The 131,344-nt window shown below is 47.7% G+C and overlaps 7 protein-coding genes and 1 long non-coding RNA gene across 18 annotated transcripts; 3 read left to right on the plus strand and 5 right to left on the minus strand.

Annotated features, from left to right (window-relative positions):
• Positions 1–15,306: 15,306 nt before the first annotated feature.
• LOC120831351 (uncharacterized) lies at positions 15,307–16,535 on the minus strand. Its single transcript, XM_078087446.1, has one exon. It carries the CDS (start codon positions 16,431–16,433, stop codon positions 15,432–15,434), a length of 1,002 nt encoding a protein of 333 aa, XP_077943572.1. The 5' UTR covers positions 16,434–16,535; the 3' UTR covers positions 15,307–15,431.
• Positions 16,536–21,955: 5,420 nt separating this feature from the next.
• Positions 21,956–71,269, plus strand: abca2 (ATP-binding cassette, sub-family A (ABC1), member 2). 2 transcript variants are annotated; one of them, XM_078087439.1, is made up of 48 exons: positions 21,956–22,356; positions 37,814–37,907; positions 40,725–40,836; positions 41,510–41,673; positions 42,646–42,767; positions 44,978–45,091; positions 45,454–45,675; positions 46,680–47,068; positions 48,554–48,713; positions 49,340–49,468; positions 49,554–49,721; positions 49,907–50,003; positions 50,192–50,365; positions 51,301–51,403; positions 51,568–51,682; positions 52,808–52,998; positions 53,219–53,369; positions 53,472–53,676; positions 53,757–53,921; positions 55,047–55,227; positions 55,409–55,621; positions 56,821–57,017; positions 58,370–58,543; positions 59,055–59,251; positions 59,584–59,704; positions 59,880–60,158; positions 60,374–60,595; positions 60,890–60,992; positions 61,205–61,530; positions 62,041–62,254; positions 62,920–63,025; positions 63,107–63,218; positions 63,316–63,376; positions 63,582–63,756; positions 63,854–63,969; positions 64,762–64,909; positions 65,060–65,183; positions 66,298–66,430; positions 66,681–66,801; positions 66,948–67,126; positions 67,323–67,464; positions 67,660–67,794; positions 67,917–68,020; positions 68,096–68,188; positions 68,542–68,644; positions 68,952–69,089; positions 69,170–69,379; positions 70,296–71,269. In XM_078087439.1, the coding sequence occupies exons 1-48, from the start codon at positions 22,291–22,293 to the stop codon at positions 70,329–70,331; spliced, it is 7,404 nt and encodes a 2,467-aa protein (XP_077943565.1). In that variant the 5' UTR covers positions 21,956–22,290; the 3' UTR covers positions 70,332–71,269. The 2 variants fall into 2 exon arrangements, with proteins under 2 accessions (XP_077943565.1, XP_077943566.1); XM_078087440.1 differs by lacking the exon at positions 45,454–45,675.
• A 409-nt stretch (positions 71,270–71,678) lies between these two features.
• Positions 71,679–73,533, minus strand: paxx (PAXX non-homologous end joining factor). 7 transcript variants are annotated; one of them, XM_078087449.1, is made up of 7 exons: positions 73,343–73,533; positions 73,015–73,075; positions 72,901–72,950; positions 72,636–72,814; positions 72,445–72,495; positions 72,220–72,310; positions 71,679–71,970 (listed from the first exon to the last, which is right to left on the minus strand). In XM_078087449.1, the coding sequence occupies exons 1-7, from the start codon at positions 73,441–73,443 to the stop codon at positions 71,904–71,906; spliced, it is 600 nt and encodes a 199-aa protein (XP_077943575.1). In that variant the 5' UTR covers positions 73,444–73,533; the 3' UTR covers positions 71,679–71,903. The 7 variants fall into 7 exon arrangements, with proteins under 7 accessions (XP_077943575.1, XP_040051504.2, XP_040051502.2 ...); XM_040195570.2 differs by having other exon boundaries at positions 72,119–72,310; positions 73,343–73,531; XM_040195568.2 differs by having other exon boundaries at positions 72,119–72,310; positions 72,594–72,814; positions 73,343–73,503.
• A 537-nt stretch (positions 73,534–74,070) lies between these two features.
• LOC120830533 (phosphatidylinositol 4-phosphate 5-kinase-like protein 1) lies at positions 74,071–78,146 on the minus strand. Its single transcript, XM_040195240.2, has 10 exons — positions 78,001–78,146; positions 76,936–77,118; positions 76,812–76,856; positions 76,501–76,655; positions 75,714–75,838; positions 75,597–75,631; positions 75,463–75,518; positions 75,282–75,394; positions 75,041–75,203; positions 74,071–74,650 (listed from the first exon to the last, which is right to left on the minus strand). The coding sequence occupies exons 2-10, from the start codon at positions 77,116–77,118 to the stop codon at positions 74,293–74,295; spliced, it is 1,233 nt and encodes a 410-aa protein (XP_040051174.2). The 5' UTR covers positions 78,001–78,146; the 3' UTR covers positions 74,071–74,292.
• Positions 78,147–79,470: 1,324 nt separating this feature from the next.
• On the minus strand, positions 79,471–87,875 carry ppm1f (protein phosphatase, Mg2+/Mn2+ dependent, 1F). Of its 4 annotated transcripts, none has more exons than XM_040195239.2 (8): positions 87,745–87,875; positions 85,760–85,971; positions 84,095–84,225; positions 83,613–83,815; positions 83,327–83,515; positions 82,404–82,547; positions 81,524–81,617; positions 79,471–80,661 (listed from the first exon to the last, which is right to left on the minus strand). In XM_040195239.2, the coding sequence occupies exons 2-8, from the start codon at positions 85,921–85,923 to the stop codon at positions 80,306–80,308; spliced, it is 1,281 nt and encodes a 426-aa protein (XP_040051173.2). In that variant the 5' UTR covers positions 85,924–85,971; positions 87,745–87,875; the 3' UTR covers positions 79,471–80,305. The 4 variants fall into 4 exon arrangements, with proteins under 4 accessions (XP_040051173.2, XP_077943568.1, XP_077943569.1 ...); XM_078087442.1 differs by having other exon boundaries at positions 85,760–86,058; positions 87,745–87,861; XM_078087443.1 differs by having other exon boundaries at positions 85,760–86,058; positions 87,468–87,837.
• A 2,400-nt stretch (positions 87,876–90,275) lies between these two features.
• On the minus strand, positions 90,276–103,727 carry top3b (DNA topoisomerase III beta). The gene is made up of 18 exons (XM_040195238.2): positions 103,501–103,727; positions 99,247–99,378; positions 98,893–98,999; positions 98,729–98,803; positions 97,965–98,161; positions 97,602–97,758; positions 97,399–97,512; positions 96,798–96,888; positions 95,885–96,039; positions 95,699–95,804; positions 95,411–95,557; positions 94,772–94,945; positions 94,396–94,524; positions 94,119–94,268; positions 92,415–92,515; positions 91,361–91,562; positions 90,854–91,041; positions 90,276–90,616 (listed from the first exon to the last, which is right to left on the minus strand). The coding sequence occupies exons 1-18, from the start codon at positions 103,568–103,570 to the stop codon at positions 90,344–90,346; spliced, it is 2,568 nt and encodes an 855-aa protein (XP_040051172.2). The 5' UTR covers positions 103,571–103,727; the 3' UTR covers positions 90,276–90,343.
• Positions 99,617–101,076, plus strand: LOC144386382 (interleukin-25). The gene is made up of 3 exons (XM_078087451.1): positions 99,617–99,748; positions 100,009–100,178; positions 100,764–101,076. The coding sequence occupies exons 1-3, from the start codon at positions 99,734–99,736 to the stop codon at positions 100,990–100,992; spliced, it is 414 nt and encodes a 137-aa protein (XP_077943577.1). The 5' UTR covers positions 99,617–99,733; the 3' UTR covers positions 100,993–101,076.
• Positions 103,728–121,575: 17,848 nt separating the features above from the next.
• Positions 121,576–129,246, plus strand: LOC120831013 (uncharacterized). Its single transcript, XR_005713978.2, has 2 exons — positions 121,576–121,885; positions 127,979–129,246. It is a non-coding gene; the product is annotated as an uncharacterized LOC120831013 (long non-coding RNA).
• The last annotated feature ends 2,098 nt before the right edge of the window (positions 129,247–131,344 follow it).

Here is a 131,344-nt window from a genome sequence, read left to right on the forward strand (position 1 = left end):
CTAGCTCGTGCAGTCCCCTCGGCTGGCAACACTTACACGCGGGTTAGTTCACAGGTAGTTCCGTTTTTTTATTGGCCTTGCAGGCATCCAAACCTATTGCGCTACATGGCCCACATGTCAAGAAACCTGTGCTGCTCTTTGATCGAGCCCTGTTGATGCCCATCATCTCCACATCGTTACAGAGGATTGCCATACATATTATTGGTCCTTTGGTGAAGAGTAGCCAGGGCCAACTGTACATCTTGGTCACTGGACGTCCAGGTAAAACAACAGTCATGAAACATGTGATTTGGCTGAAGGATGGGCAACCAAAGTGCCAACAACCCTACGAACAAACTGCGAGAAAATGTTGGGGTTGGGGTTGGTGGAGTCATCAATTTCCGAGTGGTGTCCAGCTGTCATCATGTTTGAGAAAGATGCTTCCGTACACATCTGCATTGACACCTGGAAGTCATTTGAGACCAGGCAATACCAACTTGGTAGCAGACTACCTCTCCTGGTTGCCTGTACATCGCCAACCTGAGATCCCTGTTGTTGTCTTGTAAGGAAATCAGGTTTAAATTAATTATGGATATTATAAACACGCAAACTACAATTAATGGCAAATGTATTAACCTTTTATTTGAATCAAGTGCCATTTTCAATGTAAACATGACACAATAATTACACAATGTTTGGATCAATTCACAGAACCCCAGAAATTCAACCACATTGTAGGGTCGCATGTCTTTACAGATAAACTTGTTACTGTGATGAGTTTGGTGCTGGAGGCCTGAGGCGTCTGCAGAGCTGAGTTACCTGCTGCTGCTGCAGCGGTGACGCTGCTAGAGGTCCTGACTGTCGGCGTTGTTTAATCCCACGGCGCCTTAGTAGACGGCCGGAAAGATTTGTCGTGTTTCCGTAGTTTTTTATTTAGCTTCTACATATTCTACAAACAGCGAGCAACTTATTTAGAACACCACCGTGTTTGCAAAAGCCCAAATGTTTCCACTGGATCGATAAGTTGGTTTGTAAATCTCTCGCTCGCAGTCGTCTCCTCCACGCTGTGTTTTGTTGTTGTTCAGAGTTTCACGCGGCGGCCGCTGCGTACTGATGACGTCACAGACAGGCAGACTGAATCCAGTAACGTTTAACGTGTCTAAAGTGCTAAAAACTAACAAACAAACACACATCCATACTGTTTTTGTACTTAAATCCAATGTGGAGTTTCCAAGTATCGATACAATCGATTATGTACCATTTCAATTCATTTGTAATCGATATATGTCGTCCGGAATGCCGATTTGCTGAGCACAGATCGATTCAGTTGGATCGCAGGAATATAAATCGATTAATCGATTCAGTGGATGAATCGTTACACACAGAAAAAAGGCAGCGGCCAACCAGGTTTATAAATACGCTGCATACTGATACGCGTTTGGTTGACACCACTGCTTCTAGTTTATCCCATGAATGAACCGTGTTTGTGTGTGTGAGTGCTCCGTATGCAGCGACGCGCCGCTCCGTCACACTATCACACAGGTGAACGCTGATTAGTGGAGTAGTACTAAAAATACTACTATTATTACCAGTAATATAAAAAAAGAAAATAACTGATATTACTACTCTCACTACTAGAAAATGTACTATTAGTATTTATACTGCTATTACAGCTTTTACCAACTGCTTACACACGTTTTCAAAACTAAGTCTCCTTTTTTCAAAACTCTACACACAATTCTCAAAACTGCACACACAACATGCAAAATGCCTCACATCTCCTTCAAAATGCAACACTGCATTCAAAATGCCATAAACACATTGTCAGAATGAAGCATTTGCATCAAATGGCAAACACTTCTTTCATAATAATAAATGTTGGGATGTACCATGTAACCACTGCTGTTCTAAATCTAAAGCTCTTGGTCTTTCATAGGCTCATATCTACATTTCAATACAACGTTCTACAATGAGAGTGACGTGCTAAGAGGGGTAACAAGTACACCGGAAACCCCAATGCGATGTAGAAACAGAAAATAATGATTAGGCCAAACATTACTGTTGTATACATTAGCATACAACAAAACTATAAAGTATATTGTTCCGTCCCCCAGCTGTGGTGTTTGTTGCTACACGTGTTTGGGTGCAGGCAGTGTCCTGATTACAGATGAGCCACACCTGAGCACAACCTGTGTTGGTGCTACAAAGGCTTCCTGGACCGTTCTGGGGGTTGAATTCGGTCGAGATAAAGCAGATGTTTGATCGTTGGTGTTCATCACAGCAGGTTGATAGTCAGGAGAAATTGCGTGGACTAATTCTCTTTAAGAACTGTCTGTCAACCGCTGTGGCAACCTATTTAGCTGAGCAGAAGGCCGAATCTATTTCTGAAGCTGCCATACTTGCTGACGAACGCATAACTTTGCCAAAGAACGTTTCCGCGTAAGAGTTAATCCCTCTACGACCACTGATGTAGACATGAAGAAGAATGCAGTAAAACAACAAGAAGACAGACATTGTTTTTATTGGAAAAAGCCTGGACATGTTGTGGCAGACTCCTTAATATTGAAGAGAAAACAGTCCACCAAACCAATGGGTCTCGTTAGTTCTTCTTCGAAGAAAAGGTCGCCTGTCCTTCATGCAGAGATAAGGTCGGAGAAAACAAGGCCTCAAGAGCAAGGCAGTGTTGCAACAAGGCAGATCTTGGTGATGGAGCTGATGTTCAGCTCCCACTTGAGGTCCTGGGTGATGATGGAGCCCAGGAAACGGAAGGAATCCACAATAGTGACGGGGGAGTCGCACAGGGTGATGGGGGAGGGTGGGGCTCTGTTCCTCCGGAAATCAATTGCCGTCTTTGCGCTTCAGGTGGTCCTCGATAGACCCACGACGAAGCACGCCGTTCCCTCTTAGAGGGGCAGCTTGTCGCAGCCTTTGGAGGGCGGGAAGTTCGCAGCTCCGACCGATGGTCGCAAGGCGGCACGCGATAAGATGTATGTGTATATATGAATATGTCTCAATATTAGAGGATTTGCTCGTTTAAGCTTAGCTACAGAGTAGCCTGCGTAGCGAGAAGATGAAATAGGACTGATCCCAGGATGATACCGGTACTTATACATGATGGGAGGTCATCCGGGGTCACAGGTGACTTTGTTGGTATAAAGACTCGACCTGCGCATGCGCGAGACAAGATAATCCAGTGTGAAGCACTGCCTCCGGCGGTCAGTAAGGATATAGAACTCACCAGCTCAGATTTAGAATTTAGGAAGGAAATTTGGACACAGTTGCATCACCAGACTATGGGACAGTTATTCAGTCCACACTGAATTCCATATCTGCATTCACTGGTACAAAACAAACGGGATTAAAAGGCCAACTACATCAGTTTCACTTAAGTGTACCAAAAGTAGCTCTTGACTATAACCTCATGCTCTAACATTGTCATAATATTACACTTAGTAATTAAAGCCCCTCCTTTAACACCCATTTGCACTTTTAGGTTGTGTGTCAGCTGTATTTTTCTCCATCTTTTCACAGTGGCCAAACAAAGACACTTGTCTTTTTCTATTTCTTTCAGTGTTTCCTTTCTTGTTGAGCTATTGACCTGCTAAAGTCTGAGCAGCTGACCCAGATTGATTTTTAGCTCTGTTTTCTTCTGGGCACAACTGGCCACCCTGGGACCAGAGGTCCCAAAAACCCGGATCAACGCTGGTCCAACCCAAGAGGTCGAGAAACAAGATGACAGCCGGTCTGTTCTTAAACTGGCCAACACGCGTTCCTGGCACTCCAACTGGGAGGAACCTCCTCAGACGTCACACCAACTCTAACGTCGCCTAAAGGTATTACTTCTATCACACATTTTAAACAAAGCAATTTAAGGATCAGTTAAATTTTGAAAAATAATCTTAGTAAATGCATTAAATAAATAGATAGTTTAGGCCCAAAGTACAACTCAGACTTAGAACTTCCTTATGAACTCCTAGGTCATCTGCAATATCTTTGCTAACTGTTTTATAAAGTTAGAATCAAACATATTTATGCTATTTGGTGATAGTGGGAAGAGAGATCCAAAGTCATTCACATAACCTGACGACTGATTTTGAGATCAGAAGGTACAAACTATGTACTGGCTTTTTTATTAATTCAATGACATTACTGTTAACTAACACTCTCCCTACTGAAAGCAGAGACAGGCCCTCGTGCTCCTTCTCCTTAAGCGCTTCATAAACCCTATGGATGAAGCCAACAGACCTCTAAATGTTAGCCAGAGAATATAACTGTGGACACCAACATACTGTAGTTTAACATGCTTCATGTTGCATGTGAAGTGTCATAATAACAATGTCAATCTGTGCCTGGAATGAACCCCATGAGTTGTTGTTGTTTGACTGCACCCAATACAAAGCTATATGACTGGATCCGTCCTGACTGTGATGGATTAAACGGTGAGCAGGAGGAAATCTGTAGTCAAACACTGCCCTCACCTGGCCACTTCATATCGGTTCAAGGAAACCAACATGAGCTAATCTCTGATTCAATAAGCATGATGAAAATATAACTTTATAGCCATATAGAGAAAATGGTTATGTTGAACTCCAATAACCTAGTTAAGATCATCTGTGGAAGAACAAGATGTTCTTTGTCATTCCCATCAACAAAGGCCACATCTTTGCAGGGGTAAGCAGTTTATCTGTGTTTTGTATGGTCCCCTTGGCATGGCATGCTGTGGGATGGCCTCAATGGGTACATCCAATATGATGAAAGAATGAACGTGTTGGATTTAGATGTAAGCACGTTTGTAGTAAAAACCCTCCCAGATCTGCGTCTCCATCAAATTCTGCCACCTACATTACAAAGAAAAGGCCATTCTCTTATTGACCTTTATTCTTCTTGGATCCAAGATGGCGCCGTTGATGGCCGCCACGGTGCTTCGGTGCGCTTCGTTTTTTTTTGTTAATTGCCACTTTAACTGCAATTCATCACTTTGTCGTCACTCGTCACTTTGTCACTTGTCCGTTACTTGTTTGTTAGTGCACTTTATGCTTAATATTTTTCTTTTTAACTTTTTTAATATTTAAAATTTTTAACTTTATTCCCTTGTTTTATACTAACCCATAGCCTTATTCTACTAACATTCTACTTTATTTTATTACTTGTGCACTGTTGTCTTGTCTGTCGACTGTCGCGCACTAACGGCCAAGACAAATTCCTTGTATGTTTGGCAAATAAATGTTTCCTGATTCATGGATGAGTCACTGAGTAAGGGGGCCTCTGCTGAGAGCCTGAGTGTTTGAAGAAACTGTTATTGACTAAAGACTTAGTAAGAAGTATTCCAGTCTGTTCTTTTCGCTTCTGATCCGATCTCCTTTCATACCTGCTTATCACAAGTGTGATCCACTTTCCATTTTATTGTTTCTGTATGTGAAGTCTTAAGATTGTATAGTAATATGAAAACGGTAATTATTTAATGAATGATATTATGGCCATGTGTTTATATGATGGATAAGGCCATTCTATATTGTTTTAAGTGAATCAATAAAAACATATTAAAGCTGCAAGCAGCGATGAACGGGCCTTCGCCTCCACTTGCATGTTGGAGGGTCAGCGGTCAGCCGGACACGCCGCCAAAAAGACAAAAAAAAGACAAGAGAATCAGTGCCTGTGTGGAATTCGAAGTCTGGCTTCGCAAACAGAATACTTCACCACTTGGCTACTTGTCTAGCTGTACAAAGACCTGCAAAAGGTAAATAAATATGTAGGATCACCTCCATTCAGTTGAGGCAAAGAACGTGAGCTAATTTTAAAAAGTTTGGCAGACATGTTTTGGGAACTGAACACATCACAGCAGTATAGGGTTATTATTGTCATTATTTACAATAAATCATCCCTGGCTAAATAATGACAATAATAAAGCTGTACTGCTGTGATGTTGCTGCTCTTCCTCTTCTCCTTTTACAAATTATTAGTATTGTCTCTTTTGGAAGGTTATTCTTTTGTTTCAGTTTTAGTTTATTTAATTTAATTTAATATTTCTATCTTATTATATTGTATATAATGTGTATCTTTTTATTCTATTTTCTTCCCTGTACATGCTTCTGTGATACCAAAATGTCCCTCTTGAGGGATCAATAAAGCATTTATCTATCTCTACATTGAACGTGTCTCTGAAGAACACCTGTATTTTAACACGTCCACTCATGTCGGTTACAGCCAACTTGATTAAGTATTCTCAAGCCTACTCTGCTGATAGGGAAGAGACATCTTTACAGCTGGATCCAAGCTGATGCCTCCAGGTGAGTGCACCTAAATCCTAGCAGTATCTGGGGCTGCTTTATGAATACGTGTAGGGGAAGCTATTGAGCCAAAATGCCATTTGGAAGAATTGAAATCATATGAAGTAACTACATCTATAACTGTAAATGTGTTTTCAAATTTGATAAAGATTGGAGCATATTTAGTCCCTCAAAAGTACCTTAATTTTTAAAAAGTGAATAACCAGTTGTCATGGCAACAGCGTAACACAAAAACAAAAAGGTTTTTTATAACTTAATCACCTTGGGACCGTTTTGTCCGAATTTAAAGGGGATGTGACAAAGTCCCAGGGAGGAGTTCCTCAAAGTATAGCGACTAGAAAGTGTATAAAATAGAGGGAATATTGACACAAAAAAAATTCTAACTGACTTCCTGTTCATTTTAGAGGATGGTCCCAAGAGACTTTATTTTCTCTAAGTCTCTATTAAGTTTTTTTTTTTTATTACGTCTCCCTCTTTTACATATATGTCCAAAAACCGTCATACATCCAGGTCAAACAGGTTTGTTGAAAACTGCCAGGGGGCGCTATGGAGGCAATTTGCCACTTTTGAGCCAAAACTCCACATCAGCTATGTAATGTTAGTACCTTGGACACTGACATAACTTTTCAAGCGTTTTTGAGTTTGCCAAGGCACCAAAATATCTCCTTGAACTTTCATGCGAAGACAGTGTCGTCCCAATATCCACTGAGAACTATCATTCAAGGATTTGAGGTAGATCAGATGAAATGGCTAGGAGATACACATTAAAGTGTAAAACATTTGCATTTAGCTAAGCCAATAGGTGGCGCTATCATTTTTTGAAAATCACTGCATGGGAATACTTTAAGGCGTACAATAGCATACTGAGTTAGAAATTTCGGCCAGAAATAAAAACGTTCCTTGGAGTTATGACATCTTATGTTTTCAAGAAACCAAAATAGATGGCAGGCCACGCTCAGGTAGTTTCACGAAAGCTCTTGATTTGAGTAACTTTTCCCCACACGGTTGTCAGGATCAATTTGCCCGAACATGAAGTGGGTCGGGTTTAAACTCTCGGAACTCTCTCCGCAATTTTGAGGTTTGACAGATGAGCATCGGGGTCCTTTAAAGAGCTCACATTTTCCAAGATGGAAATTGTGTTGCTTCAGTTCGTCTCTGCGAGCGATTAAGTTAGCTTATGCTATCATTTGTTAACCTGAGATCCAAGCAACCTGATTGGCTTATCCAACTCCTGCCTGAGGTGCTCCGGCTGCGATATTGCACTACATGTGAAACTCTAAACTTTTCATTATAACTTTCTCAAAGTAAGTGCGAACGAGGTTTTGCGGAGAATTGGAACCCGCACAAAAGCATGCTGAAAGGTGTGCCAACAACCTCTTGAAAGTGGATTCGATGAGTTAAGTTTAACAATTCCTTTTACAAAAATGCATCGTATGAGTTCTGAAATGGTTCAAAACTAAGGAAATCAATAAAAAAAATTACTCTTTGCAAAGTGTTGTATTTTATTGAGCTCTGAGAAGAGCAGACGTTGAACATAGAGGAGGAAGCATATGTGATGCATCATCTCTGATGATCTTGTAGTCAGCTGCTGGTAGATCAGGAAGTCTGTGGAAACCACAAATAAAATGTGTGAATATCTCATACAAACTAAATCTCAGAAAACTAACATTTTCTGTAGAGAATTGTACTTAAGTCATCAATATGGATATGCTTATTTACAAAGTTTGTTTAAAATGTATGTATGTTTAAAATGCAGGTTTCACCTCTGCTTCTTCTTGATGTAACGTGCTTTATGGATGACACGCAAGCATCTAAGGGTGAGGCAGCGATGCATGTCGGTGAAGAAGGCTGAGGGCAACATGTGGAACAAGTTGGCTGGGAGTGAAAGCTGTTTCTCAGAATTCACTGGTGGAGGCTGGTGGAAGTTGAAGGCAGAGGATGTAGATGGACGTTCGGGTTGCAGGCGCCTACTAGAATTGTCAAGTGGAGGTGGAGTTTCAGGTCAACGGCGGGGACAAGAGATGAAGATTCAGGAAGCCTGCTAGTATGGAGTAGACTGAAGGCTGGAGGCTGGACCAAGAAGGAGATTGAGCAGGTTTCAAGAGCTGTCTTCCAGGATGACAGGTGGAGGCCAGGGGTGGAGGTGGCTGTGGAGGGCTGAAGGATTTTAGTTGCTAAAGGAGGCTGTAGAAAGAGGTGTGAACTGCAGCTGGCTGCCACAAACAGCAGGTAGAGAAGACACCTGCAGGAGGAGGCTCCTGCAGTTGACTGGCAAATACTGGAGGTGGATATTGGGCCAGCTCTTTCTGCCAAACACTACAGATGGAGGAACCCCCTGTAGTATACTGGCAGAGGCTGTAGGTGGACGTTTGGCCTCTCAGTGGGTGTTTGCCAGTAAAATGCAGGCGTAGGAGGCTCCAGTAGTTTACTGGCAGATGTAGGTGGAGGCTTGGCCAGCAGCTGCCTGCCAAACGCTACAGAGGTTTGGTCTGCAGCAGTCTGCCAGAATATACAGAAGGGACACACACCTGCAGTATATTGGCATGGACTCCAGGTGGAGGTTTGGACTGAAGCAGTCTGCAAGTAAAATACAGGTGGAGGAGACACCTGCAGTCTACTGCTAGAGGCTTCAGGCTTTAGGTACACACATTTGAACTGCAGTAAACTGCAGGAGGAGGCTCCTGCAGTTCACTGGCAAATACTGGAGGTGGATATTGGGCCAGCTCTTTCTAACACTACAGATGGAGGAAGCCCCTGCAGTTTACTGGCAGAGGCTGTAGGTGGACGTTTGGCCTCTCAGTGTCTGCCAGTAAAATGCAGGCGGAGGAGGCTCCCGCAGTTTACTGGCAGAGGTTGTAGGTGGAGGTTTGGCCTCTAGGTGCCTGCCAAACGCTACAGAGGTTTGGTCTGCAGCAGTCTGCCAGAATATACAGAAGGGGGGCACACCTGCAGTATATTGGCATGGGCTCCAGGTGGAGGTTTGGACTGAAGCAGTCTGCAAGTAAAATACAGGTGGAGGAGACACCTGCAGTCTACTGCTAGAGGCTTCAGGCTTTAGGTACACACATTTGAACTGCAGTAAAATGCAGGAGGAGGCTCCTGCAGTTCACTGGCAAATACTGGAGGTGGATATTGGGCCAGCTCTTTCTGCCAAACACTACAGATGGAGGAAGCCCCTGTAGTATACTGGCAGAGGCTGTAGGTGGACGTTTGGCCTCTCAGTGTCTGCCAGTAAAATGCAGGCGGAGGAGGCTCCCGCAGTTTACTGGCAGAGGTTGTAGGTGGAGGTTTGGCCAGCAGCTGCCTGCCAAACGCTACAGAGGTTTGGTCTGCAGCAGTCTGCCAGAATATACAGAAGGGACACACACCTGCAGTATATTAGCATGGGCTGCAGGTGGAGGTTTGGACTGAAGCAGTCTGCAAGTAAAATACAGGTGGAGGAGACACCTGCAGTCTACTGCTAGAGGCTTCAGGCTTTAGGTACACACATTTGAACTGCAGTAAACTGCAGGAGGAGGCTCCTGCAGTTCACTGGCAAATACTGGAGGTGGATATTGGGCCAGCTCTTTCTTCCAAACACTACAGATGGAGGAAGCCCCTGCAGTTTACTGGCAGAGGCTGTAGGTGGACGTTTGGCCTCTAGGTGTCTGCTAGTAAAATGCAGGCGTAGGAGGCTCCTGTAGTTTACTGGCAGATGTAGGTGGAGGCTTGGCCAGCAGCTGCCTGCCAAACGCTACAGAGGTTTGGTCTGCAGCAGTCTGCCAGAATATACAGAAGGGACACACACCTGCAGTATATTAGCATGGGCTGCAGGTGGAGGTTTGGACTGAAGCAGTCTGCAAGTAAAATACAGGTGGAGGAGACACCTGCAGTCTACTGCTAGAGGCTTCAGGCTTTAGGTACACACATTTGAACTGCAGTAAAATGCAGGAGGAGGCTCCTGCAGTTAACTGGCAAATACTGGAGGTGGATATTGGGCCAGCTCTTTCTTCCAAACACTACAGATGGAGGAAGCCCCTGCAGTTTACTGGCAGAGGCTGTAGGTGGACGTTTGGCCTCTCAGTGTCTGCCAGTAAAATGCAGGCGGAGGAGGCTCCCGCAGTTTACTGGCAGAGGTTGTAGGTGGAGGTTTGGCCTCTAGGTGTCTGCCAAACGCTACAGAGGTTTGGTCTGCAGCAGTCTGCCAGAATATACAGAAGGGGGACACACCTGCAGTATATTGCCATGGGCTGCAGGTGGAGGTTTGGACTGAAGCAGTCTGCAAGTAAAATACAGGTGGAGGAGACACCTGCAGTCTACTGCTAGAGGCTTCAGGCTTTAGGTACACACATTTCAACTGCAATGAACTGCAGGAGGAGGCTCCTGCAGTTCACTGGCAAATACTGGAGGTGGATATTGGGCCAGCTCTTTCTAACACTACAGATGGAGGAAGGCCCTGTAGTATACTGGCAGAGGCTGTAGGTGGACGTTTGGCCTCTCAGTGTCTGCCAGTAAAATGCAGGCGGAGGAGGCTCCTGTAGTTTACTGGCAGATGTAGGTGGAGGCTTGGCCAGCAGCTGCCTGCCAAACGCTACAGAGGTTTGGTCTGCAGCAGTCTGCCAGAATATACAGAAGGGACACACACCTGCAGTATATTAGCATGGGCTGCAGGTGGAGGTTTGGACTGAAGCAGTCTGCAAGTAAAATACAGGTGGAGGAGACACCTGCAGTCTACTGCTAGAGGCTTCAGGCTTTAGGTACACACATTTGAACTGCAGTAAAATGCAGGAGGAGGCTCCTGCAGTTAACTGGCAAATACTGGAGGTGGATATTGGGCCAGCTCTTTCTTCCAAACACTACAGATGGAGGAAGCCCCTGCAGTTTACTGGCAGAGGCTGTAGGTGGACGTTTGGCCTCTCAGTGTCTGCCAGTAAAATGCAGGCGGAGGAGGCTCCCGCAGTTTACTGGCAGAGGTTGTAGGTGGAGGTTTGGCCTCTAGGTGTCTGCCAAACGCTACAGAGGTTTGGTCTGCAGCAGTCTGCCAGAATATACAGAAGGGGGACACACCTGCAGTATATTGCCATGGGCTGCAGGTGGAGGTTTGGACTGAAGCAGTCTGCAAGTAAAATACAGGTGGAGGAGACACCTGCAGTCTACTGCTAGAGGCTTCAGGCTTTAGGTACACACATTTGAACTGCAGTAAAATGCAGGAGGAGGCTCCTGCAGTTAACTGGCAAATACTGGAGGTGGATATTGGGCCAGCTCTTTCTTCCAAACACTACAGATGGAGGAAGCCCCTGCAGTTTACTGGCAGAGGCTGTAGGTGGACGTTTGGCCTCTCAGTGTCTGCCAGTAAAATGCAGGCGGAGGAGGCTCCCGCAGTTTACTGGCAGAGGTTGTAGGTGGAGGTTTGGCCTCTAGGTGTCTGCCAAACGCTACAGAGGTTTGGTCTGCAGCAGTCTGCCAGAATATACAGAAGGGGGACACACCTGCAGTATATTGCCATGGGCTGCAGGTGGAGGTTTGGACTGAAGCAGTCTGCAAGTAAAATACAGGTGGAGGAGACACCTGCAGTCTACTGCTAGAGGCTTCAGGCTTTAGGTACACACATTTCAACTGCAATGAACTGCAGGAGGAGGCTCCTGCAGTTCACTGGCAAATACTGGAGGTGGATATTGGGCCAGCTCTTTCTAACACTACAGATGGAGGAAGGCCCTGTAGTATACTGGCAGAGGCTGTAGGTGGACGTTTGGCCTCTCAGTGTCTGCCAGTAAAATGCAGGCGGAGGAGGCTCCCGCAGTTTACTGGCAGAGGTTGTAGGTGGAGGTTTGGCCAGCAGCTGCCTGCCAAACGCTACAGAGGTTTGGTCTGCAGCAGTCTGCCAGAATATACAGAAGGGACACACACCTGCAGTATATTAGCATGGGCTGCAGGTGGAGGTTTGGACTGAAGCAGTCTGCAAGTAAAATACAGGTGGAGGAGACACCTGCAGTCTACTGCTAGAGGCTTCAGGCTTTAGGTACACACATTTGAACTGCAGTAAACTGCAGGAGGAGGCTCCTGCAGTTCACTGGCAAATACTGGAGGTGGATATTGGGCCAGCTCTTTCTTCCAAACACTACAGATGGAGGAAGCCCCTGCAGTTTACTGGCAGAGGCTGTAGGTGGACGTTTGGCCTCTAGGTGTCTGCTAGTAAAATGCAGGCGTAGGAGGCTCCTGTAGTTTACTGGCAGATGTAGGTGGAGGCTTGGCCAGCAGCTGCCTGCCAAACGCTACAGAGGTTTGGTCTGCAGCAGTCTGCCAGAATATACAGAAGGGACACACACCTGCAGTATATTAGCATGGGCTGCAGGTGGAGGTTTGGACTGAAGCAGTCTGCAAGTAAAATACAGGTGGAGGAGACACCTGCAGTCTACTGCTAGAGGCTTCAGGCTTTAGGTACACACATTTGAACTGCAGTAAAATGCAGGAGGAGGCTCCTGCAGTTAACTGGCAAATACTGGAGGTGGATATTGGGCCAGCTCTTTCTTCCAAACACTACAGATGGAGGAAGCCCATGCAGTTTACTGGCAGAGGCTGTAGGTGGACGTTTGGCCTCTCAGTGTCTGCCAGTAAAATGCAGGCGGAGGAGGCTCCCGCAGTTTACTGGCAGAGGTTGTAGGTGGAGGTTTGGCCTCTAGGTGTCTGCCAAACGCTACAGAGGTTTGGTCTGCAGCAGTCTGCCAGAATATACAGAAGGGGGACACACCTGCAGTATATTGCCATGGGCTGCAGGTGGAGGTTTGGACTGAAGCAGTCTGCAAGTAAAATACAGGTGGAGGAGACACCTGCAGTCTACTGCTAGAGGCTTCAGGCTTTAGGTACACACATTTCAACTGCAATGAACTGCAGGAGGAGGCTCCTGCAGTTCACTGGCAAATACTGGAGGTGGATATTGGGCCAGCTCTTTCTAACACTACAGATGGAGGAAGGCCCTGTAGTATACTGGCAGAGGCTGTAGGTGGACGTTTGGCCTCTCAGTGTCTGCCAGTAAAATGCAGGCGGAGGAGGCTCCCGCAGTTTACTGGCAGAGGTTGTAGGTGGAGGTTTGGCCAGCAGCTGCCTGCCAAACGCTACAGAGGTTTGGTCTGCAGCAGTCTGCCAGAATATACAGAAGGGACACACACCTGCAGTATATTAGCATGGGCTGCAGGTGGAGGTTTGGACTGAAGCAGTCTGCAAGTAAAATACAGGTGGAGGAGACACCTGCAGTCTACTGCTAGAGGCTTCAGGCTTTAGGTACACACATTTGAACTGCAGTAAACTGCAGGAGGAGGCTCCTGCAGTTCACTGGCAAATACTGGAGGTGGATATTGGGCCAGCTCTTTCTTCCAAACACTACAGATGGAGGAAGCCCCTGCAGTTTACTGGCAGAGGCTGTAGGTGGACGTTTGGCCTCTAGGTGTCTGCTAGTAAAATGCAGGCGTAGGAGGCTCCTGTAGTTTACTGGCAGATGTAGGTGGAGGCTTGGCCAGCAGCTGCCTGCCAAACGCTACAGAGGTTTGGTCTGCAGCAGTCTGCCAGAATATACAGAAGGGACACACACCTGCAGTATATTAGCATGGGCTGCAGGTGGAGGTTTGGACTGAAGCAGTCTGCAAGTAAAATACAGGTGGAGGAGACACCTGCAGTCTACTGCTAGAGGCTTCAGGCTTTAGGTACACACATTTGAACTGCAGTAAAATGCAGGAGGAGGCTCCTGCAGTTAACTGGCAAATACTGGAGGTGGATATTGGGCCAGCTCTTTCTTCCAAACACTACAGATGGAGGAAGCCCCTGCAGTTTACTGGCAGAGGCTGTAGGTGGACGTTTGGCCTCTCAGTGTCTGCCAGTAAAATGCAGGCGGAGGAGGCTCCCGCAGTTTACTGGCAGAGGTTGTAGGTGGAGGTTTGGCCTCTAGGTGTCTGCCAAACGCTACAGAGGTTTGGTCTGCAGCAGTCTGCCAGAATATACAGAAGGGGGACACACCTGCAGTATATTGCCATGGGCTGCAGGTGGAGGTTTGGACTGAAGCAGTCTGCAAGTAAAATACAGGTGGAGGAGACACCTGCAGTCTACTGCTAGAGGCTTCAGGCTTTAGGTACACACATTTCAACTGCAATGAACTGCAGGAGGAGGCTCCTGCAGTTCACTGGCAAATACTGGAGGTGGATATTGGGCCAGCTCTTTCTAACACTACAGATGGAGGAAGGCCCTGTAGTATACTGGCAGAGGCTGTAGGTGGACGTTTGGCCTCTCAGTGTCTGCCAGTAAAATGCAGGCGGAGGAGGCTCCCGCAGTTTACTGGCAGAGGTTGTAGGTGGAGGTTTGGCCTGCAGACAAACAGAAGGTGGGCCCTGCAGTTTGCTGGCAGAGGCTGTGGATTGTAGATGTTAAGCCGAATTTTAAAGTGGAGGTGATTTTCAAGTCAACGGAACGGACCCGAGATGGGGGTTCAGGAGGCTTGCTTGTTATTAGAAGGCTGGAGGTGTCGGGTGAAGGATCAGGCCTGGAGTTGGACCAAGCTGGATTGACAGGTGCAGATCAGGGATGGAGGCTGTTATGGAGTGCCGGCGGATGAAAGTTGTTGAAAGTGGCCAGGGGATTTGGTATGTAAGTCGGCCTGTACAGTGCATACGGAGGATGCACCTAAGTTTCGTGGCAGAGGGTGTTGGTGGAGGCTTGGCCTGTAGCTGTCGACCAGTAAAATGCAGTGGAGGCGGCATCTGTGGTTTACTGGCAGAGGGTGTGGGTGGAGGTTCTGAATAATATTGTCTGCAACAATCTGCAGGTGGAGGCAGCACCTGCAGTTTAATGCCGCAAGCTGTCAGTGGAGGTTTGAGTTTGCAGGTGGAACTGGATACTTCTGGTAGAGCATATTAAAGCAGCTGTCTGCTGCCTGCTAGCGGAGGCTAGGACAGCAGATGGCTGACATAATATGAAAGTAAGATTAAGTGCTTTTAAGTGAAAGAAGGTGCTTTGAACAGACCTTTGTTGAGGATTGCACAGGCACTTCAGATGCAGTAAGTGGAGATAATCGTGTTCCTGTCTTACAGAATTGGAAGGTTGGAGCATTAATACAGAAATACTATCAAATCAAAAATATACAACTAAATACAACTTAATACAGCTTAATAAAACTTAATTAATTACAACATGTAAATTATTTTAATTTAAGTAAGTGATTTCAAACTCAGATAAAGTCCTTTCAAAAGAATAAACATTCTTATTTGGATCATAGTGTTGAGTATTACCTGGAGCTTCAGTGTTTCTGTTGCACCACCAGCTGTCAAACTGGTCCCGCCACTCCAGATAAAGCCTCATGTCTACCACCCACTCCGGCTCAGGCTGGTCCCATAACGGCCGACACTCACCAGGACTTACCTGCAATGGTTCCCCAGGTCCCTGAGGAGGTTTAGAGGGACTTACCTGGATTGGTTCCCCAGGTCCCTGAGGAGGTTTAGGGGGACTTACCTGGATTGGTTCCCCAGGTCCCTGAGGAGGTTTAGGGGGACTTACCTGCAATGGTTCCCCATGTCCCTGAGGAGGTTTAGGGGGACTTACCTGCAATGGTTCCCCAGGTCCCTGAGGACGTTTAGGGGGACTTACCTTCAAAGGGTTGCAAGGTCCCTGAGGAGGCTTAGGGGGACTTACCTTCAAAGGGTTGCAAGGTCCCTGAGGAGGTTTAGGGGGACTTACCTTCAAAGGGTTGCAAGGTCCCCGAGGAGGCTTAGGGGGACTTACCTTCAAAGGGTTGCAAGGTCCCTGAGGAGGCTTAGGGGGACTTACCTTCAAAGGGTTGCAAGGTCCCTGAGGAGGCTTAGGGGGACTTACCTTCAAAGGGTTGCAAGGTCCCTGAGGAGGCTTAGGGGGACTTACCTTCAAAGGGTTGCAAGGTCCCTGAGGAGGCTTAGGGGGACTTACCTTCAAAGGTTTGCAAGGTCCCTGAGGAGGTTTAGGGGAACTTACCTTTAAAGGTTCCCCAGGTGGCGGTTTTGGGAGCCTGACTTTTAAAGGTTCACCTGGTCCATGGAGGCGTCTAGAGGGCCTTACCTTATAAGACATACCTTTTTCCTGGTGTTTAACATTACCCAGAGTTCCTGGGAATCTGTTGCTCCACCAGCTGTTAAACTGGTTTACGAACTCCACTCGATCACAGCTCCTTTTCATTATTGGTTCAGGAGGACTTACCCTTAAAGTCTTACCTGGTCCCTGAGGTGGTTCAGGAGGACTTACCCTGAAAGACTTACCTGGTCGTTGAAGTGGATTAGAGGCACTGGAAAAATAACAAAATAATTTATGGTGCAGATTACACAGAGCATTATAGAACCGTGTTACCAGGGAACTATTGTCCAATACAAGCACACAGTGCATCAACAGTAAAATGCTTCAGAAACGTTGTTAATTAAACAAAAGACTAAACGGATTTAGTTGTTTGACAGCCACATGAAGACAATTACAAAGTCAACCTACAAACACCTTAAGAATATATAAAGGATTTATGTGTCCACACACCATTTATCTCAACTTCCAGAAAAAAACAGTTTGGCTACAACTGTCACTTTTTTTAAACTCAAATTTAAGACTTGAAGAGGCAAATCATTGTTTTTAAACGCAGCCTAACTTTTATTTTACTCTTTAATGACATTTATTGTAATTGGGTTTCTTTTGTCTCAACACTTGATGTTTTGTGTATTAATGGTCTCGTCGTGGGTATGTGTTGTATGAATAAAACGTACCTTCTCTTAAGTCGCCTTAGGGTGGAAATTGGGGGGATGCTACAGAAAGATTTAGTGGAGGAGCCAGTCGTGGGTTTTGAGACTGGGAACCTACGGAGGATGAGCCGAGGGATGCCGGGCCGGTTGGGGTCCAGGATGGAGAAAGTCCTCCACGTTAAGCGTTGACTCGCCTGAAGGTAAAACAAATACAACCATCAGACCACTGCTCTCCTGTTGGAGCCATATTTTCTCTTTTTGTTACAAAACATATTATTTATTTTCAATTTGTATTATTATATATAATTTGTTTGTAGGAATGATGTGGATTCCCTTCAACTATGAATGTATGTTAAGTTCATATTTGCAATAATAACTTATAATATAATAATAACTAACTGATTTATGAGATTGACCTGAGGAGGATCAGTGGTTATAAGAGGAAGGGATGAGTCGCAAGGCTTCCTTCGTATTGTACGGGATATTGCCACAGTCTTAGACCTCCCCTTATAAACTCTAAAACTCATTTAAAACTATATTATGTTTTGGGGATGAAACTAAACAAATCACTTTGAATAAATGATGTAAAGAGAACACAAGTCTGGAGAGTATTGATTTCAGATTACAGAACGTGTGAGTCAGAAATGAGGAAATGCAAAGTCAGGCCACCACACCCCCACATCACAGTATCAAACCAAAGACTGTTGAATTAAAGCCGCCATTCTGTTATACTTGATTCAAAGTAAATGGCATTAAAAATATTTACACATGCAAAATATTTTAAAGGTATAGATCTTTGCATGGTGTGTGTGCCAATGAGCCATGTTAACAATAATGATTAGTATAGTTATTAATGGAGTCCTACATATAACGGTGTTTTGTTTGTGTGGTTAGCTCAGCTGCAGAGGGGGGGGGGGGGGGGTGCCAGGAGATAGATAATGAGCGCAGCACTATACTACTACTACGTACTACAGTATGATTCTGGCAGTATCACAGTATTTTTTTGAGAAAACACGTTCAAACATGACCACCGGCCAGCTGAACGGCTGTTCACCACTCGTTGTTCGCCAGCGAGTCAGCTTGTTCCTCCTGTAATGCTCCTTTCCACGTTTTCATGTGGCGACGGAGTTTCTTCTTGTTGTGATATTGGGCGAGCTGTACCCAGCATGCAATTCTGCCAGTTTGGTTTCTAACTATTGCTGTTACACATTTGTTTATGTCTCAATAATGTCGTGGAGTTTTACCCTGTTAAAGAGCGTTAGTTGTGGGTTGTGTGGTTGTTATAAAGTCCCCCCCCCCCACCCCCCCCCCCCCCCGCTGCTGCTGTAAGTGGTGAACAATACACTTTGCTGCCTGCCGAAGAGCGACAACAGTTGTTATGACTCGGGTATGACGGTGTGTGAACCAGCCCTACTTACACATGTCTACATGCTGCTGGTATCAAACCCATGAACACGCAATCATCATTGGTACAGTTACATCACAGTATACAAATCACATCTTGTCAGATATATGGCGGCAAAGCTTTGTGTCACCGGAGCTGTATTAAGACAATATAACCGGGCAGGTGAGGACAGGTGTGAGAGTGAAGTCGGTGCATTTTATGAGTCGGCCTTCTGCGACGACACGCAGCACAACAGTCTTCCAATATGTAGTCGCATAGTGTTCATCATTTTAACATTCAAACAACGACCTTTGGTTTTGAGATGCTATAGAAACAGGAGGTCTTAAATTTAAGATTTAAATCAAAAATCAAATGAAAATAGCATTTGGAGCGCCCTCCAGTGTGCACAGAGCAGCCACTACCCATCCACTGTGGAGGTGCAGAGATGAAAAACAAGCGCTCTGTGCAGAGAAAGATGCTGAGAACGCTCCTAACTGCCAACCAGACAGCACCGTTAAGGACTCTTCTTTCTGGCTTTCAGCTTTGAATATCCTCCATCATGTGGATCATGTTAATTATTCTGCTTTCATATGGTTTCTACACCAGTTTCACATTCAAATGCACACGCATGTGAAACGTCTCTTACATCAAAACTACATTCTTTCATTCAACATGTAAAAATGTAGTTTTTGATGTACCTGTCCCTCACCCCACTCCCCAAAATTGCCCCCTTCAGTCTTTTAGTTTAGTTATTTTCTATTATTTGTAAACTTGTATAAAAGTAATCGTGGAATGCACTGTGAAGTAAGCCTTTGCCTGTGAGATGGTGACGGCATCATAGCAGCTTCAGGTTGTGGGTGTCCTTACCGAGCTCCTGGATGGAGGGGCAGTATCCCAGCTGCTGGGGTCGCAGTCAGGTGGGGGACCGGGTGAGGTGCCGATCAGGGAGGCCGGTCCTCTGATCCTGAGGATGGTCCGCAGGATGCCGGGCCGGTGAGGGTCCGGGATCTGGACGCTGGTGTAGCTGCACCGTCGGGCCATCTGAGGGTAAACACCAACAGTATAATGTGAAATATGATTCAGACGTCTATCAGTTGTTTATTGTAAATATGAATATGTGCACGTCATGAAGCAGTCAGGAAGCTTTATCACAGTCCAGAGTGCATCTACATTCAGACCAGTTTCACACAGACTACATTTAAAGAAGGTCAATCTGAAGCTGTAAAGGTCGGTAACGTGGATCACACATATCTTGTTGTGGGTGTTGATTTGTCTGCTGCTCAGTGTGTTAGTGTTCATAAAGGTTTCTGAACGAGGTTCGGTGTAAAAAAGCTTCCTAATAAATAAAAAACATCACTAGGAGGAAGGAAACGTGGGAATTGTGAACCCATTGAAATATGGAATAAATAGTCACGCGTGCACCACTTATTGATCATAGTGTCACGTAGAAGTTATAAAAAGATATCAACAATATCTTTATAGCATTTCTCAGTTCAAGCTAACGTTAAAATGCTGACGGTCGGCTCCATCAAGCTAACCGAGAAAGCAGCTTTAGTTTAGATAAACTCACAAGTCGTTGCCTTAGTTTAGATAAACTCACAAGTCGTTGCCTTAGTTTAGATAAACTCACAAGTCGTTGCCTTAGTTTAGATAAACTCACAAGTCGTTGCCTTAGTTTAGATAAACCCACAAGTCGTTTCCAGTAGTTTAAGTTGCACTAACCATTGAAAATATGACACAAAGATTAGCATAAACATCTGGGGTCAACGGTAAAATACATGAAACAACAGTGGCTTTAAAAGTGTATAAATCTCACTTCTGTGCTGCAGAAGGTTCTGTACACTTCGTCAGATGGTCTCTGGTGGACTTCTGGGGGCAGAGAATCTGTCTGAAGGTTTCGTGGGAGAGTAGAGATGTCTGCTTCTCTGACCGATCCAATGTGAGTATGAAGACGAACGTTCCGGTAACCACGGCAACCACGGAACGTTCCGGTTCCTGCTGAGAACAGGTCTCACCTCAGAGCTCCATCGGAACATGTTCACAGGCTCACTGTCCGACAGACACGTGACCCAAATCATTCTCCGCTGCTACAAAACAATGTGTTACACAAGTCAAATAACATGGAAATGCATCTGTTCCTGGAGCTTTGGGGGTGTCACTGTCCTCTGTCCTGTGTGGTCCTCCAGTGTCCACTGATTGACAACATCTCGTCCTGATGTTTTACACGATTCCGCTATCATTTATGGAGACAGGAAGCCAGACTTTCAGAATAAAGTGAAACAACAATTTAAAATGAAAACCAGGCGTTTTCTGCATTTCTTGCTTGTTTGCTGTGTCTCTTGTCGGACAAATGTCTCTCCAAACACATTTTGTCTAGATCTATTGTGTACTGTTGACTGTCTATTGACACCCCCGTGCATCACACCCTGACAACTCTCTTTTTTTGTGAAAGTAGACTTAACTCATGGATATTCTACTTGTTTGCAATATTAGTGCTTCCATATGCCAAAGATGTGTCAGTTTGTAAAGGACACTCAAACATAGAGGACAGACACAAGCCTTGAGTGCTGCCAGTGTCTCTTTTAAACCGGCATGTAACATGGGTTTAGTACATCAATACAGCCAGAAGCGCTACCGACATTATATTAGCACATCAATGCACTGTAACTCAGTACAATCTTCCTTATACTTTATTTGAGTATTCTTTCATTTCTGTATTTCAAATGGAAATAATGCTTTTTACTCCACAACATTTTATGACCCCTTTAACTAAGGAACAACCGTCCCCCGACACTCACTATTACACAACGGACTCCCACGTCTGGTGTTAGCAGATACAGGCACCTACAAGTCATATCACTATTGGCCCTGCAGTATCTTTAAGTCAGTACCAAAGTGTTTGGCATCAATCAAATGTCACGTAAGCGGATGAGAAATGCTGCAGTGCCTCAACAGGCCTTTTTGTGTGTCATTTTACATAAAGTCATTACCAGTGCACCAAATAGAACTAAAGTGGTTCCAGTAATGCAAAACAAAAGATTAGTCCCTATAAATACTTTTACGGGTTAGTTACTGGTTTATAGAAATTAAACAGGCAACCCTGTCTTTTGCATTTGGCAACAAATTCTCGGCGACATCACATCTTCCTTCAGGACAAAGTGGAGTTTGACTGTTATGGTCATTAGTATGAATGAAGTCAGATATTTGAATATACTTATACGTATAATCATGATATTACAACATTAACCATCTATTTAGCATCTTATAGATATAACTAAACATTGGATGACTGCATAACGTGTGAAGGCCTTCTGAGGAAGATAAAGCAGATAAAGGTAATAGCAGCTGTGTGACTGGACGGGACACGAGAGACGGGACATCTGTTGGTCGCTCCCCGTCCCTTTATGAGGCTGACGTAGTCCCATGAAATGACTGAATGCTTTTGATTCTACTCACAAAATCACAACTGATATTTCATTATTAAAATAAGAGGGCTTTTTATTATATTTAACGGTGCAGGCGTTACAAGCCCTGGTCCATCGCTGAGCTGGCGGGGCTTTTGTTTCTAAAGGGCAGGCCGGAAGTGGTTTTATTCCTCCGGTGAGCTTAACAGCGGCTGTCTGCGCGTCCCCTTCGCGTCCCTGGTGCACTAGTGAACCGGAGGAGCAGCTCGCCGCGCTGCTCGGACCGCAGAGGATGACAGACGGGAACCAGTCGGTCCCGTTACGACTGCGACAAAGCGAGAAACGCGAGCTTCTTAATACTGATCGTTAGCAGAACCTGCGCATCTCAGCACCGCAACAACAGGCTCGGGCGGAATGCTCGGCACCGGCACAGAATCCCCGGTTATTCACATCCAGTCACAGGCCGCCGCCGGTACCGGCGAGCTAATCTGCTCCGTTGAGTGACACAACGGGACCGAAGCAAAATGGGATTCCTGCACCAGCTCCATCTCCTGCTGTGGAAGAACATCTCTCTGAAGAGGAGGGGACCGGTAAGACACCCCGTCGGTTGACACGTGCCCCGCCGTGCCAGGCTGCGGTATTTGGGCGAAGCACCTGCTGTCTCCATCTGAGCTGATGATGTCGATGATGATGGTGGTCGTGGTGAAGATGGTGGCGGTGGTGGTGAAGATGGTGGTGATGATGGTGGTGGTCAAGATGGTGGTGAGGATGATGGTGGTGGTGAATATGGTGGTGGTGATAGTGGTGGTGATGATGATGGTGGTCATGGTAAAGATGGTGGTGGTGGTATTGGTCAAGATGGTGGTGAGGATGATGGTGGTGAGGATGATGGTGGTGGTGATAGTGGTGAAGATGGTGGTCATAGTGAAGATGGTGGTGATGATGTTGGTGGCTGTGAAGATGGTGGTGGTGGTGGTGGTGAAGATGATGGTGGTGATAGTGGTGAAGATGGTGGTGGTGGTGGTGGTGAAGATGAAGATGGTGGTGTTTGTGATGATGGTGGTGATGATGTTGGTGGTGGTGAAGATGGTGGTGATGACGATGATGGTGGTGAAGATGGTGGGCAGCAAGTTGTGGTCAAACAGGTGGTGGTTTGGGGCAGCTGCAGCGGTTCGCTCAGGATGTGCTGTCATGACCTCATCAGGGTGTGCTGTCATGACCTCATCAGGGTGTGCTGTCATGACCTCATCAGGGTGTGCTGTCATGACCTCATCAGGAGGATGATCCAGAAACACTGTGTGCACATACGTAGACAAGAGAGGTCAATACTAGAGTTGTCACGATACCAAAATTATGACTTCGATACTATACCTGCCAAAATATTACGGGTTCCGATACTTACGATACGATACCACAAATAGGATAATTGAATATATTTATCTATGATAGTAATAAATAAAACATCGGTTCCTTTTTTTACCTGGTATCTGTTTGACTGTCTGTGGGATGAACAATGCTTTATTTACTTGCATAGTTTGCTATTCTCAGATTCATATTTCCTCAACTAAAAATAAAAAGGATTAGGTGAAGATCCACCCTCAGGCTCCACAAACATGTAGCCTATTGCATCAAGTGTGTATTATTTGTACAATTTTGTGTGCATTCTGACCTCATGATCATATCGGCCCACATGAGTGAAATTGTAGGTTATGTTGCATGTATATATTTCTGCTGGACTATTCAGGAACTAATTTGGGGTCTTGCTTTGTCTTGTGTTGCTTGATGTTTGACTGTGTTAAGTTTGACTGTCAAGCTAGCCAACAAAGCTACAGGGCTGCCAACTCTCACGGTTTCCCCGTGTGACACGCGTGTTTCCATGTTTTCGCACGCACTCACGCCACACATCCAATTTGTTACGCAAAAAAAAAGAATCTGCGCTGGTTCATCTAAACCGCGCATCTATAACCCGATTCGCTGCACGTAGCGTAACTTACACCCCCCGTCAGCCGTAGCTTCACCCCCCAACGTCTCACTCCAAGGTTTAGTGAAAAGTGTCCCTATAACATTACAAAGAAGCCGACTCGAGAGCACTTAATACAAGCATCACTATGCTAGCGTTTTATAACAAGCTTGCTAACATTGCTAACAAGATGTCTGCTAGCGGCTAAACTTACTTTGTTTATGACAAACTAGCAAGTCAACAATTTTCCAAACAGTCAAACATCAAGCAAGTGCAACACAAGACAAAGCAGACGTCCTCTTATACTCGGACATTTCCTCTTGTCGAGACCTAAAAAATGCGTCTGGGTAAAAGAGGACGTCTGGTCACCCGAGCTAAGCTAGGCTAAGGCTAATGGTGTTAGGCTGTATATGGGTGAGCAGTCTGCTATGTGAGGGCGCGTCTCCCCTGACAACATGTGTGAGAGCTGTTCAGTCGATGTGTGCAGGCGGCCCGACACGAAGCGGGACAGTCAGTGCGCTACAATTGCTGCTTTTTTTAAAGTGCTGGTACTAAAAATATTCAAAACCGTATTGTTTTCAACGTATGGGTACCGCGGTACCTTTCTAGTACCGGTAAACCGTGCAACACTAGTCAATACTTTAAATTACTTTAAAATACTCGTACAGCCCAGCACGCGTTGTTTACCACTGAAGAGCGGATGGGAAAGGGGCAGATTGCTGTGGAGTGGTGATATGATGGAGAGCAGCTGGGCAGACACACACAGACACACACAAGGGAACCCAACACCTGCAGGTGGCTTCCATTAAGCCGATCCCCTCCAGTAAACCCAAGGTGGAACTTTGACGAAACCGTCCTGACTGAAGGTACTTAACCTCACTTACTTACCAGATATTTTGTGCCATTTCAATGTGGACTATTTCCACTTAATGCGGCAGGTGTGGAGGTGTGAAAAGGACTGCAGCATGTACCTGAAGGCGCTTTGTAAAACCAGCGAACCTTGAGTTGAGATCCTGTCCCGTTGATGAGCCTCTGCTTCCGAGCACATTGTGCTTCTCATCAGAAAATCTATTCAATGGTTGTTTGCTCAAACACTGAACTACCTGTAGGTTTATGTCTGTTGATCGGGGAAATCGTGTCTGTTCCCTCAACCCCTCTTTGGAATCAGGATGGATGGTTGAGTGTATTTGACCTCACAATCATTAACGTTGGTTTGTTTTAACTCTGACCAAAATATTTTGCTAACTGTGTGTTTCAAATCCCTGCATTTAACACGACAAAAAACGCCGAGGGAATCCTACCCCTGGTTTATAGAAACCACACGGCATCTTTATCACTCTTACGCAACGACATCACTTTAAAATCAACCGTTAGTATTCAGGAGTAATTGTGTGTTGCCGACCCTGACAGCGCCTTATTTCAGTGACGCTCTGTTTTCCACCGCTGGCCTGCCGTTTATCCCCCGGGTTCATCGCGTCCCGATGGAGGGGTCTGTGTGGGCGGAGCTATTTTTAGCCCATCTACCTTCAGACGTCCAACTCTGAGGAGACACGAGAGCCGCATTAGGACCCTCCGTCACAATAATAGTAACAGCTGCGTCATTTCTGTTTGGCCTCATTACAGCTGACGGGTGGAGCAGTGGAGTCAGCTTAACTGAAGGTTACCATGTGCTGTACATAAGAGCAGATTTTCAACTATTGTGACGAATGTGCCAACATGTGTGTGCGTGTGCATGTTTCATCTCAAACACAGACCAGCATAGCGTTTAGATAGATAGGCTGTACTCAGACTTCTCTTTGTCATGTCATCATCCGTTCAATGCATTCCTGCCAGAGGACACATTAGCAGAGCCGGGAGCCAAACCACCAGTTCTCTGATTAAAGGTTCTCTTCCTGTCTTTTTCAAACACAATGAATTAGCAGAACATGCTGAACGTTATCTATTTGGTCTGCAAGCCTCAGGTCCAAGGTCAAGGAAGTCAGTTAATAATTACCTGCAATGATACAATGAATACCTCAAACACATTTATTCATTTATTGATGGATTTCTTTTCACAAATCACTTCTCAAACCCGCTGACACTTTGAAGCAAAGCAACAAAATGTTGGTGCCGTTTGCTGCTTGTGCTCAGAGACGTGGTTGGCAAAGTACAGGAGCTGATCCATAACGTGCTTGGCAGATGACGGGGTTTTACATATTTATCTATTATGTCAATCTAATCATTGTGATGTGACCGTACCTGGTGCGGAAGCGCTCACACTGCTCTTTATTGCTGCTTGTTTGCACAAGTTGTGCATTTTATGATCCTACTGCTCCGTCCTGGAGAGGAAGCGAGCGAGCCTGTTACCGGAGCAGTTTGTGAGGCGTCAAGCAACCAGTGGAACATCCTGAGAGATGTGTGTTATCGCACATGATCTGTTCAAGCGTGTACGATTAATACGATCATACAGTAACTGAGTAACCAATCACCTACTCCCCTGAATAGGAGACGAGGGGAGGTGGAGGGTTGCATAAGACAGTATACTGCTACATGACACACTGTTCAGCTGCAGCAGCTAGCAGTGTGTTTGGCCTAAATCCAGAATAAAGAGGGAAGGGCACCGTTTACTGCGGCCTAAAAAAATATACCAATGTCAGAATCAGTCATTTACAGAAAAAAACCTTTGTAAAAGCAAATAGTCAACCGTAGAATATGCCTGGTTTTTGGTCCATATTGTTGAGCTCTACCTGGTACAGAGACGGCACTACTGTAGCAGGACTTAACATGAGGAAAGAAGAGTAGGGAACGGGAGGGAGGCGATGAAGGATGATGCCGCTGACAGATTAGAGAGAGTGCAAATCTGTAGCAGAAGGTTAACTGACAGTTAAATTAATTATAACTACAACCGGTGACGTCTAATAGACTCCCTGGTTCTCTTAGACTCGGGACTGGAGACAATAGAGCTTATCTACAAACCCTGTGAGGTGTCTGTGCTGCAGCTCTTTCTCCGGAGGGCCCTTCAAGGTGTTTAACCTTCACTAATTATGCCTTTTATTCTCTGATAAGTTCATCTCAGCAAAAGGGTTCCTGTGATGCTCAATGTTATACTTCTCCGAACTACACTGCAGACCGGATTCTCTGTTAGACGTCACAGGTGCATCGGTACCGGTACAGAGCAACGTATTACAGGGTTTATTAAACAATAGTAATCAGATCAATACAAGATTAAGGTAAACTGTTATACAATGTACTAATATCTATCTACCACATCTATCTGCATGTGGGTCCAGCCCAATGGGGGAGTGCACTGCTGAGTAAGCTGGTGATGGTCGAACTCACACAGCTATGAATTATTGAGAGCTCCTTCTTTCCTTCCTCCTGGGAGACACACCACCGAGTCTAGATGAAGTCAACAGAGGAGACAGGGGAGCCTCACAACGGCTTGTGTTATAAAGATCATTGGATCCTCCATACCCAGTTTTAGCCTTGTTGACTTGAGTGATGGATCGGTAGTGAAATGTATTGCGTATTCGCCGTCTGAAACACTGTTTGGGTGTACGGGCAAAATCTGTGTGATGTTCAGATGAATCGACTTTGATTCCGAGACGTGATGCTGATGCTGACGAGTGGAAACAAGCGACACAAACCACACAGATACTCTGAGCCGGTGGACCTACAGAGAATATCACCTGAATCAGCATGTCATGCATGACCCAGACGGCCATGTGTGGATATCAAATGCTGCCGACAGAGAGCCGGTCATTCTGCCAGCATACCGAATTGGATGTGTTTATTCATCTGCTGCGACAAAGAGCTCATAGCTGGAATAAACAAATAGATGTGATTTTGAGCAGTCTTAACAATAGATGGGAGAAAGAGGCCTGTAATGTCTTGCTTTTTTATTGGACAGCTACAACAGACATGCAGCCCTCCACACATCGCAAGCATGTGCAGGTTACCATGGTTACCATATAATCCTGTGCAGATAAAGACATGATTACTTAACAGCTCCCAGTAAGTCAGTGGATTTGATATTTGAGCTTTAATTAGTACAAAAGCACAGTCTACTCTGCTTTCATACACAAGAAAACTAAGGAGAATTCAATTCACTTCAAATCATTTTATTTTATTTTATTTTGTATTCCCCAAAATCGCAAATCATTACATTTTCTCAGAGGGCTTAACAGTCGGACACATGCAACCTCCCCTGTCTAAACTAAGATGACTTGTTATATATCTTGATTTAACATTTCTAGATCTCCTCTTAGACTGATCTCAAGGCGTTCCCGGGCCAGTGTGGAGATACAGGCTGTGTCTCAATTCAGTAGGCCGCATCCTCGTAGCCTCCAGCCTTCGCGGTAGACCTGGCCTGAACATAGGCATGAACCGGCTCAACCTCCGCAGCATGATAGAGCTATTTTAACTGTAATATGTCCAAGCTACAGTAGCTGAATGCCACCACACACATCGTTCTCCGACAGCTTGATGCTGCCAATAGAATATTTAAGAAGACAAAGTCATTTAATCAATATTTGATAGGAAATGCAATTGCAATCAATTTAAAAGATCCTTAAATAGATCAAATGCATGTAAAGGTGTAAAGTCCCATCAATAAACACTATAACACATCACTTGCTTTCAGCGTTTTTAAACGTGAACTCAATTAATGTTGTGTCTTAGTGGACAGAGAGTTTATGACCTTTTGAACTGACACATCGTGTTTTACGATAAACAGATGGCCAGGAGGATTTTATCATCAGGCAGGAACAGGAACCGCATAGTGGCTCCAGGACTAATGTTGTAAAGTTTTATTGCTTAGGTGTCAACAAAGTGTTCTCTTCCATCTCCTTCAATCATGAAGGACAAAACCATCTCCAAGGCGAGGAAGCCCGAGACAGGCAAGGTCGGCAACGGGGAATCAGTCTGAGACTAAGTGCTGAAAGGTCTGGCATTAAACGCAGAGAACCATCTGGCTTTTCTACTTTAAGCTGGATATAGACTAAAGAGAAATAAGTTACAAAACTAATATTTTATCGTCTGTATGGGAATAGCCAACGTAAACAAATATTATCAGTTTGAGCACTCATAATTTGAAATTGAATTATCACATAATTACGGAAATTAGGAATAACCAGGAGAACTTAAACTTAAGTTCAGTTTGCTAGAGGCTTAAGAGAACATTTTAATACTCATGACAGAATCAGAAGTTTAAATGCTAAATGTTTAAACTTGCTCTAAAGTCAACAATTCCCACAAAGTGATAACTTATATTCAGTGTGCTTCTTTCTGACTACCTATGATTCGCTGTCCTCTCACATCTCTCTCATTTGACGGTAACTGAACTAGCTACTTTAGCCCCCCCCCATAAGACCAGCTCATGCTACGCTCAAACACCGACTTGACCGAGGAGTCGACATTAAGGTTCAACATTAATTAAACGTATAACGTTAACCTACCTCAATGGATCCGTTCCATGAAGCTTCTTTCCTCCGGTTAAACTCCTCCGTCTGTCAGAGTTCGTGAAGGAACCCAAAAGTAGACCGGGACACAGAACGATGGTGACAAATGGTAGTTTATTCTACAAAATACGGTGAGGAGTGAGGAGGCCGGCTGGTCGGGACCGGAGCGTGGTGGCAACTCTGCGGGCCAGAATCATGTAAAGCGCAGACAACCAGTTCAGAAAAGCGTACAGGGGCTATCCACGCACAAGTGACTTAACGATCCGGCGGGGAATTTGTGATGAGGCGCAGGTGTGTAAGCCCCGGCACTGAAACTCCTCCCACCAGCAGGACTCACGAGGAGGGGTTCGTGACAGTACCTCCTCCCCGACAACCAACCTCCTGGCGGACCACCCGGAGCCCCGGGTCGACGACGGTAGAAATCCGTAATCAGCCCCGCAATCAGCCTCCACAATTTGACCGCAAACGGCCCAATGTACTTCACCGCAAACGGCCCAATGTACCTCTGGGTCAGCTTCCGGGATTCGGTCTTCAACGGCAGGTTCTTAGTGGAAAGCCATACCTTGTCACCAACGGAATAGGCTGGGGCAGGCGTGCGGCGACGGTTGGCGTGTAGTTGGTAGCGTTCAGAGCAGTCCTGAGCAGGGTGGCCCTGGCCCGATGCCAGGTCCGATGGCAGCAACAAATGTGAGCCTGGACCGAAGGCACAGACAGGTCTCTCTCCTGGGATGGAAACAGGGGAGGTTGATAACTGTAAATGCACTGAAATGGTGACATACCTGTGGCAGAAGTGGGGAGCGAGTTATGGGCATACTCCGCCTAAGGGAGCTGGGGAGACCAGGAGGCCGGGTTAGAAGAGACTAAACATTGCAGCGTAGTCTCTAGTGTCTGATTTGCCCTTTCTGCCTGGCCATTGGTCTGAGGATGGAACCCAGACGAGAGACTGACTGTGGCGCCCACGGCCATGCAGAACGCCCTCCACACCGCTGAAGTGAACTGCGGTCCCCGGTCGGACACTATGTCATTGGGTAGGCCGTGGATACAGAAGATCTCCTTGACCAGCACTGCTGCGGTCTCTTTCGCTGAGGGGAGCTTGAGAAGTGGAAGGAAATGCACAAATGTACTTCGGTCCACTATGGTGAGTACAACTGTATTACCTTCAGAGAGACGTCCAATCATGTCCCCATGTACGTCATTGACCAGGCATTGAAAAACTGCGGGAGCATTAGTGAGACCGAATGGCATCACCAAATACTCAAAGTGACCCATCGGCGTGTTAAATCCCGTGAGCCATTCGTCACCTTCCCTTATCCTTACCAGGTGATATGCATTGCAGAGGTCCAGTTTTGTGAAAATGGTGGATCCCTGAAGGGAGTCAAACGCGGTGTTCATAAGGGGCAGAGGGTACTTGTTCTTGATAGTGATGTTGTTGAGTCCTCGAAAATCAATACAGGGCCTCAGAGTGCGGTCTTTCTTTCCTACAAAGAAGAAGCTTGACCCCAGGGGGGACGACGAGGGACGTATGAGGCCTGCATCAAGGGAATCCTTGATGTATTTCTCCATAGCGAGAAGCCATAGAGATGCTGTAGGATAAGTGCTGCCCGGTATCAATTCGATGGCACAACCATAAGGGGGTAGTGAGAGTGCACGTTGTTTATTAAACAGCAGGAACTGGTGTAAGATTGGGAGGTTGATTGACGGTCTCTTGGCCGCACACAGACTGAGGACAGGCAGACAGAAGACAATTGGCATGGCATGCTGAACTCCAATTGGTGATCCTACCTGTTGCCCAGTCAATGGTGGGGTTGTGCTTTACCAGCCAGGTGTGGCCCAGGATCAGGGGGATGTGAGGCAAACTGATGAGAAAAAAACACAAGTCTTCAGAGTGGTTACCTGATAACCGTAGGCGAACGGGTCCAGTTCTAGTGGTGACTTTGGCTAGTAATCTGCCGTCCAAGGCGGTTGCTTCAATGGCCTCCTTCAACTCTTCTGTGGAGAGCCCCAGCTGTTCCACAAACTCGGAATCTATAAAGCCGTCATCAGCCCCAGAATCAATTAACGTCTGGAACTGCAGACACTGTATAGACAGCTGTTGCTGTCTCTCCGGCGCTGGTGTTCCTCCTCTAGTTGACACCGTCCCAGTTGCATAGGTTCGGGTAGTCTTGTCTCACTTGCCGTGCTCAGTGGTGCAGTATACGCGTTGTTGGCCGCTCCTTCCCAGCATGTTCTGACCGCGGGACGAGCCGTGAAAATGCCCCGATGTCTCTCTCTCCCGATGGGCTGGGGTACTTAGTCGATCTTGTATTGCTGACATGCTGACCGAGAGGCTTTGCAGGCTGCCCATGATGTCCACTAGCGCTTGGGCTGAAACAGCGTTGCGAACGGCGTCCAGATCTGCTAGGTCCATGATGGCCTGTCAGAGTTCGGGAAGGAACCCAAAAGCAGACCGGGACTCAAATGGTGGTTTATTGAACAAAATACGTGAGGAGTGAGGAGGCCGGCTGGTCGGGACCGGAGCGTGGTGGCAACTCTGCGGGCAGAAAAAAACGTTAATTTATGATGAGGCGCAGGTGTGTAAGCCCCAGCACTGAAACTCCTCCCACCCGCACCGTCGTGTCCCAGAAGAGAAATAGTTCTCCTCCACCATCACCCAGAGTGCGTAAGGTTGTCACGTTCCCTGGTATTATCCAAGTAGATTTAACTTTGCTGTGCCAAGTGCTACAATCAAGTAGCATACGTTTAGTTAACATTACTTAACATAACATTTTCATTATGAGGATACATAATTACATCATTTAACACCAAGTGACCCATTAAGAAAATGTGAGATTTTAAAGTAAAAGCAATTTCTTGTAGACTTTACAAAAACATTCAAAATAATTATAACTGTAAAAGGCCAAAATGTTATTTGTTCCAGTGTTCTGTCCCTCTGTGTACTTCCATGCACAAACCTGCATTAAGATCCATCCATCCATCCATCCATCCATCTTCAACCGCTTATCCGGGGTCGGGTCGCGGGGGCAACAGCTCCAGCAGGGGACCCCAAACTTCCCTTTCCCGGGCCACATCTACCAGCTCTGACTGGGGGATCCCAAGGCGTTCCCAGGCCAGTGCAGAGATATAATCTCTCCACCTAGTCCTGGGTCTTCCCCGGGGCCTCTTCCCAGCTGGCCGTGCCTGAAACACCTCCCTAGGGAGGCGCCCAGGGGGCATCCTCACCAGATGCCCAAACCACCTCAACTGGCTCCTTTCGACGCAAAGGAGCAGCGGCTCTACTCCGAGCTCCTCGCGAATGGCTGAGCTTCTCACCCTATCCCTAAGGGAGACGCCAGCCACTCTCCTGAGGAAACCCATTTCGGCCGCTTGTACCCGTGACCTAGTTCTTTCGGTCATGACCCGTCCTTCATGACCATAGGTGAGGGTAGGAACGAAGATTGACCGGTAGATCGAGAGCTTTGCCTTCCGGCTCAGCTCTCTTTTCGTCACAACGGTGCGGTAAAGCGAGTGCAATACCGCCCCCGCTGCTCCGATTCTCCGGCCAAACTCCCACTCCATCTTCCCCTCACTCGTGAACAAGACCCCGAGGTACTTGAACTCCTTCACTTGGGGTAAGGACACATTCCCTACCTGGCATTAAGATGAGCTTTCATTTATTTTGCAAGCTCAGGGTTTGGCACTGGTCTATATTTATTTCCCCCTCAGTCTGAACCCCCTCCCTCATGCAGCCCTTTGCATGATGAGTCATGATCAGCCTGCTCACAGTTTTTCTGATTGCATTAGCACATTTTTTGTAACTATTGGCTGTTTTTGCAAAACTCTACACACAAATAAGAAAACCTTTCACCCAATTATCAAAACATTGTAGTTCTCTTGCAAAAGCGAACACAGCTAGAATAACTCTTCACACCTTTGTAAAAATGGTGTTTTCGTATCAAACAGTAAACACAAGCCATCATCTACTAAGCACACAATGTGCCAACTACACACTGATGGAATGAATGCAAAACACTTTTTGTATTCATTTTGCTTTCTCTGTGTACAGATGTCAATTTGAGGTCATACTTTTTTCATAGTGTAATGTAAACATACAAGGATCCAAACTTATTGGTGTTTATTCACACTCATCAAAACCAAGACAAAGTCAGAACACAAAATAGTTATTTCACAAAAAAAAAAAAAGACAATCAGCCTAAATCGTGTCGTCTTTCCGGGTCCGGCCACAAAATTTCGTCCACATCGCATGCGATATCCTCCAATCCAAAGCACCAGGGAAAATATCTCCTTGAATGCCGTATCCAGGCCTGACATGATGCCTGGTCAATATCTCCACATGCCTCCTCCATTGCCTGTCAAAGGGCTACCTGTTGATGAGGATGACGGTCGTACACCTTCCAGCGCCAGGCAGAGAAGAACTCCTCCATGGGATTTAAGAGTGGAGAGTATGGAGGGAGGTTGAGTGCCTTTAAGAAGGGTGGTCTGTAAACCAGTTGCGGACCAAAGCAGCCCTATGGAAACTAACATTGTCCCATATGATGACATATGGGGTATGCTCTGGTCTCTGAACAATGTCATGTAAGGTGTCCAGGAATGCAGTAATGTGTGCAGTGTTGTACGGGCCTATGTTTGCATGATGGTGAACAACACCATTCTGGCTTATAGCTGCACACATGGTTATGTTACCACCACGTTGTCCTGGGACATTGATGATGGCACGGTGTCCAATAACATTCCTGCCACGTCTCCTGGTTTTACCGAGGTTAAAACCGGCCAAATCTACAAAAAGTAGCTCATGTCCCATGGCATCTGCTTCTAGTTCCATCACTCTCTGGACAAGACAAATGCAACACATCAGGCCCACGCACAGCACTACGGTATGCACGTCCAAATTCAGAACCAATGACACTATAGCTTACCTGCACAGAATCATATCGCAGTTGCTTTACACGTTCTGTGTTTCTCTCGAAAGGAACTTGCTTCATTCTTATTCTGTGGCGCGCAAGTACACGACTTAGTGCAGAAATGCTTACACTGGATATATTTTGAAAGATGGTGTCATTATCAATTATGCGCTGCTGTAATTCGCGCAGTCTCATTGCATTATTGGCAATCACCATGTTCACTATATGGGTCTCTTGCTCTGGAGTGAACATTCTTCCTCTGCCCCCAACATCTGGATGTCTAGCAATTCTGTAACAATTTCAGTATTTTTGCATGTGTGGTACTGTTGTGGTTCTCATTAGAGTACGGCAGTGCTACAAAGTACTTACCGATTCTCATTTCGAAATGTCCTCATGATGCTCGCCACAGTGTGGCGGCTCAAATTAGGCTGAACCCGTTGGCCAGCTTCCCTCAGGCTCATCCCACGGTTGATGACATGGTCCACTATTGTAGCTCTGATGTCATCAGTTATTCTATTTCTTACTCTTCTTACCCTTCGTCTTTCCCCTCCTGGTCCTCTTTTTGCTCCTTCTTGTCCTCTTCCTCTAACTTTCTCTAACCCTCTCGCTTCTTCAACTCCACGTCCTCTTCCTCCAACTTCTTCACCTCCACGTCCGCTTCCTCCAACTTCTTCACCTCCACGTCCGCTTCCTCCAACTTCTTCACCTCTACATCCTCTTCCTCCAACTTCTTCACCTCCACGTCCTCTCCCTCCAACTTCTTCACCTCCACGTCCTCTTCCTCCAACTTCTTCACCTCCACGTCCGCTTCCTCCAACTTCTTCACCTCCACGTCCTCTCCCTCCAACTTCTTCACCTCCACGTCCTCTTCCTCCAACTTCTTCACCTCCACGTCCTCTCCCTCCAACTTCTTCACCTCCACGTCCTCTTCCTCCAACTTCTTCACCTCCACGTCCGCTTCCTCCAACTTCTTCACCTCCACGTCCTCTCCCTCCAACTTCTTCACCTCCACGTCCTCTTCCTCCAACTTCTTCACCTCCACGTCCTCTCCCTCCAACTTCTTCACCTCCACGTCCTCTTCCTCCAACTTCTTCACCTCCACGTCCGCTTCCTCCAACTTCTTCACCTCCACGTCCTCTCCCTCCAACTTCTTCACCTCCACGTCCTCTTCCTCCAACTTCTTCACCTCCACGTCCTCTTCCTCCAACTTCTTCACCTCCACGTCCTCTTCCTCCAACTTCTTCACCTCCACGTCCGCTTCCTCCAACTTCTTCACCTCCACGTCCTCTCCCTCCAACTTCTTCACCTCCACGTCCTCTCCCTCCAACTTCTTCACCTCCACGTCCTCTCCCTCCAACTTCTTCAACTCCACGTCCTCTCCCTCCAACTTCTTCACCTCCACGTCCTCTCCCTCCAACTTCTTCACCTCCACGTCCTCTCCCTCCAACTTCTTCACCTCCACGTCCTCTCCCTCGGCCTCCTCTGATTCTCACTCTTACTGCTCCTTCCATTGTACTCCACACAGACAGCTCACCTGTGGCTTATTTATCGTGCTTAGGCTGATTGCACGTGTTGCACAAGTGAACTAGTTAACTAGTTAGTTAGTTTTCACACGTGAAAGTGTGCCAGACAGTTGGCAAAATAGTGTTAATGATAGCCATACATGTGTATAATTTTGCTAGGAGTGTGTTGGAAATTTGGTAATTGAGTGTAAGCAGTGAGTTTTGTTTAAAGTTTTGCAAAGTGTGTGTTACAAAATTGCAAACTGAGTGCAAAGCAGTGTTTGTGCTTTTAGTTTTGCAAACTCAGTGAGTGGTTTTGCTATACGTATTACGGTAATAGTTTTAGAAATTGTGCTACAAGAATCACAATTGGCGCTTAAGCATATGTTATATGCAGAGTGTGTGTGTGTGTGTGTGTGTGTGTGTGTGTGTGTGTGTGTGTGCAGTGAAGGAGTGTGCTGCAGAGTGTGTGTGTGTGTGTGTGTGTGTGTGTGTGTGTGTGTGTGTGTGTGTGTGTGTGTGTGTGTGTGCAGTGAAGGAGTGTGCTGCAGAGTGTGTGTGTGTGTGTGTGTGTGTGCAGTGAAGGAGTGTGCTGCAGAGTCTGTGTGTGTGTGTGTGTGTGTGTGTGTGTGTGTGTGTGTGTGTGTGTGTGTGTGTGCAGTGAAGCAGTGTGCTGCAGAGTGTGTGTGTGTGTGTGTGTGTGTGTGTAGTGAAGCAGTGTGCTGCAGAGTGTGAGTGTGTGTGTGTGCAGTGAAGCAGTGTGCTGTAGAGTGTGTGTGTGTGTGTGTGTGTGTGTGTGTGTGTGTGTGTGTGTGTGTGTGTGTGTGTGCAGTGAAGGAGTGTGTGTGTGTGGAGCTCTTATCTAAATGAATGAACAGAAACCGAAGCTTAGTCCCTCCTCATACATCTACTAAGCCTCCTCACGCTGGCTCTCTCGTTATTTTCTTGTGGTCATTGTCCACAGCGGTCGTTCGGCTGTTTGGGTCAGCTGGTCTTTTTCTATCCAATAAGCACAAGAAAGCATTTCATTGTTAGTCTTTCATCTGGCTGCGGTCTCTTAAATACGATTGTCTCGCTGCCTTCAGAACGTTCATACCACCGCTTTACGTCTCTGTCCAATCTTCATTATCCTTTCAGCCAGCACACTGCTGCTCATCGATCACAAACATCCCGGTGGCCCTGTTCTAAACTGCGTGACGCTCTATAAACCATGAATATGGATGATTATAGAATCAGAGGCTTTTGTGTGTGTGTGTGTGTGTGTGTGTGTGATGCGTGCCAGTGTTTTTAGATTGCTAATGGAAATCAGAGGCTCCATCTCTGCTATTCAATGTCCATGTGTCCTTGGGACACTTAACCCCAGTGGGCCCCTGCAGCTGTAACTGTGTGTGTGAAGGATTCCCAGTATAAACCACGCTCAACCACCATCACTCACTCACACATAATCGTTCCCTTTTTTAAATCTATTAATACCTGCTCTCCTGGTTTGGCAGACTTCTGTTTGTCCAGTTGCTGGCAGTGTTTTTCCTACATCAGGAATGAAAATGGATTTCAGGCCAATATTTTCAGTAGAGTTGCAGGTCCCCAAAGCCATCTCACCTGGGCGTGTAGCCTCCTCTTCCCCATGCAAATCCCATGTAAATGAGTATCTTCGCAGTTTGCCGTAAATGTATTTTTCTCTTCTTTATTGAGAATCTAGCGCCTCGCACCCCCCACTGAAGTTGTAAATCTGGGGGACTAATCGATGGAAACAATGTGTGTCTACGTCCTCCGACTCATTTCTACTGAAAAGGGAACCTGCCACTTTTCACTCTCGGCGTCACTCGCCATTTGCGTCCAAACTCACATGGTTCTTTGTGGTGTTGATCGGATATATAAATATTGAGGTGATGATGAAGGCCCGTGAGGAGGTGCTTGTTTTAGCATACAGGTTGCAGTATTTAGAAAACATCTGTCTCCTCGTAGTTTCATTGTGAACACTAAGGAAGCTTCACCCAAAGGCTTTTGCCGTGGCGTTCCGGAGCAGATGGAGTCTTTCACGCTCCCTCCCTGTTGTAAAGCATGACTTTGTTACAGTAGGCAAACTCAATCTGTTCCACAGTGAGATCCATGAGCAGAGAGATGGGATCTGACAAGCGGCTTCATGGTGAAGTCGACCCGGCAGCAGGGTCACTGCACTGAAACTACACTCAGCTTTGGGCTGCTTCCATTGGCAATAATCTGCTCCATTTCGTCCTCCTCTCCTTCAGTGGGTGCTGGCCTTTGAGATCTTCATCCCGCTGGTCCTCTTCTTCATCCTTCTGGGCCTGAGGCAGAAGAAGCCAGCGATGCCTGTCAAAGAAGGTAGGCAGTCGAAGCACGACACAAACAGAGACGTTGAGGGGACGGATCCTACTAATCAAATCCACTGTGCTGTCAAAGAGTACAAGCAGAAGCCAATGGATGCACGTTTTGATGGATTTAAGGAGCTTCTAGACAGACAAATTGAAAGGGATGAGCACGCAGTGCTTGATTTGGTCTCGTCTGTTTACAGCTCTGATAGATCGTATTTATTGTCCTAAAGTCTCAAACTGATTGTTCAGAGGTCATTCAGCGTGGACCACTTATCCCGTTATTTTATACAAAACCAACATGTGACTCGCAAACAAACAGCTTTGCTGCTGTTACAAACCTGTGATGTGCCTCTCATCATGTGCTGAAGCTTTTGAGTCCTTTATTTAGCTGTCAGGACTCTTCCACTGCCTTAGTTCATTACTGTTCATGTTGTAGTTGTTATTTTATTTTGATTTATTTTTGTCATTGTTGTTGACTGCTTCTTTGTCTTGTGTTCTGCTGTTCTTTCTTTTTTCGGCTGTCTTTCTGTGCATGATGCATGTTCTCCACCTGTTGGATGGACCAGTTTGTAAGTTTCACCACTAAGGCTAATTCTATCCCCACACCTGATCCTGGCTTACATTATACTGACATGTTGATCTGTTTTGTAGTTGTGTGTGTTTCTGTCTGTGTTTATATCTGATCTATACCATGTATCAAGGACGGCTGTCCTCCTCCACCAGTACACCTCGCCCCTCGCTCATTGTATTAATCAGATATGTCTACAATTCAATTCATTGTATTTTATTGTGTGGCCCAAAATCACACGTCTTTACAGTTTATAAATCTGTAAAGTGAGATCTTCCAAACATGATGATTTTGGCACCCTGGACAAATGTCGTGTCCCATCAGCTCCTCTCTCCCAATCTGAGAGCGGCCCGGGTCCACGATTCCATTCTAACATTGAGTCACATGAGTATGTGGCAGATACATGCCTGAATCGTAAGTCACTTCTGGAGGGAAGCAGCTGTGTTTATGTGCTGTCAACACTTCCTCCCGCTCTCATCCTTTACAGACTTATTTGCTCCTTCACTTGCTTTGATACAAAAGCCTTGTTTTCGGTCGCCGGGCTTGAGTCTCAGAAGCAGTGATGGCGCAGTATGTCTTCCTTACCCTGACAGTTCCCTCTTTAGGGGCTTTAAGGAAGTCACACTCGCCTGTTGTGTGATAAGTATTTGACTGAGTCTGTGAACAGCTGGCTTAATTCACCAATCTAATCAGAGTCGTTTTGTTCTGATGCATTCGGACCCGTTTCACGCGGTGATGTTCACGGATCGCTGGTCAGAGAGGACTGATGTCAACGAGCTGATGTGCTTAGCTACCTCAGAGACCCACTTCATCATCATTCAAGCCCACCACCAGGATGAATGCTGTTGAAGTATCAATTGATAAATGTTTGTTAGACCCGTTTTTTATCTCCTCGGAATTCCTGCGTCGTGGCTTCATGACCGAGGGACTCGTGGTTGTTGTGATTCCCACTTTCATAAAACGCCCTTAAATAACTGCTTGATGCTGCCTGCTGGTTCCTCACTCAGCACTTGGGCTGTTACGTCCACCAGGGATAATCTGACTCCCAGCCAAGAGTGCAAACAGCTGATGGAACGTCCAGTACTCACACAGTTTGTGTTTGTACACTTCATCAGTTTGTAAATGAATGCTGTAGTTAATCAACCCTCAAGTTCTTCTGTTAGATCACATCCACCCGGAAACAGAAATGATGCAGCTGGCTCAGATGCATAGGACTGGTCCCAGGGTATAAACTGCTGAGGCCTGTGGACGGCACCAAGAGGCCGTACATCTCTTTGGATGGAAAAGTTTTATTCATGCACCAGACATGACTGCTGTCCAGCATGAGTGGTTAATGTGGACGATATGACAGACGCAGTGAGCTGGAGGACAACAGGACGTGTTTGTGTGTTTGAATACATACAAGGCCAAACACACAGACGAGCCTAAGTAGCACAGTAACCGTGGTTACGAGAGCTGAAGTTTCCTTTTATTTATCTGTTAAAAGGCTCGTCCAGCCGGCACTTTGAGACGGATGAGGAAAAACAGCATTGTCTTTATGTGCAGCAGAATGATCAGTGTCCCGCGTGCTCTGCGCTGACATCTGGCAGCCTCTGCGCTGACATGTGGCAACCCCTGCGCTGACATGTGGCAGCCCCTGCGCTGACATGTGGCAGCCCCTGCGCTGACATGTGGCAGCATCTGCGCTGACATGTGGCAGCCTCTGCTCTGACATGTGGCAGCCTCTGCGCTGACATGTGGCAGCCCCTGCGCTGACATGTGGCAGCGTCTGCGCTGACATGTGGCAGCCCCTGCGCTGACATGTGGCAGCCCCTGCGCTGACATGTGGCAGCCCCTGCGCTGACATGTGGCAGCATCTGCGCTAACATGTGGCAGCCTCTGCGCTGACATGTGGCAGCATCTGCGCTGACATGTGGCAGCCTCTGCTCTGACATGTGGCAGCCCCTGCGCTGACATGTGGCAGCCCCTGCGCTGACATGTGGCAGCCCCTGCGCTGACATGTGGCAGCCTCTGCGCTGACAGGTGGCAGCCCCTGCTGTAACATGTGGCAGCCATTAGCTGCCGTGCTGCCGTTCAAGGCTCTCATCTCTTTCTCTCCAAATCTAACACAATATCTCTCCCTCTGCTTTTTCATCCTCATGGTCCCATTTGGTCTTCATCCTCTTTTTTTCTCCATCCTGGGTATTTCTTTGCCTCTTCCTGTGTCTGTGGTTCTGTCTCTTTTCCTTTTTGTCCCCGTTGTTCCTCCCTCGTGTCCAGCCTTCTACAGCTCAGCCCCACTCACCTCAGCCGGCATTATTCCCATCATGCAGTCGCTGTGCCCAGATGGACAAAGGGATGAGTTTGGTTTCCTGCAGTACAAGAACTCCACGTGAGTAGCCTGGATCAGGAATCACTTAACTGGTCCTTGCAGAGCCATTATTTGTCTTGAATGAATCATTTGTTTCGTCCATTATTGTCTGTGCAGACACTTGAGACGAGAACAAACGTTCAGAAGGACTCTCCCTGATAAAAATGTAGCCATGTCATTCATTTGAATGGAGATGGTCTGTCAGCGCAGCCCCAACACAAAGGGCTACATGGTGACTAAACCATGTCGGGTCTTCATGCAAACAAGTTGAACCAGGTTCTATTTCTGCTACGCAACAGGCACAATGGAGTACAAGTGCATGCCTCTGCTACTTGCATCGCATACATTGTGCTGTATTTTATAGCATCTTCTAGTAGTCGGGTATCGCTGGAATCGCTCCACCGTCCATGAAGAACCATTGGCCTGTTTGTTTGATAATTTAAATGCCTCTTGATTTAATTACTAATGAGAACATATGAGAAGACACAAATTACCAGGATTATTAAATAAATCCTTGATCCTCACGGAAAGCACTTCTTTCAGAGCACTCTGCGTTTCTATATATCCAGATGTATTTTCTTTTCGCACCATAACGTTGCTATTTTAATTTTGTTGTCTTTTCTGCAGATTACAGATTAGTCTGTGTGTGGGAAACACTGTTCACTGTCCACATGTGTGAATCTCTCTCCTTCAGTGTGACCCAGCTGCTGCACAGGATCAGTGAGGTGGTTGAACAGAACCGCCTCTTCTCATCCGATCGGCCTGGTTTGGGTCAAGAGCTCGAGAAGCTGCAGCAGCACCTGGAGAGTCTCAGTTCAAGCCGTCTGCCTGCGGACTACAGCTTCAACAGCAGTGAAGGTGTGACAAACACTGGGGATCTAGATCTGTCTAGATCCCCAGTGAGTATGCAAGCGGTCCGAAGCACAGTCCATTTAACGTCACGGCTCGCCAAGCGAGGAACTTCCAGCGATGCGCTAGCCAATGAAAACATAGCTTGCAGCAGAGAAGGGAGGGTTGAAGAGACATCAGCAGCCCTGATGTGATGTAGTTTGCTTCAGCGTGTCATGGGATGTTCTGCTGATACTGAATGTTACTTCAAAGAAGTTTTATCTTGATTTAAGAAATTTATCATCCTTGATTTTTTTTAGTTTAAATGGTGTTTTTTATCCAAACATCCAAGCATTGTTGAAATGCTCTTTGTTTAAAAAGGTAATTTTATAATTAAAAAAGTCATCCAAAGTGTGTTTTGTCTACACGAGGACACAAATAAAACATAAGTGATAGTTTATCCATGCACACAGTACAAATGCAGAAATGCACATCAAAAAATGAGTGAAATGTTCACTGAGACAATGTGAATAAGACTTGGAAATCGATGTCTATGCTGCAGTTCTCCACCTAAAGGCATAACCAAACCGTGACAGCAAACAGAGGTCCCTTTTACCCCCCAGGGCTCACGGAGATGTGCTGCAATCATTTGTTTTGAGGGCATTAACCAGAAAAATGTCAAATTAAAGTCGTAGGATGGGGTGATTAACACCCAGGCTTTTATGTTTTATGTCCTGGCTATTATAGAAAACATAGAACACAAGACAGTGACCATAAATCTTGAATGCATCCAGCAGTCTACATAAAAATGAGTTGTTTTTATTATTTGAAATGCAATCAAAAAATACTCTAGAGAGACTGAACCGTGAGGAATGGACGTATAAGTTCACCACCGATGGTCTGCCAGCCTCTTCATCGTTACGTTGCTGTTCTTTAGTGAATAAAGTATGCATGTACTAACAGAAAGCTGCAGTGAAATGACGGCGTGTGTTTGGGTTGCAGGCTTCACGCTGGCCAGCGTGTTGAAGAACCCGCCGGTGTTCCAGCAGTTCCTGGTCAGGAACCTTTCCCTGTCCAACTCCAGCAGCAGCCTGCTGCTCAACGCTCCAGTCAGCCTCCGGGAGGTGAGGCACCGCCGCCGCACACATACAGGGATGCTTGGAGATACGAAGAACACTGAATCCACACAAAGACAGATCCGTAGGTCGAAGGTCAAAGCGGATTCCGAGAAGGCATCCTTTAATCTGACGGTATAAAAGGAGGCTGCTATAAGATCAAGGTAGCAATGACCGTATAGAATAGCCAACACGGTATGTCGTCACACTCAGGGCTCTTTCACTGAAACCCATAGTTTTTTGTACTACGATTCTGGATTGAAAAGACTTGCATGATTAGACCAGTAAGCTTCCAGGTAAACAGTTTCAGCTGTTTTATACAACCTTCCCCACATTGTTAAAAGCTTTATATAACAGGGCTTTGTTTTGGGGCGTGACTTACTGCTTCCCTATATTCAGCTACCGAAAAGTGAAAGGAGTGGAAGGAGTGGAAGGAGTGGAAGGAGTGGAAGGAGTGGAAGGAGTGAAAGGAGTGGAAGGAGTGAAAGGAGTGGAAGGAGTGGAAGGAGTGGAAGGAGTGGAAGGAGTGAAAGGAGTGGAAGGAGTGAAAGGAGTGGAAGGAGTGGAAGGAGTGAAAGGAGTGAAAGGAGTGGAAGGAGTGGAAGGAGTGAAAGGAGTGGAAGGAGTGGAAGGAGTGAAAGGAGTGGAAGGAGTGGAAGGAGTGAAAGGAGTGAAAGGAGTGGAAGGAGTGGAAGGAGTGAAAGGAGTGGAAGGAGTGGAAGGAGTGAAAGGAGTGAAAGGAGTGAAAGGAGTGGAAGGAGTGGAAGGAGTGAAAGGAGTGGAAGGAGTGGAAGGAGTGGAAGGAGTGGAAGGAGTGAAAGGAGTGAAAGGAGTGAAAGGAGTGGAAGGAGTGGAAGGAGTGGCCTTCTGCAAACCATCTGGGAACATCGGACCCCAAATAACAGTAACATCATATTATATCATAGGGCTGACAGGCACGTGCACAGACATTTGGGGGGCAGGTGCTCAGACCAAAACATAAGGGCACCGTCGCCAAAACGATTCATGAAATTAAAAATAATAATAATATTTCCAACTTATATATTTATTTGTGTTAACAAGCTCAAACTGAATAAATAATGACCAACAGGCAGAAACAGACACAACCAGTGCCTGTTGTACTTATAAGGTACGAGAGGCTGTACTTCAAACTTACTGCTCAATCAGGTGGGGGGCGAGATGCAGCCCACCCCGACCGAACGCTAACATTAAACTTTCATATATCTATATATAGATATAATATCGTCCCTGTTGCTACGCAACAGACAAACATTGTAAACATCACGTTTGTTTGCTTAGCACCAGAGGTTGGTTGATGATTAGCGAGGAGATTAATCAGTACGTCTGAAAACATCCCAGATCTCGTTCTTTCACATCGCCCATGACGTCCAGCTGAATTGTCCTCTTACGCTAAAATGTGTCACAAAACGCTGCAGAAACTCGCATTGCCCGAATCGCTTTCTCGCAGCGTCTCCAGTCTTCTTTCCTCGGTCGCGCTGCTGCAGGTCCTCTGCTTTTGGAGTCTCTCTTTTCTTGGTATTATGCTGCAAATTGTGTAAATGAGAAACAATGCTGTGCAAAATAATCAAGAGTGACTTAATCTCGATAAAGCTGACAGCACACACACGTGTTTTTTGCTGTTTGGTGACAGACGTGAAGCATACGCAGCATCACACTGGTGACATGCGGGCGTGTGGGCGACGCGCAGCACGTCGGGGCAAAATTCTCACAATAACTCAAGTAAATGCCCCGATATCAAAACACATTTGAGGGGAATTGATGACAGAGAGAGTAAGTTTTATTTTAAATACTGATGGATGAGGAAAGGGGCACTTTTGTTGTTCAGTACGGTGGGGGGCTGCTGAAGTCTTGCCAGGCTTGTGGCACAAGGTGATGGTGAACTCAGATGAACTTCCCTCGTCCCAAACCAGGGCCGACTGCCGGCTTGGGGACAACAAAGTTGTTGTTTTGCACTAAACTATTTCTTTAAGCTCCTTTGTCCCACAATGTTTTGGTTGTGAATACCTGCATGTAATCACTTTACATCCTACTGATGTTTTTCTTCATGTTTTGTTGAACTTGTGATCTCAGTTTTATTCTGTCAGGGAAACCAAATCAAATGAGTGATTCTTTGCAGCGCCATCAAACATAGCCAGCAGTTTTGAGTTGTCACTCATGTCCGTGTCATGTGTGTGTGTGCGTGTGTGTGTGTCCTGAAGGTGTACAGGCTTATCTTCGGTACATCTCTCAGAGATGGAGGAGGAGCCCAGAGTTGGCTTCAGGGGACAAAAGACACCATCCCAAAACCTGAAGAGATAATTAATCACCTGGAGGTACGTTCATTGGACCCACACTTTTATCTGCGTGTATACGTGTGGCACCAAGTTCCACTTTGTGGTGGCAATCGCTAGCTCGACTGCAGTTAGTTACCCAGCCCACCACACACGGAGCAGCGCCCTCTGCTGGGCTGGTAGCAGAGCAGCTCATCTCCGCGCCGATGACGTACATGTGGCCTCGTCTTCCCAAAATAAACACTTTTAGTTGTTGTTGTTTTTTTTACTTCTTTGAGTTCGCCGGGACCTTCATGTTCACAAAGAGGGTGATGAGGCCAACAGTCGCTATCACATCCAAAAAGTGCCGCTGTATGGAGACCGAGTGATGGAAACACAAAGACGTTGTGATCTGTTTCTCACAGGGCTCCCTTCTGACTGGAGCCATGCTGCAGGCCCTCACCTGCGGGGAGGGCGGGGCCAACGACCTCAGGAAGGTCCTGCCGGTGCCTGAAAAGCAGCAGCCGCTGCTGCAGGCCTATCACGGCGCAATGTGCGGCGGAGGGCAGGGTCAAAGGTCAGAGCGCTTCAGGCTGATGAGCCTGCAGTTGGGAGAGCAGCTCGACACGCAGATTGTCAGTGAGAAGGTACATCAGAAATGTGTGACGTCAAAAAAGCGATTGGTTATTCGTACAGCCGTTGTTCTTCCCCCTTGAGCGGCCTGTGCTTAGTCCAGAACAGACATTCATTCAATTTGATTTGATTTGGCAAAGCTCCAAAGCACAAATTGTCCCCAGAGGGCTGTGCAGTGTGGACACATGCGTCCTCTGCCTCTCACATCGGCACAGGAAACAGTCAGAACCTGAAGTTGAACGGCAGAGGATCCCTGACCCGGCATGTAGGAGGGATCCTCCGTCACTATTCTTTTTTTTATCACAAATGAATGGGGAGGCCTGCACGTCTCGGGATGTCCCTAATGGGACTTTCCTTGGATCACTGCACTGGTTAATGGACTTCTATGGCCCTCAAAGTGCTTCATTTCCGTTACCTGCACCTGTAAATGTTCTTCATTGGGCAGGCTGCCCTTCCTCTGTCCCTCCTCCGCTTGGTGGTTACGTCACAAACCTTTCTGAGCATTGTAGTTACAGATAATGGACAGCACCCTAGTCGCCCCCATTGCTCCCTGCTCATGCAACTAATGGGCGGTGAGTCGCGGCGATGAATGAAGCTGGGAAGCTGACGTGTAGAGGGCTGAGGAGGCTTCCTGCAGTCTGGGGCTCCAGCTCTGGGAACGACTCCTTCCTCTCTCATCTTCCTCACAGATACAACAGATATATTTAAAACAAACACGCACAATCTTTCGTTCTCATACAGCCTTTAAACTGCGAGTGGGAGACATGAAGCCGCTGGCGGATGTTGTGTGTGACCAGAAACGTTCAGCTCGTCTCCCCAATGACTGATAAACATCTTTTACCTTGTTGGGCTCCATAGTCCCAGTTGAACGCAGCGTGAGAGTAAACTTGTGCAATACCTTTTTAATTGTATTATTAATTGTGATGATTATCCAGATTCCAAAAGGTGACGGCACGGGGAATTCATTCTTGTATAACAGAGAATTTGGATCACATTATATTTGTTTGTTCTCCACCAGCTCCACTTGGAACAGTACAGCTCGCTGGTTCCGCTCTCTCAGTCCGACCTGGGGGCCTTACTGAAGGACCTGGCTCACGTCGAGCGGCTTCTGAAGGACGTGGACCTGCTCTCGGGCCTGGCCCGCCTGCTGCCCAAAGGAGCGTGTACCGGTCGGGCCTCAGCCTCCACCGCAAACACCACCGGGCCGCTTAACGCCACCACCACCACCACCTGGGGCGCCAACACCACCGACATCCCGGCAGAGGAGGGGCCGGAGGGGGCAGAGGCAGGAGGAGGAGGAGGAGGAGGAGGCAAAGCGACGGAGGAGGTGGAGAACCCTCACTCTCAGTTTTCTGCATTCGTGCAGCTGTGGGCCGGACTGCAGCCGATCCTGTGTGGACACAACAGGTGGGTGAAGCCGGCCGGGGCGACGGAGCAGCAGAAACGTCGTCAAACGGCCGCGTGGTTCACGAGAGAACAGATGCGCGTCTTTACAGCCTTTTCCCTGGACTTTAGTCATTGTGATCACGATAAAAGAACCATTTACCACCTGCATTAAGCAGAGTTTTTGAATGAAAGGCAGGACCCTCCTGGACGTCTCTGAACTAGTGTTAGTGAGGTGTCCACACTCCCCTCGGCCCCCTGGACGTCTCTGAACTAGTGTTAGTGAGGTGTCCACACTCCCCTCGGCCCCCTGGACGTCTCTGAACTAGTGTTAGTGAGGTGTCCACACTCCCCTCGGCCCCCTGGACGTCTCTGAACTAGTGTTAGTGAGGTGTCCACACTCCCCTCGGCCCTCATGGACGTCTCTGAACTAGTGTTAGTGAGGTGTCCACACTCCCCTCGGCCCTCCTGCACGTCTCTGAACTAGTGTTAGTGAGGTGTCCACACTCCCCTCATGGACGTCTCTGAACCAGTGTTAGTGAGGTGTCCACACTCCCCTCGTCCTCCTGGACGTCTCTGAACTAGTGTTAGTGAGGTGTCCACACTCCCCTCGTCCTCCTGGACGTCTCTGAACTAGTGTTAGTGAGGTGTCCACACTCCCCTCGTCCTCCTGCACGTCTCTGAACTAGTGTTAGTGAGGTGTCCACACTCCCCTCGGCCCCAACGGGTCCGGATCCATTTAGCAAATCAACTTTTGCTAATTACACCTCAGGGAAATTTTTGCTTAAACTATAAAAATAAGAGCCAAGTGAAGTTATTCGCTTTGTCCTCAGGAATCAGAATCAGAATCAAAATATGCCAAACATACAAGGAATTTGTCTTGGCGGTTGGTGCGCGACAGTAGACAGACAAGACAGCAGTGCACAAGTAATAAAATAAAGTAAAATGAAATGCTAATGTTAATGTTAGTAGAATAAGGCTATGGGTTAGTATAAAACAAGGGAATAAAGTTAAACATTTTAAATATTAAAAAAGTTAAAAAGAAAAATAAGCATAAAGTGCACTAACGAACAAGTAACAGACAAGAGACAAAGTAACAAAGTGACGACAAAGTGATGAATTGCAGTTAAAGTGACGTGTGCAGTGTGAGGGGGAGTGACCGGTGGGATGTTATAGTCAGTCAGTGGGGGACCGGCTCTGTTGATGAGCCCGACTGCCGACGGGAAGAAACTGTTCGTGTGGCGGGAGGTCTTAGTCCTGATGGACCTCAGCCTCCTGCCAGATGGAAGGGGCACAAACAGGTCGTGTCCGGGGTGAGAGGGGTCGGCTACCATCTTTTTAGCTGCTTCAGAGACCTGGAAGCGAACAAGTCCTGCAGGGACGGCAGATTGCAGCCAATCAGCCTCTCTGCAGAGCGGAGGACACGCTGCAGCCTGCCCTGCTCAGTTATTTTAGTAGTCTATGAAATTACACTGCCGTAATGACCTTTGACCTGTGTCTCTGCTGTAGGATCATCGAGCCGGAGGCTCTGAAACAAGGGAATATGAGTTCTCTTGGATTCACCAGTAAAGAACAGAGGAATCTGGGTTTACTGGTTCACTTGATGACTACAAATCCCAAGATCCTCTACGCCCCCATTGGCTCCCAGGTGGATAAAGTCATTCAGAAGGCAAGTAGGTTGGTGTATGAGCAGCGCTGCTAGCATGTTAGCAAGCTGCGCTCAATGCGGAGGCCGAAGGAACCCGCCCAGTGCTGTATGATGACGCTGTTACTTCATTAACACACACACTGTCCTACATACACATCTCATCATCAAATACGTGTTGGAGCATCACATTACTGCTGAAAATAGATCCCAAATTTCTTCCTGTTTAAGGGAACGCTGTTAAAAACTACAGCGGCCTGCTTTTGATCAAATTCTATATTTTTCTTATTATTATAATCTATTAGAATTATTATTTATTGTATTTTTATACCTTCTGTTTTCATTTATATATAAACAGCATATATAAACAAATATACATAATTAGTCTCCATATCACGCTGCATATGCAGATTTATTGGCAGATGCATGAAGAGCACTATAATATATAATGTAAAATAAGGGCGTGAAATGAGGGAATGGTTTCATGCGTTAGATTCCAGCATGAAGCCTCCCCCGGTCCTCTGTGGGGGAGCAGATGCTTGAGATAGCCGTGCGGCGTGGGAGGAATAGAGATGGAGGGAGGACACATGGCGGCGTTCATGCCAAATGTAATGAACAAAATCTAATATTTCCCATCTTTCGCCACTCAGGCAAATGAGACGTTTGCATTCGTTGGCAACGTGACGCACTACACCCACGTGTGGCTCAACATCTCCGCACAGCTCAGGACTTTCCTGGAGGAGGGCCGGCTGCACAAGCACCTGGTGTGGCTCCGGCAGGTGCGCTCGCTACGTTACTCGTCAGTGTCCATACATTGATTGACAGGAGTCTAATGTAACGCTGCCTCCTCTTCTCCCCCCCCAGCTGTCATCAGAGCTTCAGCAGCACCCGGAGCTGTTGAACGGCACAGACAGCGAGCTGGTGCAGGGGCTGATGGAGGGCAACTACAGCCTTCCAAACATCTCCACCCTGCTGGGGCAGCTGGACACGATCGACAACGCCGCCTGCGGCTGGACGCGCTTCATGTCTAAGGTTGGTAAAGTGCGCGATAGTGAGTCGGCCATGTCACATGACCTCCAGGTTGCTGAGAGTCCACGAACAGTAAGTAGCAGGGATGTAGAGACCAAGGCTGTGACGTCATCGAATAGAGCCACTCCCTTTTCCCTTTGCGCTTAGCAGTAGTTTGTGATAAGTGTCTTTGCCCCGGGGGCCTCCAGGTCAGCGTGGACGTCTTCAAGGGCTTCCCTGACGAGGACAGCATCGTGAACTACACCCTGAACCAGGCCTACCGGGACAACGTGTCCGTGTTTGCCAGTGAGTCGTCCCGCTGCGATCGTGCTGCCTCATTAAATTACACTAGCACCCGATGTTCTGTTTCGGATGGATCGCACCCTCTAGTTGGAGGGACGGGACCAGAGTGCGAGGGGTCACGTCCATTCTCCCCCCTCAGGACAGCAGGCGTGGATTAAAGTTGGACCTAACATATGTTCCTTGTGCTTTAGGTGTGATTGTCCAGACTAACAAAGATGGCTCCCTGCCGCCTCATGTTCTCTACAAAATCAGACAAAACTCCAGCTTCACAGAGAAGACCAACGAGATCCGACGGGCCTACTGGCGCCCGGGGCCCAACACCGGGGGGAAATTCTACTTCCTGTACGGCTTTGTTTGGATCCAAGGTAGGCGACGCCTTCCTGGGTGCCGGATCACCACTGATGAAAGCAGCTTGAACATGTGATGCATTATTCACACGGTCACATGTGGACGTCCACTTTGTTTGGAATCTGAAAAAGGTCGACCTTTCTGTCTGCAGATGTGTATGTAGATGTATACAGATGTAGACAGATATGTCCACAGGTCCATGAGGCCCGACTTTAAGGTTTGACACAATGTATTTTGAATCTGAGAGAAGAGAAGCATCGTCTCACACGGCCTTTTATTTCATAAGAAGAGAACAGGGAAGCTGCTCATCTGACACAGAACGTTGAGCCCAACTGACTAAATGTGAAGTCGGCCCAGAGCTGATCTGAGGATTTACCTCATGTGGTGGTGGTGGCGTCTCTGCCTCCACCTCGATACCATGTAGGCAAATAGAATGTCCTAGTAAGTGGACACGAGATGAAACCATCCTACACGCCCTAAAGTCTAAAAGAGTGATTATGATACAATATGCTTTGCTGTATTTGACAGGTAATCACCAGCTTTGACAAGCATTAGTTTCCTCTGGCTCCGCCCACAGTTCACAGACATGCACCTCGGTTAATTCATCGCTTTAAATGGCCTGTAGGTGGGAAAGCCTCATATCTGTCAGCCCAGTTTAGCGTCCTCAACCGCTCCACAGCCCTAAACTGGTTAGGCAGCCACACATAACGATGGCTGGATGGATGGAGGAGGGAAGCTGGACCGTTATAGGTGTCACATACGGGTAGTCAGGGTGACTCCCAAGGACACTGTGACACGCAGACAGTAGGAGGCTCCCTAGTATCAAGTTGCTGCAATGGATGATGTTATTGCTTCACTTTGCTGGGACGCTATCCGAGCGATCGGAAACGGGAGCGTGAAGAGTTGACAGAAGAGAAGCAGCATCGGTTACTCTCTCTGTCTCCCTCCCCAGATATGATTGAGAGAGCCATCATCAACACGTTTGTGGGCCACGATGTGGTGGAGCCCGGTAACTACGTCCAGATGTTCCCGTACCCATGTTACACCCGAGACGAGTAAGAGTTGCTGTTGCTGGTGGCCTTCTTTAGGTCATCATGTTGAGATTTCATACAAATATGATGTCATATGGCGTCAGCTAAATGCCATGTAGTGTAACATGTGTGCTGCACGTTTGTACCGTGTGAACGTGTGAGTATTTGATGACGATTCCCCGTTTCAGCTTTCTGTTTGTGATTGAGCACATGATGCCTCTGTGCATGGTGATCTCCTGGGTTTACTCCGTAGCCATGATGATTCAGCACATCGTGGCTGAGAAGGAGCACCGGCTCAAGGAGGTGAGACTGTCGGGTGGTGTGTCTGCCACCACCTTCTCTGGTTACATGTCAGCCATGTTTGGTGCTTTGTGTCACTGTGGTTCCTTGCAAGATATCTATGACCATTAATAGAATCATTTATAAAGAATTCGGGCTGCCAATATTAACGTGTTAATCTATGCGATTAATGTGGCCGCGATTAATGCGATAAAATATTTTAATGCAGTTAACGCAACGTTGCTTACTTACGGTGTGCTGGAAGTAAACAAAGTTGATCCCCCAGAAATGAAAACGCTGTTAGATCGAAGAGAGCGAGGCGGGAGCTGAAGATGCAGATCACGTTTTGCGTTGGAAATAAAACAAGCAGAAGAACTGTGCAGAGCAGTTCTTCTACGTAGGGGGGGAGCGGCTAACAGACCACTTTACGCACCGCTACGATAGGCTAAGCTAGCTGCTAGGCTACTTCCATCTCTACATGTACCCTGCGCGGCACACAGTCTGCAGAGGACCTCCGCTGTGTCCCTAAAGGACCGAGGTTTGAAAACGTCCTGCTGAATGTGGGGAGACTGTTGGCACCTTAAACACAGCCGTCAAATGATGGAGAGTTGAGAGCAAAGTGTCCAAAATACACACTTTAGTGATTACTCATTGCTTGTAAGATTTAGTCTTAAGAAGAAAAACAAACTTTTAATCGTAATGAATGAATTTCAAAATGTGCGATTAAATAACCAGATCCCTGTAAATCCCCATAAAACCCTAAATCACTATATTTTTGTAAATCCCATGCGCAGACCCAACAATACTACTAATACCACTACTATATCATTATATTATGATAAACATAAAATGTACATTAAAATGGAGGGTAAAGGCAAGAAACTAGTAAGAATAAATAAAGTATACTAATGTCAATTAACATACACATGAATATGAGATCAATTATTGACCGAAATAAGTAATGTAGTGTGTGTGTGTGTGTGTGTGTGTCTATTCCTTTACCTGAGGGCAATACTAAAGCCCTGCAGCTCTCCTTTGAATCACACTATTTTAGTTTATGAAAAGTAAAAACGCCCCCACCGCCACTGAATGACCAAACCCCCCAGAGGTGCAGCTGCAGAACACACTAACCCTCATGCCACCTGTCAGGTGATGAAGATGATGGGTCTGAACAACGCCGTCCACTGGGTGGCTTGGTTCATCACCGGCTTCGTCCAGCTCTCCATTTCGGTCACCGCTCTGACGGCCATCTTGAAGTACGGCAGAGTGCTGCTCCACAGCAACCCCTTCATCATCTGGCTCTTCCTCACCATCTACGCTGTGGCCACCATCATGTTCTGGTGAGACCTCTTGTTCCATCAAACGAGCGTCCCTTTCCACAGCTCAAATGAAGCCAGTGTGGTCAACTGTAGGTTAACATAAATGTATACACTGAAATATGTGTGTGTTTTTTAAAGTAGCCTAATGTCACCGTTCCACTCTTCCACTGTGCGTCCTCTATAAGTGATTTCATGAAACGAGATGAAGGAGAAGCCCGTGTAACTTTCCTTTGTTTTCCAGTTTTTTGGTGTCGGTAATCTACTCTAAAGCCAAGCTGGCTTCAGCTTGTGGAGGAATCATCTACTTCCTCAGCTACGTGCCCTACATGTATGTGGCCATTAGGGAGGAGGTCGCCCACGACAAGATCACTGCCTTTGAAAAGTGCATCGCTGTAAGGCCTTTCCTCTTTTTTACCACCTTTTGGGTCAAACTGTTTTCTTCATGTGTTGTCACTGTGGGGAAAAGTGCAGCTGATACTTCCCTCCCCCCTCAGTCTCTGATGTCCACCACGGCATTCGGCCTGGGCTCCAAGTACTTTGCTCTGTACGAGGTGGCAGGCGTTGGCATCCAGTGGAGGACCATCAGCCAGTCTCCAGTAGAAGGCGATGACTTTAACCTGGGTCTGTCCATGATGATGCTGATAATCGACGCCGCCGTGTACGGGGTGCTCACCTGGTACATCGAGGCTGTGCATCCGGGTAAACAACCTCTGCTCATGAGTCCTCACCGACCAACCTTTCAGATGGAGACAAATCAAAGGTGTTTTCCTCTCCCGTAGGAATGTACGGGCTTCCCCGTCCCTGGTACTTCCCCCTGCAGAGGTCCTACTGGTCGGGCAGTGGGCGTGTCGAGACCTGGGACTGGCCGTGGTGTGGAGGCGGGGCTGCCCGGCTCAGTGTGATGGAGGAAGACCAGGCATGTGCCATGGACCAGCGGAGATCTGGTACAGACAAACGCTCTTGTTCTATAGATTCACCTAAACAGTGAAAGTTATATGATCAACACTACCGGGACTTTTATTCCTTGTGTGACTTCTGGCAACAATTCTCTACCACTAAACATTTGTACACGTCCAAACCAATATTAAAATCTTTAAAAATATATATTTCTAGGTACAACCGGCAGCTGATTAGCTTAGATTGGATTAGTTTAGCATAGCACATTTGGAAACAATAAAAAGCAGCTAGTTTAAGGTGAAAAGTATTAACATTGTGATGCTACAACATTGAGAGAGTACGTTTAGAAAGATTTTCTTTCAGGAACTGAGTCCCCGTTACTCTGGATATTAACAACGCATTATTATATTATTTTGTAGAGATTAGTCCCAGCAGGTTTTTTTAAGCAAGTGTTTTATATTATTGGTATAAGTACCGATAATCTAATCAGAATTATGCACGAAGAGACGCCGCAAAAATCACATTTCAACAGGAAGCTGGAGGCCAGCAGAAGCCGTCCATGGTTATGTGAGTGAGTGCAATGAAAAGAATAAAGAAATAAAGCGTCAAATAAGGACTGTTAGTCCGTTAGATTAGTGACTGGTCAGGAATCAGCTTAGTACTTAGGAAACATGGCCTTTCCTTTACAGCCACACAAAGCCACAATGCAACCTGGCTCACACTGTGAAACCATTGGTTCTGACAGGAAGCGCACCGATGTTAACAACCTAAGTATCGTAAATAAACTACTGCCGGCCCAAGCGGACATTCTTACATAACGTTACGTAACAATGTTAACAGCCTTTGCCTCCTAGGTGACCCCCCCTCCAGCCATCCCGTTCTCAAAGAGCTGCGCGCCGGTTGTACTCGTTTCACCACAGTGGCTCATTTGCTATGTCGCTTGCTCTGACTGAAAGCAAAAGAAACCCTGAACCACCACACGTGTGGTTTGCAGAAAGGTACATTGGGAAGGAAGAGAGGCAGGAAAGAACCAGGACCAGGAGGGCGGGCGGCTGACGCAGTGGAATGAGAGGCTTTGCAGAAGGGCTCATCGCTGCTTTAATGCACAGTGAAACGTTTCCTGGCAACAGCTTTAAGAAGAGCCTGTCTTTGTGCACCACTTATCGCCCCAGAGGAGATGCGCGGCATTGAGGAGGAGCCGAGCCACCTGCCGTTGGTGGTTTGTATCGACAAACTGACCAAGGTGTACAAGACCGGCAGTAAGCTGGCCCTCAACAAGCTGAGCCTCAACCTGCATGAGAACCAGGTCGTCTCCTTCCTGGGACACAACGGCGCTGGCAAGACCACAACCATGTGAGCGATTACTGCTGACACAAATACTGGTTATAAATAAATACATTCTAACATGTTGTGCCCTTTTAACTGCGTTCACTTATGTTGGAGGCTCCAGTAAACAATATGTGCAGGGGAACAACAAGGGGAAATTGTTTAACCGCTGCTACTTCTACCGACCGCCCACGCTGAATCGTCATAGGTCCATCCTGACCGGCTTGTTCCCGCCCACCTCTGGTTCTGCCACCATATATGGTCACGACATACGCACGGAGATGGAGCGGATCCGACAGAACCTGGGCATGTGTCCGCAGCACAATGTCCTCTTTGACAAGCTGAGTGTGGAGGAGCACCTGTGGTTCTACTCCAGGCTCAAAGGCATGGCGGAAGAAGACATACGCAAGGAGATGGACAAGTGAGTTCTGTTCATGGAAATTCAGGCAAAACCCAGGGATAAGAAAGACATTCTGATGCACTATTCCAAAATGAAAGCCTCTCAAAATACCATACATGAGCCATCACAAGACTACATCTGATCAATTTTAGATTAGATTTAAAAGGAAACGACTAATAGTTGCACCGTATTTCCACTTCAGGCAGAGAGTACACAAGGTGTCACTCGGTGATAACCAGGACATTCTGAGGTACCATTTTAGAAATTAAAGCCTCTCAAAATGCCACCTTCGTTTTTTACTGGATACTAGAAAAGGTGACTTCCTGTTACCAGTAGGTGGCGCTACGACATGATTCAACTTTACATCTCTTCAGGCCCAGAGTCTCATCAAACATGAGTAAATTGGAAAGAATCCGATGATGTCCAGTAGAGTTACAACGGTTTAGTTGTTGAAGGATCAGCTCTGCCGGCTCTCGCCACCGATTATCCGATTCTTATAATATTCACAGTGAAGCATTATCAAGGTCTTACCTCTCTGCTAAGAAATTTTGAGAGGGATTAGATTAACCTTTGAGGAGCATAACCTGTGAGGAGCAGGGTGTAAAATAGAAAAAACATTCTTCTTCCTGTTCTCCCCAGGTGGCGCTATGACTAAGGTTAAAAATGATCTCATGGATGTCTACAGGGTGAGAAGTTCATGCTATATGAGAAACATGGAGCAGATTAGATAAAGTATGGTCGAGTTAAAACAACTTCAATTTTCATGCCGAATGGTGGTTTTTCGAAAATGCTCCCTACACACATAGTTTGGAATTTCTTCCGGCAAAATGCATTTTTTAGAGGTAAGGTCCTCGAGATTACATTGTGCGAATTTGAAAAGAATCGGGTTCAATCCCTGGGAGGAGTTCGGTCTTTTACAAGAAATCATGTAAATAGGCCAAAAATAGGCCAAAAGGGCAGATTTTCAACGATTAATTGCAGCGCAGAATGTTTTCTAATTAGTACTGTTTAAATGTGCATTATACTGTATTTATTGTGTTGTAGTGCAGATAGACAAACGTAGGTTCCTCGCATGGCTCACACACACGTTTGGATGTTGTAGTTATTCATCTTGGCTGTTATTGTAACGGTTGTTCTGTCTTCAGTCCGTCCGTTGTCGATCCTTTAGGATCGTCCTTCCGCTCCCTGATGTGAATATTGTTGCTTTGCTGCGTGTCCAGGATGATCGTTGACCTGGAGTTGTCCAACAAACGGCACAGCCTGGTGCAGACTTTATCCGGCGGGATGAAGAGGAAGCTCTCTGTGGCCATCGCGTTCGTCGGGGGCTCCAGGGCCGTCATCCTGGACGAGCCCACCGCCGGGGTCGACCCCTACGCTCGCAGGGCCATCTGGGACCTCATCCTCAAGTACAAACAGGGTGAGTGGGGACTCACCCCTATTTTGGGGGCTTTTTTGGGGGTGGCGGACGGACACCGACACATGTAGCGCAGCATGTGGAGACAGAAATGACGTCATATAAGGAGACGGTTAAAGACCACAACATATTTGGTTTGTTTAGTAAAGGACCCGTCCTAACTTAAATGACTTCTGTCGTGATCTGACGCAAAATACAAACTGAACCCTTCCAGACATCTCGAGGGGGGGCAGCTGCTGCTTAGGGCTTTAGATCTGTGTTAAAGCCTGATGTCAGGGTGGGTGGAAGGCAGGACTCAAACGCAAAGGAACCGGCCACCGATCACTTTTTGCACCTGGCGTCACTCTGATCTGGAGGCGCATCGCGGAGAAAACCAATAGGGTGTTCACTCCATACGGATGGCGCCATTTATCTGGATAGTTGTTTTTGTGTGTGTTTGAACGACAAGTCTGAAGTAAAAGTAACGAGGCTATTTTTTAAATGTAAGGACTAGAAGTAAAATGTCGTCTGAAAATCAATACTCCAGTAAAGTATAGATACTCAAAATGTCTACTTAAGTACAGTAACAAAGTATTTGTACTTGTTACTTGACACCTAAAGCAATGTCACATAGCAACTGTCCCAACGTGACTAGTGGTATTTTCTCCGTGATGGACCCAAAAGGAGTTTACGTTCACTTCTGGTGTCCCAGGGGACACTGACAGCGGTCTCCTGTGTTCGTTTGACCCATCCATCCGAAAAGGACTCGCTGACTTTCCACGTAACCTTTGATGTGCTGTCACCTGCTTTGGTGGGTTTGGTGGGTCTGATGGGTCTGGTGGGTTTGGTGGGTTTGGTGGGTTTGGTGGGTCTGGTGGGTCTGGTGGGTTTGGTGGGTTTGGTGGGTTTGGTGAGTTTGGTGGGATTGGTGGGTTTGGTGAGTTTGGTGGGTTTGGTGAGTTTGGTGGGATTGGTGGGATTGATGGGATTTGTGGGTTTGGTGGGCTTGGTGGGCTTGGTGGGCTTGGTGGGTTTGATGGGTTTGATGGGTTTGGGGCAATGAGAACTTTCACAACCGGACAATTAAGTGGACGTCATGAGCAATGTGAATGAATGAGATGGTGCGAGATCTTCCAAGTAGACCCGATGCTGTTTACGTGAACGTACGGGGACAATTTGTTCTCTAGACGACTGAAATGAGATACACAACGTTTGGTGGCTACAGCTATTTTGTGCTGACAGGCAGCTACTTGAGGCAGTACTTTATCTTCAATCATGTTGGAGGGTTGCTAACAACACCCCAAACTTATTATTGGATGATAAAGTACAGCCTCTCGTACCTTATTGCTTCAGTACGTGTTGTACCTCTGCCCCAGGTCGTACAATACTGCTGTCCACCCACCACATGGACGAAGCAGACCTTCTGGGAGATCGCATCGCCATCATCTCACACGGAAAACTCAAGTGCTGCGGCTCGCCACTCTTCCTGAAGAGCACCTACGGAGACGGGTACAAACTGACGCTGGTGAAGAAGCAGAGTGAAGGCAGAGGTGAGTGGCCTTCTTTGTATGGGTTCTAAATTGACCCAATTTCAACCCCATTTTAGTCCATTTCAGCATCAAAAACAATGACAACAATAAAAAAACTGTCTTTTTGTCTCCCGGTATACTGGGATATGATCCCAATATGTAATATTTGTAACCCTATTTCAGACAGGGTACAGTGGTCTGTTCCTATTCTACCTGATCCAGTCTTATTCTACACAGACCTGTTCTAATCAGACGTGGTCCTATTGGACCCACATCTCACTCTACATGTTTTCCCAATCTTAAACACGTTATTTATTTTCTGCATGCAAACCGTAGCTGTGTGTTTGTCCTGTAACCACGTGTGTATATTCAGAATAATCTATTGCTGGATGTTTATCCTCCATGGACGTCAGAAACGCCTTTACTGTAAAAATGATGCAATAGATTTAAAATGACTGTCTCATTCTCCCGTAAATTCCCTGAGCCTCCTGAATGCATCCATCACGTTGTGTGCTTTCCTTCCATCCTCCAGGACAAGGCAGCCAGCTGCAGCCTCCTTCCTCTCTGTCTCCATCCTCCTCGCTGTCCCCTTGCTCAGAGGCTCGGGTCACCCAGTTTATTCGCCAGTTTGTGGCTTCGTGTCTGCTGGTGTCGGACTCCAACACTGAGTTGTCCTACGTCCTTCCCTCTGAGGCCGTGAAGAAGGGCTGCTTCGAGAGGCTGTTCCAGGTAACATGCACACCCGAAAACCTCCTCATGCTCTTCTGCACGAAAAGTGAACAATTTCGTGCTTTGGGAACCAATGTAATCACAAACACATTCTCTATTCTGTATGAATGCTTATTATCATTGTAAACAAAACCGTGTCTGATAGATAAGTTTAAGATGAACTGTAAATGTTTAACCCAGAGGCTCCACCGTGGCTGCAGAGGCAGCGGTAGTGTGCGACGGGAGCATGTTAGCGTGTTTTACAATATACTGCCACGTAAATTCCACAGTGTCCAGATAATGTGACGACAGCTCTCTTTAGACTCGACTGTCATTTGTGTTGCGTTCCTCAGGCTTTGGAGCAGAGCTTGGACAGCCTGGCTCTGACCAGCTTTGGGGTGATGGACACCACCCTGGAGGAGGTTTTCCTTAAAGTGTCTGAGGAGGACCAGTCCCTGGAGAACAGTGACGCTGGTGAGACAATGTTTCTCTCTCGTGTCTCCAGAGCTCCACAGAGCCACTCAAGTGTTTAGCTGGTATCGATTAGTCGTGGCTTTCCCAACAATACTGGTGTCAACTGACTGAATTACAGCTCTGACTCTAGACGTAGATTCTAGAATCCTGTCCTTGTCTCTCTGTCCTCTGGCAGACATGAAGGGTTCCCCAGTGGGGAAGCCCTCAGTGGGTTCAGGAGGGCAGGGGGCGCCACAGGGGGAGACGGGACCTTCAGTGGAGAGTGAGAGGCCGGAGGTGGAGCTGAGTAATCTGGTGAAGGGCTCCAGGCTGAGTCAGAGCCAGTCCTCCCTCAAATCGTCCTCGTCCATCGGCTCAGTGCGGGGGGACGAAGGGGGGCTGTACGCAGACTTCTATGGAGATTACTGCCCACTCTTTGACAACGGCCAAGAGCCCGACTGTGCCAGCCTGAGGGGTAAGACGACCAGATGCCAGACGTGCCGCGTCAGAGACTGAGCCCCCAGCCGGGGTTGATGGTCACATGACGTGTCCTTGAGAACTCGCGTTTACAAATCAGCAATTACGTTTGATTTCAAGTTAAACTTTTGAAGCGCCGGACAGTTGTTAATTGCGGTCCACACAGAACCACATCATCCATTTGACCCCTTTCTCCCACCTCCTGACCTCCAGGGGATGCAGAGAACCCCTTGTGCCCAGAGCCCGAGGTCCTGGAGGGGCAGAGCAGCCTCAAGCTGGAGGGTTGGTGGTTGAAGCTGAGTCAGTTCCACGGCCTCATCGTCAAGCGGTTCCACTGTGCCAAGAGGAACACCAAGGGCCTCTTCTCTCAGATCCTCCTTCCCGCCTTCTTCGTCTGCGTGGCCATGACCGTGGCCTTATCCGTGCCCGAGATTGGTGAGATTCTGCATAGAGACGTCCCTGTGATCCCTCTGGAAACCTTTTGCTGTGCTGCCTTTGTTATTCTAAACCAGGATTCTTTACCCTTTGACCCTTTGTGCAACAAAAACAGATGTGAAGCTGTTTGCTTGATTCCAAGTTAAAATGAGTCTCATGAAAGAATGCAGTGCTACTTGCTGCTTAATGTAGACATTTTTATTTTCTTATTTTTCACAGTGCTCTATTGTTATGAAATGTTGATGCTAACATGAACAACAGGTCGGTGATCTTCTCCGTCCATCACGTTTACAGGAGATCTGCCCCCGCTGACTCTGTCCCCTTCTCAGTACCATAACTACACCCAACCCAGAGGCAACTTCATCCCCTATGCCAACGAAGACAGACCCCAGTACCGGTACGGCCGCACGCACACGGCGCTCACCGATACACAGATGTGCGTCTGTCAACGCGGTCAGAGAAACGCTGCCGTGATGATGTCGTAAAAAAGACCACATGACCCCCCCTAAATCTTTTCTTACTTCAATCAATGATCATTGAAAGTATTACATGGCGTCGGGGATTGAAGAAGAAAAGAAAAGTCAATCAGCATCTTTGCCCCCCCCTCAGGAGTAAGGTGTCCCCAGACGCCAGCCCACAGGAGATCATCAACACCCTCCGTTTGCCCTCGGGAGTGGGGGCCACCTGCGTCCTGAAAACCCCCTTCAACAGCACCCTGGACCAACTGGCCCAGACCCTCAACCCCAGCGCCAACAACTCCAAGACCCTGGCCGCCCGCTACTTTGTCTCCATGTGCCTGGACTCCTTCACCCAGGGCGTCCCTCTCTCCAACTTCGTACCCCCACCTCCTTCACCGGCGCCGTCCGATGACCCGGATCCTCGCTTTGAGGACGGGCTGTGGAACTTCACAGTGGCCCCTCCAACCACCGTCCACGGTGAGTCCATCTCAAAGGACCCAACATGTCTCGACGAGTTTAAAAAAGGCCGTTGTTGGCTGAGCCAGAGGTTTGAGACCGGTGTAAACCAGATGTTAGTCTGTATCAGACCACCGCGGTGCAACAGAAGCTGAAGGTATGAACATATAACGAGGCATTTCACCAGCAGTTATTCAACTCCCATTCTTCTTATTAGCTCATTGTACCGTTCTGTTGAAATAGTTCAATAAAATGACCATAGTTGTCATCCAAGTTCAAAACAGAATGCTACTTTTAGTCACTGCTGTAGCCTCAAAATGATTCATCGGGCATCTCTGAAAGCGTTGAGACGCGTGTGAAGGAGTGAGGGAGCCTCTGAGGATTGTGAGAAAATGGGTCTGAAAGCCATGAGAGGCAATAGGAAGTCAGATGGCGAGCCGCCGTCTGGGGACGTCCCGTTGCTGCTGCACGTTATTACCGTCGGCTGCTACGGGGCGAAGGCTAAAGAAGGTGTTTCCTCCGTGTGCCCAGAGCCTGTGACGTCTCCGCCCACGCTCCCCCTGTCCATCCACGAGCCGGTGCGTTGTACCTGCTCCATGCAGGGGACGGGCTTCTCCTGCCCCAGTGGAGTGGGGGGACGCCCCCCCCTCACCAAGGTGGTCACGGGCGACATCCTGGTGGACATCACAGGCCGGAACGTCTCCGAGTATCTGCTCTTCACGTCAGACAGGCTGCGCCTGCACAGGTGAGAAGACACCTGCAGGAACAGCGGGGTTCTCTCTACGTAACAGATGGATACTGTATTTTACTGTAAAATTTACGGTGCATTTCTAACGGTATCTTACAGTATGCCATAATAACTGTAACATACAGTAAAATTTCCATCCCTTGCTTGTAAATTAACGGCCAATGTCATGAATAAACAGTTAAAGCTGTAAATTTACGATATTAGCAGACTACCGTAATTCAACTGCATGTTACATATATTTTACGAAGTGGTGGAAATACACATACAAGTGCAGTGAATCACAATCCAGCGGCCTCGCAGGGCCGTCGTTCGTGCTGCGCTCCAAAGCCGCCTGACAGGAGAAAGAAATCCGTCGCGGCTGTAACGTTACATTGTGGCAGGATGTCATGTGAACAGTAGTTAAAGGACTTGTTTTAATTTATACTGCAGTTATTCATCTGACGCACTAAAATAATAACTGATGCTCAGCTGCGTGTTACTGACGGGCCGGAGGTGAAACCACGCTGTGTGGCCGCTAGCGTAGCGTAGCATCGGCGATGGCTCAGCGTCACTGTAGCAGGAGATGCAAACATCTGGATAATCTCCGAGCATCCCCTTGGGACCTTCTTCGGTTTACCTGTACATTTGTTCTAATGACTCTCCATTGACTTTGCTCTCCAAAGATATGGTGGTTTGACAGTGGGCAACATCCAGAAATCCATCCCAGCGTCCTTTGGGAGGAAGATCCCTCCAATGGTTCGCAAGATAGCAGTTCGCAGGTCTGCTCAGGTAAGGCGGGCGGCGTGAAGTGGCCCAGAAGCTGGCGGGTGCAGCGCGAGCCTCCTCTGACGGAGCATCGCCTGTGTGCAGGTGCTGTACAACAACAAAGGTTACCACAGCATGCCCACGTACCTGAACGTCCTGAACAACGCCATCCTGCGCGCCAACCTGCCCGCGGCCAAGGGCAACCCTGCTGCCTACGGTAATAAGGGGCCGGCGTGGAGGGAGGCGGGGTCTGCGCTCCCTGTCACCTGCGCGCGTGTTGCCTTGTTGTGTCATGTGGTGTTTGTGTTCTACAGGTTTCACGCTGACAAATCACCCAATGAACAGAACCAGCGCCAGCCTCTCTTTGGACTACCTGTAAGTTCCTCCGTGACGCGGACATTTCCTCCCTCGGTGCCCGAAGGACCTTTTACAATGATTTATAGATCACAAATGAAATCTCTGGCTGGACGACACTGATCCTCTAGATGATGAAGTCATTTTAGTCGCAGGATGAATCATTATGGATGTTTGTGTTTCCTCCCCTTGTCTCCCCCCCTCTCTTTTCACATCCCTCCTGCAGGCTCCAGGGTACCGATGTGGTGATTGCCATCTTCATCATCGTGGCCATGTCCTTTGTTCCAGCCAGCTTTGTGGTTTTTCTGGTGGCAGAGAAATCCACAAAGGCCAAACACCTTCAGTTTGTCAGCGGCTGTGACCCCGTCATCTACTGGCTGGCCAACTACATGTGGGACATGGTGAGGAGGGAACCGTGTGTGTGTGTGTGTGTGTGTGTGTGTGTGTGTGTGTGTGTGTGAACGTACTGAACGTGGCCTCTGCATCATCTCTTCTCAGCTCAACTACCTGGTACCCGCCACGTGCTGTGTGATCATTCTGTTTGTGTTCGACCTGCCGGCCTACACCTCGCCGACCAACTTCCCTGCTGTCCTCTCCCTCTTTCTTCTCTACGGGTGAGAAGAATACACCGACACGCCACCGACACGCCACCAACACGCCACAGACACGCCACCGACGCGCCACCGACGCGCCACCGACGCGCCACAGACACGCCACCGACACGCCACCGACACGCCACAGACACGCCACCGACGCGCCACCGACACGCCACCGACACGCCACAGACACGCCACCGACGCGCCACCGACGCGCCACCGACGCGCCACAGACACGCCACCGACACGCCACCGACACGCCACAGACACGCCACAGACACGCCACAGACGCGCCACCGACACGCCACCGACGCGCCACAGACGCGCCACAGACACGCCACAGACGCGCCACCGACACGCCACCGACGCGCCACAGACGCGCCACAGACGCGCCACAGACGCGCCACAGACACCGGGGGGGCGACTCCTCTGGTACTAAAGTCTAATTTCATAGAAAACAAGTCAACAAGAAACAAAAACCTTCATTCTAGTATTCATACTAGTTCATGAAAAGGGGAACAAAACACGACAACAACCGCAGCAGGAAGACCGTGACAGAACGTGACACGTGACAAACATGTTGTAGTACACGATGAGTTCCTCTTTATCTTTTGAGTAGAAAATATGTGCAAAGTACTCCTATTGGTACTTGATAATAAGATATTTATTTGACAACATGCAGCTGCTTTGAGGTTCTAAAAGCTGAAACATGGAAGTCTTCCTGTCAAAGCGAGAGCGCCTCCTGGTGGTCCCGGTTAGAGCTTGGGACGTCCTGCGGGGTTTTGCTCAGCTGCTTGCTCTTTCTTCCAGGTGGTCCATCACTCCCATCATGTACCCAGCTTCCTTCTGGTTTGAGGTGCCCAGTACGGCCTACGTGTTCCTCATAGTCATCAACCTGTTCATCGGCATCACGGCCACCGTTGCCACCTTCCTCCTGCAGCTCTTTGAGCACGATAAGGTCAGTTTGACTCAACTCGCCAAACGTACATTCATTAAGTACTAAACGGGTCCGGAGCGTTGTGCAATAACCTGCTAGCGCTCGTTCTGTAGCCGCGTCCATCAAGGTCCTTTTGGTTTATTTACTATTTACTATTTCCATCTGCTGCAGGATCTGAAAATAGTCAACAGTTACCTGAAGTCCTGTTTCCTAATCTTCCCCAACTACAACCTGGGCCACGGCCTGATGGAGATGGCGTACAACGAGTACATCAATGAGTACTACGCCAAAATAGGTACTACAGGACGCAGTGGTCCGACAAGGATTTCTGTCTCTGAAGTAAAGTGTGCACAGTAAAACAATACAAACAGCTTAAGACACGATGGAGGGACAACATTCTCATAATGAAACGAGGTCTTGTTAGTTCACTAGTTGTCCCACTTTCCTCCACTGTGATTGGACAGAAGGTTACAAACACAACAAGCAGCACTAAAACGCACAACGTTGCATTCTTGCTTTGAGTCTTACAGTTTTTTTTCGGTTGCTAAACGTCAGCGGGAACAACTGGAGTCACGTGTGCAAAACTCTGACTCCAGTCTGCACAGCAGCCGTTCATGAGGACCGAACTCTAGATCGCTTTTCATTGCTTGAACACAGTGTTCAAAACTCTACACACTGATCACATGACGTCTCCACAACCTGCACAACACTGTGGATTTACTGCACTTTGTTCAAATGCAACACACTGCTGTCAGAACTGAACCACACATTCAACACGCAATGTGCCTTTAAAACACGGATGATTCTATTCAGCTGAAAGGCTGAGCAGGTGACTTGTTAGTGAACACACACACACACACACATATATATATATATATATATATATATATATATATATATTCTTCCCCAGGTTGATGGAGAGAGAACATTAGATGTGATGGTGATGAGAACCTGTGTCCTGATGCTAGAGAGGCAGGATCAGCCCTCAGTTATTTGTTCATTATCAGTCTGTACTTTTAGTTTCTACCTTTTTTTCTCATTACTGTAATTCTGTAAATTACTACAGACTATTGAAGCAAACTGCTAATTTTCATTTACCTTAAAGAATTGTTATGTTCTATAAACTGTAATAAGTCCTGTGAAAGAATGTGACTCTTTTCTTTGAAGACAATCGTACTTTGTATTGCGTCACTGAAGTGGTTCAAAGTGTCCTGAGCGGTTGAGCTCAGGTGACTGTTGGTGCTGCAGATGGAGTCAGAGTTTTTCATGTGACTCCAGTTGTTCCCGCTGACGTTTAGCAACCGAAAAAAACTGTAAATAAAAATAAATGAATGTTTTTTAACTTTTGAAAGAGAAACCTCTGTTCGGGAACCAGTCGGAGGGTAACGGGTGTGAATGTCTGCTCTCAGGCCAGTTTGACAAGATGAAGTCTCCGTTCGAGTGGGACATTGTGACTCGAGGACTCGTTGCCATGACGATTGAAGGCTTCGTCGGCTTCCTCATCACCATCCTCTGCCAGTACAACTTCCTCAGGAAGCCCCCGTGAGTGAAGTGTGTCTGTGAGGTGTGTGTGCGTGTGTGTGTGTGTGTGTGTGTGTGTGTGGAGCCGCCATCACCAATCCCTCTCCATCTTCTCTGGTTGAGATCAAATTCCATTTGTAAAAGTACACTTCACACCGTAACGACCATAATCATCGTCATTTTTTACCCTTCGATCCACTATTGAAACTAATTTATATTCTATATATGTGTGTGTGTGTGTGTGTGTGTGTGTGTGTGTGTGTGAGTCCAGGAGGGTGCCAGTCAGCTCACAGCCCATCGACGATGACGATGTAGACGTGGCCTGTGAGAGACGAAGAGTGCTGCGAGGAGACGCCAACGACGACATGCTGAAGATCGAGAACCTGACAAAGGTTTAATTAATAATAGTTAGAAAAATAACACGCAGATTCCCGGTTGGGCCTCCAAGAAATGTGCACACCAGTAGACGCTCCACCAACCAGTTAGAACCTGATGATTCCCATGAAGACACACGCTTGGTTTCCGTTGCTGGTTCCAGGTTTACAAATCAAGGAAGATGGGCCGCATCCTGGCAGTGGACCGCCTGTGTCTGGGCGTCCGGCCTGGCGAGTGTTTCGGACTCCTGGGAGTCAATGGAGCGGGGAAGACCACCACCTTCAAGATGCTAACGGGAGACGAGGCCACCACTGGGGGGGAGGCTTTCATCGACGGAAACAGGTCAGCGCCGCCAAAACACGTCCGCCTTCGTGGCTTCTTCTTTACCCGTCAGCAAGCGAGGCAGGACGGACGCATGGACAGCAGAACCATCCAAGTCAAAGGGATTGTGACCGTCCTGTCCTGTGTGTGTGTGTGTGTGTGTGTGTGTGTGTGTGTGTGTGTGTGTGTGTGTGTGTGTGTGTGTGTGTGCGTGCAGCATTCTGAAGGACCTGTTACGTGTGCAGCAGAGCATCGGCTACTGTCCACAGTTTGATGCTCTGTTTGACGACTTGACGGCCAGAGAACATCTGGAGCTTTACACGCGTCTCCGTGGCATTCCATGGAAAGACCAGGGGAGGGTGAGCCTTGCACACACACACACACGCACACACACACACACGCACACACACACACACGCACTGCTTCCTACAAATAAATACAACATCAGTTGTATTTAGTCGAGTATTTGTCATCAGGAGTTTCCCACAGGCGTCACTAGTTCAGACCCCCACACTGTCAACATGACGGGTGGTGTTGTCCCTCGGCCCCTCCAGGTGGTGCAGTGGGCGTTGGAAAAGCTGGAGTTGTCCAAGTATGCTGACAAGCCTGCAGCGACTTACAGCGGAGGAAACAAACGCAAGCTTTCCACTGCCATCGCTCTCATTGGATACCCCTCACTCATCTTCCTGGTAGGACCCCCTGCAGGGCACAGGACCAGTGACACGCTGTGACGCTCCACACCAGCTGCAATCGTTGAACCCACCACCTGCTTTTTAGCATCTGACTGTGTGTTTTTGGGGGGTTGTTGCAGGACGAGCCCACCACTGGCATGGACCCAAAGGCGCGGCGATTCCTCTGGAATTTAATCCTGGACATCATCAAGACGGGCCGGTCCGTAGTGCTGACGTCACACAGGTGAGACGTCTCTCTGCTGTTCTGTCCTCGGTCCCCGTAGGGGTCAATGACGCATTCTCCTGCGGTCTTTTGCAGCATGGAGGAGTGCGAGGCCTTGTGCACCCGGCTGGGCATCATGGTGAATGGCCGGTTCAAATGCCTGGGCAGCATCCAGCATCTCAAGAACAGGTCGGGAGGACACATGTTTCATCTGTTCAATAAACTGTACTAGTCTTCCTTTTAACACTACGGGTCAGAGGACAGCTGTCCATCACTGACATTCATAACATTCTCGGTCTCGGGGATTGAACCTTTTCCAGTAGATGGACTTTATTTATTAGGCTACTGAACCCGTCTGACTTTTGGGTGATTTGCTTAAAAGCCTGTTTGAGTTGGAGCGAAGTGGAGACGGGATCACATCACTGCAGGATGAGGCCACACGTTGTTCGCTCTGTCTGCACCTTCAGTCACCTTGTTCACAGCCAGTGGAAAGGCGCCTTTAAACTAACGTCTGCCCTCGCCGTGCTGTGACGACGCTGCAGGTTTGGGGATGGCTACATGATCACAGTGAGGACCAAGATCAGCTCCAACGTGAAGGAGGTGGTTCGGTTCTTCAACAGGAACTTCCCCGAGGCCGTGCTGAAGGTAGACTCCTGCTTTCTCTGATGATGGCTCAGATTAGTGTCCATTGTTCTGATGATGATCACGTAACTAGAGCCCTTGTATGAAGAGGTATGGCTGAGTGGGATTTAACACGTCGTCCTGCTGTGTTGTTTGGCTCCGCCCTCGCCTTGTTGACTCCGCCCCGCGCGCTAAACACGCCTCTGTCCCTTAATGCTGGGGTTTGTCCTGATGGGTATTGCCCCTCTCATGCTCTGTTTCGTCCCTCTGCGATGAGCGGGGGGGGTCGGGTGAGTCTCCTCGGCCTTTGAGCCTCCTGTGGTGTTTGCAGGAGCGTCACCACACCAAGATCCAGTACCAGCTGAAGTCTGAGCGGATCTCCCTGGCTCAGGTCTTCAGTAAGATGGAGCAGGTGGTGGAGGTGCTGGGCATCGAGGAGTACTCTGTCAGTCAGACCACTCTGGACAATGTGAGTCAGCTCCTAACTGTGGATCTTCTCCGTGCAGGACGAGGAGCACCGGATCAAATAAACCCCTTTATTCTACTCAGGTGTTTGTCAACTTTGCCAAGAAACAGAGCGATAACCTGGAGCAGCAGGCGGTGTCGCCCCCCGGGGGCGGACGTTCCCCCCTGCAGCGCATCCTGGACCTGCTGAAGTCCCGGCCGGCCAACACGGAGCTCGGCGCCCTGATGGCCGAGGCGCCGGAGGAGCTGGAGAGCGACGACGACGAAGGCCTCATCAGCTTCGAGGAGGAAAGGGTGAGCGGCTCACGCGCTCTTCTTCCTCACGCTGCAGGAAGGGCAGCGCCATAAGTACCGCGTACCTCAATGTCCACATTGACATTTAACGTTTACAGACCAGTGTTTCAAGTGTTTATGGCCGAGTCATTAAGAACACAATCTTTTGTGGTTTAAATTCATTTTAATATTTGTTTTGCAGGCTGAAAAAACTAAAAATCATACTTTCCAATGTTGGACGGTTGATTTTAAACTAAAGTCTATATAAATAAATAAATATACAATCATAAAACTATGACTAAATGTGTGATTAATCAAATAAGTAAATGATAATATGAAATGTGTAGAAGAATACACAGAAACACACAAGTACATTTATATATTTAATGTCCGTCATTTTTATGGTGACAAATAAGTAAGATACTTATTTATTCATTTAGCATCATATCATATATATGTATATATCTCATATATATATATATATATGAGAGATATATAGAGAGATATATAGAGATATATATTATATATATAAATATATAATATATATCCTCATATATATGTGTATATATATATATTCTGTACACATGAGCCATCCACCCACTCTGTGATGGACTCTGTCACTAAGCCTTTGTCCTGTGGGGACGTGTCTGTCCTGTGGGGACGTGTCTCAGTGGGCAGACAGAGTGCAGATGAATCACACGCTGTGACGAGGCTTTTTACTACATGTGGCCTGAGGGATTCGCGGCCCCCCTCAGCAGTGCTTTGGGTGGGTCAGGTGTAGATGACACACGATGGATGCTTCCTTTTGACTCCAGCTGGTCGGATCACAGGAGATGCTCCTCTTTGGTCCCCACGGCGACGCAAGGCGGTGTGATGTAACACACAGTGTTTCTCCTCATAAGCATTAAACGTAAAGTGGACTTGTGTGTCGTTGCAGGTGCAGCTCTCCTTCAACACAGACACTCTCTGTTGAATGAGCCCTGTAGAGAGGAGGAGAGGAGGAGAGGAGGAGAGGAGAGGAGGAGAGGAGGAGAGGAGCCCAAACCCGTCTGACTGAGCCCCGAGGCCTGCTGGTTAAACCCTGAAGAGGACCCAAACTGTCTGCACCACTTGGGAGCAGTAGTTCCGTAGGCAGCCTGTGTGTTTCTATCCCCGGGTGGAGGCAGGTGGTGCAGGAGAGGAGCCTGCAGGAGGAGACGCTGCAGCAGCAGCAGCGCCTGCATGTGGATTTTACCCTTCGTCCCAGAATGTTTCCTTCTTATGTATTTTCTTGGGAATGTATCTCAAAGATGGCCGAGTCGGGCGCTTCGGCGACCTTTACTCACGGGGGGCATGTTAGAGACCGCCTGCCAGCGCAGGTCACCCGGAGCCCCCCGGGGGGCCTCATGGAAGAGGAGGACCACTGGTCGTGTAATACAGTCTATTTTTCTGTGGCAAGAAGAAAGTTTTATTTTGGATATTGAAGCGGACAGAGAATGACTTGGTTTGTTCTGCAATAAGTGAAATGCATCCTGGGTAGCGGGACGTGCGTGGAGCTGTTGGCCTTTTGTGAATGTGCGCGTTGTTGTGCCTCCCTTCTCTCACCTCTGACACTGAATGCTGCTGTTTGTGCTTTTAACACATTATGTTATGGACCCTGTGAACCATCAGTAATACTTCCATTATTTTATCAGCAGTCCAACAGTCTGATATCAACACCTGCACTGTGACCCTGATCACAGGCGGACCCTGGACACAACACACCGCGGAGGACGTGTTTTATGGAACATCAGCTAGCAGCACTTGATTCCTGTCCAAACTGGTCCACTTCTTCTTTCACAACTTATAACACTCTGATTTTGTGATCGTTACTGTGGCCGTGGGAGGTTTTCCTACTTGGAAACGATTATCATTAAACAGGTAATAAAAGAAGATTGTTGTTCTTTCTTTGGTGCGAGTTAAACTGAAATAGTTGACTTTTATTATGAAAGTACAAACATGAAAACTCATCAATATCTTTGGAGATCCTTGTGTGATTAAATAGAGCTGGAAGGATCATCCTGAAACAGACTAATCAATAATAATCAATAATCACAGATCCAACATTTCATATGGATTCATGACGCAAAGCATCGTTCTATTGTCATTTGGATAAAACAGCATCTGGACACCGACGTCAGACCAATCAACCAGTATCTGTTTGTGTGACCGTTTCTGCTTTTACACACAAGTTTGTACATCTGACCCCTGAGAGTGTTTCATCAACACGTCCCCACATTCCTGAAGAATACCGGAGTTATGGACAGTCTGTTTCTTCTACAACAGATACACTACCACTAGCTTTACATTTTCACAGCTTTATTTCTCAGATTTCATTAAATTCAACCCGATATAAAACTCAGCAGTTCATTTATTGACAGATTTAAATAACATTAACTATCATTGTCCAGTTTCTATTGATATGCTTTGCGTTAAGAGTAGACACACGAATGGATGAATGAATAAAAATGTCATAATATTCGTTTGCGGGTTAAAAGAACATCACGTTTGAACGTCGTCCGGAGGATCAGTCTTCATCCTCTTCGTCCTCTTCATCCTCTTCGGCAAAGGCGACGCCCGTCGCCTGCAGCTTCCTGCACACAAACCAGAACACACGATTCAGCAGGAAAAAGTAAATCATTGCTACATTAGCAAGTATGGAAAAAGACAAAATCATTCATTGAGGTTATAGAATAGCAGTACTGCATGAAGCAATGCGTCCTAAGATAAGACGTAAGACACCTTCAGAGATGTCGGGGACATGGACAACTAAAGCAGGAGCTTTTGTGATGTGATATGGAACATTTGTTCTGGACACGTTGGACACGTTGGACACGTTGGACCTTTTAGCTCCGGGGTTGATGAGCGAAGCACCCGGAAGTCGTTTCTTCATCGCCTTTGATGGAGTCCAGTTCTGCTGCTGCGGTTTAAACTCTACAGAAACAAATGAGATCTCCATAAAGTGATGGAACAAAAATCAACACACACACACACTCTGCAGATTGGAATACATCTGGATTCATGTGGTGGATATCTTGGCCCTTTGGCATGCGGCCCTGAACGCGTACCTGCAGGCGGCGCTCGGTGACCTTTGACTGGACTGGCAGAGGGGGATCCATCTAGAGGATACAACGACATGGATGATCACTACAGTGCTGATGGATATGATTTGTGCTGCATGAAGGTGCAGCAGCAGATTCAACCATGAAACACCAACAGCAGGGTGGCGAGTGATGCAGAGTGTGAGCGGAGCGTTTACGGTCAGGCCGAGTGAGGCGGGCGGCCATGCTGAACAGCTGCTCCTTCAGCTCCCGCGCGGCCCGCGGGCCGTCCAGCCTGCACAGCGCCACGCTCTGCTCACCCGACCCGGAGCGCACCCGGACCACCGCACTGGGGCCGTGCGCCACGACGGACGCCTGTCCTCGTCCGCAGGCCGCCCTGGGGGAACACGGACAGAAGTGACGCCGTGGACGAGGCTGGGAGGACGGCCTCGAGGTCCAGAGGACGACGGATCGCGGCCTCACCTCAGCTTCACGATGAAGTCCTCCGTAGACGCCACGGCGAACCTCTGTCTCTAAACAAACAGGGGTCGTTACAAGCAGCCCCATGGGGGGTGGGGGGGGGGGGGAGAAACTTACAAACTGGTTGAGCGTGTCCTCCGTGTGCTCCGTGCTCCACACGTCGGCTGCATCTGTCAAACTCAAGATTCACAAAACGGTGATGAGATCAGTCCGCGTGCACACACACACACACACACACACACACACACACACACACACACACACACACACGTGACGATCGTCACTTTGGATTGAATGATCCCTCTGTTCACATTATTGTGTCCAGCCCTGGACCTATGACCTATGACCCATGTCCTCACTGATGAGCACTTTCAACATCTGGACGATCCATAACAGCGCACAATATTCGCCTTGACGCGCACGTGTAACACGCGCTTCCTCTCACCAGATGTTGGACAGTCCGTGTTCTGCTCGCGAGTAGCAAAGGAGCTCAGGCTGGTCCCTCTGGTCCCGCACAGTGCAGTACTCCGTCCGGGACGCTTCCATGTTTACTTCGACGCGCCGACGGCGGCCGAAGAGGCTCAAAAAGTCGCGTGCGCCTTTCCGCTCAGGTCACAGTTAAAGGGAGAGTCGCACACAGCTCGGGGAGCACACCGCCCCCTGCTGCGCGGGAGCGCGCTGCGCAACCGCCTCAAAGGTCAAAGGTCAGCCCCCTCCTCCTGCTCAGCGTCCAAAAAGACTCTAGTCCCGCCCACCGGGCACGTTGACCTCTTCATCGCAGTGCGCTCCTCTTCATCAGGTGCATGGTCTCTGCAGACCGATGAGAGGAGGCAGATGCACCAACCCTGTGCACACCGTGGAACTGCTGCTGAGGTGGACACTGTCCGCCTCTTCTAGTTGATTGTCTGTCAGCTTCTGACATTTCTATCTGCAGTCTTCATTTTGGATGGACGTTCTGTTTGGGGAGGACCAAGCTGTGGTAGCAGCTGAGGAGCAGCAGCCACATTGCTGCACTGCGTCGGCCGTTGGGGAGTCAGAGTGGTTCTTTCTGCAGCTTGGAGGTCTGCTGGAGGTCAGGACTCGTCCAGCAAGCCACACTGTGCCCCCCCCCCCCAGTGACATCTCCTCAGAACAGCTACAGAACGACATGGCCACTAAACACAAAATAACACATTTTCAAGGTATTTAAAGTTGTTTTATTTCCCAATGTACAAAACCAAAGTATAAATCAACACTGGGAGCTCCTCTCCAAAATCTGACAATATCACTGCAAGGTTTCAATTCTTTTCTCTTTATTACACAGACATCCCTGTGCACAGATGCCGGTGATGGCGTCCTGGTGGAGCCCCCGAAGCGCGGCGGCGACACATGCGTGCCGATGGTTTCATCTCTGTGTCACTGGCAGTGGTCCTGAATCCACTGGCAGAATCTGTGGGAATATTTGGCGGGCCGGACGGTGGAAAAGGCCCTGCCTGGGTAGCGGACACATTTCCACGCATGCTCCAGTCTCTTCTTCCAGCCGTACACAGTGAAGATGTCTATAATGCCCACAAAGTAGCGGTGGTCTGGCCCGTCCACCATGTGGATTGCGTTCTTGCAGTCGGGCAGCAGCCTGCGGTGGTGCTCAAGGAATTCCTGCAGCTCGGAGTCGTGTGTCTCCTGGAGGGGCGCCTCTGATGCCGCCATGGTCTCTGCCGCTGCCGGAGGGCTGGGGGGGTCTGAACCGGCGGGAGTGTCATCTAAGTCCATAGACCTTTGGGAAAGACAAAAGGAATCCACAGAACACAGTCAGAGGGGGGTAAACAGATCACTGAACCCAGGGTCCATCTGTGTCGTGGAACACACTCTGGGGTAAAGACAACACGGTTTATGACATCACGGGTAAAGACAACACGGTTTATGACATCACGGGTAAAGACAACACGGTTTATGACATCACGGGTAATGACTTTGATTGAAAGGCTTTTGGAAGGACCCAAGCTGCACACAGTCCCCCCCCCTGCATGGTAATCACGTGTTTGTGGGGCAGATCGCAGAGAGCGGTCTGGTCTGTTTATCGCTCTTTCGGGGCATTAGGGGGCTTTTCCTTTGCAGAGGCCCAGCGCTCTGGTTGCAGCTGCTCAAAGGGACACGGAACACCTACTTTGTGGTGCGAACAACAAGGTTTGCAAAAGAGTGCTTCCCTTCCAGCTCATCGGCGTGCAGCGGCTGAAGGGCCAGCAGGAGGCTGTAGTCCAGCACGCGGATCCCCTGAAGGAAAGCAGCGTCCGCTTTCACTTGGCCGGCAAACCAGGATTCTTCTTGACCTAAAGCAACGGGGGGGCAGGACCTCCGCTTAGTGTGCGTCGGGTGTCTTTAGAGAGTGAGGAGAGTGAGCAGCTCACCTAATGCTATGGACTGTCCTTTGAAGTTGTTGTCCTTCAGCACTTTCAGGGTCTGTTTTCCGCCCTCGTCGGGGTCGGTCCATCTCCCCACCTCGCAGCCCTTGATGTCGTATCTGTGGAGCGTTGAGGTCATTGAGTTCATCAGAGACGCAGAGTAACGTGACACTGGCAGACGCTGTACCTGATGTCGATCCTGTCGTCAGGGTAAAACACGCTCTGCATCACAATGAAGTACTTCTGGAGGACAGACAGGTACTGTGAGGGTAAAGCGTGATGTTTTGACCTATTGTCTGTTATATTAAATCGATGAACTACCTTCATTTGATTGGGAATAACAATCCTGTGGACACCTGGGGAGTGAAAAGAACCCTGGTTAAGTTCGGCCCGTGCACATCTCACCGAACACGACAAAGGCCACCGGGCTGCTCTCACCGAGAAACCGCACCAGCAGGGAGTGGGGGTATTTCTCCAGGTGGTCCATGTACGCCTGCAGGTTGGACAGGAGGAACCTCACCTCGCGTTTGCTCTGGGTCTTTAGGAAGAATCTCTTGTCATTCCTAAAATCAAGAATGGAAAGTGAAGAACAGGGAACGCACACCGACGTGGTAAATCCCCTTTAAACCTACAAGGACAACAGCACGTGTTTGCTTTCTTCACTGGTTACAGCCACAGAACGACATGGCCACTAGACAAGAAACACAAATGCTCCACGGCGTGTGATGGCATGAACGCCACCGCTGGAGCAAGAGCACCAAACAGAACACAGGTTGAACTCTCCGCTCGTCTCTGGTCTAAGAAGCAGTCGGCCAATCACTCCTTAAAGATAAATGAGTGACATCATCTAAAATACACTGAGGTTTGGGCCCTTCGGCGCCCCGTCGGGGCGTGATGATCCACGAAGACGGGAGCTGCTTTTAAGAGATGAATCGCCTTGAACCCTTTTTGGAAAATGCACGCTTTTCTTGTTAATTTGATCTGTAAAAAGTATATTTGTTTTTTTTAAATGCACAGTACTAAGCTTATATCCTTAAAGATTATTAAAATCTATTGCAGAAGGAGGTGCTGGCGGACTGAGCAGTGACTGAAACGCACTGTAAGCGGCTTGGAGCGAGCGTTGGTGTTGGAGGAAGGAGTTTTAGGGTGAAGGCATCGTGGGTGTAGATGAACCTTGAGTTGGGAGGAGTACTCATGGAAGGTGTTGTGTGTAGGTCGCGCTCACGTGATGAAGAAATCAGCCTTGCTCTTGGAGTTACTGACAAACTGCAGGTAGCAGTCCTCTGAGCAGAAGGAGCTCACGTACTCCTCACCGGTGACGTCCACTGAACGCCTCACTTTAGCAAACGCCGATGCTGCGAATGTCAGCATCTCAAACCCCTAGAAGGCAAAGACTCAACGTCACCACGTGGCTTTTAAGCAGCTTGACACAGCAATCCTCACAACGAAATGAACGTGCGAACGCGTGAGAACTAGATAACCGCAATTGGATGGGATGTGAACAAAGACAAAGCTCGTGTCGTCAGCTGCACTCGCCTCGTGACTTTGCTTCACCTTGAACTCCTCGGCTGCAGGTGTATCCTGTGCAAAAGGTGAAGTGATTACGAGGGAATTAATATGCACATTGTATTGCGTTAATCGTACAACTGGTCGCCTTCACCTGGCCGGACGTCTCCGTAGTGGCCTGGATGGCAGCACGCATGCCTTCTTTCATCATGCACGTCAGATGGTAGAACTCGTGCTCCTGGTTGACCTCAAACACGCCGACCATCCTCCATCGCTGTCTCAAATGCCACCAGCGTCGCCGGCTGGCAGCTGCGGGGGAACCAGCAGCGTGCGCCATCTACCGGGCAGAGACCAGTTTAACCAGTTATCACACTGTGGTGGCGGGGGCGTGGTTAGCTCAGCTGCAGGGCGGAGGGGGCGGAGGGAAGGGGGGGGGGGTCCAGGGAACGCTGCCGGCAGGTAACGAGCGAGCACAGCTGGACGTAATGACCACTGATTATCTCTCCTGAGAGCAGGACCTGCAGCGAGAGAGACTCGGAGCAGGTGCTTGGGGGCCGAGGGGCCGAGGGGCCCCAGCGAATGCAGGAAACCGCTTGTAATGGAGCACATTGCTCAGTGGTCCTGAAGTGAACCCCAGCCGGCGACGCACACGCTTCCTTCTCTTCTTCTCGCTGGAGGCGTGTGGTGATCCAGCGCACCATCCAATCCGGGGAAAAGGGGGAAGTTCTCGATTGTCCCTCGTGGCAGTTGAGGATTCCCAATGTGGCGTTGTGGTCATTTTTGCAGGCCGCTATGGTAGAAGCAGTGAGGCCCCATGAGGGCGCCAAACGCTACCCTGAACATCCCACCGGATTCCAGGAGAGGAGCACGGGGGGGGGTCTGTGTCTTTGTGCCAGGCGACGTCTGACGCAGACCTTCTCCAACGTCCCAGAGACCAACGGACCTTCAACTACTGGCTGGACTGTGGATCATCATGTAGCATCCATAGCAAGTTCACGTAGCATTGTGACGATGAGAGAGAGGTCCACTTGTTATGAATATCTTAAATGTTAATAACAATAACTACCCACGGCTCCATGGCATATTGATCAGCGGTTATAGAAACGCACACGGAAGCGGAGTAGTACCATGAGAACACAGCCTCTGTAGCTCACGTAGGGGAGACGAGCTGCGTCTTGTTTCTAGGCGATGCAAAGCGACACAATCAGGCAGCTCTTACCTGGAGGTCTCGCTTGGACGAATGGCTCCCACGGTTTGTCCTCTCATGCAGTGTGTCTGAAACGAGACTAGCGTACGCGTCCCCTCCCACCCCACCTGAGACCGCATTCCAGGCAGGTCTGGCCAGCTCTGCAGGGTGTGCCCCATGTGGCACGGGCCTGTTCCTTATAATCACAACACATCATCTAAATGCCGTCAAAACGCATTCGCCCCTTCCTTCTTATTCTGGGGCATATCTTTCAAACGAGATCAATCCATCCAGCTTCAGAGCCGCTTGTCCTTCAGACAGGGTCCCGGGGGGGTGGGCGGGGGCTGGATTCGATCCCAGCGAACAAAGACTGATTTAATACAAAATACACTTTAAATCATGATCGAGGGAGAAAAGCAGTTCAAACCTACCTGGACCTGCGTGTAGAGGTCAGCTGGTTTCTGGGGGGACAACTGACATCAAGCGTCTGTGATGACGGGTCATGACTCTTCACATCGCTGTGGGGGAAGTTTGCCCCCCCCCCCTCTTTACAGGTTGTTATTAATTCCGCCACATGGAAGGTTTGAGGATTAAAGGTCATGTCACAGCATCCCCATCAGATCCAAGTCCAAGCTTTGACTCCAGCACCTTCATCGTTCAGAGGTGACCTGCTGGGGCGTTCTGGTAGAGCAGGACTCCGCCCCCCATGTGTGACATGATGGGGTTTATGAAATGCCTTCTTGGGGATCATCACGATGCTTCTTAGTGAATGTGAGACAAGCCTCTTGGAACTCTCCCGTGGACGCAATGTTTGCCCCGCCTCGCTCTTATTGTTGGGTCATGACCTCTGACCTTAACTGAGGCCAGTGAGGCCTGCGCTTCTTCCCCCTCTGGCTCTGGAGGTATTTTTATAGTGGTGAAGAATTGGATCAACCACAATAATGTTGCCATGGAAACGTCAATTCAGGAAGCAGTCTGCAGGCAATCCACCATTCGTGTGTGGATGGGTGGAGAGGAGCAGTCCACTAAAGACCAAATACATACAGAACCTCTGGAAAACATGCATGTGGTACCTTCTTGCCCACCAGCAGAGGGATGTGCGACCACCACACATGGGAAATGCAAACTGGACCACAGGAATGAAGGTGAGAAAGGGAAGCGTCTAATATGTAACATGTACGTTTATATTTGAGTTCTTGCGTTTTCACCCGTTTGTCGTGATCTTGGGGAGACTTGACCGTCCGCTGTGCCAACAAACAATCCGCCTCCAGATGATGGATTTATCCGTCATTGTTTGTAAGTCATCATTTAATACTGAATATGATGCAACAGGCACCACCAAACGATTACAGCAACAATATCTGTATGAACTGTTCTCCAAAAGACAACGAAATACAAAACAAGAAGGTACCACATGTAAGAAATACTGTTGTAGTTTCATGTAGTATATTAAGCAACATGACAAACGCAAATCAATGTCAGTATGAATCCAGTCTCACTTGATTAATGGGTGCAATCAAACTCTTTATTGAAATGTAATACAGATAATGCATAGAGAACATACGGGTGTATAGTGACCTTTCGCTGAGCTGAGGTTGCTCATTAGCATATTTAAATACAACTGTTTTCAGACCTCGAGTGTTAACACAGCAGAGGTTCAAGGCAAAGATTTAGCTTATGTTTGGCTTATTGGGTTATGCAGCCACAATTAAAGGAGCCGGTCGTTTCTTATTCCATTCAAAGTTGTGAAGCAGGGTTATTTTTGTCTCTGTAAGCGAGCCGGGCTGAGGCTGGGGGGGTAAAGGGGACACTGGTCTCCACTCGCTCTATTGGCCGATGGACACGGAACATTTGTCCAACCTGGTTTGCGTGTGCAGCTTAGAGACTGAATGAGGCCTCGTCCAGGTCTCTTATAGAAATACTGTGAGAGCAGAAAGCTCCACCGGCGTGGCAACGGTAACTATGGAGGGCAGAGATCTAACCAACCAACATTTGCTGAAATTGCGTTCAGGCAGAAAAACACTTTCCACTTGCCTCTTTAAGGCAACCGGGTGCTGATGTGAAAGCGGTTTCATATTCACAACAAATCATATTTCACAGGTTGACATGATGCTCGGATAGTGCATATCCTAAACAAACGGTCACAAACAAACTCACCTCTGCCCCGGCAGCGCGGCGAGATTTGTCCCTGTATCATCTGTCAAACCGCTCAGAAGATACAGTTGAAGTAACAGTTTTCCACCAAAATGACGAGTAAGAGTAGACGCTGTGTTTGCATGTTTTGTTAGCATTGGGAGTCAGCAGTAGCTTAGCACAGAGGAGCAGCAGTGCTCCTCCCTCACTGTTGCGTTGCTCCTGTGGTGGAGTTCTGGCCCACAAGTTGCTTGAGTGGGCGCAGGAACACCAGCATCACGGTGATGTTATCACTGGATCCCGCCTCTTTAGCGTGACACACCAACTGCTGAGCGACTCGCAGTCCGGCCGCGTCCTCCGACTGCTCCAGCGGAGCGTCTCCGACGTCCTCGGGGTCAGCGGGCCGACGGAGTGCCTCCCGGACCAGATGTGGGACTTCTGAAGGTTCGACTGCGTCAAAGAAGCCGTCGCATGCCAGCAGCACGTAGTCCTCGTCCCCTAACAGCTGCGTCGTGACGCAGTCAGCATCTCCAGACACGTAGGGCTTCTGGTCAAAGTCCCCTGGAAGAGGCACGAGGATGTTAAACACAGCATCACATCGTGTCGCGTCGTGTAGGCCGGGCTGTTGTTTGTAAATCACAGTGCAAATGTGCAAAAGGCTGAAAAGCAGAATTCATAAATGTAACACGGTCTCAGTGAAATGAAACGCTTCCTCCTGCAGTTTCCCTAAACGTCCACAGGAGGGAGCAGGACTCTGCTTCTTGGGAAACTCGTGAGCCGACCGAGTCCACGAAGGTGTCCAGGTTTCCAGATGGGATCTGGACAGACCGTGTCCTGTTCTTGTCTGTCTGTCAAATACGATTAGGTCCCATTAAGAGGAGGTCGCTGATGTTCCCAAACGCCTCCGGTTTACCACTAATCTCCCTTAATGGGGGGGAGGGGGTGTGAGGGTCTCCCTCTTCCTCGAACCTTCAGAGATGGATAAAAGCTCCTGCTCTCCCCCAGAAACTGTCAGATCTTCTAGCTCCTCTTGTCCCTTTCCAGCTGAATCGTAGTCATTTGACTTCTGTCTGTACTTGTGTTGATCATTACTGGATTCTTATGATTTTTCCTATATCCTAGTTACTAAAATACTTAATCATAAGCGAGTCTCTGATACTTTTGAGGGCTGAATCCACAAAGTAGTAAACAAATGAGAAATGTGTGGGAACTGATCATTTGTGGTGTGATGAGCAGCGTACAGCCAAACGAAGCCCACCACGAGGCGCCGTGGTGGATGTCCCGCCCCAGAGGACTCGCAGAGGGAACTCCTCCCCCCCGGGTGGTCTCTGCTTGTCCCTCACTCAGGCATCCGGGAGCCTTTTAAACCTCAAGGACACAATTAAACTAGTGCAATCCAAAATGTCCCCAGACGTGGACTTACCGATCGCCCTGGAGACGGCGTAGGTGCCATTAACACGCCAGCAGCCCATGAAGGTGATGCAGCCCCCGAGGTCCTCAACCCTCTGCTTCTCATCCTGGGAGGGGGACAAAGGTGGTCTCATTGACTGCCCGGGTTTGAGTAAAGCGTCTTCCTCTAGGCACCAATCAGCGCCGTGGTTACTGAGCTGCAGAGGATGCCGACTCAGCTTTTTACTAAACGCATGGGGGGGGGGACATGTCCTTCCCTCCAAGCCGGCCCGTTGTCTCAGGTGTGGACGTCTGTCCAGTGGGCTGGTCACAGACGGACAGTGATGCCACAGCGACACACAGACTGCAGCCGACCATTAAACCATGAGGAACGTGAGCGTCTTTATTATCAATGTCAGGCACGTGCACACATGCTGCTGCTGACCTTTGGCCCCGGATGAGAAAAGTGACCCTTCTGCTGGAGCCCAATTGTTTCTTCATTCATCAATATTTAAGAATAAAAATGACTTCCCCCCAAATGTGTTTTGATACGTGACATGTATTTGAGTTCTCGTGAGAGTTTCCCCCCGTGCAGCCTCTCGTACCTTAGAATAATAGTCAGACTGAGTTAACAAAAAAAATATACAAGTTGAAAATATCCTGCGTTCTTATTCGTTTTAAATACATGAATCGTTTTGGCGACAGGTGCCCTTTTGTTGTGGTTTGAGCTCCTCCCCCCAGATGTCTGATTAACGTGTTATCTACGTGTGCAGTATTTAATAGTCAATGTTCATGATGAACAAATGGTTGAGTTGTGCGTGTTGTAAATTATAGTTATAAAATAAACTAAATCTGAAAGTCAGACTTTGGCCAAGGAACTTGCATGTGTGTGTGTGTGTGAGAGACATCCTTACCTCTCTATCTGGTTTATGGGGGTCCATGAGGGTCACAGCTTGTCCCCCTCTGACCAGCATTGCCTGAGAGTCTCCCAGCCAGGCCACCGACAGCTGCTGTCTCTGGATCAGCACCACCACTCCCGTAGTGCCGCTCCGCAGACGCTGCAACACACGCCATGGATCAGAAGCCCAGACAGCGTGCAGTGTTTACGGGTCTCTAATGTCATCTGTACTTCAAATCTCAGCTGTCTGTCATTCATCGTAGAATTCATCATCTGAGATCCATGCGATGTTGATTGTGGCACCGATGAGCAAAGCTGAATGACTCTGATGGTGTGTGTGTGTGTGTGTGTGTGATGGTGTGTGTGTGTGTGTGATGGTGTGTGTGTGTGTGTGATGGTGTGTGTGTGTGTGTGTGATGGTGTGTGTGTGTGTGTGATGGTGTGTGTGTGTGTGTGATGGTGTGTGTGTGTGTGTGTGTGTGTGTGATGGTGTGTGTGTGTGTGATGGTGTGTGTGTGATGGTGTGTGTGTGTGTGTGTGTGTGTGTGATGGTGTGTGTGTGTGTGTGTGTGTGTGTGATGGTGTGTGTGTGTGTGTGTGTGTGTGTGTGTGTGTGTGTGATGGTGTGTGTGTGTGTGTGTGTGTGTGTGTGATGGTGTGTGTGTGTGTGTGTGATGGTGTGTGTGTGTGTGTGTGTGATGGTGTGTGATGGTGTGTGTGTGATGGTGTGTGATGGTGTGTGTTGGTGTGTGTGTGTGTGTGTGTGTGTGTGTGTGTGTGTGATGGTGTGTGTGTGTGTGTGTGTGTGATGGTGTGTGATGGTGTGTGTTGGTGTGTGTGTGTGTGTGTGTGTGATGGTGTGTGTGTGTGTGTGATGGTGTGTGTGTGTGTGATGGTGTGTGTGATGGTGTGTGCGTGTGTGATGGTGTGTGTGTGTACCTCTCTCTTGGCTTTGCCCCTGAACATGTCGTCCGTGTGCTTGAAGGCCATCTTGAGGGCGGAGCTTGCGTCACTCTGCAGTGACTCCTGTTTGCTCAGAGCGACGTGGAGGTGAGTGGCGGCGTACGTGGCAGCGTCCACGCCCCCGTGGCCATCGAACACAGCGTAGTAAGCACACTGGTCTTGGCTCTGGACCATGGCGGACAGAGGAAAAGAAAGGCTGTTGTTGATCCTGAAGCTGCTTTGAGAAGAACACCAGCGAGGAGCAGCAGTGAAGCTGTTTCACCTGGACTCCAAGCAGCTGGTTGAACTCAGCCAGGGCCAAATGTTTGTCCTCCATTTTCCTCCTCGTGTTCTTGATGCTGTGAACGGAGCAGTGGAGGAACTGGGAGGGCGGCGGCGGATGCTTGGGGAAGTCCTGAGACCAGCCCAGCGTCACTTCTATCAGCTGGTTGAGGAAGACGCGCTGCACGGCCTCGGACTCCAGCACTGGCAGGGTTCAAAGACAGAGGGGTGGACATGAACACGTGTTTCTACCACGTTGTGCTTCCTCTACGTGCAGAGGACACGGAACAAACGGGAGGACAGCAGCTGTTGATAACAGACTTGTAATGCACCACCTCTACCTGTGACTACGCCATCGTAATGTGCTGCTCAGGACTGAGTTTGAACCCCTTCACACTCCCTTTTACCATTAAGCTGAGACTAGAGACTCCAGCACGATACCACAGAGCATCACACACTGCAGTGAACTTTAAGTGCACTTACACACGACTTCCTGCTCCTCCTCCTGGTTGGGCCCAGGTTCCCGGGCGCAGTGGAAAGGTGAGAGGTCGTTCTGCAGCAGCTGGGACAGCGCTGCCTGGCACAGGAGCGCACTGAGGCCTGCAGGAGCCCCCCTGAACAAGAACAAGAATGCATGTCGTGTACTTTGCCAAGATCTGAACTTTGTAGAGCCAGAGCTGTGCTGACCCCCCAGTAGAGAAACAAACACAAATGGTACAACTGGACCCCAATAATCAGCATTGGCTGAGAGGTTAACTCTCATCAAATCATCTTTCCCTCCTTGAGCCTCACAGAATGACTTTTCTGTTTTGGAAAAGCCCCGAGCAGAGGAAACAGGAAGTGGGGAGAACAATGGGGTCTCTGCAGAGCGGATGTGAGGACTTCCTGAGAAGAAGAGAGCGCACAAACAAGCCAGTGGCTCGAGAGAGAGAGAGAGACTGGGGCCTCACGGTTTCTTTCAAACTTGTTCTACGTTCGGCTTAGTGTGGAGGTTTGCTCGTAGCTCATCGAAGGCTCATCGTTCAGGGGAGACTACATCACATTACAGGTCATTTAGCTGACGCTTTTATTCAAAGCCACTTCCATTGCATTTTGAACCTGTGGCCTGTTACATTCTTGCCCGGGGAGCAATTAGGGGTCAGGTGTCTTGCTCGGGGACACATGGAGCAGCCGGGGCTCGAACCTTGCGGTTCCCGGCCACCGTCTCTACTCCATGCGCCACCGTCGACCCTCGCGGACTACTGACCTCCGGCAGAGCAAACAGGATGACACGGATTTTCCACGATTGTGTGACCAAACTCCTTGACTGAACAAAAACACCTTCACCACTGGCTTTCCCCAGATACCATGACACCGTGGTACGTGTCCTGTGCTGTCTGAATTCCATTTACAAACATTTACCACGCGTAACTCCAACGAGTAACATTAGTGCTACTCTTACGTTACAGCTATGTTGTTTGGTACTTTCTGCTCTCATGTTTACAGTTTAGAGCAGCGTGAAGTCAAACCGCAGAGACAAGCATAAATAGTGAATGAGGGCAAGAACAGAGCTGTCAGGAATCTGAGGAATGCAGCCACACACACACACACACACACACACACACACACACACACACACACACACACACACACACACACACACACACACACACATGGATAGTGCAAATAACACCAGTACTTATGAAACTTATGAAATAAGTCTCTGGAAATGAAAAGTGGCATTATGAAATAAAAGACCCTGGAAATGAAAAGTGGCATTATGAAATAAAAGACCCTGGAAATGAAAAGTGGCATTATGAAATAAAAGTACCATGAAATGAAAAGTGGCATTATGAAATAAAAGTACCATGAAATGAAGTGGCATTATGAAATAAAAGTACCATGAAATGAAAAGTGGCATTATGAAATAAAAGTACCATAAAATAATTAAATGTATTTAATATTTATGTATTTATTGCCTCATTTATTTATTTCATGACGTATTTCAAATGCATATTTCACGTATTTATTCATTTATTTAATTTTGACTAAAACGGCATTCCATAGTTTTCACCGTGGAGACATTCTACGCTTTGCCATGATAGAAATATTGGGGTGCCAAATAAGAACATGCAAAAGGTGCGTATGCTTCCCCCCCCCCAGTCGTACCTGGCAGCCAGCAGCCTTCGCCCCAGCTCCAGGCTCTCCCCATGCAGCTCCTCCAGGGTGACTCTGCGGCTCAGAGGGCTCACAGGTAGCGGAGCGCCTTCCTTCAGAGCGGCTGGGAACTCCTCGGCAAACCTCCCCAGGAAGGAGCGGGCCTCCTCCTCCATGCTGCCGACTGTGGCTGCCGTGAGCACTCAGGTGAACGGGGGTCAGGGCTTCAAAAGGCAGACGACGTAGGCTTCAAGTAGCACGATTTAAGCGGTAAACACATCACTGATGTGTTGTCAAATATATCAGGCATTCTAGAGGATATCAAGTATTCAAGGATGTCAATGTACAAATATGGAACTCTTGTTTTGTAACACAAGTAAAAATGCTGGATTTGGTGTCATCAGATGTCTTCAACTCAAAAGGCATTGCCAGGAAATATTACTTGTTTTCCCAGGAACACAAAAATTGAAGAATAAAAACACGTCCAACTAAATGTTGTAATATCTCCACAGAAAACATTTTTCCATATACATTTTGTACCCTTCGGAACCAGACATAGTTAGATCGAGTTGGACTGGTTCAGTGATGCTCTATTCCTGACGATATTTGGATTATTACGAAGAAAATAAATTCCACACCAATCACAATTTTATCATTTTCACGTTTAGTTCAACACGATTATCTTCACAACTGGGTTGATCAGACCTTATTTCAGGCATTTCACCAAAAATCCAATGACTTTTTTGCATTTCTACACATCTAACATTAATCATAGACCTAGACACGCTATTTGCACTGTTCTTCTGTACATAGTCTACACATTTCTTATACTTTTAACATATGTATTATTCTGTCGTTATAATGTTGATTCATATTCTATATTCCCTTTTACGTCAAACTAATGTAGAATGGGAAGAATGTAATGTAACCTAATTTAACCGCGGTATAAATAAAGTATTTCTTATTCTGATACGTATTCCTAGTTTCTTCCTTGAAACTGAACCAGTTCTTTGTAGCATACACTCTCTGCAGCCTACACTCCCTGCAGCCTGCGCTCTTTGTAGACTACGCTCTTTGTAGACTACGCTCCCTGTAGACTACACTCTCTGCAGCCTACACTCTGTAGTCTACGCTCCCTGCAGCCTACGCTCCCTGCAGCCTACGCTCCCTGCAGCCTACGCTCCCTGCAGCCTACGCTCCCTGCAGCCTACGCTCCCTGCAGCCTACGCTCTCTGCAGCCTACACTCTCTGCAGCCTACACTCTGTAGACTACACTCTCTGCAGCCTACGCTCTTTGTAGACTACGCTCCCTGTAGACTACGCTCCCTGTAAACTACGCTCTCTGCAGCCTACACTCTGTAGACTACACTCTGCAGCCTACGCTCCCTGTAGGCTACACTCTGCAGCCTACACTCTGCAGGCTACACTCTCTGTAGACTACGCTCTCTGCAGGCTACGCTCTCTGTAGACTACGCTCTCTGCAGTCTACGCTCCCTGTAGACTACGCTCCCTGTAGACTACGCTCGCTGTAGACTACACTCCCTGCAGTCTACTCTCTGTAGCCTACCCTCTCTGTAGTCTACACTTTCTGTAGCGAGTGTACTTGAATGAGCTGAAGATAACGGTATTTACTTGTTTCAATCATCTCCGACTTCCCAAATCATGATAGTAAGTCGCGTTGTTAGTCACAACAAACTGCACAGTGGTGACACATTATTACCTCAGACGGAGCTTTCGTTAGCTAACGTTACGTGCGTAGCCAGATACCCACAGCCTTCGCTGCGGTGCGTTCTGCTGTGTTAGTCATTTGCAGGGGTCCTCGTGGCTGAGGCGTTTACGTTACATGGCACGTGTGAACTCGGCGCCGCAAAAGCGGCTTCGTTCCGCTCAATTAGGTAACGTCGACCGATGAAAACGGCCCTCTAGAGAACGCGTCCTGGAGCTAACGTTAGACACACGAGACGTAAACAGAGAAACGGTGATAAAGACACACGAACCTGCGCGTGAAGACGTGGGGCAGTAACCACGTAATGGTAGTAAGTTACGTTGCTAACGTTACACCAGCAGCGGCGGCGGCGGCTGTGAGCATCTTCCTGTACCGTGACACAAGCCCCGCCCCCTCCACTGGAGAGTTAAAGGGCCACACCACTATTTACAAGCGGCAAGATTACAGGATAAATACTACAGCTGTACCTCTACCAAAACTCACCAGCCGCAATGTATGCTTGAAACTACAGAATAAGAGCTTTGATAGGGTTTAACTTGTTTTAATCATGAATTAAGCTCCATTGTTTGATTAAAACTTTCAGAAAATGGAAAACTACTGAATCATTTTCCAGAGATTAAACCCCCCAAATACCGATTTAAAGAAAATATTCAAACAGTCACACTCTGGAATCTGGAACAATTTAACATTTGGCATTTTTTCACAAACAATCCAATAATAACAATGAAAATGTTTGCAGATGGATTGACTATTTTACTAACATTGTTAGAGCTCTAATGTTGACAAAATAATACCAATGTGAAAATGGACCGTGACAAAACTAATAAAATGATTTCAAACCAGAACCTTTCATGGTGTAGGCGGTGTTTGTAGGATAGGACAGCCTGGAATCAACACCAGTCAGCCTGCATGAAGAGCTGAGGCTGGTTTTAGGCGCGTGCCACACATGTTGGGCACCATCCCCAATTCATCTTCTATGGTATCAGAACCCAGACTGGTTGGAATGCAGAATCAGGCAGCCTCTGGTTGTGGTTGTCAGCAGCCTGGCACCACCCAGAGAGCTCAGACACTGAATGCCTTTGTGACTGTGGGATTCAGTTGTGGTAAAAAAATGCAGTGGAGATTCATTAGCATGAGTCTTCAATGGAGCGTCTCTCTAGCTATACACTGTGGGAGGAGCGAGAGAGCGCCATCTATGCTGGAAAAGACATTTTAAAGCATTTCAACGGAGACCAGCTGCGACAGAAAAGCAGCTTGTTTCTTCTCTAATCAATGTAGTTGCCTTTCTGCGGACTTCAGGGGGGAGTGTGGTCTGTTCCTCTTCTTACTAATCGAAAACATTTAAAAAAGACCTTGAATTGGCTGATGTTGAAAGAAATGATCCCTCGCAATGCTGCATATACCTGTCACGACATGCAACATGACGGACATGAAATCCATGCAGGCGTGTGGAGACCGAGGCTCCAGTGGGGCTGTAGGCCGCACCTTTCACACTGGTCTTACAAGGAGATGGCACCCATGATCCATCCGCTTGTAAAAAACAATCGTTCTTTTAGTAAACGACAAATATGAGGTCAGAGGGCCCCTGATCACCATGGTGACAGCTGACAAAGGAGACACACAAAAATTGACAGACCAGGTCATGCAGAGCTAAATGCAGTTCAGCCCCCACTGGGGCACAAGTGAGAGGCAGTTGGCAGGAGAGTCAGTACCTCAGTCTGAGGCCAGAAAATGGTGGATTGCACCCTCAGTGTTGGGGGTGAGTCAAGGAGTTTGGGGGAAATTGCGTGAAATGGAGCCAGCAGCTCTGCAAGCGTGGTCGGTTCCTGCCGCAAAGATTTTCTTGTCCATCTGGGCTCCGAACCTGCGGTCAGGAGCTGTGGGGTCGTCTCAGCTCAGCCTCACAGGTAGGGGGAGGAGCTCAAGCAGCCGTAGAGCAGCTGCTTCTTGGGGACCGCGGAGGTCAGGATGCCTCCTGGTCGCCTCCCTGTGAGTCCAACTGGTAGGAGGCCCCGAACCTACAGCAGAGATCCTGTTGCCAAGGAGAGGGGTGCGTGGGAAACGCTCCTAAGCCCCCACTGCCCCGGTGACCCGGCGCCGGATAAGCAGACGGGTGCACAGCGGCAATGAGGTCGGATTGGAAACGTTAGAGCCAGGTACTGGATCAGGCTGCTCCGATGGAGCCCACATCCTCTCAAAGTGCCCACTGCTTTCAAACGAGCCGTAATATTTAACATTCAGGGCCACCAAAGCAGTTTGCCAGCATTCACTCCCCCTGAGAAACACAGGGAGTCACTCCGTTGACGCCAGCCTTGGCTTTTGTGATTAATATTCAAAATGACAAATGCTTTTTTTGGTCTATCTGAATTTATTCAGAACGTGTATTGTGGCGACTCACTTAGCATTTAGTACATCGATGAAGTTCTGACTGAACTGCCCTCGATTACTTATGTATATGTTTAACCATTCAGCATGCCCCCCCCCTGCGCGTCCGTAAGGAACTATATTGCTTGACAGGAGAATGACTGTTGTTAATATATTAGAGCATTATTTTGTGGCTTTGCGTTTATGAGACCTTCAAGTTGTATGTAGTAACCGTCTTTCTCTCAACACGCCTCAGTGTAAATATCCAAATGAGCTTTATTCTATTGGAGCGTTCTGAAAGAAAAGTGCTCCACATCCCACCTGCGAGCGTCAGACTTCATCGTCTTCTGCTCTGCAGACCGAGGACGGCCTTCGTTTCCCGATTGCATTATTTGACATTTCAAAAGTCTCCAGGCCTCAAAAAACAAACACACGAGACATCTTCCAACACAGTTTACTCCAGTGTAATAAAATACACAAATTACAGGATGCACTTCAAACAGACACTACACAAAATAAGCTGCCAAGGCGGCCATTTTGTCCTTAGGTTTTCTAAGATTGCCTCGGCGTCCTCTGCCGCGTCCCCGTCCTCCTCGTCTCGCACCCCCGCCCCGATACCTCATGGTGGCGTGTTTGAGCTCCACCAGGTCCTGGAAGACGGGGTCACAGAAGACACAGCCGGTGTGCTGCGTCTCGCCGGCAGGCAGCGGCGTGCGAGTCTTGTTGAAGTCCACGGCCACCAGAGAGGCCTCGCAGGCATCGCAGCTCTCCTGAGCAACCTTCATCAACAGGGGGATGAGCAGACATGAGAGCCGACATGTGCGCGTCTCCTTGGTTACTATGGACATGCATGTTAGTCTATCTGGCCTCGGCGCTGGCTCCTCCGAATGGACACTGACCACAGAGATCAGCTGCTCATTTAGATCACACAGTCTTTGCTATTCTCGGCGCTAAAGCCGATCTACACGCTGCACGGGACATCCGGCCATATATTCAGGACAAGGCGCGATTCTTACCTGCACCCTGTGTGCGTGTTCAAAGAAGTGCACCACCACGTTGCATTTGTTACACGCCATCTTCCATTTTGGTCCAGAAGTGGGATCCAGCACCAGAACCCCACCATCGCACTCCACACACTGTCCGATGCCCAAGGAGTTGAGCGAGTGCTGACAGGAAGGGTGGGTACATTCATTGCATCCCATGCCTGGGAAATCAGACAGAGATGGACTTGATTTATATGCTGCAGTCTGTTCTGAACACCAGATTCTCGTCCTTTGAACCTATTGGACATTAGCGTAGCATTTTCAGAATTAGCCTCTCAATGTTGGGCTTATGGCAAGAGGTGTGAGAAGTGACAGAATAAGAAAAATGAAAAAGTACATATACTCTTATTTTGAAAATAGCCACAAACAGAAAAGCAATTTTTTTTATAAAAGTCTCAGTTTTTGATTGTCATTTTCTGCATAATTCCTGATACAAACTCCCAAGACGCAGTGAGCTGTGCGAGCACCGGGGTGTCCTACCTTTCTTCATGTCCCTGAAAGGCGGGTTGCTGAAGCAGTACGGGCACAGCGGGTAGCTCTTGCCCCGCGGCCCGGAGGTCCACAGCACCAGCTCAAATTCGTCCAGCGGGCAGCGCAGCTCCTTGTACAGCTTGATGGCTCCGTTCTGGGGGAGACTGTAGGTCTCGTCACAGTGGGAACAGTGCAGCCTGCTGGGCTTGGCCTGTGAGCAGAGGGTCGTTCGGCGTGACGGGTTGAAACTACAAGAGGACGTCCCGCCCGGGAGGTAATCAACATTCTCACGCCGCCCGCTAGAGAGACATTCCATCTGAGACATGACCACGTGAAGGGGACCCCGGATGAGCGCCGCGGCGTCTCATTCTCCTGCACGTGGAAGAGGCTGTTGTGGAAACTATTGGTCAGATTTGGCGAACCGGTCTCCTCTTTGGCTCAACCTCAACCGGGCTGTCACGTCCCCCAGCGGCGGGAGTCATGCGCCGTCGCCACGACACGAGCACCCAAATACAGAACGAGAAACCACACGACAAAGTCTGCGGATGAGGAGAAACGTTTAAACACGCGAGCCCCGGGAGACGACTTCATTCCACCAGAACCCTCAACGAGCCACTACGCACACGTTCTGATGAAACAGCCGCCTCATGACCCACGCGTCCTCCCTCAAGGCCTACGAGACAATAACCGGAGAAACACATTTTAACTCTTATTTCTTTTTTAAAGCTGAACGCAGAAGGCCAAACGGCAACAGGAAGTGACAGAATATACCAGCGTGAGCGGGTTCAACGTTAACCTCCACTCTGCCCTAGACGGACAGGAGGACAAGACCGCCCGACTGCACCCTTATAGAACCTTCAGTACTTCTAGTGGGCGAGACAAGGCATCAGAGTCCAGAGACTAAACACAACGCAGATGGTAAAAGTGGGGAGCTGAGCCCCCGCGAACCCATATTCATATACGAGGAGGTGTCGCGCTCATGAAAGGGGCCAAAGTCAAACAGACAACTGCTGAGAATCGAACCCCCCGCCGTGCTTTCTTTGAATGGGTAGTCTGCACTGACCTGGATGTACTTCATGAAGCGGCGGCACTTGCCACAGCGGGACAGGGGCTTCCCAGAGGCAGCGATGGGGGAGAAGGAGACCTCCATCAACTCATCCATGCCTGCAAACACACAGCGGCTCAATCAGAATCAGTCAAGCAACGCCTGAAGGGGTGGCGCTGGGGTTTGTCTTCTTTTAAACTTTAAGTAAGTAAACAAAGGGTTCTGGATTTCGCTTCACTTCTACAAACCTAAAGCAGCAAGAGAGCAAAAGGGAGTTTATTTGAACTATTACCAATGTGCGTTCTGATTCAGGCTCCTGTCGTCTCCCTCCTGGACTACTGTAACTGTCTCCTGCAGGTCTCCTGCTACCTCCATTCCACCTCTGCAGCTCATCCAGAATGCAGCAGCTTGACTGGTCTTTAACCTTCCTAAGTTCTCCCTCACTCCTCCGCTCTCTTCACTGGTACCGGTGGCTCATCCAGTTCTAAACATGGTGCTCACGTACCGTGCTGTGAATGGATGGGGTCCAGCTTACATCCAGGACCTGGTCCAACCCGACACCCCGACCCGCACTCTCCGCTCTGCATGTGATAAACTGCTTGTTCCTCCTCACTGAGAGCAAAACACTCCACTAGATCTCCACTCTTTGCTGTCCTGCTCCTAAATGGTGGAAGGAGATCTCTGAAGACATCAGGACCACAGAGAGCCTTCACATCTTCAGACTAAAGACACACCTCTTCAGACTCTACCTCCACTAACACACTAACTGTAGCACTTACACTGTATAATGGTTCTTATCTATAAACAGGTTGTATATTAGCTTACTTAGAAATTGCACTGTGTTGTTTGGTTAAAATCCTTCAAATTCAATCACTGAATGAAGCCTGACGTATTTGGGACAAGAATTTTGACCTTTAACTGCTTGCACAAAAGTCTTGATCAGCACTCAGCATTTGTTCATTGTTGTCGTTCGTTTAAACCGCTCTGCGCAGAGAGAGAGAGAGAGAGAGAGAGAGAGATCTGCGGTCGTGGCCGTTAGTTAATTTACCTTTTTTTATGTAGGTAATATGTTGTTAAATAGGGTTAAACTGAAATCGCTATACAAGTAGTTATGTCTCGTAGTATAAATTTGTCCTGTTATTGACGCGTCAATGCGCAACCAGATATTAAAATATATTTGAATATCTGTCTTTTTTTAAAGCGAATATTCGAACATCCTTTTTGAGCAGTTTTGACAGCGCGAACAGGAACCACTGGACCATCCTTTACCAACGGAACGGAGATCATTCCGTCCCACAATTCCTTGTGGCAGTAAGATTTAAATAGTGACGCATTATTTGGCCGTTTACGAGAACTGGCGTAAAAATGCAGATCACGTGAGTAACCGTTAGCATCACTCATTAATGCTGCAGCCTCGGTTTACTTTGAACCTCGTTGTTTGTGTCGTCTGCAGGACTCACACTGAACACGTGAAGCATCCAAGATGCTTCTTTATAGCCGCCGCAGACTGACGTCACGTCCATCACAACTACGTGGCTTAGTGGAAGAGTCGATCCCCTGAACGCCGCGGTGTCTTTTCATCACTCCTCGTCAACTCTAACCGTCTTTCCCTGACCCGGTGACGTTCCCCCACAGAGGTCACCAAATAGATGTTATGACGGCATTTTTTTGACACTTCCACTCCAGCCGTAGTTGACGTGACGAAAGCTGCTGTGAACTTACTGGGGATGGAGTCCACAAAGTAGTGGAACTTCCTCTTGAAGATGTCCAGCGTGTGCTGCAGGACCTGCTGGAAGTTGGCTTTACCGAGAGAGATGAGGTTGAGCTGCTTCTCCACAGCGCTACGTATGGTGGGCAGCACAAGCTCTGCATCTGCAAAGCACACAGCCGAGCAGGTTTGGTTATTTAAACATGACCATCAGTTGACACAGTGGGCGGAGAGGATGCTGGGATGTTGCTATGAACCCATCCAGAGCCCGTGCAGACGCTGCGTGAGGACCTGTCTTGTAGTAGCCATGGACCAGGACAATGCCCAGGTTGGTCGGCTTCAGCTTGCGTCCGTTCTCGACGGTCACATAGTTCCTCTGGCAGATGTTGTTGATGTGGACGGGAATGCTGGCATCGGTACCTGAGGAGGGAGGACAGACAGCAACATCTGTACAAGTGTCCTCATGCAGATCCGCTTAGAGACGCACTGCTCAACAACGCGCAACTATAAAAGGTCAGCACACCTTTGAATAATCCAATATATGTACCTGTAACATACAAGTAACATATATGCCAGATCAAACCACACAAGCTGCCTCCTCTCTGTCCAGCACCATCAGGACCAAATAGGAAGGGGATGCATTTAGAACTACATTGCAGACGTGTACCAATGCCATGTTTCTCCATGAGGGTGATGAGTTCCGCCTCGGTCAGGAAGTCCGGGGGGCAGGTCTGCTTCTCCACCAGCTTGATCTCGTCCACTGTGAAAGAGTCCCCGCGCTCGCAGACGGGCATGGCCTCCTCCAGAGGGATGCCCTGCCACGGCATCACTGCAGTGTACCCTGGGAAGAGGAGCTGCAGTTCAACCTTCCCTCCTTACTCTGTTGTGACCACTAGTTGTTAACATGTATTCAATCCTTACCAGCTAAAACGCTGGTTATGTGTCCAAAAACAGTGGCCCTGGTAACAACTCATTCACGTGTAAGAACTATGTGCAAGCTGCTTTTAATAAAGTATATTGTACGTATCTGCTTGGAAAAAAGGTTGAGTATAAACCTCTGTGACTACAGGTCACTACAACGACAAATCATCAGCGAGTCACTTCATAGGACCTCCTCCAGTTTACCTTCCTGTTACTACACACAGAGCTGGTTCAATTAAAGCAGCTGCAGCGGCTTCTTAAGGGATTACAGACCTGTGTTCAAACTGCTGCTGTTTGGAGCCATGAATGTTCAGAGAGACCGGGGAGGACAGGACAGGCGAGGACAGGGGAGGACAGGAGAGGAGAGGAGAGGACAGGGCTTTACCTGCTGATATAAGAGTCTTGCCGCTGCACGAGAAGGCCTCCGGGCCAATGCTGAACTCAATGGTGGTCTGCAGGTATTTGCAGTCCTGACTGACGGTGGCGATGAAATGCCGCGTGATGTAGTCGTAAAGCCGCCATCCGTCACTTCCTGTAACCAGCAGAGGGCGGAGGGGTCAGAGGCGCCGCCGTCAGCTTGTCTACTGCGTAATGACTCTTTTCACAGGTGTGTTCCTCGCTCCCTGGTCTCACATGGGTCAAGCACCCTCTGTTATTGGACTACGTGACTTACCCAGTTCCCCTTCTGAGGCAGAGCGCATGGGAGTGATGGGTGGATGGTCCCCGACGTCCGCTCCTTTCCTGGGCCGGTTCAAGCCCGTCGAGAGCAGAGCCTTCACCTGATGGAGAGAAGAACATCAACGTCCAGCCACCGGGATGCCGTCACCACTGCAACACCAGGTCTCCCGGCGGTGCTCACCTCTTCTGCCCACATGGGGTTGCTGGTCTGCTGCTTTAGCGCCCCCTTCAGGTCAAAGTTCTCTGGGTAGTGGGTTGTTTCAGTACGGGGGTAGCTGATGTAGCCCTGAGTGTACAGGCGCTCTGCGATCTGCATGGTGTGCTGGGGACCCATACCTGAAACATCCAACAGGATCTCACCATCTCTCCTGGATTTCAGACTATAAACGCTGGAAATATCATTTTAAAAAAGGGGGGTTTAACCTTGAACGACAGCTTGCAATTTAAAAATATCAATTCCTGTCCATTACCTTTGGATTTAGTAAACTACTAGACCTGCTATACTTCCATGTATTGGACTTTGAAATAGTACGGCTGAATATAATACATGTTTCCTATTATCAACAGATCAAACGTTTGGCATTTTGTGGTTCCCAACTGGAGGTCGGCGTGGAACTATCGGGCCGCGGAACTTCATCACCAACCCGCCCACAATGGAAGATCAAGTTAAAAGACAGGGCAATAATTCATATGGTGGCAAACCATAAGGAATCCCCGCTCAGAGAGATGAACTCCAAATGTGGATTCATCCACTGCTGGAAATAGTTCCCAATAAATGCACAAACCAGTTCCAATATTTATATAATGTCCAGCTGTTAAAGGAAATGATTGAGCTAAACCGTTTTATAAGATTTGTGTCCTTAGTGGCCCAGACGAGTAGGGAAGCAACAGAGATCCATACAAAGAATCCAGTCTCGCTTTGCCTCCTTCCCATGAACCTTTACAACGTCACGCTAAAATCATGGAAGGTCCATAAACAGGGAAGCAGCATTTTACCAGATATTTCATTTCTTAAAACAAGGAGGAAAATATTAAACTGATAAATGGACAATAAAATAAGGTCCCCCATTGAGCTGAAGGGAAGGGATTGTTACCTAAGGAGGAGCTGGCCACTCTCAACATCTCCACAGTGTTTAAGGCCTGAGGCCTCTGCTTCGCCTTCTCCTTCTTACTCACCGACTCCACCTGCAAGGACGGAGGCATTTCTGTAGCTTCACGTCAGAGGACTTGGGCGAGTCCAAATTAGTGTAGTATTCCCACAAATATCTTCTTCTTAAAAATAGAACAGACATATAATGAAGCAATAAAAGGTACAAGAGGCTGTAATTTATTGTCTAATAATGTAACAGTTTGATTTGATCAGAGCGCTGGATTTTATCTACCCGTATTATAAAATAACTGATATCCATTCGTTATCATAGTCTTAACATTATCTAAATATAATTATAGAATTTAAATATACATGTATGCTCTGACTCCCATTTTAATGGTATGACACATACTGGTCTGTATCTACATCCCAGTTACAAGCTAAACTAATTCCTTCGCTGCTGCTCCCACGCACCTCTGCCGTCATGCAGGGCATTGACTAACCGGTTTACAGGCATGACAAACGCTTGAGATGCTGAATCCATTCACACTTCAGACACATTGCTGTGAATAGGATCATGATGGAATATCATTGGTTAGTCTTACCTGGGCCTCCCTGGATGTCTTGGCCATGTTGACGAACATCTGACCCACGTCCCTGTCGAAGACCCTCACCCTGTTCCAGTCCAGTGTCAGCGGGCCGTCCTTCCCCCTGAACACCTGACCAGCACGGGAAAGGCCTGTCGATGTAGCCCGGTGGGAAGGAGCATCGGACCCCGTGTCAAGGGGAATGAAAGGGGGGGCCCTACCTTTGCCTGGAGGACCCAGTAAGTCTCCGGTTTGAAGGACTGGATCTTGTCGTGGCGCTCCACACAGAAGCCCAGCGTCGGCGTCTGGCACGGTCCAAATGAGATCAGGGAGGAGTCGAGATTGCCGTACTTACCCTGGAAATACTTGGTCTGGAACCTGCGAGATATTTGACCAACAAAGGACGGCGGAAATCTTGATTATTCAGTGTCAGCGGTGACCTCACGCAGGGCGGACTAATGCTGCTGACCAGCACACGCTCTCCTCCAACCATGACAACTCATTCAAAACCATCTCAACTGCAACACGAGGACTGGTGCAGGGCACCTAGCACAAGGTGGCGCTGTGCGCCGGTGGAAAGATACCTGGTGAAGGCACAGCCGATGCGCAGATCCAGCTCCTGACGGGCATCCACGGACAGCGCCTCGTTGCGGTTGGGCTCTCCGAGGCAGTTCATGGCGTTCCAGATGTCGGTGTCCGTGATGGAGCTGAACTTGGCTCGGTAAACAGTTCGCTCCCGGTCGCTCGCCTGGTTCATCACCGGCTGGATGGCATCCAGTACCTGTGAGGAGAGGGAAACCAGGCCGTTACGCTCTGCTCGGACTCGCTGAGGGCGGGACCTGCAGCGGACACCAGCAAAGTCTCCGTCGACACCACACAGGTCGCGACATTTGCCGCTAAACAGCCACCAAGAGGGGCTGGAAAGATTTAGCGAGAAAGTCTCCAGCAGTGATTTGGAGTGAAAGTCGGGGGGGGAAACGAAGACGCTGTAGAGATCTCATCGCTGATTGGCTGATGCTCGTCACGTCAGCGAGGTTTCATGGCGAAGATCCCGACATCACCTTTTCTCCTCGTCTCACTGCAAGCCCAGAAACGCCGGCCGGCCAGTCCACCCAGTTGCGTTGAGAAGCCAATATGATCAGAATGTGATCACGTCAATCAATGACGTTACTGAGGAACGGAGCGGAGACTGTCGCTTTAATAACAACTGCCACCTCAGAGTCACTGTAGGCAGCTCACCGAATACCATTAATGTGTTAATGTGTTCGTTTGCCATTGAATTAACTTCAAACCCTTTGAATAATGGTGTCAGAGTCCATAAACACCATGAATGGGACGTGGGAGTTACCTCAAAGCAGATGTTCTCGCCTTCCTTGTCACAGTCCAGCCAGAGCACCACGTAGTCACAGCCTCGGCCTTCCACCTGACGGGCACACGCAGCCGCGGCGTTAGAGGCATGACACGCCCACCGGCAGCTGGTCGCTCGGGACGCGGCGCCCAAGCACACCTCACCTGGAGGAACTTCACCATGTTCAGTTTTGGGTTGGCCTCCTTCTTTTCTGTGGGGGCTTTGCTGAAGAGTTCTGCAGGGTCCACTTTGTCCCAGTTGTTGTACTTCCCTGCAAAAAGAGGTAGAAAGTCAAATTGCTTTTCTAGTGTCTACACGGTCATTCATTACTCCATCACGAGGTTGGAGGAGCAGGATGTTGGGTGGCAGTAGCGTGACGAGGTGCACGCCGCTCCTCGTTAGCGCTCATTGATTGATTGTCTGGCCGATCAATAATACCCTGGAACAGACTTTTAAGCTTTTTGGATTCTGGACAGCGCTTTGGGGGAAAGAAAAGGCCTTCAGTGTACGATACCCACCGATGAAGTCCAGACTCATCACGTGGCCGCAGACAGAAGTCATCTTGAAGCGTGCACTCTGGCCCTGGAAGCTGCCGGCGTACTCGTGCACCGAGCACGCTCCGTTCAGCCCTTTGCGACTTGTACAGTTTCCTGAGGGAAGAAGACACTCGTCCTTATCCTCAATAATATGCAAATATTGTAAATGACATTAAAGTAGATATTCTGACATTAGACTACTAATGTCTGTGTCCCTTTATTTCATAAGTGAGGGGGGAACAAGGACATACTGACGTCATCTATGAAGAGAACGATTCTCTCAAGGCCAAATGCTAATGACGGGAACATGGACAAACTTTAATGCCCCCCCCCCCCCCCCCCCCCCCCAGCATCGCTGGCCAGGACAGGACATATAAATAGAGGCATGTCCAGATGCAGGTCTCTGATCCACTGAAAAGGACACAGTGAGCTAGCGAAGAGAAAGCAGAAGCTCCATCACACCGTCTCCATGGAAGAGCTCCAGGTAAGAAGCCTGCCTTGATGGTGACTGACCTGGGACACACTTAGCTGACCCTTAGAGTAGACCACTTATCAAGTAGAGCTGTAAAATACCAACACCCATTATGTTTGTCACATGGCCCGAGCGGCTTGACCATGCAGGACTTCCCACACACTAGAACCACGGGGCCGGGGACTCTTTATGTCCCAGGTGGACCCCTCGGTAGGAGGACGATGTCCAGGTGGCCGACTCGCACTAACGTCATGCTGCTTCTCCCCGTCCAGCTGCTGCGTTTCTTGCTGGTCGGCCTGCTGGCCCAGCAGCAGACGGAGGCCCTGGGGGGCCAGTGTGTGGACGAGTCCTTATGTCCGTACAGCCTGCAGGACTACTACAGCCAGCTGGTCAACCTGCCCAGCCGCATCAACGAGCGCAGCGTCGCCCCCTGGAGCTACGCGTGAGTGGACACCACACCCAGCACAGTCACGCCAGCGTACCAATATAGTGGAGACTCAATTATAGAGCTTTTTTGTAATAAAACGGTTTTTTTCAATCTTCACTTATATGTATTTTTTGATATTTGGTGTATTTTATTTTTTGGTTGCAGATTTTTTGTTTGCAGATTCAAATCTTATAATTTCACTTTCCACTCGTGTGGATCCAAACGCAAAAAAAAGATCTGAAAGTGAAAATATCTGAAAATATAAAATCTGCAACCAAAAAATATAATCGCGTGAATATCAAAAGAAATACAAGTGAAGAATGAAAAAAATATTTTATTAAAAAAAAATAAAACTGAGTCAAAATATATTCAACCCGAAAATAATTTTTGTGCACTTATTTTTATTTTGAATACATTGTTGTATTTTTCAATGTTGAAGACCAAAACTTAGACTTTCAGGTTCACATTTGTTTTTCAAACCTGGATTTGGCTCCATAGTGGTCGAGACTCGGGGGTATAATTGATCATTTTTGAGCTTTTTGTTGATGTTTCGCAGCGTTTACCCCACTAATATAACAAGGGGACCTCATGTGTCACCAGGGAGAACATCGACTTGAATCGCGTGCCTCAGGTCCTCCATGAGGCCAGCTGCCACACCAGCCACTCCTGCAGGGGACTCAACAACGAATTTGGTCTGGAGACCGTCCCCGTGACCCTGAGGATCCCCGTGCTCAAGAAGAGCTCCGCCTGCTTCCCGACGACCACCTACTCCCTGGAGTTTGAGCTGGTCACCGTAGCGTGCATGTGTGCCGTCTCCAGGTACAGCTGAGCAGGACGGCTGCTGCGACGCAGCTCAGTCGCTCCGTGTGTTTGTTAACAAAGTGCATGGAATAAAGACGTTGTGTCTGAGAAATAACCTGTTACGTTTATTGTTACAGTTGTCGAGAAGACATCAGAAAATGCCGATATTCAATACATGCCTGTTGACAGCTCATCAGTCATTTTATGTAAACTGGACTAATTATTTGGGTAACCGGTTTATCACTATTTCAATGCAGGAATCACTTGGGGTCCAGTGCGTATAGGACATTTTAAGGAGAAACTTGACATCAGAATTTTAGCTGCGGTGCCTTTAACCTAGATTTGTTTTAATGCTCTAAAAGAGGTGGTCTGCACCCTTTCAATTAGCTAATGCAACCACCAGTGCTCCTGCTGACAGATGCCCCAATGCACCAGTGCCATGTAGCATGCTGACAGATAGCACCAGTGCCATGTAGCATGCTGACAGATAGCACCAGTGCCATGTAGCATGCTGACAGATAGCACCAGTGCCATGTAGCATGCTGACAGATAGCACCAGTGCCATGTAGCATGCTGACAGATAGCACCAGTGCCATGTAGCATGCTGACAGATAGCACCAGTGCCATGTAGCATGCTGACAGATAGCACCAGTGCCATGTAGCATGCTGACAGATAGCACCAGTGCCATGTAGCATGCTGACAGATAGCACCAGTGCCATGTAGCATGCTGACAGATAGCACCAGTGCCATGTAGCATGCTGACAGATAGCACCAGTGCCATGTAGCATGCTGACAGATAGCACCAGTGCCATGTAGCATGCTGACAGATAGCACCAGTGCCATGTAGCATGCTGACAGATAGCATGCTGACTGTTGTTACGATGAGGTGCTGTAACTCTTGGGTTTGTATGAGAGGCTATCTGATGCTAGCCGACTCCACATCCGTACACATCAATACACATGGGCTCCTTCAGGGGAAATATGCTCTACTAAAACCCACTGAGAAGCTAAGGACCACAGCCACAAGTTGTAAAAGCCCTAGAATAAAGACAAATAATGTGGATTAGTTAATTGCTACTAGAAAAAGATCAAAGTAATAAAAGCCCTGATATAAAAAATGCAGCGTAATCAGTGAAAGATACAAAGCAACCAACGTATATGATGACGTCATAGTAGACGTATTAAAGTAAAGAACACATTGTGTTCTGCTAGATTCAGCACATTACCATGTAAACGTATAGACGTCCCAGCCAGAACAAAACACAGAGGCACCAACACTGATCTACGTGGCTACAGACATTTTAATGCTACTCATCATCGGTTACATAATATAATGAAACCATTAAGAAGCACATTTTCCTCCACTTGTATCGTTATACTTTCAGTGGTCCTACTTCGCCCCTCATCTATACTTGCGTACTTTTACTTAAGTACTTGTAACATGACTTTTCTTTGGTTCATGTCCGTTGTGGAAGTACTTTTAGTAAAAGCAAGCAGGGTTGAAATATAGAAAATGCTGGACTACTTAAACTGTAAATGCACAGGAAAATTGGCTTTTTAATGATTTAACTCTATGACTTCTATCGTTTCCCGTTGCTCGTGTGTAGGACTGCGATCACAGAGCATCAGTGGTGGTGTGAGATGATCTGGTGAGCAACATGCTGTCATTCCATATGAGGAGTGAGTGGACGACGCAGTGAGGGAGAACAAGAGGCAAATGATTACTCTCACCGTTATGAATCGTGCTCATCCTCAATAACTAACTGGGGGACAGACTAGGAGAGGGACTGTGGGACGGACTAGGAGAGGGACTGTGGGACGGACTAGGAGAGGGACTGTGGGACGGACTAGGAGAGGGACTGTGGGACGGACTAGGAGAGGGACTGTGGGACGGACTAGGAGAGGGACTGGGGGACAGGCTAGGAGAGGGACTGGGGGACAGACAGGCAGTTCATTCTGTACACATCCATGTACACATGAGGACCCGTCTCCTGATGGACTACGGTCTGTCCATCAGGAGACGCTGCTCACTGAGGTTTCTTCCCTTTGAAGGGTTTTATGTTTGGGGAGTGTTTCCTGTGTCGATGGGAGCGTTTCGGGACAGAGGACATCGCATGTGTACACACTGTAAAGCCCTCTAGGCTAATTTGTAGTTTATACAAAATCAAAATGATTGAATTGAACTAAACTGGGGGACAGACACGCAGGGGACAGACAGGCAGGGGGACAGACAGGCAGGGGGCAGACACACAGGGGGGCAGACACATAGGGGGACAGGGAGACGTACTCGGGGGAACTGAGAGACAGACTCGGTGTAAAGCTCGTCCTCAGTGAGTGACCGATACCAACTGGGTTGACTAACAACAGTCCAACGTGTCCCCTCTACTCTGACGTCACTCTACTGACGTCATCACCGAGAGCCCTTTGTTGTTTTGGGTTGGCTCGCGAGCGCTAGCGTGACGCGTTCACGCGGCTAACTGAACTGAACGTTAGATGATGTCGCCCGTAGTTGGACAGCAGGACGCTGGTACGCACCTTTAGAGAGGATCTTGGCGATGGACTGAGCCAAGGAGGGCTTCTCCGCCACCATGAGGACAGTCCTCATCGTCCAGTAAGAGCTCCGACTTCTCCTCCGGGAACGATCCAGTAACCGCTTCTCATTCAACGGTCAGCTAACACCGCCGATAAACCACGAGAGCGGCCATGACAGTTGCGCGCGCATCCTTCTTCTTCTTCTTCTTCTTGTTTACTGGCAGACGCAACCAACTTAAAGGTGCATATACCGCCACCTACTGCACTGGAGTGTGAGGCCGGTCACGGCCTCCCTTCTATATCCTTCTGTAAAGCCCGTGTTCCTAAGAAAAAGAAATGCTGCCTTCATTACTGCCTCCTTCCCTTTTCCACCCCCAAGCACCCCACCTAAGTCCCAGCCCCGCTTAGTCTCCCTGACACTACCATACAACACCACCCTCTCCTTATCACACCTCCCACAGACAAACAGTACATGCTCAACCGTTTCCACCACCTCACATCTATCACACAAACCTGTGTCATGTTTTGCCACCATTCTCAGCGTGCCCCTTAACCTACTCCACACTACCTCTTCCCTCCTGCACCCCATCATTCCCCCAACCTCCCTCACTGACCTATTTATACCCCGGAAGGGCCTCCCTTTACCACCTTCACCCCACTGTCTCTCCCACTCCGCAATCCCTGCTTCCCGTATCAACGACTTAACCTCTCTGCGCCCTAACGACACCCTTACACCATCAGTCCTCCTTACAGCACTCTTTGCCACCATGTCAGCCACCTCATTACCCTCCACTCCAGCATGCGCAGGAACCCTGCAGAACCTCACCTCTACTCCCTGTCTCTCCAACCCCAGCAATATCCCCATCATTTCTCCCAATAGGTCTTCCCTGTCAGACCTACCATCCATAACACTGCTCAACACTGCTGCTGAGTCTGAACATATCAGCACCCTACATGGTGTCACATCCTCCACCCATCTCAACCCAATGATCATAGCCACCATCTCTGCTGTATACACCGACACATTATCAGTGACTCTTTTACAGATACTCACACTGAACTCAGGAACATGCACTCCTGCACCCACTCTACCCCCATTCACTACCTTAGATCCATCAGTGTACACCCTTACAAAACCATAAAACCGTTTACAGACATACCTCTCCACACACACGCTCACGCCCCCCTTGCCCCACTCCCTCCTCTCCTCCATCACGCCTACATCCACTCTTGGCATCGGGAACATCCACGGAGGGATGCGCCCCAATGCAATTGCTGGCCTTATCTCTATCCCCTCCAAGCCATACTCTATCACTTTCTGCCCTATTGTCCACCCATACATCCTCAAACTACTCTCGTCCCTCTCCCAACACTCCCTAGTTGCCACAACCGCCGTGTGGCTTTCAGCACGCCCCTTCAGCCTGCCCCAATACGCCAGCGCCAACTTGTCCCTCCTCAAACTCAGTGGCAATTCCCCTGTATCCACCTGCAACACCACTACCGGGGTGGTCCTGATAGCCCCCACACACAGCCTCAGTGCTCGTGATTGCACCCTGTCCAATCGCTGTATCACCGTCTTGGCCGCAGCTCCATAAATAAAACACCCATAGTCTATCGTGGATCTAACCAGTGCCTGATACATACACAACAGTGTCCTCCTATCTGCCCCCCAGTCTACACCTGCCACAGCCCTCATCAGATTCAGCACCTTCCTGCACTTCTGTGCTATAAAGTCCACATGTTTCGTCCATGTGAGCCTCTCATCAAACCATAACCCCAAATATTTAAACTCTGACACCCTTCCCAATTCCTGTCCACACATATGTAACCGAACCTCCCCCACCCTCCTCCTCGAGTACACCATGAAACACGATTTAGTCACAGACATCCTAAAACCATCTCTTGGACCATTCCTCCACCACATCCACCGCCTCTTGCATCTTCCTCTTTACAAACTTCTCATTCTTACCGCTCTTCCACAAAGCCCCATCATCTGCATATAGTGCCCTACCCATACCTCTACCTACATCCCTAAACACATCGTCTATCATGATTGTAAACAACACAGGGCTAATCACACTGCCCTGTGGGGTGCCATTAGCAACCTCATACCTCTCTGACACTATCGTCCCAACCCTCACCTGTATGTACCTGTCAAACAAGAAATCCAGAATCCAATTATACATTCTGCCCTCAACTCCCAATGCACTTAACTTCATTAACACCCCCTCTCTCCACATAGTGTCATACGCCTTCTCTATATCAAAGTACACCACCACCATCTTCTCCTTCATAGCAAGTGCCTTGGCTATCTCTGTGCTAACCACCACCAGTGCATCCATAGCTTCCTCTCCTGAACCCACCCTGTGCTTCACTCATCAATCCCTTACTTTCCAGGTAGAATATCAATCTTTTCACTATCATCTTTTCCATCAGTTCACAGAAGTTTGAGGTCAAAGCGATTGGTCTATATTCTTCTTCTTCTTCTTCTTGTGCTTTTAATGGCTGCACGGCGCGTTACCGCCGCTGACATGTGCTTCTCTAATAGACGACTAAACTAAGCATATCCGTGTTTCCGCTCGCAGTGCATCAGGGGGAGCAGCTTGAAGCAGCACACTGCCTCTGAAAGGTGAAATCACACCAAACACACTATTATTCAAGTCAAAGCCATTGAAATGTATAGTTATGTTATACTTACAAGTAATGTATAATAATTGCTTCCCCTGTGTCTGATCCAGCAAGTCAACCCAGCATTATGATGCTTTACAGATTATTAGAAGCACATGTTGACATTGGGTCACGTGTTCAGTGGTTGGAGGCATGAATAGAATAATGGATACGGATTGATGGGAAGTGAGCAGTCATTTAGTCCATGCACGTGTGCAATTGACAGCAAGTGTATGAGTTCATTTCATTTAGTTATTCACTCCTGTATTTATTTGCTTTTCGGTCCATGCATTTTACATGTAATAGTGTACATATTACATTTACGATGATACAAACATCTCTTCCAATCATATTTCTCATTCCCCAACAACTTCAGTCACTAAGATGACTTGTGTTGACTAAAATTCAGACATGTCGTTAGAACTTGTTCAGTGATCAATCCAACAGCCTAATATCAGTATCAGTAGATGAAGGGTTGGCTGAAGGCTGTTTTTCCTTTTGGCCACTAGACAGCAGTACAGGACGTGGAATAACGCAGCGCCGTCCCTCCTTCACACGCACACGGAGACACACATTTAATCTTTGCTGATACGTTTACCAGGGTCACAAACAGCTCTGGGTGTTTACAGCTCACTTCACAAAGAAGCAGTGGTGAGATAAACGTTAGATAGAAGGCTCCTCTGACATCATAATCACAGTGACACACTGATGGCTCGGTGATAGCTGAGACCAACACAGCAGACCCTGCTGTGACCCCTTTAATGCTCCAGTTTTTGTAATATGCTGTATTTGTTACTCACATAGGACACAATAGACTGAAAGGATGTATGTCTGTCCTTTTGTATCTGTCTTTAGCTAAGAAAGGATTAACAAAAGAACATATTTCATTCACACTTGTTACCCAATTAGCTGCAAACACAATCATTTCCAAACCAGAGGGCAGTTAGACATTCGTACATGTACGTCAGTGTTGTTCTGCATCAGCGTCTTGTGTTTACCTTTAAGCCTTTGTGCACACAGGGCTTTGCTTTAGCTCCCAGCACTGTTCATTCAACACCAAATGATTACGTTTCATATTGGTACAAACTATATGCTGTTTTCAGCTTGTTATATTTCCCCATGTGGCCACAAACACTTTATTGGTGTTCTTCCAAGTGTTTTAACCCACGTCTTCAGACAGGGACACCGAGTGTGTCGTGGTAACTTCACTCAATCTGTTCGCTGACTGTTTTGTGTTGATTGATTTTTGCCCAGTATGCGAGATGGTTAACGCCTGATGGGCAGGTTGGCTCCTTTGGTGGCAGCTTCTACCCTACCCTTCAGTTTACAGAGTAAGGGTTCTGATATTTAAGTAGACCGAGCAGCGCTGTCCTCGCCTTGTGGGTATGTGGGTGAGCTTATGTTGCTTTGAGGACAGATTATGTCTCTGCTATGAATGTTGCAACTCTATAAAATGCCACCATGTCCCAAATACAACCAACTCATGAGTGGAAAGTTCTTTTTAATTGCTGGTCTTGTTCTATTATTGCACACAGCGTCCCAGAAGGCCACGTCCCGTAACTCAGAGAGCTGTAATGATTGTCCACCTCATTGAAAGATACATGGGATTGTCCCTGTAAACTGCAGGTGCTTCAGCCTGCAGTGTAAAGGCTCCAGCAGGCGGCTCTGCCCCCCCCCCCTCGATGCATAGCTGCAGTCTCCAGGCTGCTGGTGGAGCTTGGGGTCCGAGGTGCAGAGGGGGTACAGACTGGGTGACGAAGCTCGTCAGCTGTTGGGCTCCCACCACAGTGTCAGACACGCCGCCCACAAGTCTAACCTTCTGTGGCCAACCAATCGGATCCAGGACACCAGGGGAGGGCCCGGGGGGGGGGACCAGGGGGGGGGGGGGGCCCGGGGGCACCGCTGCGGCTCGCTCCCCTCCAGCAGGCCGAATGGTGTTAACACTACTGGGGAAATCAGATCATCTCCGAGCTCACAGCCGAGGGACCGAAAGTGAACTCGGTCCAACTCCCTGTGGTCTGCTGGTTGCTCAGGATACTTTCACCCAGCTTCCACCTGTATCTCCATCTCTACCTCATTCTACGTGTCTGGCTATTGGAGGCTGGTGTGAGGAAACAGCTGTCTCTGCTCTAGCTAAACCGTTTAAGTTGTATTGAACTGACATGTTAGGCTTTGAGGTGAAGAAGGTTCACAGAAAATGCTTTTCCTCAAATGACAACCCAGTCTCACAGCAGAACGTGTAACGGCTACGTTGGACCGACGTGGTATTCTCACGCTTTCTCCCCAAAAGCGTGAGAATCCCACGTTGGTCCGACGTGGCTACGACACACTTTGCTGTGAGACCGGCGACAGACTGAGTGTTTCCACGGGGGAAACGCTTCTTTATGCTCATTCTGGTTGGATTCTAACTCTAATGCCAAAGGGGATCATCAGCATTCCTTGTTTGTCCTCTTTGTCAGGAAAGACTCTTTTTGGACTGAGGCTTCTATATTTGAATTTAGTGCATATTTTATGCATGCTGTATATTTTAAGGGACAAGGTGGTGGTATGTTGCTCAGTCTTAAGAGTTCAGCAAAGGGATTTTGACGCTGCGGGAAAGAGGAAGTGCAAATTTTCACAAGAAAATATGAAAGTGAAAAGGAAGAAAATCATCTTTACAGATTCCACCTACGTTTCAATCAGGAGTAACATTATCGACCCAAAATATCTCCTGAGAGCGATGAATCCGAACCTCCAGAGTCATCACAGCGTGAGATAATCATCCATTCTGTCCAAAGTTATTGGGCTTGAAGAATTTGAAGCGTGGAAGACAATAAATATGTCCCCAGGAAGTACGTTGTAGCCCATTTTATAGCCCTGGTCTGCACGCTGTTCCTGTTTGTATACATGACAAAGCCAGTTAGCTACTGGGAGATTCCTTTCTATCTCTTTGTAGATTCTGACCTGCTGCACGCAGGTTCAACCAACCCGGTTCACTTTCCTCCACTTCCACTTTGCTCGGTATCTTCACTAAGTATGGCAGAAATGTTCTCCTGAATACCTCTGGAACTCTCCTCTACCATCAGGCCTTGAGACAAGGAGTACCTTCATGCATCTTTTCTTACTCTCTCAAAATGATATAAATATTATGCAGCATGCAGGAACCAAAATGTTTTTACTCCGCTAAAAGCTTGGTTTGTTTGGCTTCTGTTTCTGAATGCTGTTCTGCAATAAACCAAAGCAAAGTCCTTGTAATAGAAAATCTACTTGGCGATGAGCTGGATTTTGTTGATTATATGTCCCCAGACGATCAATCATTTTGCTTTTATGTGTTTTACCTCTACAGATAGTAGCCTATGTGTTTTTGATATGCTACTCATTAAATTAAATATGGATTGGTGGGAGGAGCCTCCTTTGGACTTGCGTCACTGAAGGCATCCCACTCACTCACAGGAGGGTTGATGTGGTTTTGGGGATTGTGACGGGTCTGTGTGGGTCTGTGCATGTATGTGTACGTGTTGGGAATGTGCCTCATTACCCACCGACCCACTCAGCACGCCTCCCCTCATGCATTCCTCCTCCCAACCCTTAATTCCGGGGCTGTTTGAACAGAGTTTTTCCTCTATTGCAACAGACGACCTCTGACCTTTAGGTCCAGGGTGAGCAAGGTAAGCTGTGCATGCGGGACGGCTGAATACTTCTCTCCACGGTTCAGAAACCAGGAGCTTCTTTAAACACAAATCCCAGGAGAAATGTAATTATTAATCCGAGTATAAATATTATGGAGATGAATAGAGGTCTCATATGTGAAGCTTAGTGGTGGTGGAATTTCAAGTGCATGTAATCATGTTACCTAATGAAGAGCTATTTCAGGGATCTGTACTATTTTTCAGAGGCATATACATCTTTAGCTGCTTTTCACTTCAGAGGGCATCCTTGTAATATTTTTATTTTATTGGTTATTGCTCATATTTAACTACCTGACAGCAATATTTAAATGAGATCACTTGCATCAAAACCATGCATGTTGATTTGTCTGTAATATTAATAATGATATCTCTAACAGGGACCAATCCGAAAAGCAAAGAAGTATTTAAACTTTGGATATTCAAAGCAAAAGGGGCTCAAATGAGATCAGTACTTTCACATTTCTAACTGCATAGCTTATACTTGTACTGTAATATTTCGGAGGTATTTCTCTTATACCCTGGCAATAAAACAGCATATTGAAGATTAGAATTTTGTTGTTTCGTTGTATTTTGTTCATATGTAAATAGATTATCATTCAATGATCCATCTGAAATGGAATAAGTAGGATAACTTGTGATAGTTACTATGAATTTAATATCAAATATATGTATATTTTGTGATTAGAGGAGGGCTGTTAATTTCACCTGTCAGATGAATGAGTCTTCAGGACGTTGCCATGGTCACTAACACCTTTAGAGCAGCAGCATTCACAATCAGTTCAAATCAATTATTTCCAATGTTTCTGTCGTCTTTCTACATGCACACATTTAACCACAGCCATGTATGCAATGTATGATTTATTTGGGATGAATTTTTACCTTTAAAAATGTATATGATACAGACATTGTTGATTATGATTGTTTTCAAATTAGTTTCCCTTTAAACAATTACAAAAAGCATTTCTGACATAATTTGAATGTGTTTTACTCCTAGTAGGCCTTTAATAAAGTAAGTTAGGCACGTATGCCTAAAAGATCCTTTCCATAAAACAATTATTCTTTTACTTAGGCTGAGCAAAACAAAGAAAAAACAACAGAAGCATTTAACGACACAGTTAACCGTTTCAAATAAATCAGATGAAGTCATGAAAATAGTTCTTATTAAATCATTAATATATTAAGCTTTGTATTTGATACATTCAGCCAAAGAGAAGAGACAAAAGCTGATATTAGAAATAATCATTTGAACCGGGCTCTTGGCCTTTTGAAAGTTCGTTAATAATAATTAAATTAGCCATATTGACACTACAACCCCCCGCTGTGGAAGCTGCAGAGGAGTTGTTTTTGACCTTTTATTGTTTCATTCACTGCGTTAATCCCGTCAGCTCCATTAGTTTGGCCTGTCCCGCCTCAACGAACCTCTGGTTGACGTAAACGCGTTTCGTCAGAGCGCGGCGCCCCCAACATGTGTGGTCCGGTGGGTGCTGCGTTAACCCTTTCACCGACGGCCGGGACGGTTACACCGGGCTGCCCGGTAACCACCGGCCCGATGGCCGGGACGGTTACACCGGACGCGCGGAGATACATAATCACCACGTTGCTTTGGTTTACTCCGCCGAGAAATGTAGTCCATCCGAGGCGGAAAAGGAAAATAGCCAATGTTGGCATATTGCTATGGTTTACTTTCTATATGCCTATAATAGCGCTAGCAATTGCTCTAAAATAAGCCTTCAATGGGCGCAGTCTCCAAACGGTGATTCACCGCGGACTATTTGAAATGAACACTAATACGCGTGGATGTGTTTACGATATTCAATAAAGCCGATTCACGTTTCCACGTAATATGGACAAAGGAACAGCGATACTAGTCTCTGGTATGTTTAACAGCCAAATAATCCAGCACGCGTCTCCCGCGAAATGCAAACGAATAATTTTAGTTTGATCACGTTGTGATCAGGGTGATTTTTTCTGTAATCGCGGTGAAGCGGGCCTCTCCCGGCCCCGCGTTACCGCTCCATCGTCCCCGTACTCAACGCAAGTGCAGCCTATTGCCAAATGGAAATGGCCCCATGGAAGCTGAGAGACTTAAGCAGTAGTTTATTGATCCCTCACGTTTCACTGACCCGTTCCCTCTGTGAGTCTGAGCTGAGAAGGCAGCTTTTGTCTCCAGCATCCCGGATTTCCTACCTATCCGATAGAACCTGAATGCAGCACGGCACTCCAACGCTAGGCCCCGCCCTCTGGAATGCCAAAAGGCCTAATCCCGCCCCTCGGCCGGAAAACCATTCAAAAACACCCCGATATAAACGGGAGGGGGGAGGACACGAGGGGGGCAGAAGCGACTACGAGCCGCGTGCGATAGTAACGTGGATTTACATATTTGATGCTGTTTATTCCTCGAAAACAACCCTGTCACCGACCAAATGTATCACTTTACACACCAAACAAAAAGTAAAATTATAATCTACAGCAGTCGATCAAAAGGTGATCACGAAGAAATTAAAATGTATGTATGTATTCAAATAATTAAATTAAGATTGAATAATCCAATATGCAAGAATGCCATGTTTTACAAGCCATGTCAAAAAATAAGAACAAAACAATTTGATCAGAATTTCAGACACTCATATGAACAGCACATATGGATGAGAAAGCATTTCCTGAAGGAGATATCACATAAAGACTCTTGAGAAAACTAATCAAATGGAGATTATAATCGAAAAAGGCTTCTAAATTTAGATCATTTGTGCACCTAATTATTGTGAATATTTGTTTTGTAAAAAACGTTTTTTGTGTCAATGTTTATTTGACACAAATTGTTACGTATTTACAATTGAAAAATAACTTCTCTGAATCAAACAGCTAATATTGAGTCTCAGAGGAAGAACAATGTTTTAGGTCACTCATTGTACCGTGAATAAGTCAAATCAGTTTCCCCGTAATCTCTCATAAATATGGTTTTAATCAGAACATTTAATGATTTTCCCACATAAAGGAAATTCTAAGTATGCACGCATCATAAGAAAACAAAAAGTTGGGGTGATCACATTGGCAAAATGTTTATTTAAATTGGTCCTCATTTAGATAAACTAATTGCAATTGTAAAAGTAAAGAAAACGGAAATAATCAACATTTATTTGAAGTTTAATCTACTAATTAATAACTAACTTCAATGCAAACAGGAGAGTAACTGATTGTTCAAGGCCTATCGAGGGTTTTGATTAACTGTCCTGACAGGAGGAAGTCTTCCAACAACACCTGCAGCAGGAAGGGTCTTTAATCTGACTGCTGCTCAGTGTCGGATAACAACTTAAATACTTTTAATTAAATATTTTGTTACCTCCATATATCACACTTTTTAACTAACTAACTTGTTGTATTTAGGGTTTAGAGAATCATTTATATTAACAAATATATGACAAGAGGATGTCTGATGAATTTTGGGCTGTACAAATAAATTGAGCAGAACTTAATACAAAAACCCAGCACATTGTCAGTCAGGAGCTTTTTGCTAATAACCACACATGCAGGTCAGTACTGGGCCACAGCCCAGCAACCAGTTCACTTCTCAGAACCTAACTATTAGATAGAAATCCAAATAATCATAGAAATACCTGGCACACCATTTCTTTCTTCCCAAATAACCAACTCAAAGGGACCACTTTTCTGCAATATGACTTATTTGACCTAATACCTAAAATAGATGAACTGTTGTGGTATTAAAGTCAAAAGGATCTGAATATTTCTTTCATCATTGCTGCTGGTGTCATTAACTGCTGTCCTGTTTTGTGTCTTCTTGTGTGAGTGTGTGTTTACTTTCCACAATAGTCACAACTCACACATTGAGGACAACCGAGTTACACAGGTCCGTTACTCAGCTGAGAGGAAGCAGAGTCTGGATACAGTTACTGTTCATTTATGCAGATCATGATGAAAAGCCTGCTGCTGTTGTCATTTGAAAATGGAAGCAGTTAAGATGAAAACACAGAGGAGCTTATTGCAGCTCACAATTCACAAGCCATTTCTGGTGATAGTGATTATACTGTCTTTGTATGTTTTAGAGTCCCTGTGGTTTACCCCATCGGTCCGTTACCTCTACACAAACAGCACCGTCTACAGTAAACTGTCCCACAGGTGCCAGGTGTTGATTACATTCCACCATCTTTCTCTGAGCTCCTCTCCTTCCTGTAGCGTGATGGCGTACACAGTTCTCTCCTGGTCATAGAACAGGAGGAAAAGGGGGTCTACATGTTGGGAACACCTCCTGCAGTGTTTTCACCCCCCCACGCTCTGGGGCTGGCGCCATGCTGCCCAGAGTAACCTGAGTCATCAAGCGGCAGCTCAAGTCTCTGCTCCCTCATCCTGACATCTGGCTTCTCTGTGGCTGCTGACCCCTGGAGGTCACAGGTCGGATGGAGGGGTAAGGGGGTGAAGGGATGTTGTCGCTGGCAGTTTCTCTTTCACTGCCAGTGAGATGCAGATTAAAGAAACAAGCAGATTAGAAACATGATTATTCTTTATAATGTTGGCTCCAATAATATCGTTACTTGAATCAATAAATGTATAAGTACTGCCTCTATTTCTACCTCCATTGGTACTACTACTACTACTGCAGTTAGTCAGGTGTACTATTGCTACTTCAGCTTCTGGTACTGCTACTGGTTCTACTATGTTGGGCTAATGCAAGCCAACTGCTACTGCTGATGTTAACGTATGGTGTTACTGTTACAAATACTGCTTCAACTCTGACTACTACTGTTTCTACTGTCTCAGCTACTGCCGCTACTACGTTGCTATCAACGCTTACTGTAACTTGTCTTACTGTGCTACTTTTACTGTAGGCGTGCTACCACTGCTACCGCACCTCCTACTGTTACTGCTTCCGTTATTAATACTGCTACTGCTATCGCTACTCCTGATACTGCTGCTACTGCTTAGCTACTTCTGATACTGCTGTTACTGCTATCGCTACTCCTGATACTGCTGCTACTGCTATCGCTACTCCTGATACTGCTGCTACTGCTATCGCTACTCCTGATACTGCTGTTACTGCTATCGCTACTCCTGATACTGCTGCTACTGCTATCGCTACTCCTGATACTGCTGCTACTGCTATCGCTACTCCTGATACTGCTGCTACTGCTATTGCTACTCCTGATACTGCTGTTACTGCTATCGCTACTCCTGATACTGCTGCTACTGCTTAGCTACTCCCGATACTGCTGTTACTGCTATCGCTACTCCTGATACTGCTGCTACTGCTTAGCTACTCCTGATACTGCTGCTACTGTCATCGCTACTCCTGATACTGCTGCTACTGCTTAGCTACTCCTGATACTGCTGCTACTGTCATCGCTACTCCTGATACTGCTGCTACTGCTTAGCTACTCCTGATACTGCTATCGCTACTCCTGATACTGCTGCTACTGCTTAGCTACTCCTGATACTGCTATCGCTACTCCTGATACTGCTGCTACTGTCATCGCTACTCCTGATACTGCTGCTACTGCTTAGCTACTCCTGATACTGCTGCTACTGCTATTGCTACTCCTGATACTGCTGTTACTGCTATCGCTACTCCTGATACTGCTGTTACTGCTATCGCTACTCCTGATACTGCTGCTACTGCTTAGCTACTCCTGATACTGCTGTTACTGCTATCGCTACTCCTTATACTGCTGTTACTGCTATCGTTACTCCTGATACTGCTACTGCTTAGCTACTCCTGATACTGCTGTGACTGCTATCACTACTCCTGATACTGCTTAGCTACTCCTGATACTGCTGCTACTGTCATTGCTACTCCTGATACTGCTGTGACTGCTATCACTACTCCTGATACTGCTACTGCTTAGCTACTCCTGATACTGCTGCTACTGTCATCGCTACTCCTGATACTGCTGTGACTGCTATCACTACTCCTGATACTGCTACTGCTTAGCTACTCCTGATACTGCTTCTACTGTCATCGCTACTCCTGATACTGCTGCTACTGCTTAGCTACTCCTGATACTGCTGCTACTGCTATCGCTACTCTTGATATTGCTGTTACTGCTATCGCTACTCTTGATATTGCTGTTACTGCTATCGCTACTCCTGATACTGCTGGTACTGCTATTGCTACTCCTGATACTGCTGTTACTGCTATCGCTACTCCTGATACTGCTGTTACTGCTATCGCTACTCCTGATACTGCTGCTACTGCTATCGCTACTCCTGATACTGCTGCTACTGCTATCGCTACTCCTGATACTGCTGTTACTGCTATCGCTACTCCTGATACTGCTGCTACTGCTATCGCTACTCCTGATACTGCTGCTACTGCTATCGCTACTCCTGATACTGCTGCTACTGCTATTGCTACTCCTGATACTGCTGTTACTGCTATCGCTACTCCTGATACTCCTGCTACTGCTTAGCTACTCCCGATACTGCTGTTACTGCTATCGCTACTCCTGATACTGCTGCTACTGCTTAGCTACTCCTGATACTGCTGCTACTGTCATCGCTACTCCTGATACTGCTGCTACTGCTTAGCTACTCCTGATACTGCTGCTACTGTCATCGCTACTCCTGATACTGCTGCTACTGCTTAGCTACTCCTGATACTGCTATCGCTACTCCTGATACTGCTGCTACTGCTTAGCTACTCCTGATACTGCTATCGCTACTCCTGATACTGCTGCTACTGTCATCGCTACTCCTGATACTGCTGCTACTGCTTAGCTACTCCTGATACTGCTGCTACTGCTATCGCTACTCCTGATACTGCTGTTACTGCTATCGCTACTCCTGATACTGCTGTTACTGCTATCGCTACTTCTGATACTGCTGCTACTGCTATCGCTACTCCTGATACTGCTGCTACTGCTATCGCTACTCCTGATACTGCTGTTACTGCTATCGCTACTCCTGATACTGCTGCTACTGCTTAGCTACTCCTGATACTGCTGTTACTGCTATCGCTACTCCTTATACTGCTGTTACTGCTATCGTTACTCCTGATACTGCTACTGCTTAGCTATTCCTGATACTGCTGTGACTGCTATCACTACTCCTGATACTGCTTAGCTACTCCTGATACTGCTGCTACTGTCATTGCTACTCCTGATACTGCTGTGACTGCTATCACTACTCCTGATACTGCTACTGCTTAGCTACTCCTGATACTGCTGCTACTGTCATCGCTACTCCTGATACTGCTGTGACTGCTATCACTACTCCTGATACTGCTACTGCTTAGCTACTCCTGATACTGCTTCTACTGTCATCGCTACTCCTGATACTGCTGCTACTGCTTAGCTACTCCTGATACTGCTGCTACTGCTATCGCTACTCTTGATATTGCTGTTACTGCTATCGCTACTCTTGATATTGCTGTTACTGCTATCGCTACTCCTGATACTGCTGGTACTGCTATTGCTACTCCTGATACTGCTGTTACTGCTATCGCTACTCCTGATACTGCTGGTACTACTGATACGGCTACGCTTACTTCTAGCGATACCGCAAGCACTACTTTTCCTATTACTACAGCTACCACCGACACTACTGCTGCCACTAGTGATAGTGGTACATCTGGTCCTGTGAAGACTGGTACTTACTACGTGACTCATATGCTGCCCTTCACCAGTTCATTCCAGGTTTGAGAGTGTAAAAGGAGTTACTTATGGTCACTTTAGAATATCCTCAGGTTTTGTCCACCTCTTTGAAATCAGCTAACGTTTACTAATCCGGGAAACGCCATAAATGCCTCAAAGTTACTTGAAGAAAGAAATATGATATCTTCTCCCAACCTGAATTAAAACCTATTGTTGATTATGCGTAACGCTCATCAACAGTCAAATTGAGATGCAAATCACCCCTGTTACTAAAGCCATGCCGTCACCTGGCAGGTGTGAGCTACCAAAGTAAATAGATTGTAATGTTGCCGCCAAAAGTAATCTACCTTTGTTTCCCACATGTAGACAACATAAACCTTTATTAAACATCTGCGTGAGCACCTCATTAATCCAACAACAAACGTCAAATGAACACGTGCTGTGTTTCTGTGTCGACAGGAGAGCCAGATCCAACCAATAAAAACCATTTGGGCCATTCGATCAGTGTCAAATGTCATCAATTGGATTCAGTGGACTAAACTGAACTGAAGTCATGGCAGACTGGGAAACCCCCTTCAAGTACTAAATATTTAGAAGAATTTAAGGATTACAAGAATGTTTCATCAGTAAATGGCTATGAATTGCAATAAAAACTGATTGAATACAAGTTTTCCTCCACCAGCTTTTTACATCATGGACGACTATTGTTATCTTTGTGATTTTCATCATTTGCCTGAGAGAGTTTTGGGAAACTACTTGTTGTGCTTCAGATCTTTAAAACACACTCCCTGTAAGATCTTCTGTCTTTGGTCAATGCGTCTAGGAAGTGGATGGGTAGGAACATGTCCATGAATGGCAGATGTCCTGGCTGGCGACTGAGGACATGGTGTAGTTCCGGGTGCAAAAGGGGGCACTTACAATGCTGCTAGCAGGTAGACTTCTGCTCTCTGATCTGTTGCACAATGTTCAGTAAAGATTAACCTGCCGCTGCCTGCGCCGACACACAAGGTTGGACCGTGTGTGTCTTTCTGTGTGTCTGTCAATACTTTGCACCTTATGCTGCCAATCGTTCTTTCTTTTGATTCATTGTAAAGCTGCAGCCCAAATTGTATTGTTCTTATGGGGATTATTTGAACTACTGGAAACACATCATTTAGATGACCAAGAAGATGTCTTCTGTACAGTGTGAAGATTTATAAGGCCAGTGCAAAAATATGCATTAAAGACAGCAGCAGCGGCTTCGTCGGCGTTAGAGGGTCACTGGTGTACGACTGATGGTGACCGTTCATCCCAGTCACATCCTGTGGGAAGAAGCTGCCGTTGTCGTTTTGGCCTACAGTTTTCAGCAGTGCCTCCCAAAGGGGAGAAGTTCAAAAAGGTCCAGAGAGTGATGGGAGTGGGGTGTTGGCAGCGACAGCCCTTTTCCTCCCTCTGCAGGTGCAGAAGTCTGGGATCACCGGCAGCATCAGGGACTCGGCCTGCAGTCACTGAAGTCCGTCGATCCAAACCAGCGATGGATTATTCCAGTGTGCAAGTGGACCAGCAGCTCCCGGGGAAGGCTGGACTTCCTGAGCTGTCACAGGAAGTACTTCCTTGGCTGGGCCTTTTTCCTGATGGTGCATGTTGGAAGTCCCCTTTATGTCTGTGGAGTCGGGGGATCAAACCTTCACCAGCAGACACGTGTTGGTCAATATGGGGACGGTTGCTCCTCCACAATCACACTGTTGCCTCCACGGTAATGGAAAACTATCACAAGGACGGATCTGACAGTATGTGATGTGGTAACAGGTGATTACGTACCCCTTTTCCAATCCACAAGCTTATTAAATGAGTAAATGCTTGCAAAATACTTTAAAAAGATGTATCATTTTTAATTTGGGGTTTTAAAACCAGATTACACCGCACTCCGAATTAGTTTCACGTATTTACATTGTGGATCAATTGATGCCTTAAAGTCATTAAAAGTTCAGGGAAAAGTCTTGCTGCTGGTTTTAATACAGTTATTCTTATTTATTCATTTATTCTGCAGGGACAATGTACACTAACCAACAGTTGTACTGTAAGTGAGCCACAGTTAGCCAGAGGTTAATCTGCTGTCCCCGGCCAGATGTTTTTAAGGCAGCCTAAAATAAAAAACACATTAAAAGAGAGAAAACAAATGAATAAAATTGACAATTGATAGTGTCTCAATAAATGTATCTAACCACCTATTTGCCACAAGGGGCTTTACAATCGGTGGAGCAAACATCACTCTCTGTCCTTTTGTCCCAAAATGTCCCACTTCCAAAAACATTTTGACAATCGAAAAATGGGAGAAAACTCAGGACGAGTAAGGGAAGAGGGATCCCTCTGAAATGTTATCAAAAGGTTATCTGCCTCTGTTTCTGCACACAGCGTCCCGTTTTTGATGAGTTTTAACGTTATAAACTTCCCCGTTTTACAGACAAAGAGTTGTGTTCTTCCTTCACTTCACTGGAGCAATATGTCAAGTATAAACTTTGAAACAACAGGTTTTTAAATGTTAAATGCAACGTTTCATCAATTCTGAAATATCATGAATATCTTTGTACCATTCCACCTTCCAGCAAAAGCACAATCTGACATGTAATTCAGCTGAGGTTAACAAAGTTTAGCCATACCTAAGGTTTATGTCTATGGTCCACCCAGCCAATTTAATATATATATATACACACACACACACACACATATATATACATATATACAGACTAACAAAATGTAGCACCTAAATTGTACTTGTTACGCCACTTATAGCAAATTATAAATTGGCTTATTTGATGAAATTGCACTTTCTTGTTTCTTGTTCTTCTGAGTTTGTACCCTATGGTTGAACTTATTGTAAGTCGCTTTGGATAAAAGCGTCAGCTAAATGACATGTAATATATGTATAAGATATACTCAATCTATTATCTATTAAAGAATCCTTAAAAGAGTTGAAAAGTATTGTTTGCAACACATTACATTTATCTTCATGGTTCCTGCTGTTAAATGTTGTTGTTTATAGAGGTCTTTACAAATGCTAAGAAACAGATGCAGCTGAGATTTGATGTAAAAAAGAATGATTTTGATATTTTCTTCTGATAATCCATCCGTCCCTTCAGGTCACAACGAGGACGTGCGGCGCAGAGATGCTGTCTATTGATTTGTGTATTCCTCGCGTCCCCGGAGTGGAGACCGTGTCCACCCGATCAGTCTCAATATGGACATAGCGCTTTCTGCTGGGTGCGCGCGCACGCCTTTCACAAGCGGTGGGGGACGCGAGCGCGCATTCCGTGCATAGCTGCTCACGCACGTCATAGCCGACAGGTTTCTCCTCAAAACTCGGGGGCAAAGTAAGTGAAGACGGACGGACTTCCCAGCGTGCACCGCTCCCCCCCGAGTTAGGCTTATTTCACCATCACACGACGTCCAGGAGGGTTACTGACGGTCAGGCCAGTATTTCACCTGCACTTTGGTGTCAAACTGTTTTAACATTCTACCACTGACAGCAGGCTATGGACCTAAATGGAAATAAATTGAACCACTGCAACTGGCCAACAAATATCGAGCATCTGTGGTTATAACAGCGAGGTGGTCCGTGGGGGCCGACGCCCCCCGGCCGGCGGGCGGGAGAAAGGGACCGTGGAAGCGGCTCCCTCCCGCCGGACAATGCCGTTACTTCAGCTCCATCGGGCAGGAATGCCGGATTTCACAGGCCGCTGCCCCCCCCCCCCACCCGCCCCTGCGAGGCCCGAGCGCAGCACCTCCACCCGCACGGCACCACCCTGACACGAAGCGAACTTTCTGTGACGCCGCCATGTGCATCGCGAGCGGCCCGGACGCACCGGATGCGACGCGGGACTCCGGCGAGGTGCCCGGGACGCGATGCCCCGCCGCCGCCGCTCGCGTTTCCGTCACACGCAGCGCCGCAGAGGCAGATAATGAGGGATTTGTGAATGGAAGAGAACATTTGCGTTCATTGTTAAAATTAAGCCACCCGATGACGTCCCTTCGGAACGTGACCAATCCCGGCCGTGATGAGAGACGTTCTCCACCAATGAGGGCAGAGGCGAGCGGGCGATCCGACCAATCACGCGCTGGCATGCAAATAAGAAATGTGCCTCGGCAGGAGCTGAATGTCAACTAGTCAAAGATGGAGTCCGGTGCTGGGAGGCCGTGAGGTGCCAACGGGCCGACGCCGTTAAATCACCGGGCGCCGGCACGCCCGCGGGGCCGCAGCCGCGGGTCCGGAACGGAAGTATTTGCGGGAGGTAGACGGCCGAGGCCGGGACGAGGCGGTCCGCCGCCTCGCTGTGCCTGTCCTGCGCGTTGAGCCGCTCGGACCGGCCCTGCTCCGCCAGGTACCGGCCCTCCACCCCGCGACCAGGGGCCCTCCACCCCGCCACGAGACCCTGCTGCTGCCGCGGGCCGGAGGGGCCGCGCAGCGGGATGTCGGTGGGTCTGATCCGCCGGGGCGAGTCTCCGCGAGCTCTCGTAGCCGTAACACTGTATTGCAGCTATTCTCTGTGTGTGTGTGTGTGTGTGTGTGTGTGTGTGTGTGTGTATGCGTGCGCGTGCGGGATAGAGAGAAGGAGCGCGAGGGCACGCGTGATGAAGGGAGTGATTGACGTGATTATTCCTGGTAGGCCACTATGATAGGAGCTAATCTGCAGGGACCCCCGCGGGGGGCAGCGGGACTTTCGGGCGGTCCTCGTTAGTTGGCCTCGGGTTGTAGACGTTGACTTGCAGGTTTCTCTCACGTGCTCCACGTCAACCAGCAGGTCATCGTGCGGCTGTGGGTCTATTTGTTGTGTTAAATGTGAGCGTGCAGTGTCAGATCTGCTGATGCTCGTGTCTGTGTGCTGTAGTGGGAGAGTAACGGTTATTTAACGCTGTTCAGCAGAGTGCTTCCTGTGTTCCTCTCTAATGCCGCCCGTTTTTCATTAGAGACTATCAGAGTGAAAGGCCGGGCGGTGCCGGGCGGTCCTGGTGGTCCGGTGGCATTTGTTGGTAGACGTTTGAAGCCGTTGGATCCGTAGCCTACATGTTTTTATCTGCTCTGACGGGGAAAACGAGCACTTGTCCGTTCATAAACTTCCCCGTTACCCCCCCGGCCCCCCGGCCCGGCTTTCTAAACCAGGAGGGTTTCAAATTGCCACTTTGGCTAAAGGGACGGGAACAGTATGGTATTAAATGAGGGTTTCTGGTATTGTATCGCGGAATGTGCTCTTTGCCCTATATCTGTTCCTCCACCCTCATTTCCTCCAGCGACGCTGCCCGTCGGCGCTCAGCCCGCAGGGGCGCCCGGCATTCTGCTAAATGTGTGCAGATGAGAGGAACGGCTACCAACCTACAGGGGGGGGAGGCCCGTCCGCAGCGCACGGCGCCCCCCCCGTCAACAATGCGACAGACACGGTTGTATATTTTCACAAGCGGTGCATATGGAGAATTCCTTTCAGATGGACGTGCGTGATATGCGTGTTTCCCCACACAGGCTACATTGTGTTGGTAATGAAATAAGCCTATTGGGTTACTTCACGGCTGCTGCTCTGCATGCGGCTCGCAGCACGTCCCTGCCGGTGGGCCGGCGGGCCGGTGGGCCGGCGGGCCCCGCACTGTCCGTCTCACTTTGTAACGTTGGGGCCGCCTCAATGGAGGCTCGACACATCTGAAGAGCCGCCGCGTTGTCCAAAGCCCTTTTTCTGTTGTACTACTGTGAAATCAGATGAGCAGTGCAATATTAAAAGGGCATTGGCTGACAACACAGCCTCCCCCCCCCCACCACCACCACCCCCACCCCTCCTCCGTCCCCAACTTCCTCTTCTTACAAATCTTATTTAAACGTGACAATCGAGGGGCTCCTCTGATGCCTCTAAGGCTCCGCGTGTAAAGCGGTGGCCGTGTCCAGCTTGGATTTATGTCCGTTTGTTTTCGTGGTGTGTCTCAGCGTGCAGGGCGTATGTGTGTGTTACGACTGCCTAGTAGTGTGTGTGTGTGTGTGTGTGTGTGTGTGTGTGTGTCCCAGCTTGCAGAGGTCAGCTGCTTTGACGATGTTGCACTACTGTACCATCCGCTAAAGCAGTGCAATAGTATTGTCATAGCATTCGGCCTTTGCCGACACTACGGCAGCAGATAGGGGAGAGGAACCATGAAGGAGCCTCTGTAGGTTCCTCCCTCCCAACCCCCACACACACACACACACCACCCAGAGACACACACACACACACGCACGCACACACGCAGCAGTCATATGACACAGGCCATAGCGTTAGACTCCAGTGGCGTTTTTTTAATCCAAAACCGTTGTCATGAATGGAGAGATGAAGTCTGTCAATTATTAGAACAACCAGCGTTTAAAAGGGCTTTTAGTTGAATTACCGTCTTTAATTACATGTGGATTTTTGATCTATATTATAATCAGCAAAGCGGCCTAAGAAATAAACTTGAAAGCTATTTGTGGTTTATTTTGGGGGGTTGTTCACAGATAATACATGTTTGCACTTTTTCATTTCATAGATCCACGTATAAACAATTCAATGTGATCTTTATGTTGAAGACAATTTAAAGTTTTTCTCTTTTATACTCTTCTATCAGTTTCTTTCGTTTTGTAGGAAATGTTCCCATCCAAACTACGGATTTGAATCCAATTTCAGTGGAGTAAAATAAAAAAAGGAAAGTCTAATTTGTTTTGTAAACTCCCTCAAGGACCGCTGGAGGTCCCCAGTCTGTGATTTGGGAAGCCGTGGTGGAGCCCGGGGGTCCCCATGACAGGAAGAGTCTGTGGCTTTTCTATTCAAACAGGCTGCATTATTAGGCTGCGTTTTACCCGCCGAGGTCCGGGCCTCACGGGCCACGCCTCCTGGAAAAAGAACATTCTGTCCGGGCGCTGCAGAGGCCGCGGCGGCGTGCACTGCAGACCCCGGCAGAGGGAGGTCACGCGGCCGCTCGTTTGAATGCCGGCTCGGGGGCTCCAGCGTAACACGGCCTTTATCTCCGTCGGGGGCAGTGGAGACACAATCAAAGTGGAACCCCATTTTTTAGTTTTTTTTTAATCGAACATCCATTTTACTGCAGTGGAAATGTACAGTATAAAATTTAGAAAAAATGCTCCGTATTTTTCAATACATATTATATGAATAAATAATTAGTTTTATTCTATACATATGAATAAAATGCTACGCAGCTCCTTGTGTTTGCTATTCCGGATTAATTATCAGAAAAGAACTGCTTTTAAAGATATAAACCCTCCTGGGTAAAAAAACAAAAAATACAGTTTTATGTGATAAAAACAAAAAAACAAACACATGCTGTTATTAAAAAGTCTACTTTAGAATACAGTTTGGTTTTAAGTGTGTAAAAGCTTCTGGTTTATTGCATATAAATATTTTATTGGTGACCATATGTTATTTTCCAGGATAAAATGTGTATGAGACTTTCCTGTAAAGCAACGCGTGAGCCTATAGGTTAACGCTCCAGTCATCGTGTTGTGTGTGTGTGTGTGTGTGTGTGTGTGTGTGTGTGCGCGTGCGCACACACACACACACACACACACAGCTTAGGGCGCTTTTTTCTTTTTCTCCCAGTCGGCTTTTGAAAGCATAATTTGAGTGTGCAGGCTTGAAGAGTCACAGTGTGGGTGGGAGAATTGGGTAAGTTTCCTATTTGAGGCAGGTCGTAGGGGGGGATGGGGCTCCTCGTGAGGAATGTGGAGGGCAGGGCCGCTCTGGGGGTTTGTGCGTGTGTGTGTGTGCGTGTGTGTGTGTGTGTGTGTGTGTGTGTGTGTGTCACGCCTTGGAGCACTGGGGCCTGTAGCGTCAAATTTAGCCACTGTTTTGCAAGCGACTGAGGAATTTGTTGTTGTGTGTCCTGAGCGGCGTGTGACGTAAGAGGAGGGGCTTCTTTTTAAATAAGTTGTATATTTACTGATGTATACTAAAGCAATAAGGTGTGAGAGATGTACTTTATCGCCCAATAATGTAACAGTTCGGGGTGTTGTTAGCAACCCTCCAACTGTTACGTTATTGAAGATAAAGTACTGCCTCAAGTACCTTTTTATCACTTTTATAACAGGGTTACTATCATAAATAGTAAGTAAGTAGCTGCCTGTCAGCACAAAATAGCTGTAGCCACCAAGCGTGTGTCTCATTTCAGTCGTCTAGAGAACAAATCGTACGTGCACGTAAACGGCGTCGGATGCCGCAGCATCTCATTCATTCACATCGCTCATGACGTCCACTTAATTGTCCGAAAAAGTTTTCATTGTCTGAAAGTTCTCATTGCCCCAGACCCGCCAGACCCGCCAAACCCACCAGACCCACCAAACCCACCATTTGTGTTGTTTTCTGTTTTTTTTCGGCGATCGGCACCGAGCTAAAAGCTAAAAAGGTCACGATAAATCCAACGGTTACTGTGAGTGAGCAGTGGTACTGAACGCTCGGGTCAATGTGAACAGCAGCTGTACATTATCACTGAATAACGCAAACCCCGTGACTCCCTCTCAACCAATCAGAGCGCTGCATTTCATCTACCCGTATTCTAATTAAGCAATGGGGTGCGAGAGGCTGTACTTAATAATGTAACCGTTCGGGGAAGTCGTTGGGCCCGACGCGCGGCGCCGCGGCTCTGGCTCCTTGAACCCTGGAGCTTGGGGCGGGCCTTTGTTATTTCACATGCACACCGGAGCCTCCATCCGGCGCCTCCATCAGGTGACCGGGGCCTGATATCGACGCGCTGGAGCACGGGGCGGATGAGCGGCGTGTGAAGGCTTGCCTTTGTCAGTCCGCTGGCAGGCAAATACCAGAGCACACCGGGTCTACAGGGAGGAGGGACTGTGGTGCAGAGACACAGACGCCATTAACGCGTCTCCTGAGGCGCCGGCTGGAGCCCCGGAGCGCAGCAACCGTCCCCGAGCAGGACGTCCTCCTCAACGGCAACACCCGCTGCTCGCGCCTCCTTCAATAGCCCCGTTGTCCTGCTGCAACGCGTACAGCAGGAACACCGGTGGCATTTTTAAATGCTCGTTATTACGGAGGAATAGTGTAAATGTCAAATAGTGTGATTACCAGATCTGAATCAGAGCTCAGCTAATTAGTCAGACTTTACAAAATATTTCATATTCAATTCATTATTTTAAAATAGTCTTAAGTTTCACTAGACTATTTTTCTCCAATGGACAAAAGATGATTAAAGATCATATTTTGCCGATGAATCAATAAGGAAAGTGAAAAGCGTCCCGTGCACCAACCGCATGACGAAGAACATTGACACTCCCACTTTGGGGACAGAATGTTCTGGTATATTATAAGGTCCCAGCGGTAATGCGTCCCACAATGCATTGCTCATTATCAAGAGCTTTGGGAAAAAACGCATTTTTCCACACGCATGAATTCCATCCAGTAAGAAACCGGCAGCGTGTGCGAGATACCGCCGGCGTTCATGTTGCCGTAATCGCCGCTTCAAAACTCTAAATTCTACAGTTTCCAGGGATGAAAGGCGGAGCGGTGGACGCGCCGCGGAGCGGATGTGTGACGTTTGAGTGCAACTCTGGGCTTGAGCCGCAGAGGATCCCGCTACTCCCCCGGAGTGGTGACGGAGCACATCAAAGCCATGTGCCGGGGCCCCTGACCATTACCAAGAGGGCAAAGCGCGGCGGAACGTGTTCCGTGCGTCGGCTCTGATGAGGGTCACAGTGGAAATAATGGCCGGCGCTCCGAAGCTCTGCGAGTTTAACACGAGTGTTTCCTCCGTCCTGGTGACCGGCAGACACTTACAGATCCGCTCCGTCAGGCGACGGATGGAGTGTCTGCCTGCGTGGTAGTAAAGGTGAGGAAGTATTCGTAGAACAGAAATGGGTATTTTACATATTTCTATGACATTCGGAGTCACTTTCATTTACAAATGTATTCTGTGCGTTTTCCCGTATTGTTTAAACTGTGCAGGTTTGGGGAGTTCAGGCCTCCTCTGGTCTGAGTGGGAGTGCGTTTATCGATCTGCCTGCTTCCAGTCACGTGATGCTCAGGGCGACGGTAGCCAATCAGGAACCAGGATTTACCACACAGCCGTCACAGTGACAATGAGATCAGTGATCAGTGTGTGAATGAGACATTTCATTCTGCAAACACGCGTCATTTGAAGTGTCCTCATGTATAAATGTGCTGCTGATGGATGAGCTCCACCAGAGTGTGTGTGTGTGTGTGTGTGTGCGAGAGAGAGAGAGAGAGCATCTTCATGCACACAGACCTCATGGACCATCGGCCCAAACCCACTAGAGCCTCCTATGACGATGTATGTACTCCATCACCTTCTGGCCCCCTCGGTGACACTAGTCCTTCGTTTTGTCAACAGACACAGACCCACGTGGCGTCTCCCGGCCGGTCTCATGTAAACGTTCAGGTGATGAAGTCGGCGGCCCGTTTTGGCTGAACTCCCGGGTTGTGATGGTGCGCGTATGGGCCACACGGGAGCAGCATGTCTCGCTCCCTGCGCGGGGAAGGAAACGCACCTCTGGATGCTCACGTGTCCGTCCTCTTCCCTCCCCTGTGTCCCCAGGTCCCCGTGTCTCCTGTGGTCCCGCGAGCTCGGCCTGGTCCACGTGCCCTCGCAGATGAGACCCTATCAATGTTGCCTCTGCTTTCACTTGAGTCAACAGAGTAGTGCAATATTGCTTATAGGGTCTTGCCTGTGAGGGAGGCTCCCCGGGCCCAGCCGGCGCTGCTGGCCGTGTCTTCTCGTGACGTTGAGCTTCACCCTGCTGCAGAGCTCACCGATGCGACGTGAGTTGTAGTGTTGTAGCGGAGTCTCAGAGCAAAACGCTTAGAGCGATGTGAGGGTTTCAGGACACGCGTGTACAGGCGGTTATGATGACAGAATGACATGTGACATGAGCCGGACGGTTGGGCCCGATGTGGAATAGAGGCCCTCTGCTCGACACTCTTTCCCTGTTGCACTACTGTGGGAGCTGCAGCAAGCAGTGCAATAATGAAAGGGCATCGGTCAGCTGGGCCTTCGCCCTGCCTCTGAGCAAGGCACCGCAGCCCCTTTTGCCGGCGCACGCTTTGACTTCAATAAAGAAAAATGCAGACGCGGGATTTGTGTTTTTTTTATTTGGCGCTAATGGGGTGTGAGGATGGAGCCGGTCAGAAAGGGCCGCCACACTAATAAATGAATCGAGCACCGAGTAGGTGAAGTCCGATTCCTCTAATCCCTGGAGTGTGGTGGGCAGTCTGGAAACAAGGCATAGAAAATAAAGAGTATAGAAGTGAAAACTAGGACGAAACTGCATAGATCCAGAAAGAACCAACACTAAAGGTCCGTCACATTGTCCCGCCAGACTCGGGGGGGCAGATGGGATGAAAACTCCTGTGGATTATTAACGCAATGTGGTTTTCACATTCACATCCACGGGAGGGGGCGGACCGAACAGCACGACTAAGCGATGGGAAGTGACTGTACGACGTCCAGAGGAAGGAGTCTTTGGGTATAAGAGTAAAAGGAGCAGGTGGTGACTGATCCTGACTCAGTGCAGAGCAGCAGAAACAGATGGGAGGCAGCACACCCCTCAGAGCTGGGTGGTCACATTTACATTTCCTCTGCTCTGCCTGCGGGGACCCTCCCAACCCCCAACCCCCGCGACCCCTGACCCGGGGGGGAGGACGGAAGACTTCCTGTCACGCTTTCTGTCGCATTCGATTCATTTCTTTTGGGAAAGGTGCGTTTGTGGCGCACATCCCTTCAAAACCCTGCAAATGTTGTAAGTGAAGGAATCCGATCTGTGAGCGGCAGATAAAGCAATAAATAAATCAATATTTACACTCTGACCAAAATGTTCTTACTGTGCAACTTTCTGCTCGTTCAAAATGACTAATCTCCTAAATGCCAGATTGAATTGGAGAAATAGGATGAATGGGTAGAAGGTCAATGGAGTGCTGTGATGTTAGTTAGTGGAGGCGGAATGCAGGAGCAGCAGACGATCCTGGTCCTGGTCCGCGTGCCAGTGCTGGTCCTGGGCTCGGACCTCAGACCCCCGGGGACGCTGAGGATGCAGCGTGGGGAAGAATATGATGGTGATGATGGTCATTTACATCCTCCTCCTCTGCTGCTGGTCTTCTACGGCAGCGTGTCGCCCCCTGCTGGAGGAGAAAGGGAGCAGCGGCCCGTGTGGCATTCTGAACTCTGCCCAACTACTGTAAGTCATAAAAAGTCAACTAGCTCGAGTTTAGAAATGATAAAGAATTTAATAGTTAACAAGTAATAAGCAATACAATTAAAATGAAATAAATGATGGATAGTATAATATTATAAGTCCCCTCGTCCATGACTCCTGGAGTCTGCTCCTTGTCCACTCCGACAGTCCCTCGTGCTGCACGCTCAGGCTACGCTCGTCAACGGTCAATCTGATGGTGGAATCTGAAACCGACCCCTGTTCACTAAATACTGCAGAACATTCAATGATCACAGATTAAAGTCTCCTCATGTAAACACAACATAGCATGTGGAATAACATCACATCTTAACCATCGCGTTTAACTCACTTCTACAAGGACCAACGTTTGCCCTGCAGGTCTGTCTCACGTCCTCTGCTCATCTACTAGAAAAACTCTGTGAAAGTGTTTGATTCATATTGCATTGGCTTCATCTAACATGCTGATGTAATAACATCACACATTCTGACACTAAACATTACTACGTGTATCATACTTTCTACCACCTGCTCCGGTGCTTAAATCCCGTTTCCATGTTTTCACCAATAATCCAGTTCAATATTTTGCAGGACTTCGGTGCACATTAATAATTCAAACAGGCCATGAATGAAGGTAGTTCTGCCTGATAAACACGTGTGAAAACGTGTGAAACCTTTTAAGCTTTGAGGTTTCATTGGTTTGCTGAAAGCTAAAATAACGATCATGGTTTTCTTTGTTAAAATCTATGGTTTTTATCTCCATATACTCTTTTTCTCTGTAATTTCATTGACGGGTTCATTTTCTACTCGAGTTCCTGTGATGAGAAGATTCTCCGTACGTTTCCCTGAGAAGTGTTTCGGTCACACGGTGGCCGTTCCCATGTTATTTCATTTAAACAGAGCAGTACATGTTACAATATGTTCTACCCATTAACTGTATGATGTACCCCCCTGGGACAAAGACCACACAGATGGAACCTCATCTCTACTTCAGCATCACGGTTTCCACAGACGCTTTGGTAGACTCATTATTGCAGTATTTAGATTTTCACTAATGGTACGATTCATTTTCACAGCTTTCGGTTGTCAATTTAATGTCTTATTCTGTTCTTATTCATTTTATTCTACAGTTACGAGAATAAATGAACATTCTGCCGAGCCGTCTTGTACCAGCAGTCAGTATCAATTAATCAGGACCAGCTCACCTGAGCCCGATGGGACCGAATTAGTGTATTTGTGGTTGTTTGTCGCCACCTGCTGGACTGACACGTTTTTATCAATTAGCTGTAAATGTTTTTGTAAATTATAAATCCAAAGCAAAAAGCACATCTGTAGAACGCGTGTTGCCTGCTGGGGACGTTGGTCTGTTTCCATGACAACGGGCAGCGAGGTTGGTGGTCTACCATCAGAAGCGTTAGAGGACGACGTGCGAGTCCGAGCTCTTATTTCCGCTGGTTTGCTTTACAGGTATTGAACCCACTCTGTGGGGTAACATGTCAACGCCTTTATAACGATGTCCAAATTATTGGCAAATACATTTTATGAAGCCAGATTATTGACAAAAGGAGTAGATGTTGGTGTGAGACGGTACATTTTAGATTTCACAACCTGCGGCGGTCTGGAAGAGTCCAAGTGGCTTCCCAAGGCGTCACAAACCCATTGTGCGATCTATGAATGATAAGTCAAAGTGGGCGTGTCCAGATGACTCCGTGGGTTTATTTCTGCACTCACACCTC

Source organism: Gasterosteus aculeatus, chromosome 13 (assembly GCF_964276395.1).
Source record: "Gasterosteus aculeatus chromosome 13, fGasAcu3.hap1.1, whole genome shotgun sequence".
Taxonomy (NCBI): Eukaryota; Metazoa; Chordata; class Actinopteri; order Perciformes; family Gasterosteidae; genus Gasterosteus; species Gasterosteus aculeatus.

What these genes read in the sequence shown, in the direction of transcription:
- LOC120831351 (XM_078087446.1), bottom strand. Translation starts at nt 16,433, where the DNA reads ATGAAAAGGAGCTGTGATCGAGTGGAGTTCGTAAACCAGTTTAACAGC.
- abca2 (XM_078087439.1), top strand. Translation starts at nt 22,291, where the DNA reads ATGGGATTCCTGCACCAGCTCCATCTCCTGCTGTGGAAGAACATCTCT. An exon ending in GAAGACAGACCCCAGTACCG is followed by an intron (nt 60,993 to 61,204) that starts GTACGGCCGCAC and finishes CCCCCCCCTCAG; the next exon opens with GAGTAAGGTGTCCCCAGACG. An exon ending in TCAGCTTCGAGGAGGAAAGG is followed by an intron (nt 69,380 to 70,295) that starts GTGAGCGGCTCA and finishes GTGTCGTTGCAG; the next exon opens with GTGCAGCTCTCCTTCAACAC.
- paxx (XM_040195568.2), bottom strand. Translation starts at nt 73,443, where the DNA reads ATGGAAGCGTCCCGGACGGAGTACTGCACTGTGCGGGACCAGAGGGAC. An exon ending in TCACCGAGCGCCGCCTGCAG is followed by an intron (nt 72,311 to 72,444) that starts GTACGCGTTCAG and finishes TTGTTTCTGTAG; the next exon opens with AGTTTAAACCGCAGCAGCAG. An exon ending in TGTCCCCGACATCTCTGAAG is followed by an intron (nt 71,971 to 72,118) that starts GTGTCTTACGTC and finishes GTTTGTGTGCAG; the next exon opens with GAAGCTGCAGGCGACGGGCG.
- LOC120830533 (XM_040195240.2), bottom strand. Translation starts at nt 77,118, where the DNA reads ATGGCGCACGCTGCTGGTTCCCCCGCAGCTGCCAGCCGGCGACGCTGG. An exon ending in GACGACAGGATCGACATCAG is followed by an intron (nt 75,395 to 75,462) that starts GTACAGCGTCTG and finishes AACGCTCCACAG; the next exon opens with ATACGACATCAAGGGCTGCG. An exon ending in CTTGTTGTTCGCACCACAAA is followed by an intron (nt 74,651 to 75,040) that starts GTAGGTGTTCCG and finishes TCTTTCCCAAAG; the next exon opens with GTCTATGGACTTAGATGACA.
- ppm1f (XM_040195239.2), bottom strand. Translation starts at nt 85,923, where the DNA reads ATGGAGGAGGAGGCCCGCTCCTTCCTGGGGAGGTTTGCCGAGGAGTTC. An exon ending in CCCATAAACCAGATAGAGAG is followed by an intron (nt 81,618 to 82,403) that starts GTAAGGATGTCT and finishes TCCCCCTCCCAG; the next exon opens with GATGAGAAGCAGAGGGTTGA. An exon ending in CGCCGTCTCCAGGGCGATCG is followed by an intron (nt 80,662 to 81,523) that starts GTAAGTCCACGT and finishes TGCCTCTTCCAG; the next exon opens with GGGACTTTGACCAGAAGCCC.
- LOC144386382 (XM_078087451.1), top strand. An exon ending in GTCGCCCCCTGGAGCTACGC is followed by an intron (nt 100,179 to 100,763) that starts GTGAGTGGACAC and finishes ATGTGTCACCAG; the next exon opens with GGAGAACATCGACTTGAATC.
- top3b (XM_040195238.2), bottom strand. Translation starts at nt 103,570, where the DNA reads ATGAGGACTGTCCTCATGGTGGCGGAGAAGCCCTCCTTGGCTCAGTCC. An exon ending in TGCCTCAGAAGGGGAACTGG is followed by an intron (nt 95,558 to 95,698) that starts GTAAGTCACGTA and finishes TGCTGGTTACAG; the next exon opens with GAAGTGACGGATGGCGGCTT. An exon ending in GCTTCATGAAGTACATCCAG is followed by an intron (nt 91,563 to 92,414) that starts GTCAGTGCAGAC and finishes CTCTGCTCACAG; the next exon opens with GCCAAGCCCAGCAGGCTGCA.